Source organism: Zingiber officinale, chromosome 5B, assembly GCF_018446385.1.
Source record: "Zingiber officinale cultivar Zhangliang chromosome 5B, Zo_v1.1, whole genome shotgun sequence".
NCBI classification, from domain to species: Eukaryota; Viridiplantae; Streptophyta; class Magnoliopsida; order Zingiberales; family Zingiberaceae; genus Zingiber; species Zingiber officinale.
This window is the reverse complement of record NC_055995.1, coordinates 38,068,283-38,212,461: the sequence shown is the minus strand read 5'-3', so window position 1 is coordinate 38,212,461 and position 144,179 is coordinate 38,068,283.

The window sequence follows — 144,179 nt, the reverse complement described above, 5'->3', positions numbered from 1 at the left end:
CATGGGTATTAGATACTGGATGTGCTTCTCACATTTGTACTGATGTGCAGGCGCTGAGAAATAGCAGAGCATTGGCGAAGGCGAGGTGGACCTACGAGTAGGCAATGGAGCACGGGTTGCTGCTGTAGGAACTTATCAGCTATCTCTGCCCTCTGGGCTTGTACTAGATTTAGATGATTGTTGTTATGTGCCTGCTCTTACTAAGAACATAGTTTCAGTTTCTTGTTTAGACAAGAAAGGATACTCTTTTATAATAAAAGACAAATGTTGTTCTGTTTATTTGAAAGATATGTTCTATTGTAGTGCACCACTAATAAACGGACTCTATATTCTAGACCTTGAGAGCCCTATCTATAACATTAGTACCAAGAGGTTCAAGTCAAATGACATGAACCAAACATACCTCTGGCACTGTCGCTTAGGTCATATAAATGACAAGCGCTTATCCCAGCTCCATAAGGATGGTTTGCTGGACTCATTTGATTTTGAATCATATGAGATATGCGAGTCATGCCTACGAGGCAAGATGACCAAGACGCCCTTTAGTGGGCATAGCGAGAGAGCAACTGATTTGTTAGGACTCATACATAGTGATGTATGTGGCCCTTTCAATGTTGCTACTAGAGGCGGTTATAGGTACTTCATCACATTTACTGATGATTTCAGTAGATACGGTTATGTGTACTTGATGACACATAAGTCTGAATCCTTTGAAAAGTTCAAAGAATTCAAGAATGAAGTACAGAACCAGCTTGGCAAGAGTATTAAGGTACTTCGATCAGATCGAGGTGGTGAATACTTAAGCCATGAGTTTCGTGACTACTTAGCTAAGTGTGGGATTTTATCTCAACTCACTCCTCCTGGAACACCACAATGGAATGGTGTGTCCGAAAGGAGGAATCGTACCTTATTAGATATGGTACGATCTATGATGAGTCACACAGATCTTCCGACATATCTATGGGGATATGCTCTAGACACGGCAGCTTTCATACTCAACCGAGTTCCATCAAAGGCCGTGATAAAGACACCATATAGGATATGGACTGGGAGAGATGCCCAGGTGTCTTTCATGAGGATTTGGGGTTATGAGGCTTACGTACGACGTCAAGTCTCAGACAAATTAGGACCCAAATCCGACAAGTGCTATTTCATCGGATATCCCAAGGAAACTAAGGGATATTACTTCTACATTCCCAGTCAGCACAAGGTAGTTGTGGCAAAGACTGGGGTCTTTCTAGAAAGGGACTTTGTTTCTAGAAAGACTAGTGGGAGCGCGTTCGATCTTGAAGAAGTTCAAGATGCGAACAGTAGCACTAATGCCATGATGGAAATTGAACTAGAACCACAAAGTGTTGTGGATGATGTTGTTCCACAAGGAGTTGAGGAACAACAATCGGTTCATGTAGACATACCTCTTTGCAGGTCTGATAGGGTACGTCGTCAGCCTGAGAGATACTCATTTCTCTTGTCTGACCATGATGACATTGTGCTCATAGAGGATGAGCCTACCACCTATCAAGAAGCTGTGATGAGACCAGATTCTGAGAAATGGCTAGAAGCCATGAGATCCGAGATAGAATCCATGTACACCAACCAAGTATGGACTTTGGTTGATCCACCTGAAGGAGTAAAACCCATTGGGTGCAAGTGGGTCTTTAAGAGAAAGACTGACATGGATGGACTTATCTATAAGGGTCACTTGGTAGCTAAAGGTTTCAAGCAGATTCATGGTATTGACTATGATGAAACCTTTTCTCCAGTGGCGATGTTTAAGTCTATTCGGATCATGCTTGCTATTGCAGCCTACCATGACTATGAGATATGACAGATGGATGTCAAAACCGCATTTCTGAATGAAAACCTACTCGAGGATGTGTACATGACACAACCTGAGGGTTTTGTAGATCCACAGCATACTAGCAGAGTATGCAAGCTGCATAGGTGGACTAAAGCAAGCTTCTCGGAGCTGGAATCTTCGATTTGATGATGCGATCAAACAGTTTGGTTTCATCAAGAACGAAGATGAGCCTTGTGTCTACAAGAAGGTTGTAGGGGACATAGTTGTCCTCCTCATATTATATGTGGATGACATACTACTCATTGGGAAGGACATCCCTATGCTTCAGTCTGTCAAGACCTGGCTAGGGAGTTGCTTCTCAATGAAGGACTTAGGTGAGGCATCCCGCATTCTAGGGATACAGATCTATAGAGATAGATCTAAGAGATTGCTTGGCCTAAGTCAGAGTACATATATTGACAAGGTACTCCTTCGGTTTGCCTTGCAGAACTCCAAGAAGGGATTTCTGCCGATGTCACATGGCGTGAGTCTTTCGAAGAGTCAAGGTCCCTCTTCTAGAGAGGAGAGAGACAGCATGGATCAGATCCCTTATGCCTCAGCCATAGGATCGATCATGTACTCCATGCTATCGACCCGATGTCTCGTATGCTTTGAGCATGACGAGCGGATACCAGATCGGTGAAAGTCATCGATAGCGGTCAAGAATATTCTTAAGTACTTACGAAGGACTAAAGAATATTTCTTGATATATGGAGGCAATGATGAGCTAACCGTAAAGGGTTACATGATGCCAGCTTTCGGACCGATCGGGATGATTACCGATCGCAATCGATTCGTATTTTGCATTAATGGTAGGTCACAGAAAGAGTTCTAAGGATACGATGGTGATTCTACAATGAGAGTATATTGCTACATCGAGGCGCAAAGGAGGCGCTTTGGATCCGCAAGTTCATCACGAACTTGGGTGGTTCCTAGCATCGCGACCAGTTGAGCTCTATTGTGACAACAATGGAGCTATAGCACGAAGGAACCTCGCTCACACCATGGACCAAGCACTACGACACTTCCATCTCATTCGAGAGATTATCGATAGAGGAGATGTGAAGATTTGCAGAGTACCTACAGAGGCTAACATCGCAGATCCCTTGACCAAGGCTTTGGCACAGAGGAAGCATGATGGTCACACTAGGTCATTAGGCCTTAGAGCCTATACTGATTGGCACTAGTGCTAGTGGGAGATTGTTAGTTAGAGCCCTAGAGCCAATCATTTGATGATTGTATGGACTCATGTATATCATATTCTTGTATATTAATAAAGGCATTTGTTTGGTTATTATACTTATTTGTATTAGTGCCAAATAGACTAAGTATAATAGCGTCCTTGAGTAGAGGGTTCATACCTATATCAATCGATTAGTTGAATCGATAGTGAGATGATATAGGGAACACTACTCTAAATCATTCCTAGTCGAGTATTAACATTCAGGGACAATGTTAATGCAATAAGACTAGCATGTAGGTCAGTTCGATGACTTGATCTCACAAGTCATGGATATAGAGATATCAAGCTGACACATGGGTATACATTGGAGAATGTATACTGAATGACCCGCCATGAGAAAGTATCATGGATCGTTATATGAGTGTCATATACTTTCTCATGTGGCTATTAGTATGACTATTAGTCCTTAGACCTGAAGTCACCATGGATCCCTACATAAGGAGTTATGTACTTTAGTTTCGTCAAACGTCACCCGTAACTGGGTGGACTATAAAGGCGATTACTGGGTATGTAACGAATTATGCAGAGGGATGTAGATGGGATCTATCCCTCCCATATGACGAGAGCGACATCGCTATTCTTGATAGAGTGAGACCACTAAGTGCATGGCCATGCCCAAATGAGTCAACATTAGATGTTGAGCTCATTTGATCGAGTGAGTCTACTTGGAGATCAAGATTTAGATTGATTAGAGGATGACACGGTCTATGCCTCACATTGATCAATCTAGATGTCTAGGATAGATGGACAATGTCACATATTGTGAGGAGTCACAATTAGTAGTCACAAGGTGATGTCGGATCTCGACATTCTTGTAACTTGGGTAGTAATGATGTGTTGCTAGATACCGCTCATTACTTATGCTCCTAAATGGGTTTAGGGCATTGCCAACGTTACATGAACTTATAGGGTCACACACTTAGGACAATTAGATGGAGATTAGGTTCATATGATGAACCAAGAGGATTAGATTCATTTGATGAATCAAATTGGATTAAGAGTAATCCTAATTGGGCTAACTTGAGTTCCACTCAAGTTGATTCATGTATTTAATGAGTCTAATTTAGATTATGACTTATTAAATCAATTTAATTTAATGAATTAGATTCATTATATTAAGTTGGCTCGAATCAATTGGTTGGATTAGATCAACCATGGTAGAGATTGGGTCAAGTTGGACTTGACTAGAGAAGGAAGACCAAAGGTCAATTTTGACTTGACCTTTTGCCACCTCATTGGTGAGTTGGCATTAGGTGGACCAATGATGATGTTCCACATCATCATGGTGTGCCACCTCATGGAAGTTACAAAGCCATTTTCTTATTAACTCCACATTAATTGCATTTAATGGGGAGTTATTCTTGTGGAGAAAGTGGCCGGCCACTTTGTGAATGGGTGTGAATTCATTTTCATTCAAGTGTGGTGATTCTTCCTCCTTCTTCCTCTCAAGCTCTCCCTCTCCCTCTCCTCCTTGCTTGGCCGAATCTCACCAAGGTGCTAGCACACCTTTGTGTGAGGTTTTCTCCACCTACGTGTCCGTGTGGATACTTCTAGAGGACCGGCGCTTGACGGTCTAGAGATCCGGCAACTCCTTGGACGAGCGGGATAAGCGAAAGGCACGCTTCGAAGGTATAACCCTTATCTAGTGTAGATCTAAAGGTTTTACAAACTCGTACAAGAAAAGGTTTTTCGAAAAGTTTTGTTTACGAATCTTTGCACGGATCTACGGCTTTGGGTGACTCAGGGTTTCCGCGACGCGAAAAAGCGGTTTTCGCGGCCCGACGAACCCAACAGTTCCATCGATGTCTATGAGGGTTTTTCTTGTAGTGTGGGTATGCATTGGAGAATATATACTGAATGACCCGCCATGAGAAAGTATCATGGATCGTTATATGAGTGTCATATGCTTTCTCATGTGACTAATAGTATTTCTATCAGTCCTTGGACCTGAAGTCACCATGATTCCCTACATAAGGAGTTGCATACTTTGGCTTCGTCAAACGTCACCCGTAAATGGGTGGACTATAAAGGCGACTACTGGGTATGTAACAAATTATGCGGAGGGATGTGAGTGATGTAGATGGGATCTATCCCTCCATTTGATTAGAGTGAGTCTACTTGGAGTTCAAGACATAAATTGATTAGAGGATGACACAGTCTATGCCTCAATTGATCAATTTAGATGTCAAGGATAGAAGGACATTGTCACATATTGTGAGAGTCACAATTAGTAGTCACAAACGTGATGTTGGATCTCAACATTCTTGTAACTTGGGTAGTAATGATGTGTTGCTAGATACTACTCATTACTTATGTTTCTAAATGGGTTTAGGAGCATTGTCAACGTTACAAGAACCTATAGGGTCACACACAAAGGGCAATTAGATGGAGATTAGGTTCATACGATTGACCAAGAGGATTACGTTCATATGATGAACCAAATTGGATTAAGAGTAATCCAAATTAGACTAATTGAGTTGGACTCAATTTGATTCATGTGTTGAATAAGTCTAATTTTGACTATGATTCATTGAGTCAATTTAATTCAATGAATAGAGATTCATTAAATTAAATTGGCTTGAATCAAAGGTTAGATTTGATCAACTATGGGAGATAAAAAGGTCAATTTTGACTTGACTTGAGAGGGAAGATGAAGAGTCACGTTTGACTTGACCAAATGCCATCTCATTGTGACTTGGCATGAGGCCGACCAATGATGATGTTCCACATCATCAAGGCTATATCATTGTTTGCCACCTCATGAGGAAGACCAAGAGCCATGACTCTTGGTGTTCCATGGAGGTATTAAACCTCCATTAAGTGGCTGGCCACTTTAGGTGTGTGAATGAATTGCATGGTGTGCTCATTCACTTCTTCTTCTTCCTCTCTAGTTTTTCTCTCCTTCTCATCCTCCATTGCGGAGACTTCTCAAGGGTGTTAGCACACTCTAAGTTGTTCTCTCCACCTTCTTGTCCGTGTGAATACGTGTAGAGGAGTGTTCACTTGACACTCTACGAGATCCGGCAACCTTTGGACGAGCGCGATAAGGGGCGGGCATCGCTACAAGGGTAACACTCTTTTCATGTAGATCTAAGGTAGATCTAGTGTAGACAAACATGTACAAGATTATTTTATATATTTTCGCATGGATCCATGGCTAGCTTCAAGGTTTCCGCAACGCAAAAAATGATTTTTGCGGCTCGAAATGCTAACATTATGACCCCCATAACTATGATCTTCTCAAGCCAATGAGAAGAGCGATAAGTCAACCTAGGTCAAAGTAGCCTCTCCAAGTGCTTCCTTGGTAGTCGTGTGTTGTTGTCCTTCCTTCCTTTTCACCCATCGTCTAGTAGACTAACTCCTTTCTAATTTATACATTACAAAATCTAAATAAACTCGAGTTACATTCAAGTGTAGTCTAAAATTACAACAAGAATGAGAAAGATGAAGGCATGACATGTAGACTGTATTATAAATTACAACATCACACACAATCACATTACGGTTAAAGAGCTGTAACCATGCACCATATAATTTATATTCATAATATCCTTATGACATAAATTTATATGATTTCAACAACAAATTATGACCCCATGTTATTCACAACATTTTGACCAAGACCACCTTGTTTCTCACAACTTCTCTTGGGCTGAAACCTTGCAAGTATATATCTATCAAACGAAATAGGTTATAACACTCGTTCATAACATGTATAAAGATGCTATATCCTCTAGTTTGTCCATATACTTACTGTTTCATTCCCAATAGAGACAAAAACTCATAATCATGAAAACATAGCAAATCTATCATGTAAATTTCTATATCACACATATAAAAATTCTACAACTTAGTAAATCCCTTCATAAGTGGCTTTGATACCACTGTAAGGAACTGGGGCACTAAACATGCAAAAATGTAATGGAAATATCTAGTTCCTTATCAAGAGGATCCATGCAAAGGGAAGAATAAACAAGCATCCTATAATAAGTTTCATGATAGTTATACGTTTGGTGCGTGCACACGATCTCTCGACAGCTAGGATCTCAGTACAATCAAGCGTTCGCGCCTCTAACGGTATCCACATGAACAAGCATCTCTGTTTGTCACACAAACTCTCAAAGTGGAGAAGAAAACTACGTTAGGTTGTGCTAGCAACCAAGAAGGTGAGTTTCGGCCAAGATGAGGAAGAAGGAAGAAGAAGAAAAGTTTTTCATATAATGAAAATTATCATCCATAAATTTTCATTTATATCCATCTCATGAATACCAAAGGGTTTTGCCCTTTCATCTTCCAATCCAATGGCTCAAAATTGATCATTCAATCCAATGGTTCAAAATTAACTATTCATCTTCCTTGGTGAACTCAAGTTCACCCAATGAGTCTAACTCATTGAACCATCACCCAATGAGTCTAACTCATTGAACCATATCAATCTAAATTATCTCCATGAACATCAATCTAAATTGGCTCCATGAATCTAATTCAAATTAGACTCAATCCAATAATTGGATCCAATTGAGTCTAACCCAATGAGTCTAATTTGGATTAGATTTAATCCAATGATCCATCATATGAATTTATCTCCAAATTAACTTATTTTGTGTGTGACCCAATAGGTTCTCATAACGTTGGCAATATATTCAAATCAACATTTAGATACATAAACAATGAGTGGCATCTAGCAAGGCATCATTGCTACCCAAGTGATGAGAATGTCGAGATCTGACTTAGCCTTTCTGTGGCCATTATCTTGTATAACTTGGTCCCTCTGTCATTGATATCTAGATTGATTAATGATGCATAGACCATGTTATCCTCTTATCAACCTTTATGTTTCTTGATCTCTAAGTAGACACACTCAATCAAATAAGCTTAATATCTCATATTTACTTATTTGCGCATGTCCATGCTTTCTTGTGTCCTACTAATCAAGGGCCCAAAGATATCACTTTCATTATATGGAAGGGATAGATCCCATCTACATCACTCACATCCCTCCGTATAAGTTATTGAATACCCAGTGATCGACTTTATAGTCCATCCTATTATAGGTGACGTTTGCCGATACCAAAGTATATAACGCCTTATGTAGGGAACCGTAGTGACTTCAGGTCTAAGAACTATTCATACTAATAGTCACATGAGAATGCTTATGACACTCATATAATGATCTATGAAACATTCTCATGGCGGGTCATTTAGTATATATTCTCCAATATATACTCATGTGCCAACCTGATATCTCATATCCATAACTTATGAGATTAAGTTATCCATTGACCTACATGCTAGTCTCAATGCATTAATATTGTCCTTGTATATTAATTCTTGACTAGGAATAGTTAAGAGTAGTGTTTTATGTATATTTATAATATCTCACTATCAATTCAACCAATTGATATGTTGTAGATTAGAACCTCCTACTCTAAGATATTATTATATTTATTCATTCGACACTGAATTAAAATAAATATAATAACTAACCTTTTCTTTTATTAATAATGAAATATGATACAAAAATGAGCCTTTTACAATCATCTCATAATTGGTACTAGGGCTATTACTAACATGGAGAACATAGATCATCTCCAAAATGGATCTTCCAAAGGGAGAACCTTCTTCCTCTTAGAAAGGAGAAGACATCCCCTTAAATAGTGCTGGGCACAGGCCTGGTACGGCATGTGCCACGACCATGTGGAATCCACACGACCATGGTTTGCTTGTCCTATGGTTAGGTGGCATTGCGGTGTGGAGTCACATAACCGTGTTCTACTTAGTCTCTGGTTGATCTACATGGCTGTGTGGATTCACACGGCCACAATCTGCTCCTCCTCTAGAAGGCCACATGGTCGTGAGGCTTCACATGACCATGACCATCTCCTCCTCTGCTCCTTGGCAAGGTCATCCGATCCTGCCGTTTGGTCGACCAAAACTTCTGAATCTGTCCAACTTCCCATCCAGATGCTACTGCTTCGGATAAAGTCTTCATTCGATCGACCGATCCAGCAGTTCGATCTACCATTCTAGCCGTTCGGTCGATTGAACCTTCAATACTCCTCTGTTTATCTAGTTCGATCAACCCAACTTGATCAAGTGGCTGCTTATCCACCATTTGGTCGAATGAATCTAAAGTTCGGTCAACCGATCCCTTGGTTAAAACTTCATCGTCAGCTAATCTGTTCTCTAGGGTTTGGTTGACTGATCTTGACATTCAATCAATTGAATAAAGAAAAACTTTTACCTATAAAAATGTTAGTTTTATGCAAATAGAGTTAGAATAATAGGCATATAAGGTATTATGACAGTCTCTGGACTGTCCGGTTCTGACTTTTAGAATTCCCAAAAACCTTAGGTTGAGCTGATGCCTACTCTTCCCTCAAAGGGGAATGCGTCCTCACCTACTCCTATCAGGAGAGTTTACCTTTTGACAGACTAATTCTCGAGACCGTCTGGACTTTTACTCAGAATCTGAGACTTCAGAACTTTTTCCCTAGATGTCTGAGCCCTGACCCATCCAGTCTTCTGCCTGGTGTTTGCAACCCCTAGGACTTCCACCTAGAATCTATGATCCTAGGATTTTGCTTGTTGTCCTCGACCTACTAAGACTTTGCCCAGTCCCCCAGACCAGGACTTCGTTGCCTAACCGTAGCTGGGACTTTCTTGCACACTCAGTCACTCTTGTTAGATCACAAGATAGCTTAACTTTGAACCCTTTTCCATAATCAAAACTTAAGTTCAATCGTATGGTGCTTTCTGCACCAATAGTGAAGATTTTAAGCGGTTTAACTAAAGTATTTTCAATAAAGATAAGATTACCTCAAGAATTAGCTCTAAGTCCCTATCTTTTACACTAATCATGGATGAACTCATTGGAGATATTCAAAACACTATACCTGGGTGCATGTTATTTGTAGATTATATTATTTTAGTAGATGAGACATGTGAAGGATTTAATACTAAACTAAAATCTTGACAGAAAACACTAGAAATGGAAGGTTTTAAGTTTAATAGAGTAAATATAGAATATATAAAATTTAAGTTTAGTAATATTAGACATAATGAGATAATTGTTAAGATAGGAGACGATGAGTTGTCTGGAACTGAGAGTTTTATGTATTTAGGATTATTTTTGTATAATGATGGAGAGATTGAGAGAGATGCCTTCCATAGAATATAAGCAAGATGGTTAAAATAGAAGAGGGCATCGGGCAAACAACTCTAAAACTTAAAGGAAAGTTCTATAAAATGGTGGTTAGACCTGGTATGTTATATAAGGTTGAATGTTAGCCTATGACTCGAGCACATGAGCAAAAGATGAGAGTTGTAGAGATGATGAATGTGTGGACATAAGAGGATGAACAAAATAAGAAATGAGAGCATTTGAAAGAAAGTTAGAGTTGTATCTATTAAGTAAAAATTCTAAGAGACACGTTTAAGATGATGGCATATACTTAGATGCCAATAAATTTTCAAGTTAGATGATGTAAGACAATGACAAATATGCACACAAACGAGGAAGAGGAAGAATAAAAAAGACTTGGTTAGTAATAATAAAATAAGATAAAATTTATTTAAGTATACATGATGATATAGTAGGGGATAAATCCCAATGGTGTATAAGGATCAATATACCCAACCCCACATAATTGAATAAGACTTGAATGTTGTTATTATTGTTGGACAAAAATTTTAAGTTATGTCTTACCTGATATATTTAATATGCTTGTTTGAGTGTATAGAAAATTGTAGAAATACACATGGATCTTGAAGAGCTTGTAACTTGATGAGGCCAAAGTATAGATGTTAGTTTCATGTGGACAAGGTGTAATACTCAATGGTTTAAAGTTTCGAAGGCATCAAAGAAGGATGGTATGGTACATCTGTTAGTGAGAGCCCTAGAGTCAATCATATGATGATTATTGTATGGACTCAATGTATCATATTCCTATATATTAATAAAGACATTTCTTTATGATTATTATACTTGTATTGGTGTCAAATAACTAAGTATAATAGCGTCCTTGAGTAGATGGTTCTTATCTATATTAATTTATTGGTTGAATTGATAATGAAATGATATAGAGAACACTACTTTTAATTATTCCTAGTTAAGTATTAACATTCAGGGATAATGTTAATGCGATGAGACTAGCATGTAGGTCAACTCGATGACTTGATCTCACAAGTCATGGATATTAGATATCAAGTTGACACATGGGTATGCATTGGAGAATGTATACTGAATGATCCGCCATGAGAAAATATCATGGATCATTATATAAGTGTCATATACTTTCTCATTGACTATTAGTATGACTATCAGTCCTTGGACCTGAAGTCACCATGGTTCCCTACATAAGGAGTTGCATACTTTGGCTTCGTCTATCGTCATCCGTAAATGGGTAGACTATAAAGGTGACTACTCGGTATGTAATAAATTATATAGAGGGATGTGAGTGATGTAGATAGGATCTATCTCTTCTATATAACGAGAGTGACATCATGATTCTTGATAGAGTGAGACTACTAAGTGCATGGCCATACCCAAATAAGTCAATATGAGATATTGAGCTTATTTGATTAGAGTGAGTCTACTTGGAGTTCAAGACATAAATTGATTAGGCGATGACACGGTCTATACCTCAATTGATCAATTTAGATGTCAAGGATAGAAGGACATTGTCACATATTGTGAGAGTCATAATTAGTAGTCACAAAGGTGATGTTGGATCTCAACATTCTTGTAACTTGGGTAGTAATGATGTGTTGCTAGATACCGCTCATTATTTATATTTCTAAATGGGTTTAGGAGCATTGCCAACATTACAAGAACCTATAGGGTCACACACAAAGGGCAGTTAAATGGAGATTAGGTTCATATGATGAACCAAATTAGATTAATAGTAATCCAAATTAGACTAATTGAGTTGGACTCAATTTGATTCATGTGTTGAATGAGTCTAATTTAGACTATGATTCATTGAGTTAATTTAATTCAATGAATAGAGATTCATTAAATTAAATTAACTTGAATAAAAAAAGGTTAGATTTGATCAACCATGGGAGATAAGAGGTCAAGTTTGACTTGACTTGAGAGGGAAGATGAAGGGTCAAGTTTGACTTGACCAAATGCGACTTCATTGTGACTTGGCATGGGCCGGCCAATGATGATGTTCCACATCATCAAGGCTACATCATTGTGTGCCACCTCATGAGGGAGACCAAGAGTCATGACTCTTGATATTACATGGAGGTTTAAAACCTCTCAAGAGTGGCCGACCACATTAAGTGAATTCAAGGGGTGTGAATTCAAGGCTTCATCTTCTTCCTCTCTTCTTCTTCTCTCCCTCTCCTCCATTGCCGAAACCTCTCAAGAGTGCTAGCACAATCTAAGTGGTTTTCTCTACCTTTTGTCCGTGTGGATACGTGTAGAGGAGTGTACACTTGATATTCTACGAGATCTGACAACCTTTTGGATGAGCGGGATTAGCGAAGGGCATCGCTACAAGGGTAATACCTTTTTCCATGTAGATCTAAGGTAGATCTAGTGTAGACAAACATGTACATGAATTTTATTTATTTATCTTCGCATGGATCCATGGCTAGCTTCAAGGTTTCTGCAACGCAAAAAGCGATTTTTGCGGCTCGAAATTCTAACAGTGGTAATAGAGCCACGTGCGAAGCATGTACATGTTTATATTTGTTTTTATGAAAAAGAATTTAGATCTGTAAGTTTCTATAATTTTTCTATTTTTATGGATTTTGTGAGTATTTTTCTCGTAGAGGCGAATCAACAAGTTCTTGGACACTTGTAGGCTTAAAATACCGAGAAAAACCTTCCGAAACGGCAAGGTCTCGCCCCAACAAAATTATTTGTTTTTGGGACAGCGACTTAAGACGCTAAAGGATCAGTTTGGGACACTTGCGATATTCATTTCGCGAGAAGGGGCGCTGCCCCTAACCCCGCAAGGGACATTGTCTCGCGATCGCACCTGAAAATCGCTAAACGGGACCGTCGAGGAGTTGTGACTCATAAAATTCATAAAAAACAGTAGTAAAATTATAGAAATTTATGTAAAATACATAATTTAGAATTATATATTGTAAAATTATTGTGATGGTCATGGCCCAAAAACCCCAATATGATTGGATAAAATTATGTTGTAATTCATAATATGGCCTGCGCGCCATTTTAGTGTTGTGCGTGTTGTATATGATATGCGACTTGCGCGTCGTTCCTCTTTTATTTATGTTCCTGTTGTAAATAGTTTTTAGACTCGAATGTAACTCAAGTTTCATATTTGTAATGTACAAAATGAAGGTGGTGGAAGGTCCACTCAAGAAGGAGTTACGAGCAGGATGCTGTCAACACATGGCGGTCAAAGGAGGCACTTGAAGAAGCTGTTATCCCTAGGTGTGTATGTGAGAAGATCATAGTAGGACCATGACCTCATCACAATTTAATTTGCTTGTGTGTATGTGATGCATACTAATATAAGGTAATTAGTGCCTTAATGCGTATATGATACACATTCATGATTAGATTAGATCTTAATCAAGTTAACTCGAAATGCCTACCAAGTTTTGATACCCATAACTACCTCGATCATTTCTTGTTGTTGAATCTGCCAAAGCAGAGCAACACATATTATCTTGGTAGGGTGCGGAGGGACAATCTTGGTCTCGCCTATCAAAGCTTGGGTGAGTACAAACTCAGTTAGATTGAGTATAATTAGTTAACTCAATTGGATCGAGTAAAACTATAGGCATTTTTCAACGGTTGGATAAACAAGAGTTGCATAAAGATACAATTGGTAATTAGTTATCTACCGATCATACTAATTCTTAGGCGATTTAGCCAAAGCTAACTCAAGGCGTAGTATGACGTGGATCTTATCCCGTGAGAATTATAGCTAATTGGTATGAATCTAGTAGTGTGGTTTCACCACATCCATGATTTGATTCTACGAAAGCCCTATAATTCAGTGGGAGCATTATTTAGTTAAAGGCCTAATTAAATGATAAGTGGAATATGATATTTACTTTCTGCTTTATTTATGTTGTAGATTTCCATGTCGACAAACATGAACACTTTCTCCCTGCGTTCTGTCCTTGACAAGGACAAGCTCAATGGAGCTAATTTCCTGGACTGGTACAGGAATCTGAGAATCGTTCTCACACAAGAAAGAAAACTATACGTTCTAGAGCAGCCCATTCTGGAGGCACCCCTGTCACTGCCACGCGAGCTGACCGAGATGCTTATAAGAAGCATCAAGATGATGCATTAGATGTGTCATGCCTCATGCTCACAACCATGAATTCTGAGCTTCGAAGCAACACGAGTTGATGACTGCTTATGATATAGTTCAACATCTTCGTCAACTATATCAAGGACAAGCAAGGCACGAGAGATTCGAGATCTCTAAGGCACTGTTTCAGTGCAAGATGCAAGATGGGACTCCCGTAGGTCCATATGTACTCAAGATGATTGGATACATAGAGAACCTACAGAGGTTGAGATTCCCACTTGGCCAAGAACTGGCCACTGACTTGATCTTGCAATCCTTGCCAGAAAGTTACAGTCAATTTGTTATGAATTACAACATGAATGAAATTGATAAGCCACTACCTGAGCTGCTAAGCATGTTGCGAGTTGCTGAGCTCAACCTTAAGAAGGTAAAGCCCAACTCCATTTTGATGGTGCAAAAGCATAAAGGCAAGGGCAAGCCTAAGAGTAAGGGAAAGTCCCAAGCCAAGGGCAAAGGAAAGGTAATGAAATCTAAAGGAGGGGTTGCCAAGGATGCTACCTGCTTCCACTGCGGTCAAACCGGGCACTGGAAGAGGAACTGCAAAGGATACCTGGAAGAACTTAAGAAGAAGAGAAATGATATTTCTACTTCAAGTATATTTGTTATAGAAGTCAATCTCTCTATTTCTTCATTGTGGGTATTAGATACCGGATGTGCTTCTAACATTTATACTAATGTACAGGCACTGAAAAATAGCAAGACATTGACGAAGGGCGAGGTGGACCTATGAGTAGGCAATGGAGCACGGGTTGCTGCTGTTGCTGTAGGAACTTACTATCTATCTCTTCCCTCTGGGCTTGTACTAGAATTAGATGAATGTTGTTATGTGCCTGCTTTTACAAAGACCATCATTTCAGTCTCTTGTTTAGACAAGAAAGGCTTTTCATTTATAATAAAGAACAAATGTTGTTCCGTTTATTTAAATGGTATGTTCTATTGTAGTGCACCTCTGATGAACGGACTCTACATTCTAGACTTAGAGAACCCTATCTATAACATAAGTACTAAAAGGTTCAAGTCAAATGAAATGAACCGAACCTATCTCTGGCATTGTCACTTAGGTCATATAAATGAGAATCGCTTATCCCAGCTCCATAAAGATGGTTTGCTGGACTCATTTGATTTTGAATCATATGAGACATGCGAGTCATGCCTACTGGGAAAGATGACCAAGACTCCCCTTAGTGGACACAACGAAAGAGCAACTGACTTTTTAGTACTTATACATAGTGATGTATGTGGCCCTTTCAATGTCACTGCTAGAGGTGGTTATAGGTACTTCATTACATTTACTGATGACTTTAGTAGATATGGTTATGTGTATCTGATGACACATAAGTCACAATCCTTTGAAAAGTTCAAAGAATTCAAGAATGAAGTACAAAACTAGCTAGGCAAGAGTATTAAGATACTTCGATCAGATCGAGGTGGAGAGTACCTTAGCCATGAGTTTCATGACTATCTAGCTGAGTGTGGGATTCTATCCCAACTCACTCCTCCTGGAACACCACAGTGGAATGGTGTATCCGAAAGGAGGAATTGTACCCTATTAGATATGGTACGATCTATGATGAGTCACACAGATCTTCCTATATATTTTTGGGGATATGCTTTAGACACAGCAGCCTTCACACTTAACCGTGTTCCATCCAAAACTGTGATAAAGACACCATATAAGATGTGGACTGGGAGAGATGCCAAGATGTTTTTTATGAGGATTTGGGGTTGTGAGGCATACGTTCGACGTCAAGTCTCGAACAAACTAGGACCCAAATCCGATATGTGCTATTTTATAGGATATCCCAAGAAAATGAAGGGATATTACTTCTACATTCCCAGTCACCACAAAGTGTTTGTGGCTAAGACTGGGGTATTTCTAGAAAAGGACTTTGTTTATAGAAAAACTAGTGGGAGTACATTCGATCTTGAAGAAGTTCAAGATATGGATCATAGCATTGAAGCTTTGATGGAAGTTGAACTGGAACCGTAAAATGTTGTGGATGATGAGATTGTTGCACAAGGAGTTGAGGAACAACAACCAGTTCAAGTAGACCTACCTCTTCGCAGGTCTGACAGGGTACGTCGTCAGCCTGAGAGATATTCATTTCTCTTGTATGACCATGATGACATTATGCTCGTTCAGAATGAGCCTACCTCATATCAGGAAGCTGTGATGAGACCAGATTATGAGAAATGGCTAGAGGCCATGAGATCCGTGATGGAATCCATGTACACCAATCAAATATGGACTTTGGTTGATCCACCTGAAGGCGTCAAACCCATTGGGTGTAAGTGGGTATTTAAGAGAAAGACTGACATGGATGGACTTATTACCTATAAGGGTCGTTTTGTAGCTAAAGGTTTCAAGCAAATTCATGGTATTGACTATGATGAAACTTTTTCTCCAGTAGCGATGTCTAAGTCCATTCGGATCATGCTTACTATTGCAGCATACCACGATTATGAGATCTGGTAGATGGATGTCAAAATCGCGTTTCTGAATGGAAACTTGTTTGAGGTTGTGTACATGACACACCCTGAGGGTTTTGTAGATCCACTACATCCTGCCAGAGTATGCAAGCTGAATAAGTCCATTTATGGACTAAAGCAAGGTTCTTGAAGCTGGAATCTTCGATTTGATGATGCGATCAAACAGTTTGGTTTCATCAAGAATGAAGATGAACCCTGTGTCTACAAGAAGGTTGTTGGGAACACAGTTGTCTTCCTTGTATTGTATATGGATGACATACTACTCATTGAAAATGACATCCCTTTGCTGCAGTCTATAAAGACTTGGATGGGGAATTATTTCTCAATGAAGGACTTAGGTGAAGCAGCCTATATTCTAGGCATAAAGATCTATAGAGATAGATTTAAGAGATTGCTTGGCCTAAGTCAAAGTACATATATTGACACGGTATTACTACAGTTTGCCATGCAGAATTCCAAGAAAGGATTTCTGCCGATGTTACAAGGTGTGAGTCTTTCGAAGACTCAAATTCCCTCTTCTAGAGAGGAGAGAGACCACATGGATAAGATCCCTTATGCTTCAACCATAGGATCTATCATGTACGCCATGCTATGTACTCGTCCTGATGTTTCGTATGCTTTGAGCATGATGAGCAGATACCAGTCAGATCTAGGTGAACGCCATTGGATAGTGGTCAAGAATATTCTTAAGTACTTGAGAAGGACTAAAGAATATTTCTTGATATTTGGAGGCGATAGCGAGTTGGCTGTAAAGGGTTACAGTGATGCCAGCTTTCAAACTAACCAGGATGATTATAGATCGCAGTCTGGGTTTGTGTTTTGCTTGAATGGTAGTGCTATGAGCTGGAAGAGTTCGAAGCAGGACACAGTTGCTGATTCTACAATAGAGGCCGAGTATATTACTGCATCAGAAGTAGCAAAGGAGGTAGTTTGGATCTGCAAGTTCATTATTGAGCTTGGGGTGGTTCCTAGCATAGCCGATCCTATAGAGCTCTATTGTGACAACAATGGAGCAATTACGCAGGCTAAGGAATCTCACTCACACCAGCGGACCAAACACATACTATGACGCTTCCATCTCATTCGAGAGATTATCGAAAGAGGAGATGTGAAAATTTGCAGAGTACCCACATAAGCTAACATTGCTGATCCCTTGACCAAGGCTTTGGCACAGAGAGAGCATGATGGTCACACTAGGTCATTGGGTATTAGACCCTACACTAATTGGCACTAGTGCTAGTGGGAGATTGTTAGTGAGAGCCCTAGAGCCAATCATGTGATGATTGTTGTATGGACTCGATGTATCATATTCCTATTTATTTATAAAGGTATTTCTTTATGGTTATTATACTTACTTGTATTGGTGCCAAATAACTAAGTATAATAACATCCTTGAGTAGAAAGTTCTTATCTATATCAATCGATTGGTTGAATCGATAATGAGATGATATAGAGAACACTACTCTTAATTATTCCTAGTCAAGTATTAACATTCAGGGACAATGTTAATGCGATGAGACTAGCATGTAGGTTAATTCGATGACTTGATCTCACAAATCATGGATATTAGATATCAAGTTGACACATGAGTATGCATTCGAGAATGTATACTGAATGACCCGTCATGAGAAAGTATCATGGATCGTTATATGAGTGTCATATACTTTCTCATGTGACTATTAGTATGACTATCAGTTCTTCGACCTGAAGTCACCATGGTTCCCTACATAAGGAGTTGTTAGTTAGTCATAGGAAAACGTACCGGTTCCATTGTACAAAAGTTTTTGTACAAGTGTCAAACCTTTCCCTAAATAACCTATTGTGTTTTTAGAAGTTAAATTAGAAATCGCAGACGGAACTTAACATCATTGATTCCAAATTTAACTTATCTGCTCTTAATGGTTTAGATTTGAATCACAAGCGAAACTTAACACTATTGATTCAAATCCACCTTTGTTATTAATTGCATTAAATATTAATTTCCAAAATTGACTTCCAGGACTGCATGGCGAGGCACATGGCCTTCTTGCATATGGGAGCAACCACCACCGCCTAGACAAAGCCTTTTAAGGAAAGCTAATATTTAATTTTCTTAAATAACTCTAGGTTAACCAAAAAAAATAATCGAATCACAAATTCGAAAACAAAGAAAACACAAATTCGAAATATTAGATCTAATGCCTCTTGTTTTTGGAATTCTTACAAAAAGAAATAACTAGCATGATGCAGAAAATAATTCTAATTATACCTTCTCTTTGTAAACTAATGACCTCGAGATCTTCTGCCATATTCCTCGCCTCGCCTTGGACATTGTGTGGGAAACGATCCTCCAAGATGAACACCACCCAAAAGTTTTCTTCCTCTTCCTCTAAAATCCGGCCACCACGACCACCAAGGAGAAGAGAGCAAAAGGAAAGGGAGAAGAGAGAGGGCCGACCAGACCAAGAGAGACTCCTCCAAGAGAATAATAATGGTGTCTCATGAAGCCTCCTCACCCCTTCTGTTATAATACTTGCCCAAGGTAAATATGGGAAGAATTTTTATAAAAAATAAAATCTTCCTCTAGTTTTTCGTTTTCCCTTTTTATTTTCCTTTTCTTTCCTCTTGATTGAATCAATCACCAATCATATATTTGATTGGATGATGATTTAATCCTATTGGCCGACCCCTTACTTAGGCACCAAGCAAGGGTGGACGGCCCGGCCCCTATAAGGAAGGAAATATATTTTTTTTTATAAAATTTTATAAGAAGAAATCCTCTTATAAAATTTTACAAGCTCTCTTTCAATTTCCTAAAGTAGGAGTTAAAAAAAGGAAAGTTTTAAAGATTAAATCCATGTTTTAAAATTTAAAACTTCTCTTATAAAATTTCCTTTTTTAACATGGTGATAGAAAATTTAAATTTTAAAACTTCTCTTCCTTTTTTCCTAAACCATGAGGATGGTTAAAAAGGAAAGTTTTAAAACTTTAAAACTTTCTTTTAAAACATGTGACCTAATTCAAATAAGGAAAGTTTTTAAATTTAAAATCTCTCTTTTAAAACTTGTAGTTTTCTACAAAGAGAAGATTTTAAAAATTTAAAAACACCCCTCCTTGTTTGAATTATTGTGGCCGACCCCCTCTTGCTTGGGCACCAAGCAAGGGGCCGCCCCCCTTAAGAGGATATGATGGCCGGTCATTGCTTGGTCACCAAGCAATGGACCGGTCCCCTTCTTGGACACCAAGATGGGCCTTTATTTGGATGGACTTGAGGCTTTAATGAGGCTATGACAGGGACCTAGAGGAGAAATTGGTTTTGGCCTTCTGATGAGCTCAAGTATCCCGTGTTCGCCCCGAACACACAACTCAAGTTCATCGATAATAACTTATTCCACTAGAGAGTTATTATCGCACTACCGCACCAATCCCAAATTACATTATGAGCTCTTTCTTATCATGAGTGTGTTAGTCTCCCTGTGTTTAAGATAACGAATGCCCACTAATTAAGTAAGTTATTGACAACTCACTTAATTAATATCTAGCTCCAAGAGTAGTACCACTTAACTTCATTGTCATGTCGGACTAAGTCCACCTGCAGGGTTTACATGACAATCCTTATGAGCTCCTCTTGGGGACATTCTCAACCTAGATAACTAGGACACAGATTCCTTCTATAATCAACAACACACACTATAAGTAATATCATTCCCAACTTATCGAGCTTATTGACTTATCGAGTTAAATCTCACCCATTGATAAGTCAAAGAAATAAATACTAAATATATGTGTTTGTTATTATATTAGGATTAAGAGCACATACTTCCATAATAACTAAGGTCTAATTTTTTTATAAAGTCAGTACAAAAAGAACTTACCTAAAATGGTCCTACTCAACACACTTGGAGTGTATCAGTATAATTTATTAGTTAAGATAAACTAATACTTAATTACACTATGACTACTTCAACGGTTTGTTCCTTTCCATCTTAGTCGCGAGCAACTGTTTATAATTTATAAAGAACCGACAACATGATCTTCTGTGTGTGACGCCACACACCAAGTTGTCTACTATATAAATTAATTGTACAAATTACATTTAACAAATAAATGTAGATATTGACCACTGTGATTCTTTATAAATGTTTATACAAAAGCTAGGCTTTTAGTATACACTCTAACAATCTCCCACTTATACTAAAAGACTATGCTGCCATAAATGCTGCCATACATCTGATTCACAACCTTTCAATATGCCCATCAAAAGCTCTTGCCTTAAGGACCTTAGTTAAAGGATCTACAGGTCATCTCCTGATGCAATCTAGGCGTCAACAACTTCTCCTCGTTTATACGATTTCTCGTATTGGGTGGTACTTGCTCTCTATTGTGTTTACTTGCCTTATGGACTTATGGTTTCTTCGAGTTTGCTACTGCACCACTATTATTACAATAAATTGTAATAATTTTTGGGCAAACCAGAAAACATGCCTAAGTCCATCATAAAGTATCTGAGCCATACAACTTCTATGACTGCTTTAGAGGCTGCCACTTACTCAGCTTCTATGGTGGAGTCCGAAAAAATACCTTTGCTTATCACTCTTCCATAGTTATGACTTCACCTCCTAAAGTAAACACAAAACCCTGAGGTCAACTTACTATTGTCCCTATCCAATTGGAAGTCAAAATCCGTGCAACCCATAGGGACCAAATTATCTGCCTTGTAAGCTAGCATATAATCTCTAGTGCCTCTAAGGTACTTCAATATATGCTTTACCGCAGTCCAATGTCCTTGTCCAGGTTTACTTTGATATCTCCTAACTATGCCCTTGGCAAAACAGATTTCTAATCTCGTTCATAGCATACATTAGGCTTCCGACAGCCGAAGCATAAGGAACTGCCTTCATTTCCTCTATCTCCTTTGATATCTTCGAAGACATCTCTTTAGATAAAGCTACTCCATGTTGAAAAGGTAAGAAACCTTTCTTAGAGTTTTGCATGCTTAAAATGAGCAAGGATTGTTTCGATATATGAAGCTTGGGATAAGTAAAATATATTCTTTTCTTGCGATCCCTTTGATCCCAAGAATATATGCATTCTCACAAGTCCTTCATATCAAATTGTTTGGACAACCATACCCTTACTTCTGACAACACTTTGATATTGTTTCCAACTACCAAAAATGTTATCTACGTATAGTATAAGAAATACTACCACGTTTCCATCACACTTCTTGTATACACAAAACTCATTCGGTTATAAAACAAATTCATAGGTCTGGATTACTTTATTAAACCGGATGTACCAAGACCTCGAAGCTTTACTTCAGTCCATAGACTGATTGAGCTTACACACAAGATGCTCTTTGCTCTTTGCAATGAACCCTTCTGGTTGCTTTATATGGATGTTTTCTTCAAGACTTCCATTAAGGAAAGCTGTCTTGACATCCACTTGCTAAATCTCATAGTCCATATGAGAAGTAATAGATAAAAGAATCCGGATAGACTTAAGCATGACTACCGGTAAAAAAGTTTCCTTTTTCAACAAGTCTTGCTTTGAAAGTTTCTACCTTCCTGTCTATCCCTCTTTTCCTATTGTAGACTTATTTTCACCCAATGGCTTTCACACCATTTGGTGATTTTATAAGCTCCCAGACTCTATAAGAATACATATATTCTAATTCTATATTTTTTGCAAAGATGCTATATCTTTATCTTGGAGTGCTTCGTCATATGTCCGGGGATCAGGTTCATGTCTACCAGGGATCAAGTCCAAAGACTCTTCCAAAACATGAATCTTTTAGGTTACCTAAAATCCTCCCACTACGACGAGGCACTTTCTGCAATTGTGTATCATTTGTGATACATGTTGCAGTTTCTTGTGATATTTCATCTTGTACAGTTGGTACTAGGTTAGATGTGTCCTTTAATTTCCTTAAGAACAATTTTTACTCATGGGCTTGTAGTTCATAGTATAGTCCTTTTCTAAAATTGGGCATTGGTGCCAACAATGACCTTCCGATTTTAAGGACTATAAACCTCTTTTCATTTTTCTAGGATAACTCACAAACAAGTGAACTCATGTCCAACTTATCCGTGTCTCTCACGTGCTAGACCACCCAAATCTGAATATGCTTCAGACTAGGCTTACGCCCATTCTGCAATTCTGTGGGAGTAGAGAGTTCTGACTTAGAAGGTACTATGTTCACTTCCGTTTCCAATGTATATCCTTAAAACGAATTTGGTAATTTTCTGAATAACTCATCATCGATCTAATTATCCCATAAGAGCCTTATACCTTCTTTCTACTACACCATTCTGTTGGGATGTACTAGGTGCAGTTAGTTGGGATTGAATCCCAACTTTTGATAAGTGACTCCTAAACTCTCCTAAGAGGTATTTGTTACTATGATTTTACTGTAGTATCTTGATACTTTTACTTTGATGTTACTCCACATCAGCCTAGTACTCTCTGAACTAATCAAAGCACTTAGACTTGTGGTGCGTCAAGTAAATGTATCCTTATCTTGAATAATCATCTATAAAAGAGACGAAATATTCGAAACTACCTCTTGCCTGGATAGTCAAAGGTCTACACAAATCAGAATGAACCAATTCCATCATATTTTTGGTTCTATACCCCTTAGACTTAAAAGCTTCTTGGTTATTTTTCCTTCCAAGTAAGACTCGCAGATTGGAAAGATTTCCACTACCAATGAACCCAAGAGTTCATTGGTTATTATCCTTTGAATCCTACTCATGTTAATATAACCTAGCCTTAGATGCCAAAAATATGATTGGTTCATCTCCGAAGGTTACTTTCTCTTATTTAGAAAATGTGTTATTAATTTCCATTTATTGCATCGTGGGAGTTATTGGATTATAAATTGTCAACCAACGTACCAGAACAGATAACTTCCCTATTTTTCTTGATAACAAGTTTGTTATCAAAATAGACAGAATATCTATTCTTTAATAGTTTAGAAATCATAATCAGGTTCATTCTAAACTTAGTACGTAAAGACAATTTCTAAAAATCCATATTATATTCTTATCAGAGGATAAACATCTCCCACTGCAACAGCTACTACTTTTGTAGTAGTCCCCATGTAGACGGTGTTTTTCTTTTCATATAGTTGTCAGGTTTCCTGGAACCCTGCAATGAATTACAGACATGATTAATGACATCTGTATCTACACTCCAGGTTCTGGTAGATAACACCACTAAACATATTTCAACTAATGAATTAAATACACCTATATTGTTCTTAGTTCTAAGAAGATAGTCTACCTTAATGTCCAAGTCCTATTTCCAATCATTATAATTGGGACTACTAAGTCTTTTCTATAGTATAACAACTAGGGGATTAACTAACATTTGAAAACCTAAGAATCACAAAAATATTTGGTCAAGACCAACTCCTTAAAAATCCCCATGAATTTTGTATGCCACGATAGTGTGGACGTATACAAAATCAAAGAGAAGATTTTATATATTAATTTTATTATCTCGTCAACCTTACTTTATGACGAATAAAATTAATAGTTGGTCTGTCTTTGATCAAATATTTGGTTAAAACTTTGAATTTAAAATAACATTGATTCCTCAAACAATATTATTTAAATTCACCAACACCTCAAACATCGGGAATTATGCATGCCACGTTAGTGTGGACGTATACAAATTTAACATTCGTTAGAGGAGGTCTTACCCATTAATTATCTTGTCAACCTTGAATTTTCTCAAACACCATGAATTTTGTATGCTACGTTAGTGTGGATGTATACAAATTCAAACATTTGTAAGAGCGGGGTTTTACCTAACTTTATGACAAATTAATAGTTGGTATTGCTTTGGTCCCGCAAAACAATAGCAGTGACTCCGTTGGGGAGGATACTATTGAATGTATCTAAGTGTATACCATTACATGATACTTAGTCCATTAAATAAGATTATGCCCCTTCAATTGGAGAAGATCACACGCTTCTAAATAATTTCCTATAACCATCCATAAAGGAAGTTTGATCTAGTGATTCGCAACAAACCCATCTGTTGTGGAGGGAGGCACTCAGAGCCAATACGCAAGCTTGTTGCATCACTTACAAACCAGTAATGGAGACCGTGAAATTTATTAAAACCCCTCTCCCACTTAGTTATTTAAAAATGAGGATTTTAACCTATGCTAGCATATATCACATGCACATAAACATCACAGTAAATAAAAATAATAAATTTAAAAAATTAATTTTCCAACTATTATGGTATTTTCCATCACTGTCTTCAGTATGCTCCAACCCTAGCTACTGCTATCTTTAGCCACCGCCATCGGGTCAAGACGTCGCATCCATCTTGCTTCTTATTCCGCTGCGCCTCTAGTGCTTCAAAAGTACCACGCCTCGCAAGCATCCGATCCGCGACAAAAATAGAATTTTACATGTGTCGATCCTATATTCCACGAGGGAATGTACATGAAATCTAGATCGAAAATAAAATTCTAAAATCCTAGGGATAATACAGCTCCTGCTGTATTAGTTACATACAATCATGCACACATACAATAATGCCCTTGACATGTCCAAGGGTCCAATTACACACAATATCTATAAGCCATAATAGTTGGAGCATGCAACCAAAAAGTTAGCACATCCTACTATTATCCTGCCTAAATTATGTATGGCATATGCATAACCTATTTGAATTCTAAACACACAGAGGCAAACCCTCGCTCTGATACCAATTGTTGGTTAGTCCTAGGAAAACTTACCGGTTCCACTGTACAAAATTTTTTGTACAAGTGTCAAATCTTTCCTTAAATAACTTATTGTGTTCTTTAGAAGTTAAATTAGGAATCGCAGACGGAACTTAACATCATTGATTCCAAATTTAACTTATATGTTCTTAATGATTTAGATTTGAATCGCAAGCGGAACTTAACACTATTGACTCAAATCCACCTATGTTATTAATTCTATTAAATATTAATTTCCAAAATTGACTTCCAGGACTACATGGCGAGGCACATGGCCTTCTTGGATCTGGGAGCAACCACCACCGCCTAGACAAAGCCTTTTAAGGAAAGCTAATATTTAATTTCCTTAAATAACTCTAGGTTAACCAAAAAGAATAATTGAATAACAAATTCAAAAACAAAGAAAACACAAATTCTAAAAACTAATTCGAAATACTAGATCTAATGCCTCTTGTATTTGGAATTCTTACAATAGAAATAACTAGCATGATGCGGAAAATAATTACTAATTATACCTTCTCTTTGTAAACTAATGACCTCGAGATCTTCTGCCGTATTCCTCGCCTCGCCTTGGACATTGTGTGGGCAACGATCCTCCAAGATGAACACCACCCAAAAGCTTTCTTCCTCTTCCTCTAAAATCCGGCCACCACCACCACCAAGGAGAAGAGAGCAAAGGGAAAGGGAGAAGAGAGAGGGCCGGCCACACCAAGAGAGACTCCTCCAAGAGAATAAGAATTGTGTCTCATGAAGCCTCCTCACCCCTTCTTTTATAATACTTGCCCAAGGCAAATAAGGGAAGAATTTTTACAAAAAATAAAATCTTTCTCTAGTTTTTCCTTTTCCCTTTTTATTTTCCTTTTCTTTCCTCTTGATTGAATCAATCACCAATCATATATTTGATTGGTTGATGATTTAATCCTATTGGCCGGTCCCTTGCTTGGGCACCAAGAAAAGGTGGCCAACCCCTATAAGGAAGGAAATATATTTTTTATAATATTTTACAAGAAGAAATCCTCTTATAAAATTTTACAAGCTCTCTTTCAATTTCCTAAAGTAGGAGTTAAAAAAAGGAAAGTTTAAAAAATTAAAACCATGTTTTAAAATTTTAAACTTCTCCTATAAAATTTCCTTTTTTAACATGGTGGTAGAAAATTTAAATTTTAAAACTTCTCTTTCTTTTTTCCTAAACCATGAAGATGGTTAAAAAAGGAAAGTTTTAAAACTTTTAAACTTTTTTTTAAAACATGTGGCCTAATTCAAATAAGGAAAATTTAAAATTTAAAATCTCTCTTTTAAAACTTGTAGTTTTCTACAAAGAGAAGATTTTAAAAATTCGAAAACACCCCACCTTGTTTGAATTATTGTGGCTGACCCCCTCTTGCTTGGGCACCAAGCAAGGGGCCGACCCCCTTAAGAGGATATGATGGCCGGCCATTGCTTGGTCACCAAGCAATGGACCGCCCCCCTTCTTGGACACCAAGATGGACCTTTCTTTGGATGGACTTGAGACTTTAATGAGGCTACGACAGAGACCTAGAGGAGAAATTGGTTTTGGCCTTCCGATGAGCTCAAGTATCCCGTGTTCGCCCCGAACACACAACTCAAGTTCATCGATAATAAGTCATTCCACTAGAGAGTTATTATCGCACTACCATACCAATCCCAAATTACATTATGGGCTCCTTCTTATCATGAGTGTGTTAGTCTCCCTGTGTTTAAGATAACGAATGCCCACTAATTAAATAAGTTACTAACAACTCACTTAATTAATATCTAGCTCCAAGAGTAGTACCACTCAACTTCATTGTCATGTCGTCCACCTGCAGGGTTTAACATGACAATCCTTATGAGCTCCTCTTGGGGACATTCTCAACCTAGATAACTAGGACACATATTCCTTCTATAATCAACAACACACACTATAAGTAATATCATTTCCCAACTTATCGGGCTTATTGACTTATCGAGTTAAATCTTACCCATTTATAAGTCAAAGAAATAAATACTAAATATATGTGTTTGTTATTATATTAGGATGAAGAGCACACACTTCCATAATAACTAAGGTCTAGTTCTTTTATAAAGTCAGTACAAAAAGAACTTATCTAAAATTGTCCTACTCAACACACTTGGAGTGTATCAGTGTAATTTATTAGTTAAGATAGACTAATACTTAATTACACTACGACTACCTCAACGGTTTGTTCCTTTCCATCTTAGTCGCGAGCAACTGTTTTTAATTTATAAAGAACCGACAACATGATCTTCTGTGTGTGACGCCACACACCAAGTTGTCTACTATATAAATTAATTTAACAAATTACATTTAACAAATAAATGTAGATATTGATCACTGTGATTCTTTATAAATGTTTATACAAAAGCTAGACTTTTAGTATATACTCTAATAGGAGTTGCATACTTTGGCTTCGTCAAACGTCACCTGTAAATGAGTGGACTACAAAGGCGACTACTGGGTATGTAACAAATTATGCGGAGGGATGCGAGTGATGTAGATGGGATCTATCCCTCGTATATGACGGGTGTGACATCATGATTCTTGATAGAGTAAGACCACTAAGTGCATGGTCATGCCCAAATAAGTCAATATGAGATATTGAGCTTATTTGATTAGAGTGAGTCTACTTGGAGTTCAAGACATAAATTGATTAGAGGATGACACAGTGTATGCCTCAATTGATCAATTTAGATGTCAAGGATAGAAGGACATTGTCACATATTGTGAGAGTCACAATTAGTAGTCACAATGGTGATGTTAGATCTCAACATTCTTGTAACTTGGGTAGTAATGATGTCTTGTAACTTGGGTAGTAATGATGTGTTGCTAGATACCGCTCATTACTTATGTTTTTAAATGGGTTTAGGAGCATTGCCAACGTTACAAGAACCTATAGGGTCATACACAAAGGGCAGTTAGATGGAGATTAGGTTCATATGATGGACCAAGAGGATTAGGTTCATATGATGAACCAAATTGGATTAAGAGTAATCTAAATTAGACTAATTGAGTTGGACTCAATTTGATTCATGTATTGAATGAGTCTAATTTAGACTATGATTCATTGAGTCAATTTAATTCAATGAATAGATATTCATTAAATTAAATTGACTTGAATCAAAAAAATGTTAGATTTGATCAACCATGGGAGATAAGAGGTCAAGTTTGACTTGACTTGAGAGGGAAGATGAAGGGTCAAGTTTGACTTGACCAAATGCGACTTCATTGTGACTTGGCATGGGCCGGCCAATGATGATATTCCACATCATCAAAGCTACATCATTGTGTGCCACCACATGAGGGAGACCAAGAGCAATGACTCTTGGTATTACATGGAGGTTTGAAACCTCTCAAGAGTGGCCGACCACATTAAGTGAATTCAAGGGGTGTGAATTCAAGCCTTCATCTTCTTCCTCTCTTCTTCTCTCCCTCTCCTCCATTGCCGAAACCTCTCAAGAGTGCTAGCACACTCTAAGTGGTTTTCTCCACCTTTTGTCCGTGTGGATACGTGTAAAGGAGTGTACACTTGACACTCTATGAGATCCGGCAACCTTTTGGACGAACGGGATAAGCGAAGGGCATCGCTACAAGGGTAATACCTTTTTCCATGTAGATCTAAGGTAGATCTAGTGTAGACAAATATGTACATGAATTTTATTTATTTATCTTCGCACGGATCCGTGGCTAGCTTCGAGGTTTCCGCAATGTAAAAAGTGGTTTTTGCGGCTCGAAAATCTAACAACATATAAATGACCATAAGACGAAAAGTATTGAGGTGGTGTTAGAGTATCTTTAGAACAATGACTTGGTGTGTCCAAGTTGGCAGCTCAACAACTTAAGGTATGTGAGTGATTAGAGAAAGTTACATGAAGCAGTGTGAAGGCTCATGGGATAAGAAGTTTAAGGTAATGAGGATGAAAAATAATAGATGTAGACTATATAGGTGAAGGGGTGAAGGATGACATGTTGAGGAGTCAAGGGCTGGTGCTCATCTAAGGGACTAAGTAACCTAATAGGAGATGGTTGAGGGGCAAAGTCAAGCTAGAATGGTAAAACATTAGTGAGCTTTTAAGTTCTAAGTGACTTGTACCAATGGAGCAAGGGTAGAACTCACTATAAGTCCACTAGACTTTAGAGTTGGTAGAAATTAGAAAAGAATCAATTGGCATGTAATTCAGTTGATTTGTGGCTGAGCCGACTGGTGGCTGAGAAGACTAATGAAACAAGCAGTTAAATGATAAATCAAAATCTCAAATTTATGATAAGCTAGGGCTTATAGTTTGGATCTATCAATTGTTGTTAAATCTAATCGATGGATGGCTGAGTCGACTATTTAGTTGACTTAGGCTGATGGGCAAATGAATAGAAATTTTCTACTTATGACAATCGATTAAGTATCAGTTGACTTATGGTAGGTTTCTAATCAAATGATATTGAGGTGGAAAATAGAAAGAAGCCATTGTTGTGCAACAATGATCTAATTCGCTTGATGGTTCAAACCAAAAACTGTTGGGCAACAAGTACACTTACAACAAGGGTTTGAAAGGTTATAAACGGAGGAGTGCATGGAGGATTTAAAGTTGGTGAAATAGTATTCGTAAAATCTATTAGGAGCCTTGTAATTTTTCACAGCATTCCTCTTTGTATTCCTTGTAATCTTTTGTGTTTGTAAGAGGTTTCTCCTGTTGGGATTTAGCACGTCAAAAGACACGAAAACGCAGGAAAAAATTACTAGATCCTTTTATCCAGCGGATCCATGCGAAGGGAAGAAACATTTTCATGACAATAATCTATACTAAGCTACATGATAGGATTATACCTTTGTTGCGTGCCCTTCGCAATCCCGACAGCAACCTTTTCTTCTTTAGATGCAGATCTCAGTGTGTTCAAGCATCCACACCTCTATGGTATCCATACGAATAAGCCTTATCTTTGCTTGTCTCACAAACAAAGACAAGATGGAGAAGAAAGCACACAAGGTTGTGCTAGCAACCTCAATTGTGTGATTCGGCCAAGCAAGGAAAGGAGGAAGAAAAAGAAGCAAAGAGACCTTTCACCTTCTCAAGTGATGAAAATCTTATGAAAAATATCATCCAAATGATATTTATAACCATCCCATGGTATACCAAGAGTCTCCACCCTTCCATATTTCAATCCAATGACTCAAAATCAACCATTCAATCCAATGGTTGAATTTTGACCATTTAACTTCCTTTGTGAACTCAAGTTCACCCAATGAGTCTAACCCATTGATTCCCATGCAATTGAACTCAATCCGACAATTGGATCCCTTTGAGTCTAACTCAATGAGTTAAATTCGGATTACATTTAATCCAATGATTCATCACATGAACCTATCTCCATATTAACTTGTTCTTTGTGTGTGACCCTATAGGCTCTCGTAATGTTGGCAATGTACCCAAATCACCATTTGCGATACATAAACAATAAGTGACATCTAGCAAGGCATCATTGCTACCCAAGTGACGAGAACGTCGAGATCCGACCTAACCTGTCCGTGGCTATCATCATGTATGACTTGGTCCCTCTATCTTTGATATCTAGATTAATCAATGAGGCATAGACCGTGTCATCTTCTTATCAATCTTTGTGTTTCTTGATCTCCAAGTAGACACACTAATCAAATAAGCTCAATATCTCATATTGACTCATTTACGCATGATCATGCTTTCTTGTGTCCTACTAATCAAGGGGCCCATAGATATCGCTTCCGTCATATGGAAGAGATAGATCCCATCTACATCACTCACATCCCTCCGCATAATTCATTTCATACCCAGTGATTGACTTTATAGTCCACCTTGTTACGGGCGACGTTTGACGATACCAAAGTATACAACTCCTTATATAGGAAACTGTAGTGACTTCAGGTCTAAGGACTATTCATACCAATAGTCACATGAGAATGTTTATGACATTCATACGACAATCTATGAAACATTCCCATGGCGGGTCATTCAGTATATATTCTCTAATATATACCCATGTGTCAATCTGATATCTCATATCCATGACTTGTGAGATCAAGTCATCCCTGACCTATATCTTAGTTTTAACGCATTAATATTGTCATTGTATATTAATGCTCGACTAGGAATAGTTAAGAGTAGTGTTCTCTACAATATCTCACTATCAATTCAACCAATTGATATACTGTAGATAAGAACCTACTACCCAAACATATTATTATATTTATTCAATCGACACTCAACTGAAATAAATATAATAACCGACTTTGTCTTTTATTAATATTGATATATGATACAAAATAAACTCTTTACAATCATCTCATAATTAGTACTAGGGCTAATACTAACATCTCCACCTTTCAAAAAGTTTTGAAAAGAAGAAGGATAGTGATTTTCTATGAGTGATCCACTGATGAATGACATGCTGTGGAGGAGTTTAGGAAACTACTGAACCACATTAGATAAATATATTAGAGATTGTGATAAGTGTTGATTGCATGATTATTTTTGTGCTAATTATGTTTGACCTTGCTAGTTTGATATGAAGAGTGTACAATCATCACTTATAGGTTAAAATTGTGATTCATCCCTCCTCTAGCTTGATATTCAAGGTCCCAACAATGTCAAATCACAAGACAAGATTTAAAGTTAGTTTTTATTCAATCATCAAAACTCATGATTACACTGCACCACTTGAGGCACAATTGCATCAAACAACTTTCAACTATAAATCATTCAATCATTCTTAACCTACTTAAACTTTTAATTATCAAATGTTTAATTTTTAATCTATTTCAACTTTTCTAATTATTAAGTATCGGATCCATCTTAGTCACTTAGACTTTATCCATTACACTTATAATATCTTTATCAATAAACTTACACCTGTACATACCATATCAACAATTATATATTTAAATTTAACATTTATCAAAACATTAAAATCATTTGGTCAAACTCAACCACTTAACTATGATTGATTGAACAATCTCCTAGTGTCTTATTCTCGCCAAGTATCACCTAATTAGTCGAATTTGATCACTCAAACCATGATTATACTAACACCTATTTTTTTGTAAAAAAAAAAAAAATGTTTTTTTAATAATGATGCTTTTGCCATTTAATCTCTTTAAAAGTATATAAGGGTAGTATGAATGGCGTGGCTCTCCTATGGACTTGCATGAGTATAAAATTATTTTTTTATAAGGTCATTATGTGGTTGACTTCAAAAATATTTTTTTCCATTAATTAATGAATTTATTTATTTATATATTTTTTTGATAAAGAAATAATGTCTGTTATTTTTTGCAACTGCCTTTTACAAGATGCAACAATGTAGATAGATAATATTGATTTGAAAGAAATGACATGAATTGATATTTTCTTATCATTATTTTTTTATTTTTTTATATTATTTTATGCTACGGTATCAATTAATTTGAGAGATTATTTGATTGTATAAATTTTTTTTATTGACCAGATAAATTAAAATTTTTTTACAAAGATCGATCTATTAGTATAATATTCTTATATCAATCGTCAAATAAAAAATATTTATCTATTAATTATTAAAATTAAGTCTCAATCTAATAGATCGATTTTTATAAAAAAATTTTATTATTTAATAATCAGTGAAATATTTTTATACAATCATATAATCTTCAAAATTAATTGATATAAATTAAATATACAGTACTTAAAATAAAAAAAAAATAAAAGGAAAATATCAATGCAAATCAATTCTATCAAATCAATATTATCTATCTAGACGCCACCATTACCCAATTACTGGGGCTTATCCTATCATACTGATACTGATGTGATCTTATCATGTTGATATGATTTCATCCGATTGAATATTGTTGAACCATCTATTTTCTATAAACAATCAATCTTTAAACCTTTCTCTCTTCTATTCTCTAAAATTGTCACGTGTGCTAGCTGATTGGTATGAGTATTAAAAATAAATCTGACTCGATCCAACAAACTGATCTTAGTGGAGTTAAAAAAAAATTAATTTCGGATTGAAAATTTTCAGATTTAGATTACGAGTTTCATATTAAAAAATTTTGAATCGGGTTCAGATCAAATTTAGATTCGGATTCAGATTCGGATTCGGATTGACCTGAATTGAGAGTTTAGTGAATTTTTTGGATTAAATTAAATTATATTTTAAAAATTAATATATTTTTATATATATTAATATTAATGTTAGTATGATAATTGATCCCGTCTAAGATATGTGGAGATGACGCGCTGGGCATGGTGGATGAGTGATTAATCGTTAGAAGATCTTTCTCTTCAAAAGAAGCTTCTCCTTTGATCCTTCGCATAAGGAGACGATCTAACAAAACGTCAGTCCCTAGAAATCAGGGGGAGTCCCTAGTAAAGATCCTCCGACACTCAAGTCAGTCCCAGTCCGAACGAGTGGAAAAGCAATTAGAACGTATATGCGAGAGTAGAGTTGTAGATGTTAGTGAGCGTCCCTTTATCACAGAGAGAACTCTCCTTTTATATACCACCTTACGTAACCTCAGCAATCATGAGATGACAAAATGTGTCAGAGTTTGTTAAGCAGTTCACTATAATCGTCTGAGGAATCTTTATTTTACCCACATGTATATCCCTTTTATCATTTATAGCTTTTGTTATTACTGAAGTTGCCGAAGACATGTGATGTTATTATTGATCTGTTGATGGGAGACATAATAGTCCCTGAAGAAATTTTCAGAAGAATATTCTCTAATATAAAGTTGTTATTATGATAAACTGTTGGGATATTGTCGGCTGAACATTATTCGGCCGGTTCTTAAGCCGGCTATCATGTTAAGATGATGTTGTCAGCTGAATATAATTCAGTCGGTCCTTAAGCTGGTCGCCCTGTTAGGATGATGCTATTGGCTGAATATAATTCGACTGGTCCATAAGCCAGTCGCTCTGTTAGGATGATGCTATTGACTACATATAATTCAACCGGTCCTTAAGCCAGTCTCTTTGTTAAGATGATATTGTTGGCTGAATATAATCCTACTAGTCCTTAAACTAGTCGCTTTTATTGAGATGTTTAGCTGCATTCTGTATATTCCACTACTATGCATCATATTAAGCTACTTAACCACGTTTTGCGCAGCACTAAGATACTCAATGGAGAATGGCAGAGTGTATCATGCTCCCGGGAAATCCTTTTAATAATAATATATGTTGTGCTAGAATTCTGTTCAGGTGATAATTATATACGTATAAGTGTCGTATGCCTAGTCATCCCTTTACCTAACCGAGTGTATGATAAGTTACCTAGAGAAGGCTCGCTTCATTCTGAGAGCCTTGATCATCATACCAAGCTAGGCTGTATTTGTCTTGCCTTAGTTTTTGTAAGGCCAGGACATATAAGTATGTTTGACTTTATAACCAGATGAGTTTATCTACCTTCTATCTGCTAGTAGTTGGTCTGTGGTGGAATGAGTCAATCGTTCCGATCGGCCTTTAAGGTCGGCCGACCTCACTTATGGTCGCCTTCAAATCTGATCGGCCCTAAGACACCAGATTCCTCAGTTTGCTCAGCTTAAGGGCTGATCATCCTTCCCCAACTGGATTATAACTTGATTTGGTGGAATCTAGGAACCTTAGCACTGGGCAACTAATCCATGCCAGATGAGGGGATATTACTCTTTTTTAAGTTTGACCCTCCCGTCATCTTGACTTTGATTGCTCCATCATCTTGACTCCTACTACCATGTAACTTTTTGGGTCCAGTCATCATAGCTCATATCACTAGCCTTCCCTTCAAGTATAGTCGAAGGAGGTGTAGCTCCGACTACTTGATACAAGTCCTATTTTTGCCTGCTTGACCTTCTCACCAGACCATTTAGTAATTCACTCTTCCCTTTAGGTCTTTAGGACTTAGCGATTTTTTCAATAACTACCTGTTCGCAACCAGTTCCTTTAGGCGATGTTACTAAGGCCATGTGGAGAGGTTTATGGTTAGAGAAATAATGTGATTGTTACCTTCATCTTAAATGCCCGTTTATGGGTTAGTGCCATGTGGCTATTTTTTCATTTTCCGAAATGACTTCTGAAGCACACTACTTTGTACGACTCAATGGCATAGCTTTTTGCAAATCAACGCTGCGCCAAAGTGCATGTCGTTTCGATCAAACGGTTTCCATTAAACTAGTCTTTATAAAAACCCTCAACATTCGACCCTCTCAGCACTTTACACTTCATATTCCTCTACATCTTTCTCGGCGAACCTTCCTCCTCAACCTTTTCTTCACTTGTGCCTTAAAAGATCAAGTAAGTCATTTGCTCTTTGCTTTCCTTATTTCTTTAGAATCCTTCGCCCCTGGTACACCTTTACCAGTTCGAGCTTTAATGATTCCGACAAAGATTTCCTCTACTCTAGATATGCAAGTCCCAAGAATTACTATATTACTCTTCCTTTGTTGAATGATTGTTCTCATCATCCCCCTCTTAACTACATTACCTTCTTTTCCGACCAATTAGCAGTCAACCTTCACTTTCCTAACCATCCCTTTTTATTAGAAGTAAGTCAATACTTCCATATCCTTTTACAACAGTTCATCCCATATGCCTTTCGATATATGTGTGGGATGTTCATGTTGTTTCGTTTATTTAACATCCCTCCTACCCCTTGCAATCTTTATCTGTTTTCTTATCCCTAAAAATTAGAGCTCGGGGTTTTTCTTTTCCAATCTCCACCAAAAGCAATCTTCTTTGAAGGCATGTCATCTTCGAACAAAGACTGGAAATCTCATTTTTTTCTTCGTGGAAATGCTCAATCCGGCTACTTGGTTGATCGAATGGAAATCCTCTTTTCCTCCTCTTCCTGATCTTGGAGAGTTTAAACAGGATCTTACCTTTGTTTCTTGCCATCCCAAATTGAGCAACCAACATTTCTGTATTCGTAAGTGGTTGAATGAAGGCTTTCTATATCTTTTCTGTTTAAGCCCAATCCAAAAGAAGTTGTCCTGTTCCTTCGGTAAGTTTTAGTAATTTAATCCAGCAGAGTCCATTGCGTCTACCACTTCTGGGGAGCTACCTCCTAATCCGCTCCCAGTATTGGAGGATCTTCCTTCAAAGAAAGATGCTTCCCCCAAGAAAAAAATGCAAGGGGCACAGACTTACCCTAGCCCCACTCCATCTCCTAAGTGGTGAACGTCTTCTTTAGAAACACCCTCTCTGCCTCCATCGTCAGCCCAAGAAGAGCTCATCTGAGAGGAGGTGCAATCTTCTGAATGAACATTATATGTTCGTCCTTCTATCAATCCGACTCCAGGAGCTAGCCCAACACAGGAGGCACTTTCTCAATCGGGAAACTCTCTAGAGCCAACCTTCTTTGCATCACCTTGTGCAAAGGCTACTACTACAGGAAGTTGGTCTCATCATTCGTCAGTTAACTTTACTTTGTCGTTTACCCAGGATGTGGTTACTTCGATAATCCTCTATTCACCTGCCATCCTCATATTAGTGGCGGGTCATTTAAAAGATGTCTGGGTAGATCCGAGAAACCAACTCAGTGAAATTTCCTAAAGACTTGGCAGACGAGTACTGCTATGAGCAAACCAAGGTAACATTACTTACTTTATTATTTTTCACTCATATTGAATACTCTTATTGATGCTTGTCTTTATGTGAGGCGATAAGTATGAGTGTGGCTCAACAATTATATGCCCTAGTGTAAGAAAATGAATCACTAAAGAAGTAGGCTTCTGAGGCAGCTGCTATGCGTGCTTCTGAGTGGATCAAGTGGTTGGACGCTCAACTTCAAGAAGCTCAAAAGCAGGCCAAAGATAAACATGAGAAAGCGACTAAGCTAAAAAGTGCCCTAGACACTTTTGAAGTGAAACTCCAGTTAAAAACAACTCTCCATGCAAAAATACAAACGGAGCAGGATGAACAAATTGGCAAGATCTCGTAATTATCAGCTCAGCTGCAAGAATTACAAGTGACATAGTGTTGAGTTGGCTGCTAAAGAGTCTGAGCAGACAGCCAAAAAGTGCCCTAGACACTTTTGAAGCAAATCTCCATGAAAATACAAATGGAGCAGGATGAACAAATTGCCAAGATCTCATAATTGTCAGCTCAACTGCAAGAATTACAAGTGACACAGTGTCGAGTTGGCTGCTAAAGAGTCCGAGCAGACAGCTAAAAAGTTCCCTAGACACTTTTGAAGCAAATCTCCAGTTAGAAACAACTCTCCAGGAGAAAATACAAACGGAGCAGGACGAACAAATTGCCAAAATCTCATAATTGTCAGCTCAACTACAAGAATTACAAGTGGCACAGTGCCGAGTTGGCTACTAAAGAGTCCGAGTAGACAGCTCAGCATGCTGAACGAGACTCTTTGCGCTCAGATATGGTGACTACTGAAACTAGATTAATAACTACTCAGGCGGAGTTGGCCACCTATCAGGCTGGGGAGGATAAGTGCTTTGAGGCAAGGAAAAAGATCCCTTTGGGACACGTGAATTCAATGCACTCATTGCCTGCTCCATCACCAAAGCACTTCTCATTGGAGCAAAGAGTGCAATGGAACAATTAACAGAAAGTGGACACTTGATTTCCAATCCCCCCACCTGCCCTGCCCCAATCGACTTTTTGGATCTCAAAAGGATCACTGATAGTGGTCCACCTAACTTGTTTCTAAACCTCTTGTAATTTGTGTCGATTTTTCTATGTTGTTTTTAATTACTAAACCAGATGTGCATATCCATCCTAAATACAGCTTAACTTTCTTCTAAATGTCTCTACTATGCATTCTGATTGTCTAATAATTTATGTGTATACTAAAGATAATATAAGTCCGACCGAAAAAATCTAGACCGGACGAAACAAGAACTACATCAAGGGCAAACCAATCCTCTTAGATCCCCTTGAAGTAAAATCCGTTTGACCCTTAAGGCTGAACGAATTATAATGCATAAAGAATTTCTAGCTAAACTCGACCACCCTTGTGACCGACCAAGTATAAATTCATTTGAGTTTAAATTTTAAGGCCGGACTGACTAGAATGAAAACTGATCAATACTCACTTTACTCAGAGTCTTGAACTGGTTCAACACAATTTTGGCCATGTTGCTCTCCTAATTATCCTCTTGAATGAGTTGTAAAAGCTCACGTGAGCTTATGATTAGTCAAGATTTGAAAAGATTGCAAAAAAAACTAGATTTACCTTGATAAGAGCAACATTGCTTCGAAAGAATTGCCTGTCAAATCAGTTACGATAGTAGGCTTCTGATTGGTGCTACGTGTGCCTTCATCATTACTTGTATGCGTCTTTCCCTATACCTACTACTTTGTCTTCATCATCCAACGATCCAGAATATAACTTGCCTTTTACCTATTACCATCTAACGACTCTTCTTGATAGATGAGCTTAACAACTTCCTATAAACATTTTTCAAAAAACCCTAAGGTTTCTACTTCTTCTCCTTCCTCAGTATTCTCACCCTTGCTATTTCTTTCATCTTCTTGTTTACCATGGATGAATCTCATTCATGGTACACCCAATGCTCTTCAAACTTTATTATTGAGGATGTATACGACTTCATCATCAACTACAAGCTTCCTTCTTACATAGTTATTCTTACAGGCCAAGTTCGCCCTCATCTTCCCCCACCAGAGAGCATTGCTATCTTCAGAGAATAGATCATAGCTGAACTCCGTTTCCCCCTTCATTCTTTCTTTATTGACATTAGCCAATATTTTGGCATATCACTCCGTCAATTTATTCCCCAATCTCTTCGCATCTTAAGTGGTGCAGTAATTATTTTTTGCTTGTTCAACATTCCTCTTTCTCCTCATTTGTTCTACTATTATTTCTACCCCGACATGTAGAGGACGGTCTATTTCACTTTCAGGCTCATCCTAAGGTAATTTTGTTCAATAGGATTCTAGTCTAGGAGGAATGGAGAGATAAATATTTTTTCATACACCTTCCAAGCTCTTTGTCCTGTCCCACAACTTGACAGCCAAACCTTCCCCCTATTCTTGACTTGGGTAACCATCACACAGACACAATCCTTCATCAAGCCCTAGATCAACTGAGAGGTTTAAAGTTTATCTTGCCCAAGTTGACTATAGAAGGTTTATTATATGATTTTGGACTCACTTCCTGTTAATCTCGAGCTAAGTGCCACCTTTGGTAAGAAAAGATCCTTGTCTTTCCTTAATCATTTGCTATTTCCTAGCCAACTATTATAAAGATTTCTAATCACTCACTTATTTTTACAGCGGAGGCCATTACTCTAGCTTTTCTCTTAAAAAGTACTAAGCTAACAAAAGAAGCTTTAAACCGAATAGGTAGAACCTACTAAAAGAGTGTCGACTTAAACAGGCCTCTGCTTCTGTTGGTATACTCCCTCTGGCATAACCTTCCCATAGTTCTTCCTCCAGCTCTGCAAATTCAGATGCTCATCTCATAATTAAGCGCAAAAGGCGCTAAGTAGAGGCTATAGGCCCGGATGTACCTGACTAACCCATCACCAAGCGAGATCCTTTTGCTTTGGCCAAGATCTCTTTTGCTCGAGGTAAAGAGACCGGATCTCAAAAACATATTCGCTCCCATTTTGCAATTCCCATTATGAGGCCAAATGTTCTTATACCTATGTCTCATGTGACCCCTAAGTTATCAGGTCAATTGAGACAATGCCAACCCCTTTACCTACTCAACCAATTCCGCCACAAGCTTTGGGCGTGTCTTCAACCACCCCCTGATCCAAACAGACTTCTAGTACAAGCACACAGACAAATACAAGGGACCACCATATCAGAGTGTATTGACGAGCACACTCAAAATGCTGCTACAGTAGTGAGTCCATGACTAAGTATTTTTAAATTACCTTTGTGAACTATAACTTTATCATTATTCTATTCAATTCTATACCTCTGGGCTACATTTGAGCCAACTAGTCATGGACTTAAAGTGAGACAACAAGAATCTAAAAGGTCGAGTATATGAGCTAGAGGCAACCGCCTTTATTTCTAACACTACAATGATCAACTTACAAAGAAAAGTTGAAATTAGGAAGAAAGAAGCTGAAGCCTAAAACAAACTATTTTTAGAATTAGAACAGACCTTGAAGGAGTCCCAACAACTAGTGGATTCTCAATAGAAAGATAAGTAACAGTTGGATTTCCTATTACAATCTAGTGAGTCTAAACTTCAAGTAGAGAGCGCACTGAGAGACAAAGCCCTTTCTGACCTAGCTCATAAAACTACTCTACTAGAAGCACGTCTAGATCTCTTGAACTACTCTAAGAGTTGTCCATGAAGAACTTATTGATATTGGAATAACAAAGGGAATTGGACACCCAAGACTCATAAATAGGATTGTTGCAAGTAGAACTAAATTCTACAAAAGCTGAACTGGCCTGTTACCAAGCGGAGGACCTGCCTTAGGAGTTAACCTCGAAGAACATATTGATTCTAGAGGAATAAGGGGAATTGAGCATGTGAGCGACTTAGATAGGATCATTACAGGCTCAACTAAACTTCGTACATACTGAACTAGCCAATTGCAAGGCAAGGGAAGTTGAACGCCTTGAAGTTGGAAGGAGAGCATACCTAGATTCCATTGGATTTAAAAGAAACTTAGGTAAGAGAATTTCAGGTACGCTCAATCATGCGGCCGAAGAAGTTTTTCAACAACTATGGGAAGGCGGTGTTACCTATCAACAGAACCCTCTAGAGAATTTATAGATGAACACCGACATCTTAACGAGCTTTCGATATATTTTTTAAGCAAATTTAACTAATACCTTCCATGTTATGTCCCCTAACATGTAACAATACGTAATTGTTGGAAGGAAGTAAAGTTAACCACTATGATATTATAAAATATAAATTTAGGTTGTGTCAAGATATGCTTTAAATAAGTTTAAGTTTCACCTATTTTTCTTACATATCTTTAGAACCACCCGTACTTCTCATAGAATAAACTCCTTTGTGTGTTTCCCATATAATATATATATTGATCAGTATAATAACCTAGGCAAGGTGCTGAATGATTTTGTATGATGCACTTTCGAGCCAGACAACTTAATCATGCTGAGCAGAATAATCAGGTTGAATAATGTAAACAAATTCTTGCAGTTGAAATCCATCAAGAATATATACTCGCTTATAACCTAAACAACAGCTCAGAGACTTACGACATAAGGACTAATAATTTTCCTCGCTTACCATGCCAAATTATAATACAGACCGAGATACTAATACTGAACGAAAATTCAACGCTGGATGATTCTGGAGTTTTAGGACCCATCTAGTCTTTAAGCTGGAGGTTATAATCTCTAGATTTATCTGAGCCGCGAGCACATGCTCACTTATAACCAGACCAAATGGTTTTGGAGTTTATCATAACTCGATCTTTAAGACGCTTTGGATTTATTTGAGCCGCGAGCGCATGCTCGCTTATAACCCGACCGAACAATTTGGGAGTTTGGGACTTACTCAGTCTTTAAGCTGCTTTGGTTTTATCTGAGCCGCGAGAGCAAGCTTGCTTATAACCTGATCGAACAGTTTGGGAGTATGAAATTTGCTCGGTCTTTAAGCTGTTGGTTGCTACTCGGAATACCGTTCTAGTTTCCCTGTACAAAAATTTTGTACAAGCATAGAACTTTTCCTAGCTACCCATGTGCTCTACTGAAGTTCTACTTGGATTGCAAATGATGCTTAACATTATTAATCCAAGTTCCTCTTCAAAAGTTAAACTTGGATTGGAAATGATATTTAACATTTTTACTCCAAGTTTAACCGATGTGATCTTCCTAAGTTAAACCATATTACAGAAGTTAATTAAATATCTATTTCAAAGATTGAATTCCAGGTTAAATATGGAGAGGCACTAGGCCTTCTTGGGTATGAGATCATCCACCACTTCCTAGATAAAGCTTTTCAAAGAAATCGGATATTTAACTTCTTATAGTAAACTAGGTTTAACTATAGAGACCTCAATAGAAGCAAAATATCGAAACATGAAATCGAAACACAAAATCGATAACAAAAATGATAACATAAAATCGATAGCCTCTTGTGTTTGGTTTTCAAGATCTATACAAAGAACATGAACTAGTTATGATGCGGAAACAAATAACTAGTTATACCTTTCTTTTTAGCTAAAGACCTCTTGATCTTCCGTTGTATTCCTCTCCTCCTCTTGGACATTGTGTGGGCAACGATCTACCAAGATGGAATCTACTTGAACCACTTCTCCTCCTCCAAGACTCTCGGGCCACCAAGGGATGCCAAAATAGAAAATTTCTTTCACTTCTTCTTCCTTACCTCCAAGCCACCGACCACAATAAGATAAGCTTCCTCTTGCCGTCGGCCCTAAGGAAGAAAGCCTCTTCTCTTGCCGCCGGCTCTAGGGTGGAAAGCTTCCTCTCTTGTACCACCGGCCCTGGCTTGAAGAAGGAAGACAATTGTCACCGACCTCTAGGAGAGAAACCAAAGGAAGAAGAGAAAAGAAAAGTGGCCAGCCATCCAAGGAAAAGAGAGGAGGGAATAGAATTATGTGTATCTCATGATGCAACCTCTCATTCTCTTTTATAATCCTTGGTTATGGCAAAGAAGAAAAGTTTTAAACATAACTAAAACTTTCTTATTTGTGGCCTCCCTTTAAAAAGAAAATTTTAATAACAATTAAAATCTCTCTCTTTTAAATTTCCTATTATACATGGCAATAAAGGAAAGTTTTAAAATTAATCTCTCTCTTTCAAAATATAGGATATTGAGCTCATTTGATTTAGTGAGTCTACTTGGAGTTCAAGATTTAGATTGGTCAGAGGATGACATGGTCTATGCCTCACATTGATCAATCTAGATGTCTAGGATAGAAGGACACTTGTCATATTTTGTGAGGAGTCACAATTAGTAGTCACAAGGTGATGTCGGATCTCGACATTCTTGTAACTTGGGTAGTAATGATGTGTTGCTAGATACCGCTCATTACTTATGTACCTAAATGGGTTTAGGGCATTGCCAACGTTACAAGAACCTATAGGGTCACACACTAAGGACAATTAGATGGAGATTAGGTTCATATGATGAACCAAGAGGATTAGATTCATTTGATGAATCAAATTGGATTAAGAGTAATCCTAATTGGGCTAACTTGAGTTGGACTCAAGTGGATTCATGTATTCAATGAGTCTAATTTAGATTATGACTCATTAAATCAACTTAATTTAATGAATTAGATTCATTATATTAAGTTGGCTTGAATCAAATGGTTAGATTAGATCAACCATGGAAGAGATTTGGTCAAGTTTGACTTGACTTGAGAGAAAGATTAAAAGTCAAGTTTGACTTGACTTTATGCCACCTCATTGGTGAGTTGGCATTGATGTGGACCAATGATGTTACTCCACATCATCATGGGTGCCACCTCATGGAAGTTACAAAGCCATTCTCTTTAATGGCTTCACATTAATTGCAATTAATGCAATTAATTTGGGGTTGCACATGGAGAAGTGGCATTATTGCATCTTCTTCCTCTCAAGCTCTCCCTCTCCTCCTTCCTTGGCCGAACCACATAGGTGCTAGCACACCTTGGTTTTTGGTCACCTCCACCTAGTGTGTTCGTGTGGATACGTGTAGAGAGTTGTCTACGTTGACAACTTCGAGATCCGGCGTACTGAGGACGAGCGGGATACGCAAAAGGGCACGCAACAAGGGTAAAGATCTTCATCATGTAGATCTAGAAGTTTTGTAACTCGTACTCGTATGTTTTCGAATTTTTCTTCGCACGAGATCCGTTGGCTAGGGTGATTCGGGGTTTTCGCGACGCGAAAAAGTGATTTTCGCGGCCCGAAAAATCCAACATTCTCTTCTATTTGCACGCCGGAACCCTAACCAAAGCCCTAGCCAAAAGATACTTCAATGGCACCAAGGTAACTCCATACTTCTCTAGAACTTGGCATTTCAGGTTCATTTCTCACCATATCTGTGCTTTTTGTTTCGGGTGTTGGTGGCTCCGGTGCTCACTTACTTGCCCTATTGGATCACATTGTTACACCTTAGGAAGAAACAAGTGGGTGAGGGGACCTCTAAGTCACCTGAGAAGTCTAAGTCTAAGGCTCCCTCTCGACCTCAACCATTTGTCTCCGGGAGATTTCCAAACCACCAGTTTGAGGAAGCCTTTAGACAAAGAACCTTTAAATTACTCCCTTGTAGGTCTGTGGATCGAAAATTCATGGACGAATTTTGTCCAACTGTGTCAGAAATCATTGCCTACTACAAACTTGATACACTTGTCTATTTAGAACGAGATATCAATTATGACTTAGTATCAGAGTTTTATAACAATCTTCATCAAACTAATGATGTAAGTTATAAAACAAAAGTTGCTAAGCGGACTCTTGATTTCAGTTTCTCAGCTTTCTTTGACTATCTAGGTTGTCGGAGGTGTTCCGGAAATATCTTTTTGATATATCCTGATTTACCAGACCCCTTACCTTCACCTTTTGATATCACATCTGACTCTATTTATGAGTATTTCTTCAGACATCCTAGACCAGGTGGGATAGATGAATTAGATGTTGATTTTCCTACTTTTGCAGCCTTGAGATTATCTGCCCACGATTACATCCTCTTTAAGATTGTCACAAACTGCCTTCTACCAATCACATCTAAACCCTTGTCTGAAATCCGACCATATCATTGTCTGATGCTTTATGGATTGCGTCGGCATCTCGACTTTGACATCATGTCCAGCATCTACTCTTCGATCATTTCCTATAGTGAGCCAAACAGCTTCACTGTTTATATGCCTTATGGGCATATCATTACAGATTGGCTCGAGACCCTTCAGGTTGATGTCTCCAAGGGTAGAATAGTCAAGATGGTCAGGCAGGACTGCAGACTTGGGAAACGGGCATTTTCCAAGTCTGGCATCATAGGACAGGATGGGGACGTTCGGTGGAAGGATGGGAGAGCTCTAGGTGAGTTACCACGGGGACCTCCACGACAGGTTGCTGCTGCTGCTGCTCCTCCTGCTGACGATGGAGAGGCAGATCCTGATCTGCGCTGGCAGATCGCCGAGCTGGAGAGTCGCATTGATCGGCACGATGAGCTGCTGGTTGCTGAGCTCCACGGGCTGCGCGTTCAGATTGACCAGCGCTACGATGATCTACGCAGTCAGCAGTTGGCGACACATCAGGCGATTATGGGATGGATGGCCAGATACCCACCTCTGCAGGATTTCCCGGGCTATCCATCCTCGAGTAGTGGCATGCCACCTCAGGGACTCACTCCTCCTGTTGATGATGCTGATGCTCCTCATGATGAGGAGGCTGATTGATACACATTGTTCTATGCTGTCATTTTGATTATCTATGTTTTGGATGTTGTTTGTTGGATATTTATGTCTGACCTGGATACGTGCTGCTTTCATCTATTTATGCTGTTCATTTTCTTGTCTTTCTTTATGTTTCACTTCTTATTGGCTTTTAATATGCTGTTCATATGCCATGTCTTGTATGTCTCTTATTTCTTTATCACTGTCTTATAATACACTTAGAGGGTATTCTAGGTGAATTAAGAAAAAGACAGTATGGGTTAAGGGGGAGTCCTTTAACGTTTTCTTACCTAATTCGCGCCTTTTCGGTGTTTGACAAAGGGGGAGAAGGTAACTATGTTTAGAGATAAATGAAAGTTTGTCTTAGGGGGAGGATCTTGATTCCCCTATCCTTACATGGTGTTGTATCTATCTTAGGGGGAGGATCTTGATTCCCCTAAAATTAGGGAAATATGAACATTTCTGATCTAAATTTAAATCGTGTTGTCAAACAATAAAAAGGGGGAGATTGTTGATACAGTCTGACCTGGCTGTTGTTTTGATGTTGACACGGATTTAAGTTTGTATCAGATATTAATTAGACTCAGATTGATTAATGATCAAGGTTGATCATGTGGAGAGGAAAAGTCCAAGTACGGATACTTAGCACGCGAAGTCGGAGAGGGCTCGACAGCTCGTTCTCCGGACTAGGTCAGAGAGGGCTCGGTAGCTCGTTCTCTAGACCGGATGAAGTCGGAGAGGGTTCGACAGCTCGTTCTCCGGAATAGGTCAGAGAGGGCTCGGTAGCTCGTTCTCTGGACCGGACGAAGTCGGAGAGGGCTCGGTAGCTCGTTCTCCGGACTAGGTCAGAGAGGGCTCGGTAGCTCGTTCTCTGGACCGGACGAAGTCGGAGAGGGCTCGATAGCTCGTTCTCCAGACTAGGCCGAGAGGGCTCTGTGAGCTCGCTCCGGACCGGACGAAAGGGCCTCGGCACTCATTCTCCTGACTAGGTCGAGAGGGCTTGGTAGCTCGCTCTCTGACCAGAAGACATTAGGGTTTAGGGCGGGAGGCTCTAAAACTAACACAGGGACATTGGATTGGTCTGCTGACCGATCCAAAGTTAGTTGATTGTGCATGCACCGATCCAAAGGATACTCAATGAACGATCGGTCTCGTGACCGATCAAGAACTACGTACAATCAGGATTATCTCGATCGGTCTCGTGACCGATCGGTAACCACGTACAATCAGGCTATCGACGGGACCTGGACCGATCAGAAGGATGCGATGGGATTTTGAGAGATAGGGGGGATCAGTCCACAGACCGATCAGAATCATCCCAGACCAATCAGGGTGTGTCCTGATCGGTCCGGAAGGCTATGGATCGGTCTGTTGACCGATCCACAACAATGTCGTTTGTCTTCTGCTGTTTCTCTGCGATTTCTGATTCACCTGATCAAATCATCTGCTGTGAGATTTTTGAGTTACAGGTTGCAGGTGTCGTGCCAGTGCTTAATTTCAAATTAAGCTTCATCAGAAGAATAAGACCAAGTATCCTATCTGCTGTGTTTCACTGCAAGTGGTGCAATTCGAGCGTCAACATTCATTGGCTGCGACAGCTTGGTTCTTGCTTATTAGTTCGAGCTCAGAGACACCAGTGAAGACCATGGATGGTATTGGTGTGAGTTCAGAGAACCAGATGAGGAGGAAGAGTGATTGGCGAAGCTTGAGTTGATCGCAGTGATTCGATACAGGTGACAGCGATTCGGCTCTGGCTGAAGACAGTGAGAAAGCAGAGGGATAAGAAGAAGGAAGAAGAGAGGTTTTTGGTAACGAAAGGTTTTTGAAACTCTCTGTGAACCGAAGCAAGGTGCTGTGTATTGTTGAGCTCTTGGCTGAGGAATTCCTTCTGTCTTTGCGTTGTGCTTCGTGGCTGTAAGTTCATTTGTTCATTCTGTCAGCCACAAAACTCTGTAAGTCTTGTGCTTCATTTCAAATCATTTCTGTGACTTTGTGGAGAGGTTACTCCACCGAGAAGGAGAAATACTTAGCCGGAATTTGTCCGGGGTGTGATCTACCGAAAGATCAAGGGATCGTCCACCTTACGGACACGCCGAGGAGTTGGGGCAAGTTATCCCCGAACCTCGTACATACTTATGTAAGCTGTGGGTTGTGTTTTCTTTCCTTGCATCAGTTTTCTTTTTACTTATTTCCGCTGTGCTAACAAGATTTTGTGAGGAAATTGACTGAGTTTTAGTGGAGGCTATTCACACCCCCCTCTCTAGCCATCCGAAGGTCCTAACAGACACCATATAGGATATGGACTGGGAGAGATGCCCAGGTGTCTTTCATGAGGATTTAGGGTTGTGAGGCTTACGTTAGACGTCAAGTCTCAGACAAATTAGGACCCAAATCCGACAAGTGCTATTTCATTGGATATCCTAAGGAAACTAAGGGATATTACTTCTACATTCCCAGTCAGCACAAGGTAGTTGTGGCAAAGACTGGGTTCTTTCTAGAAAGGCACTTTGTTTCTAGAAAGACTAGTGGGAGCGCGTTCGATCTTGAAGAAGTTCAAGATGTGAACAATAGCACTGAAGCCTCGATGAAAATTGAACTGGAACCACAAAGTGTTGTGGATGATGTTGTTCCACAAGGGGTTGAGAAACAACAACCAGTTCAAGTAGACATACCTCTTCGCAGGTCTGATAGGGTACGTCGTCAGCCTGAGAGATACTCATTTCTCTTGTCTGACCATGATGACGTTGTGCTCATAGAGGATGAGCCTACCACCTATCAGGAAGCTGTGATGAGACCAGATTCTGAGAAATGGCTAGAAGCCATGAGATCCGAGATGGAATCCATGTACACCAACCAAGTATGGACTTTGGTTGATTCACCTGAAGAGGTAAAACCCATTGGGTGTAAGTGGGTCTTTAAGAGAAAGACTGACATGGATGGACTTATCTATAAGGGTCGCTTGGTAGCTAAAGGTTTCAAGCAGATTCATGGTATTGACTATGATGAAACCTTTTCTCCAATAGCGATGTTTAAGTCCATTCGGATCATGCTTGCTATTACAGCCTACCATGACTATGAGATATGGCAGATGGATGTCAAAACTGCGTTTCTGAATGAAAACCTACTCGAGGATGTGTACATGACACAACCTAAGGGTTTTGTAGATCCACAGCATACTAGCAGAGTATGCAAGCTGCATAGGTCCATTTATGGACGGAGCTGGAATCTTCGATTCGATGATGCAATCAAACAGTTTGGTTTCATCAAGAATGAAGATGAACCTTGTGTCTACAAGAAGGTTGTAGGGGACATAGTTATCTTCCTCATATTGTATGTGGATGACATACTACTCATTGGGAAGGACATCCCTATGCTTCAGTCTGTCAAGACATGGCTAGGGAGTTGCTTCTCAATGAAAGACTTAGGTGAGGCATCCCACATTCTAGGGATACAGATCTATAGAGATAGATCTAAGAGATTGCTTGGCCTAAGTCAGAGTATATACATTGACAAGGTACTCCTTCTGTTTGCCATGCAGAACTCCAAGAAGGGATTTCTGCCGATGTCACATGGCATGAGTCTTTCGAAGACTCAAGGTCCCTCTTCTAGAGAGGAGAGAGACCGCATGGATCAGATCCCTTATGCCTCAGCCATAGGATCGATCATGTACGCCATGCTATGTACTCGACCTGATGTCTCGTATGCTTTGAGCATGACGAGCAGATACCAGTCAGATCCAGGTGAAAATCACTGGATAGCGGTCAAGAATATTCTTAAGTACTTAAGAAGGACTAAAGAATATTTCTTGATATATGGAGGCAATGATGAGCTAGCGGTAAAGGGTTACAGTGATGCTAGCTTTCAGACCGACCAGGATGACTATAGATCGCAGTCGGGGTTCGTGTTTTGCATTAATGGTGGTGCTGTGAGCTGGAAGAGTTCGAAGCAGGACACAGTAGCTGATTATACGACAGAGGCCGAGTATATTGCTACATCAGAGGCAGCAAAGGAGGCAGTTTGGATTCGCAAGTTCATCACTGAACTTGGGGTGGTTCCTAACATTGCTGACCCTATTGAGCTCTATTGTGACAACAATGGAGCTATAGCACAGGCGAAGGAACCTCGCTCACACCAGCGGACCAAACACATACTACGGCGCTTCCATCTCATTCGAGAGATCATCGAGAGAGGAGATGTGAAGATTTGCAGAGTACCTACAGAGGCTAACATCGCAGATACCTTGACCAAGGCTTTGGCAGAGAGGAAGCATGATGGTCACACTAGGTCATTGGGGCTTAGAGCCTACACTGATTGGCACTAGTGCTAGTGGGAGATTGCTAGCTAGAGCCCTAGAGCCAATCATTTGATGATTGTATTATGGACTTATTGTATCATATTCTTATATTAATAAAGGCATTTGTTTGGTTATTATACTTACTTGTATTGGTGCCAAATAAACTAAGTATAATAACGCCCTTTAGTAGAAGGTTCTTACCTATATCAATCGATTGGTTGAATCGAGAGTGAGATGATATAGGGAACACTACTCTAAATCATTCCTAGTCGAGTATTAACATTCAGGGACAATGTTAATGCAATAAGACTAGCATGTAGGTCAACTCGATGACTTGATCTCACAAGTCATGGATATGGAGATATCAAGTTGACACATGGGTATGCATTGGAGAATGTATACTGAATGACCCGCCATGAGAAAGTATCATGAATCGTTATATGAGTGTCATATACTTTCTCATGTGACTATTAGTATGACTATTGGTCCTTAGACCTGAAGTCACCATGGTTCCCTACATAAGGAGTTATGTACTTTGGTTTCGTCAAACGTTACCCGTAACTGGGTGGACTATAAAGGCGATTACTGGGTATATAACGAATTATGCAGAGGGATGTGAGTGATGTAGATGAGATCTATCCCTCCCATATGACGGGAGCGACATCGGTATTCTTGATAGAGTAAGACCACGAAGTGCATGGCCATGCCCAAATGAATCAACATGAGATGTTGAGCTCATTTGATTGAGTGAGTCTACTTGGAGTTCAAGATTTAGATTGATTAGAGGATGACACGGTCTATGCCTCACATTGATCAATCTAGATGTCTAGGATAGAAGGACAATGTCACATATTGTGAGGAGTCACAATTAGTAGTCACAAGGTGATGTTGGATCTCAACATTCTTGTAACTTGGGTAGCAATGATGTATTGCTAGATGCCGCTCATTGTTTATGTTTCTAAAGGAGTTTAGAAACATTGCTAACATTACAAGAACCTATTGGGTCACATACAAAGAACAAGTGGATGGAGATTAGGTTCATATGATGAACCAATTGGATTAGGTTCATATGATGCACCAAGGATTGGATTAGGATTAATTCAAATTAGACTTATTGAGTTAGACTCAATTAGATTCAATTGTTGAATGAGTCTAATTTAAATTTGATTCATTGAGTCAATTTATATTAATGAATTGAGATTCATTAAATTGAAATTGACTTGAATCAAAGGTTGAATTTAACTCAACAAGGAAGAAAATTGGTCAATTTTGACTTGACCAAATGGAAGTTGAAACATCAAGTTTTACTTGATATTGCCACATCATGAAGGTTGACTCATCCTACATGGCATGACTAACCTTGCCACATCATCTCCACCTCATCATGGTGTGCCACCTCATGGAGGTTACACATTCCATTCCATTTAATGTGGCCGGCCACATTATATGGGGAGGTTACAAGGTGTGGTCGGCCACACTAATGTAGTGTGGAGGTTTTAGTTTTGTGTATTGATGTGTGCATTCATTCTATTATCTTCTTCCTTGGTCTTTCTTCCTCCTTGCTGCTGTTGCCGTGAGTTCTAAGCAAGGGTGAAGGTGGTTGAGTGAGTTCCAAGAGAATAAGGAAGAGTGAAGGTCACAAAGGAGGATACTACTTCTTGAGTGTATAAGATTCCTTTTGTATCCTCTCTTTTTCTTCCTTTCAAATCCTACCTGAGAGCCCAAGAAGTGCTAGCACACTTGTGGTGCTCTCTTCTCCATTCTTGAGTGTTAGAGAACACTTCTTGTTTGTGTGGATATCACTAGAGAGTTGTCTACGTTGACAACTTCGAGATCCGGCGTACCGTTGGACGAGCGGGATTTGCGAGGGCACGCATCGAAGGTATAACTCTTTATCTACTGTAGATCTGGAGTGTGAAACTCGTATTCGTAGTTTTGAAATCTATCCTTCGCACGAGATCCAGTGGCATGGGTGATTCGGTGTTTCCGCGATGCGAAAACGCGATTTTCGCGGCCCGAAAAACCCAACATTTGCACCCCGTTTTGCTGTGATCAAAGGGGGAGAATAAAGATAAGTTCAGTTAGGGGGAGTTAGATAAAATTTTGTTGAAGTATAAATTTTCATGTTGCAATTTATTTTAAAGTTGCAAATTTATGCCTGAATTGTTAGTTTAGTAATTTCTTTAAATTACTATCTGTTTATTTTACCCTAACCTGAACTTGGGTTGATGCACATCAAAAAGGGGGAGATTGTTGAACCCCGTGGTAGTTTTGATGTGATCAACCAAGTTTAGGTTAGGTCCTGCTTTGTGTTTAATCCCTGTGTCTAAGTGTGCAGGAGATTAGGAGCGTAGGAAGTCGAGCGGAAGACGCAGCTAGCGAGAAGGACGGCACGGGAAGGGAGCCGACGGGCTCAGTGCGTCCGAAGGACGAGAGAGCTGCGGAAGAGTACACCCGGTGGGCGTGAAGAATATGCGCGGTGTTCGAGGGACGTAAAGCCAGGACGGAAGACTGCTCGAGGAGAAGGCCGGGGTGAGCCCTATTCCGGATGGCCGAAATCACCCAAAGAAGCTGAACCAGAGCAAGTCAACTGGAAGTTGACTTGTCAATGGTTCGGTCGACCGAACCTCTTGATCGGTCGACCGAACCCCTCTCAATCAGTAGCCAATTGCCAATGGCACGTCAGAAGCTGACCTTTGGTAAAGCTGATCGGTCGACCGAACCGAAGTTAATCCAGAGACTTAGTCAAGCAAGTTGATCGGACCAACTCAGCTGGAGACCGTTGGCCGATCGGTCGACCGAACATAAGGATTGGTTGACCGAACCAAAGCTCGATCCTCAGAGACTGCACCTGGACGGAAGACTGGGCAGGTACAGTAGGTTCGGTTGACCGAACATGGGGATCGGTCGACCAATCCCTTTGAAGTCAAACCTGATCCCGAAGGTTCAGATTATCTGATAAGCTCTAGAACCCCTATATAAAGGGGGTCTCAGGTAGCTATTCAACACAACGAATGAGAACGTGAATCAACTCTGTAATTACTGTTTAAACAACCTCTGTGCTCTTAAAATGTAAAAGGCTTCTCCGCCTTCAAAGAAGGAGACTCTTTTAGTGTGCCTTTCCACCACCTTGGATTAACAACCGTCTCGGTTATAACCAAGTCAAATAGCTGAGTTTCATTTCTTTTCTATCGTTTTGTTTTGTTATTAAGTGTTTCTTTATTTTAAGAGTTGAAAATCTTTGAAGGAGGGTTACTTTTAGTTTCAGGCAATTCACCCCCCTCTTGCCGGTCCACGCTGCACCAACACAAGCTCATCATTGATCTAACCATTTCCATAAGAGTCCTATTCCTTCATTCTTCTATACCATTCTGTTGGGGTATACCAGGTGCAGACAGTTGGGATTGAATCCCGACCTCTGATAAGTAACTCCTAAACTCTCCTAAGAGGTATTCGCCACCACGATCAGACCGTAGTGTCTTGATACTTTTACCATGACATTTCTCCACATCAGCCTTGTATTCTTTGAACTTATCAAAGCACTCAGACTTGTGGCTCATCAAGTAAATATACCCGTATCTTGAATAGTCGTCTATAAAAGAGACGAAATATTCGAAACCACCTCTTGTCTGGATAGTCATAGGTCCATACAAATCAGAATGAACTAATTCCAATACATCTTGGCTCTATACCCCTTAGCCTTAAAAGGTCTCTTGGTCATTTTTCCTTCCAAGCAAGACTCGCAGGTTAGAAAGTTTTCCACCACCAATAAACCCAAAAGTCCATCGGATATTAACCTTTGAATCCTACTCAAGTTAATATGACCTAGCCTTAGATATCAAAGATATATTTGGTTCATTTATGAAGGTTGTTTTCTCTTATTAGAATTAGAAGATGTGTTATTAATTTCCTTTTGTTGCATTGTGGGAGTATTACCATCCAACGTACCAGAACAGATAACTTCCCTATTTTTCTTGATAACAACTTTGTCATCAAAAGAGACAGAATATCCATCCTTAAATAGTTTAGAAACTGAAATCAAGTTCTTTCTAAAACTTAGTACGTAAAGATAATTTCTTAAAATCATTGTTTTATTCCTATCAAAGAATAAACATCTCCCACTGCAACAGCTGCTATTTTTGCAGCAGTGCCCATGTAGACGGTGATTTCCCCTTTATATAGTTGTCGGGTTTCTTGAAACCCCTGCAATGAATTGCAGACATGATCAGTGGCTTCTGTATCTACACACCAGGTACTGGTAGATAACACCACTAAACATGTTTCAACAACTAATGAATAGAATACACATTTATTGTTCTCAATTTTACGAGGACAGTCTACTTTTGTTTCCAATCAATATAATTGGGACTTTGTAAGTGTATTCTCTAATATAACAGCTATGTAATTGAAACACATTTGAAATCCTAAGAATCACAAAATATTTGGTCAAGACCTTAAAATAATATTGATTCCTCAATATCATTTACCAACACCTCAAACCATCGTGAATTTTGTATGTCACGTTAGTGTGGACGTATACAAATTCAAACATTTGTAAGAGGAGATTTTACCCATTAATTTTATTATCTTGTCAACCTAACTTTATGGCAAATAAAATTAATAGTTGATCTGTCTTCGATCAAATATTTGGTCAAAACCTTTAGAATTTAAAATAATATTGATTCCTCAAACAATATCATTTAAATTCACCAACACCTCAAACATCGTGAATTTTGTATGCCACGATAGTGTGGACGTATACAAATTCGAACATTTGTAAGAGGAGGGTTTTACCCATTAATTATCTTGTTAGCCTAACTTTATGACAAATTAATAGTTGGTTTGTCTTCGGTCACACAAATAATAGCAGTGACTCCGATGGGGAGGATACTATTAAATGCGCTTAAGTGTATACCATTACTTGATACTAAGTCCATTAAATATGATTGTGCCCATTCAGATGGAGAAGATCACACGCTCCTAATAATTTCCTATAATCATCCATTAAGGAAGTTTAATCTAGTCATCCGCAAACAAACTCATCTGATGTGAAGGAAGGAACTCAGAGCCAACGCACAAGTTTTAATGCATCACTTACAAACCAGTAATGGAGACCGTGGAATTTAAATAAAATTCCTCTCCCACTTAGTTATTTAGAGACGAGGAATTTTAACATGCACACAAGCACACAAACACAATCACACACAGCATATAAGGCAATAAATAAGAAAAATAATTTTTCAACTATTATGGCCTCATCCATAGCTGTCCTCCGTGTGTCATCAACCCTAGCTGCTGCCATCTTTAGCCACCGCCATCGGGACTAGTCGTCACATCTATCTTGCTTCTTTTTCCGCTGCGCCTCTGGTCCTCAAATAGTCCCATGCCTCGCAAGGATACGATCCGCGACAAAAATAAAATTTTACATTTATCGATCCTATATTCCACGATGGAATGTACATATAATCTAGATCGAACAAAATGTAAAATCCTAATAACTAATATAGCTCCTGCTGTATTTAATATTACAATCATGCACACATATAAAATGCCCTCGACATGTCCGAGGGTCCAATCACACACAAACACAACATGGCCATAATAGTTGGATCTAGGATGCCTGCAACCACAGAGTTAATCTATTTTCACATCCTACTATTATCATGCCTAAAATATGTATGACATGTGCATAATTTAACTAAAAACCAAACACACAAAGGCTAAAGCCTAGCTCTGATACCAATTATTCGTTGCTAATCGAAATACCGTTCTAGTTCCCATATACAAAAATTTTGTACAAGCATAGAACTTTTCCTAGTTACCCATGCACTCTATTGAAGTTCTACTTGGATTGCAAATGATGCTTAACATTATTAATCCAAGTTGCTCTTCAAAAGTTAAATTTAGATTGGAAACGATACTTAACATTTTTACTCCAAGTTTAACCGATGTGATCTTCCTAAGTTAAACCATATTATAGAAGTTAATTAAATATCTATTTCAAAGATTGACTTCCAGGTTAAATATGGAGAGGCACTAGGCCTTCTTGGGTATGGGATCATCCACCACTTCCTAGACAAAGCCTTTCAAAGAAATCAGATATTTAACTTCTTACAGAAAACTAGGTTTAACTATAGAGACCTCAATAGAAGCACAATATCGAAACATGAAATCGAAACACAAAATCGATAACAAAAATGATAACATAAAATTGATAGCCTCTTGTGTTTGGTTTTCAAGATCTATACAAAGAACATGAACTAGTTATGATGTAGAAACAAATAACTAGTTATACCTTTCTTTTTAGCTAAAGATCTCTTGATCTTCTGTTGTATTACTCTCCTCCTCTTGGACGTTGTGTGGGCAACTATCTACCAAGATGGAATCTACTCAAACCACTTCTTCTCCTCTATGACTCTTGAGCCACCAAGGGATGCCAAAATAGGAAATTTCTTTCACTTCTTCTTCCTTACCTCCAAGCCACCGACCACAACAAGATAAGCTTCCTCTCTTGCCGCCGACCCTAAGGAAGAAAACCTCTTCTCTTGCCGTCGGCTCTAGGGTGGAAAGCTTCCTCTCTTGTACCACCGGCCCTGGCTTGAAGAAGGAAGACAATTGCCGCCGACCTCTAGGAGAGAAACCAAACGAAGAAGAGAAAATAAAAATGACCGACCATCCAAGGAAAAGAGAGGAGGAAATAGAATTATGTGTATCTCATGAAGCAACCTCTCATTCTCTTTTATAATTCTTGGTCATGGCAAAGAAGAAAAGTTTTAAACATAATTAAAACTTCCTTATTTGTGGTCTCCTTTAAAAAGGAAATTTTAATAACAATTAAAATCTCTCTCTTTTAAATTTCCTATTGTACATGGCAATAAAGGAAAGTTTAAAATTAATCTATCTCTTTTAAAACATGTAGACAACTACAAAAAATGAAAGATTAATTAAAACTTCTCTTTTTAAATCATGATTACAAAAAAGGAAAGTTTTATCAAAAATTAAAATATCTCTTTTAAACATTATAGATAACAACAAATAAGGAAAGATTTTAAAAAAATTAAAATATTTCTTTAATCTTTTGTAGATAGCTATAAAAGAAAAGATTTAAAAATTCTCTTTTAAAACCATTAGGATGTCTATAAAAGGAAATTAAAATCTTTCTTTTATCCATTGTAGATAACTACAAAAAAAGGAAAGATTTTAACAAAATAAAATCTCTCTTTTAACCATTGTAGATAACTATAAATAAAGTAAGATTTTAACAAAATTTGTTTTAAAACAAAACTTCCTTTTCCTTTTCCTTTTCTAGTGGTCGGCCCCTAGTTTGGGTACCAAGCTTGGCCGACCACCTCTTGGCATCCAAGCCCATGCTTGGTCGGCCCCCTTGCACCAAGCAAGATGTGGTTAGCCCATTACTTGGATAAGAAGTGGACTTTATGGATACAAGGATTTATAGAGGATACAACAAGGACCGAGAGGAGAAATTGGTTTTGGTCTCCCGATGAGCTTGAGCTTCCTGTGTTTGCCCCGAACACCCAACTCAAGTTCATCAATAATAACTCATACCACTAAAGAGTTATTATTGAACTACCGCACCAATCCCAAATTACATTATGGGCTCCTTCTTATCATGAGTGCATTAATTAAATGAGTTACTGACAACTCACTTAATTAATATCTAGCTCCAAGAGTAGTACCACTCAACTTCATTGTCATGTCGGACTAGGTCCACTTACAGGGTTTACATGACAATCCTTATGAGCTCCTCATGGGGACATCATCAATATAGATTACTAGGACACAGTTTAATTCTATAATCAACAACACATCATATAAATAATATCATTTTCCAACTTATCGGGCCTATTGATTTAACGAACTAAATCTCACCCTTTGATAAATTAAAGAAATAAATATTAAGTATACGTGCTTGTTATTATATCATGATTGAGAGTACGCACTTCCATAATAACAGAGGTCCTATTCCTTTTTTACAGGCAGTATAAAAAGAACAACCTCAAATGTTCCTGCTCAATACACTCAGAGTGTACTAGTGTAATTTTATAGTCAAGATAAACTAATACTAAATTACACTACAACCATTCCAATGATTTGTCCCATTCCATCTTGGTTGTGAGCAACTTTTTATAATTTATAAGGAACTGATAACATGATCTTCTGTGTGACACCACACACCATGTTATCTTCAGTATAAATTAAATGAACAACTACATTTAGCATATAAATGTAGACATTTGACCAATGTGATTCTTATTTCAAAATAAATGTTTATACAAAAGCTAGACTTTTTGTATAGATTCTAACATAAGCCACTCTGGATATTTAATTTTTTACTGTAACCCTAGGTTTAACTACAGAGACCACAATAGAAACACAAGATCGAAATGCAAAATCGAAATACAAAATCGATAGCATGAAATCGAAACATAAAATCGCTAGCCTCTTGTGTTGGTGTTTTAGAATCCATGCAAAGAAAACTAACTAATTAATTCAAAGTGGAAACCATTAATTAGTTATACCTTTCTTTGTAGCTAATGACCTCTTAATCCTCTGTTGTATTCCTCTCCTCCTCTTGGACGTCATGTGAGTGACGATCTACCAAGATAACTCCACCCGAACCACTTCTTTGCCTCCAAGAAAAACGACCACAAAGGGATGTCAAACTAGGAAGTTTCCTTCTCTTATTCTTCCCCTCCAAACAACCGGCCACCAAGGAGATAGAGCTTGATGTGTCGCCAGCCTTAAGGGAAGAAAGCAAAAGAGAAGAGAAAGGAAGAGAGTCGGCCACCAAGGATTAAAGGAGATGTGATCCGCCGGCCCTTAGTGAAGAGATGAGGGTGCCGACCAAAATGAAGAGGAGAGGGGGCAAGGCTTAGGTTGTGTACTCATGAGGCACCCTCTCCCTGTCTTTTATAATCCTTGGTCATTGCAAAAAAGGAAAGTTTTAAACATAATTAAAACTTCCTTATTTGTGGCCTCCCCTTAAAAATGGAAATTTTAACAACAATTAAAATATCTCTTTTCTAAATTTCCTATTGTACATGACAATAAAAAGAAACTTTTAAAATTAATTTCTCTCTTTTAAAACATATAGATAACTACAAAAAAGGAAAGATTAATTAAAACTTCTCTTTTTAAATCATGGTCACAAAAAAGGAAAGTTTGATCAAAATTAAAATCTCTCTTTTAGACATTATAGATAACTACAAATAAGAAAAGATTTTAACAAAATTAAAATCTCTCTTTAATCTTTTGTAGATAGCTATAAAAGGAAAAATTTTAAAATTTAAAACTCTCTTTTTAAAACCATGAGGATGGCTACTCCTTTTTATTCTTATGTGGTCGGCCCCAAGCTTGGAGACCAAGCTTGGCCGGCCACTACTTGGCTCCAAATTAATGCTTGGTCGGCCCTCTTGCTCTAAGCAAGGATGTGTCCGACCTATTACTTGGGTAAGAAGTGGACTTTATGGATACAATGCTTTATAGAGGCTACAACAGGGATCGAGAGGAGAAATTGGTTTTGGTCTCCTGATGAGCTTGAGCTTCCTGTGTTCGGCCCGAACACCCAACTCAAATTCATCAATAATAACTCATACCACTAAAGAGTTATTATTGTACTAGTGCACCAATCCCAAGTTACATTATGGGCTCCTTCTTATCATGAGTGCATTAATCTCCTGTGTTTAAGATATCGAATGTCCACTAATTAAATGAGTTACTAACAACTCACTTAATTGATATCTATCTACAAGAGTAGTACCACTCAACTTCATTGTCATGCCGGACTAAGTCCACCTGCAGGGTTTACATGACAATCCTTATGAGCTCCTCAAGGGCACATCATCAACGTAGAATACTAGGACACAGTTTCCTCCTATAATCAACAACACACCATATAAATAATATTATTTTCTAACTTATCGTGCCTATTGATTTATCGAACTAAATCTCACCCATTGATAAATTAAAGAAATACATACTAAGTATATGTACTTGTTATTATATCGGGATTAAGAGTATGCACATCCATAATAACAGAGGTTTTATTCTTTTATGTATTCAGTATAAAAAGAAACTACCTCAAATGGTCCTGCTCAATACACACATATTGTACTAGTGCAATTTTATAATCAAGATAAACTAATACCAAATTACACTACAATCACTCCAATGGTTTGTCTCATTCCATCTTAGTTGTGAGCTACTATTTATAATTTATAAGGACTGATAATATGATCTTCTGTATGGCACCACACACCATGTTATCTACAATATAAATTAAATGGACAACTGCACTTAACATAAATGCAGACATTTGACCAATGTGATTCTTATGTTCTTACAAAAAGCTAGGCTTTTAGTATACATCCCAATAATCTCCCACTTATACTAAAATACTATGCTGCCATATATGTTGCCATACATTTGATTCTCATCCTCTCAATATGCCGATCAAAAGCTCTCGCCGGAAGGGCCTTAGTGAAAGGATCTGCCAGGTTATCTTCTAATACAATCTTGACGGCAACAACCTCTCCTCATATTAGGTGGTACTTGCGCTCTATGTGTTTACTTGCCTTATGGGCTCGTGGTTCCTTCGAGTTTGCTAATGTACCACTATTATCACAATAAACTGTAATAATTTTGGGCAAACTAGGAATCACATCTAAGTCCATCATGAAGTTTCTGAGCCATACAGCTCCTATGGCTGCCTCAGAGGGTGCCACATACTTAGCTTCCATGATGGAGTCTGAAACGTATTTCTGCTTAACACTCCTCCATTGTTATGGCTCCACCTCCTAAAGTAAATACAAAATCCCGAGGTCGACTTACTATTGTCCCTATCAGTCCGAATCCGTGTAACCCACAGGGAGCAAATCATATGCCTAGCATATAAACTCTAGTCCTTCTTAGGTACTTTAATATATGCTTTACGGCAGTCCAGTGTCCCAGTCCTGGGTGACTTTGATATTTGCTAACCATGCCCACGAAAAAATAGATATCCAGTCTCATACATAGCTTTGCATACATTAGACTACCTACAACCGAAGCATAAGGAACCGCCTTCATCTCCTCTATCTTCTTTGATGTCTGAGGAGACATCTCTTTAGATAAGGGTATTCCATGTCGAAATGGTAGAAAATCTTTTTTGGAGTTTTGCATGCTAAAACGAGCTAGGATAGTATTGATGTAGGAAGCTTGGGATAAGGACAATATCCTTTTCTTGCGATCCCTTATTACTTTGATCGCAAGAATATGCCCATATTTTCCCAAGTCCTTCATATCAAAACACTTGGACAACCATACCATTACGTCTGAAAACACTTTGACATTGTTGCCAATGAGCAAAATGTCATCTACGTATAGTACAAGAAATACCACCACATTTTCATCACTCCTCTTGTATACACAAGACCCATCCGGTTACTGAATAAATCCATAAGACTGGATCACTTCATTAGACTGGATCACTTCATTAGACTGGATGTTCCAAGATCTCTTGCTTCATCATATGTCCAGGGATCAGGTTCATGTTCACCAGGGATCAAGTCCTGAAGACTCTCCCAAAAACAACCCTCCCACTACGATGAGGGATTATTTGTAATTGTGCATCTTTTGTGACACGTGTTGCAGTTTCTTATGGTATATCATCTTGTACCATTGGTACTAAAGTAGACGTGTCTTCTCTTATTTCTTAAGAATAATTTTACTCATGGGCTTGTGGTTCATTACATATTCCTCTTCTAAAAATCAGGCATTGGTGCTAACAATGACCTTCTGATCTTTAGGACTATAAAATAAACCATCTTCTTTCGTTCCTTTAGGATAGCTTACAAACAAGCGAACTTCTATTCGTGAATCCAACTTATCAGTGTCTCCCTTCAACACATGTGCTGAACTACCCCAAATCCGAATATGCTTCAGACTAGGATTCTGCCCATTCCACAATTCTATGGGTGTAGAGGGTACTGACTTAGAAGGTACCATGTTCACTGTCGTTTCGAGAGCATATCTCCAAAATGAATTTTGTTGTATCGTGGAAGTTATTGGATTTAGAGTAAACAAATTGTCAGCCAACGTACCAGAACTACTCTATTTTCTTTACCAAAAGAAACAGAATATTCATCCATAGTTTTAGAAACTGAAATCAAATTCTTTCTAAAACTTGGTATATAAAGACAATTTCTCAAAATCAATATTTTATTCCTCTCTAAAGATAAATAAACATCTCCCACTGCAATAGCTGACACTTTCGTAGCATTGCCCATGTAGACGGCAATCTCCTCTTCATATAGTCGTCGAGTTTCTTGAAACCCCTGCAATGAATTACAGACATGATCAGTGACTCTCGTATCTACACACCAGGTTGAGGTAGATAACACCACTAAATATGTTTTAACTACTAGAGAATAAGATATACCTTTATTGTTCTCATTTCTAAGAGAACAGTCCACCTTCCAATGTCTAGACTGCTTGCATGTGAAGCACTTGCCCTTCGGCTTATTCACACCTACTTTCGGTCCAGTCCCTAGAGATTGATTTGCTGAATCAACTTGTTTCTTTTTCTTCTTTCTCCCTTTTGGTTTAGAAGCAGAAATTTTTTCAGCAATGCGAATTTGAGAACTTTGATGAAATAACCCTTCTGCTACTTGAAGTTCTATCAGAAGTTCCGCCAACGAATAAACCCTTTTGTTCATGTTATAGTTCAGGCAGAACTACTCAAAACTTTTAGGCAGCATTTGGAGGATGATATTGACCTGGGTTTCCCCATCGATTTCTGCTCCAAGGACTTCCATCTCATTCAAAAGAGTCATCATTTTGAGGATATGATCCGTTACGGGTGTTCCCTCAGTTATAGTGGTTGTCATTGAGTTTCTCATAGCCTCCTGCCTAGCAGCCCGATTCTGGTGTCCGAAGAGTTCCTTGAGATTGTGCATCATGTCATAAGCAGTAGGCATGTCCTGATGTTGATGTTGCAGCACATTTGACATAGAAGTCAAAATGTAACACCGCGCCATCTCATCTGCCCTTACCCATTTCTTATGACACTCAATCTCCTCTTCACTAGAATCACTATTAGGCAAGCTTGGACAGATCTCAAAGAGTACGAACTTATAGCCTTTAGCAGTTAAGACAATGTCTAGGTTTCGTTTCCAATCAATATAATTGGGACTAGTAAATTTGTTCTCTTTCAATATAACAGCAAGGGGATTGAAGGTCATCCTAAGAATCACAAAACATTTGGTCAAGACTTTAGAATTTAAAATAATATTATTTCCTCAAACAATATCATTTAAATTCACCAACACCTCAAACATTGTGAATTTTGTATGCCACGATAGTGTGGACGTATACAAAATCAAACATTTGTAAGAGGAGGATTTTACCCATTAATTATCTTGTCAACCTAACTTTATTTCAAATAAAATTACCTCAAACACCGTGAATTTTGTATGCCATGTTAGTGTGGATGTATACAAATTTAAATATTTGTAAGAGAGAGTTTTACCCATTAATTTTATTATCTTGTCAACCTAGCTTTATGACAAATTAATAGTTAGTTTTTCTTCGGTCACACAAATAATAGCAGTGACTCCGATGAGGGGGAGGATACTATTAAATGCGCCTAAGTGTATACCATTACTTGATACTAAGTCTATTAAATAGGATTGTATCCCTTCAGATGGAGAAGATCACACACTCCTAAATAATTTCCTATAATCATCCATTGAGGAAGTTTGATCTAGTGATCCTCAATCAAACTCATCCGATGTGGAGGAAGGCACTCAGAGCCAACACGCAAGTTTGAATGCATCACTTACAAACCTGTAATGGAGACCGTGGAATTTAATTAATTCCTCTCCCACTTAGTTATTTAGAAATGAGGAATTTTAACATGCACACAAGCACACAAACACAACACACGCATCACAGCATAAAAGGCAATAAATATTAAAACTAATTTTCCAACTATTATGGCCTCATCCATAGCTGTCCTCCGTATGCCGCCAACCCTAGCCACCGCCAACAGGTCATGTCGTCGTGTGGGCGACGATCTACCAAGATAACTCCACTCGAACCACTTCTTTGCCTCCAAGAAAAATGACCACCAAGGATGCCAAAATAGGAAATTTCCTTCTCTTATTCTTCCCCTCCAAACAACAGGCCACCAAGGAGATAGAGCTTGATGTGCCGCCGGCGTTAAGGGAAGAAAGCAAAAGAGAAGAGAAAGGAAGAGAGCCAGCCACCAAGGATTAAAGGAGATGTGATCCGCCGGCCCTTAGGGAAGACACAAGGGTGCCAACCACAATGAAGATGAGAGGGGGCAAGGCTTAGGTTGTGTACTCATGAGGCACCCTCTTCCACTCTTTTATAATCCTTGGTCATGGCAAAAAAGGAAAGTTTTAAACATAATTAAAACTTTCTTATTTGTGGCCTCCCCTTAAAAAATGAAATTTTAACAACAATTAAAATCTCTCTTTTCTAAATTTTCTATTGTACATGGCAACAAAAAGAAATTTTTAAAATTAATCTCTCTCTTTTAAAACATGTAGACAACTACAAAAAAGGAAAGATTAATTAAAACTTCTCTTTTTAAATCATGATCATAAAAAAGAAAAGTTTTATCAAAATTAAAATCTCTCTTTTAGACATTATAGATAACTACAAATAAGGAAAGATTTTAACAAAATTAAAATCTCTCTTTAATCTTTTGTAGATAGCTATAAAAGGAAAGATTTTAAAATTTAAAACTCTCTTTTTAAAACCATGAGGATTGCTATAAAAGGAAAGTTTTTAACACAAAATTAAAAACTTCTTTTTATTCTTATGTGGTCGAGCCCTAGCTTGGACACCAAGCTTAGCCGACCACTACTTGGCTCCAAATTAATGCTTGGGCGGCCCAGGCCCCCCTTGCTCCAAGCAAGGATATATCCGACCCATTACTTGGGTAAGAAGTGGACTTTATGGATACAATGCTTTATAGAGGCTACAATAGGGACCGAGAGGAGAAATTAGTTTTGGTCTCCCGATGAGCTTGAGCTTCCTGTGTTCGCCCTGAACACCCAACTCAAGTTCATCAATAATAACTCATACCACTAAAGAGTTATTATTGAACTACCGCACCAATCCCAAATTACATTATGGGCTCCTTTTTATCATGAGTGCATTAATCTCCCTGTGTTTAAGATATCGAATGTCCACTAATTAAATGAGTTACTAACAACTCACTTAATTGATATATCTACAAGAGTAGTACCACTCAACTTCATTGTCATGCCGGACTAAATCCGCCTGCAGGGTTTATATGACAATCCTTATGAGCTCCTCAAGGGGGCATCATCAACCTAGATTACTAGGACATAGTTTCCTCCTATAATCAACAACACACCATATAAATAATATTATTTCCCAACTTATCGGGCCTATTGATTTATCGAACAAAATCTCATCCACTGATAAATTAAAGAAATACATACTAAGTATATGTACTTGTTATTATATCGGGATTAAGAGTATGCACATCCATAATAATAGAGATTTTGTTCTTTTATGTAGTCAGTATAAAAAGAAACTACCTCAAATGGTCCTGCTCAATACACACATAATGTACTTGTATAACTTTATAATCAAGATAAACTAATACCAAATTACACTACAACCACTCCAATGGTTTGTCTCATTCCATCTTGGTTGTGAGCTACTATTTATAATTTATAAGGAACTGATAACATGATCTTCTGTGTGGCACTACACACCATGTTATCTACAATATAAACTAAATGGACAACTGCATTTAACATAAATGCAGACATTTGACCAATGTGATTCTTATCTTCATACAAAAAGTTAGGCTTTTAGTATACATCCCAACATTTGATAACCATCTGTTCGGTTATCCTGGCAAATGGCTTAACCTCCATCCATTTAGAAAAATAATCCACTGCTACTAGCAAAAATCTCTTTTGAGCAAGTACTAAAGGAAAAGACCCTACTATATCCATACCCCACTGATCAAATGAGCATGAGACAATAGAAGTTTTCAACATCTCTGTTGGGTGATGAGAAATGTTTTGATGCTTTAGATAAGATAAACATGTTCTTACTAGATGGGTAACATTGGCTTGCAGTGTGGGCCAAAAATACCCGGCCAGTAACACCTTCCGAGCAAGAGACCAACCACCCACTTGACTTCCGCATAAACCTTGATGCATTTTCTGTAAAATATATTGTATGTCCTCCAGCCCTATACATTGAGCAAAAGACATGAAAAACCTCACTTATAGAGCTGATCACCAATTAAAGTGAACCAACTAGCTCTCTTCTTAATCATACACGCCTGCTCGCCCTCAGCTGGTAAATTTCCCTTCTGTAGAAATAATATAATTGGGGTTCTCCAATCACTTTGTAACTCTAGATCGACCTATCTTTCAATGTAGGCTACTAATAATGTCTTCTTTTAATGTAGGCTACTAACAATGTCTTCTCTACTGGCCTGTCTATATCACAAGGAATTATGACAGAAGCTAGCTTGTCCAGATCATTTGTCATTTGATTTTCTAATCAGGGAACCTTTTGGATAACTACCTCCTATAACTCCGATCTGAGTTTCTCAAATGCTTCCACATAGAACTTAAGCTGCTCATTATTAATTTCAAAATTGCCCGATAACTGTTGTGCAACTAGTTGGGAGTTGGAATAAATTAAAATTCGAGCAGCATCCATATGCCTTGCAGCTTGCAGGCCAGCTATCAATGCTTCATATTCACCCTCATTGTTCATGGCTCAATAATTCAATTGAAGAGACAACTGCATTCTATCTTCCCGTGGGGATATCATGAGAATACCTATCCCACTACCTTGTCGAGTGGAAGATTCATCCACATATACTTTCTAGGTCTCCTCTAGCTCAGGATTTTGAACCTCTATTAGGAAGTCTGCTAAAGCTTGAGCTTTGATAGTTACTCAGGGTTATTACTATATGTCGTACTCACTAAGTTCAGTGATCCACTTGATCAACCTTCCAAAGGCTTCAGGGTTGACAAGTACTCGACCCAAAGTACTGTTAGTGAGTACAATGATCAAATGAGAAAGGAAATATAGACATAACCTCCGGACAGTGAAAACCAATCCGTAAGCTAACTTCTCGAGTGCGGTATAATGACACTTAGCTCCTTTCATTAAATGACTTAAAAAAATATACAGATTGTTGTTCCTTCTCCTCTTGTCTGACTAATATTGACCTGACCGCATGATCATTAGCTGACGAATACATTCATAGTGTCTCGCCTGCTATGGGCTTGGCAAGTATAGGCGGACAGGTAATTCTTCAGCTTCTCAAGCTTTAGCGCAGTCGTCATCCCATTGGAATTTAGTTGCCCGACACCATATCTTGAAGAAAGGCAAGCTTTAATCTACTAACCAGGATATGAAGCGAGAGAGAGCGGTGATCAGGCTAGTCAGTCTTTGTGCCTCCTTCAGATTACGTGGAGGAGCCATGTCTTGAAGTGCCCATACCTTGCTCGAGTTGGCCTCTTGTAAGGATCTAGAGCACTAAACACGCAGAAAGCACAGTGGAAAAACCTACTAGATCCTTTTTAGAAGATCCATGAGAAGGAAAAACTATATATACTAAGTTTGATGAGAGAGAGTTATACCTTTGTTGCGTACCCTTTATAATCCCTACAACAACTTTTCTTTAGATGCAGATCTCAGCGTGATTAAGGGTTCGCGCCACAAACACGCCTTCCGTCTATCTCATGAACTCAAGAAGTGGAGATGAAAATCAACCAAGGTTGTGCTAATAACCACAAGGATGGTTCGGCCAAGAGCAAGAATTCGGCCAAGAGGAAGAAGAGGAGGAAGAAGGAGAAGATGAAGAGTCTCACTTTTCATCATATGAAAAATTCAAGCAAAAAACCTATTTATATTCATCTAATGAATATCAAGGGTTTTTGTCTCTTTGTATTCCTCTTATGGGTTAGATTATTATATTAGATTAACCATTAATTCAATAACCCAATAACCTAATGAGTCTAACTCATTAATCCAATGTGTCTAATTTGGATTAGACTCAATCCAATGAGTGGATTCATTTAATTTTAACTCAATGAATAACCCAAAAAGCCTAATCATCTCATAATTGGCTCTTAGGGCTAATACTAACATCTCTATCCCCCGCTCGGTCACAATATATAGCTTAGAAATTTCCTACTTTTGGCTCCAAATAGGAACTTGTTGGGGTTGAGCTTCAATCCATACTACCTTAGAGTTTTGCAAGTTTCTTCCACATCCACACATAGATTGGCTGCTTGAAGGGACTTAATGAGGATGTCATCCACGTACACTTCCATATTTCATCCGATCCGCTTCCAAAAGACTTTATTCATGAGTCGTTGGTAGGTAGCCCCTACATTCTTCAGTCCAAATGGCATAACATTATAACAATAAGTACCCTTACTAGTTATGAAACAGACCTTTTCCTAGTTGTCCTTGGTGAGCGAAACTTAGTGATATCCTTGGTACGCATCTAGCATATAGATAAACTCGCACCCAAAAGTGGAATCCACCACTTGATCGATGCGAGAGAGTGAATAATAATCTTTTGGGCAGACCTTGTTAAGATCTCTGAAATCGAAGCAAACTCGCTATTTGTTTCCTAGCTTTGACACCAGGACTACATTGGTCAGCCAACTCAGAAATTGGACTTCACGAATGTAGCTCACCTCTAGAAATTTGTCTACCTCATCTTTGATGATCTTATTCTGCTCAGCATCAAAATCTCATTTTCTTTCCTTAACCGTCTGAGTGTCTGGATATACATGAAGCACATGCTCCATGACTATTGGTGACACCCCGGTTACTTCTGCAGGCAACCTGGCAAAAACACCGTTATTGTGTGTAAGACACACAACCAACTCCTTTTTAAGTTTGTTAGGTAGGTCGGCCACCACTTGAGTGACAGCCTCCGGTAGGCCTGGTCGAATATGGATTTCTTCCTTTTATTCATAGACCAAGGTGGGTGAAGCCTCCTAGATGCGTTGACTTCCATCCGCTATTTCTTCAATGTAGAGTGGGCATCGATCTTGATTATATCAACATAGCACTTGATCTCCCCGATCTTCCCCAACTTGATTATCTATAGGAAATTTTATTTTTTGGTAGAAGCTGGAGATTACTACCTAAAACTCATTTAGGGTTGGGTGGCCCAAAATGACATTATAAGGTGAGGGCACGTTGACCATGATGAAGTTTGAGCGAAACATCCTCACTAGGGGCTCCTCCCCTAGGGATATGGCTAATTTTATTTGACTAAGCAGCTAAACTTTATTACCCTTTAATCCATATGAAGGAGTCACAATGGGTTGTAGCTTGCTTGGGTCTATCTGTAGTTGCTCGAATACTTTCTTGAAAATGATGTTAACAGAACTACTTGTGTTAACAAAAATACAAGAAATATTATAATTAGTTATAACAACCTTGATTATTAATGTATTATCATGGGGTATTGATGTATATAGATTATATACACTTTATTGCATGTTTTGATGCACATCTACTTGTATTTCATGAGCATAATCTATGTTTATTACAATCTATTTCATTATTATGTCATACTTTCATTATATTTGTTCGAAAATATGCTCTTTACATATTTTGATTGATAGGACGCTAATTCTGTCCGAAAGCATGAAGCTAGAAAGCTAGGAGGTGGTGGCTTCACTGACCGGATGTGGACATCACTCGGCTCTATTAGACAGATGAAGTCAGTGCCAGACTAGGGAAGGGGTCCCTAGCGTTGGCCCTCTTATGCTCAAGTCAGTCACCAGAATGTGGAGAAAAGTGGAGCAATAGTAGTAATAGTAGAACTTAAGAATAATGCGTACCTCCGTCAGTGATGGACCCCTCCTTATTTAGAGCCCTGGTGGGCAATGTACATGCCTCTTGAGGCATGGGCACACTCTCCAATGTGTCTCATGAAAGAGCTTATCAGGAAAGTGCCTCTGACACCATACCTTAACAGGGCATGCATATTCTTGACAAGACAGTAGAAGCTTAGTCGAGCGGGTAGCCGCTCGGCTAGGACTCCACTCCATTCATGACCAGGTCCCACTACTTGGCCGAGCGGGGTAGCCGCTCGGCTGAGACCCCTCTGTCCTACTAACCTGGGTGGCTCTTCTATGTGATGGCTTTGTAACACCTACCTTCCCCAATTCGGACAAGCTACCCGGTCTCCCTTGACCTCTTGCTACTCTGTATAGAGTGTCGACTATCTTATGCATCCTCCCAAGCTAGATCAGAGGTCTGCTTGGATCTGTCTCCAGTCGATCAGGGCCTGACTGTCTGACCGACCATTGCTATTGTCCTCTGTTCAGCCCTCTGGCACCCGAGCATTGACCACCTTGACTTTGACCTACACCTTGCCAATTGATCCCGTGCCAAGTAGGCCTCCCTTCATCTCCGCATCACAAGTCTCCCCCTCAAGTCTAGTCGAAGGAGGCTGTAAGTCTGACTGATTGGACTAGTAGAGTCTTCGATGACTCCCATGCCTTTGTCGTTCGGCTTCACATTGTCAGTCTAGGTATATAACTGTCACTCGGTCCAAGTCTTTCGAAACAAACTATATCTCGGTCATTCGGCTGTGTGATAATCACTTATGCGTGCCACTCGGGCACTGGGCAGCGACACTTGGGGAAAAAATTCCTTTTCTTTTTCTTGCGCTCCTCGGCTGAGCGTCCTAACGTCATCCAGATTTCTCAAAGACCGTGTAAATCTCTGATCACTATGGGCGAGCATGCGATCATACCTTTTAATTAAGCCTCATTAATGTCGTCTGGTGATTGAACACCACGTGCCCTTCTTTCTGCCATCGCACGTTTGACGTGATAGGCGGATATCCGCTAGTGATGTGACAGACACCTTTTCAAATTCAACGGTTGGATCTTCTCCTAGTTTTTTACAACCCTGGATCGGATGGCTCAGGTCGATTGGTCATGAGGTTTATAAACCTCTCATACGTCACCATCTTCCTCACTTTGTGTGCCTTCGTCTTTGAGCTCCCTGACGGTGTTTCACTTCTTCTGCCCTTCCTGTAAACCTCTTCATCTTTTCAGTCAAATCTTTTCATTATTCTTCATCGTCCTCCTTGTTTTCGATGGCAAGCTCGTCGCAACCCCCTCTCCTATCCCTGGACTATGGTATACTTCCACCGAGTCTAGGTTCAATGGGGGCGACACTGAGATCTTGAAATCTGCTTATGAGTTTCCCCCTGACTACCAAATCATCCTTTCCTTCCATGTTTGACCGGCTAAACGAACCACCACCGGATTTTTTATGTTTCCTTAGGGACCAGTTCACCGTTGGTCTGCGGTTCCAGGTCCACCCTTTTTTTCCACACTTTGTAAATATTTCTGCATTTCTCTCCATCAATTAGTGTTGAACTCCTTTCGGCTGCTGTGCATGGTCGTCATCTTGTTTCGCCTGCTCGACATTCCTCTGACTCCTCAGATCTTCCATTACTTATATTATTCGAAATTGTCCAAGATGGGGACTTTTCTCTTCCAAGTCTGAGTGGGCTTAGTCTTCTTTGATAAGATGTCGTCCTCCAACAAGCATTGGAGAGACTACTTCTTCTTCGTTTGCTTTCTTGAGTGGCCAGATTTCCCGACTAGTTGGCAGATAGATGTGCGAAACCCTCTAGAGCTCAAGAAGTACAAAAGCTGATCGGACTACCTCCATGTAGCTTTAAGCTTGGCTAGTCAGAAGTACCATATCTATAAGTTGTTGTTGGAGGGCGTCCTCTACGTGTTCGGCTTGAGCCCAATCTGCACAAAGCTTCTGTCCAACATAGGTATGGTCTTTCTTCTCCCAACCTTTGAAGCTAACTGATTTTTCCTCATTTTATGCAACTCGAATCATGTTGTGAGTGTGTCTGTCCAGCAAGTGCAATCTTGCAGATGCATAGATCAACGAAATGGTCGTGGCTGAGCTGGAGAGTCGTGGCCTGCAGCCGGTCGGCTCCCACGAGGATCCGCTCAACGACGAGGAGGGAACACAAGTATTGGGGAGGGCAGGTGGAGCTAGCCAGATGGCAGCTAGTGGAGAGGCAACTACTATTGACCTTCCGCCCGAACGACCATCGATGGTTCCTATCGCAGTCGCCTCAGAGTCAGCTACCTCCAGCGAACCCCTGCCACAATGTACGAGACGCCAGGCAGAAGGTTCCTCCCAATCTGCGACTTTTGCCCTGTAGACCCCAACATCGCCCATCTCTCGATCCTCCTCTGAGCAGGGTGAGACCTCCATTCCTCCTCTCGAGTAGGGAGTTGCAGAGCTCCCTGCTTTCATATCATTCGATCGGACACTATCGCTGTCCACGCTGTCGTAGGGGATGGTTTGCGCACCTCCGATCGCCTTTATGCTGCCATCTCTACCTGTGGCCCAAGTGTCCCGCATCCATCTAGTTTTAGCATTTTGGTCTTCGGGCAGGGTGACTTCAGACCCCTATGGCCTGAGCAGCCAGAGGCAAATAGCAGCAATCCTCCATTTGCCGATGGATGAGTACCGAAGTGCGGATGTCCCAGATTCCCTCACCCCCAAGCACCAAATAAGGATCCAAGGGCCGCTCGCACAAATCTAATCTGATGCACGAGCCAGTGCGACAGTTATTGCACTAGGGGAACTTGCCAACAGTCACACCCAAATGTCCACTGGGGTATGTACGTTGTACCTTTCTTTTCTTCTTTACATCCGTTCGGCTCCTACAATTTTATTGTTTTTGTAGTACTGGGTAGATAGCTTGTCCATGTACTATAGGCTCACATATCTGGAACATGAAGTCCAGTAGCTGTGCTCCTCGAGTGGCCAGGAGGCCCGCTTCTCAGGCATGCATGGAGCAGATGAGCACCGAAATGACCTAAATAAAGGCCGATCTGAAGAAGAGCTCCGAGTAGCTAGAGGCAAAGAAGGGCAAAAGCACTGAGGAGGCTACACAATTGGCTCGGCTTAATAAATAGGCCAACTCCTTTGAGTCTAAGATCCACTCGTCCAACACCAGGAAGCTCCGAGCCATTGAAGACTTGGAGATCAAAAATAAAGAGTTTCAGGTGTTGGCTCAGAACTTGAAGGAGGCGAAGGCCTTGCTAAATGCCAAGCGAGAAGGCAGGTCTACCGATCGATCTGCAGCAAAGGCCTAGCTCGATGCCAAAAATGCAGAGCTGGCCACTTTGAAGGCAAATTTAGAGGCATCCCAATCAGTGCTAGAAGTTAACCAAAGCGCAGAGACTAGTTGTTCGAGGTGTAGAAAAAGGCTTACCTATGCTCCTACGTCTTTAATGACCAGGTCACCAATCAGGCACTCCGTCTTTTCAACCTTGCCATCGACGGGATGCTCAGCCAACTAAAGGGTGATGGCTATATCTCGACCAGCCTGACGAGCAAGGTCATTAATCGAGACAAGATGATTGAGTCACTGCTCGACGATGTACTCGACTACCTCGAGTGAGCCTGCTCTTGCGTATCTTCTCTTCTTTTTGTATTACCCCTTCTGGCCTTGTAAAAACTAGAGGTGTTAATGAATGATCGTCGGTTTGGTGCACCTTTTTATTTGATGTCGCTCCTTCGTGCTGCGCTGTTCGACATTTCTTTGTTTAATTTTTTGACTTATTTGTCCCGTGTTGTCGCTCAGGATCGACTAGGACTACAAAATGCTTACCATTTTGCGAAAAACTTCCAAGTATGGCTCCATGGCCCACCGATTGGCATCGTACTACTCACTTGGATAAGTCATTTTTCGTTGGTCTTGGGTTTATAGCCACCACTCGGCCGTGGAAGACGCAGACATGGACTTAAGGTCATTGCTCGACCGATGGCAAGCGTAGATGAGGGTCTAAGGTTGCCACTCGACTGTTGGTGATGATAAGGGCTTAAGGTCGTCGCTCGACCGTTGGTGACAACAAGGGTTTAAGGTCACCGCTCGACCATTGATGACAACAAGGGCTTAACGTCGTCGCTCGACTATTGATGTAAATAAGAGTTTAAGGTTGTCGCTCGACCATTGACAAAGACCAAGGTTTAACGTCGCCACTCGACGGTCGGTGAAGACCAGGGTTTAATGTTACCGCTCGATGGTTGGTGAAGACTAGGGTTTAACGTCGCCACTCGATGATCAGTGAAGACTAGGGTTTAACGTCGCCGCTCGACCATCGGTGAACACTAGTGTTTAACGTTGTCGCTCAACGGTTGATGTAGACAAGGGTTTAAGGTCGTCGCTTGACCGCTGATGATGACAAGGGTTTAAGGTCGCCGCTCGACCGTTGACGTAGACAAGGGTTTAACGTCGTCACTCGACGGTTGATGACGACAAGGGTTTAACGTCGCCACTCGATAGTTGATGACAACAAGGGTATAACATCACTGCTCGATGGTTGATGACGACAAGTGTTTAACGTCATCGCTCGATGGTTACAATGCGTGGACAAGGGTTTATAGTTATCGCTCAACTTTTAACTTGGACGATCAACTCAAGAGTATGGAATACTTGTGTTTTTATTCATATTTTTCCTGCATCCAGAAGACACACATTTATACAGATACATCAAATATTCATTCTTGCACCTCTCACCCTGCCCTATAGGATTGGAGATAATTCACGCTCCATGGCCACTCGAGTCGTCTTCCATCTTCATCCTCCAGGTAGTAGGCTCCTGAGTGGAGCTTCTGCATGACCTTGTAAGGTCCCACCCATGGTGCCTCGAGTTTAGTGACGTCGCTAACTGGCTTTATTCTCTTCCACACCAAGTCGCAGACTTGGAAGGACCTCGGGATCACCCTTTGGTTGTAATTCTGCTTCATCTGCTGTCGATACACCATCAGTCGAACGGTAGCTTTATCCTGTGTCTCACCACCAAATCAAGCTCCATGATTCTCCACTCAGTGTTCCCCTCATCATAGAGCTACACTCGATCGGATTCTACTCTGACCTCCACGGGGACCATTGCTTCACTGCCATACATAAGATAAAATTGTGTTACGCCTGTCACTTCCTTTGGAGTCGTGCGGAGGGCCCATAGAACACTGGGGAGCTCGTCGACCCAACTGCCTCCTGTGTGATCGAGCCGAGCTCGTAGGCCTCTGAGGATCTCCCAGTTGGTAACTTCCACCTGGCTATTGCTTTATGGGCAGACTACAGAGGTGAAGGCCTGCTAGATGTCATAGCCTTCGCATCACTTCCTGAGTCTCCGACCAGCGAACTGCCTCCCGTTGTCCTAGATGAGTTGGAGAGGGATGCCAAACTGACACAAGATGTTCTGCCAGATGAATTTGATAACCATATGTTCACTTATTTTAGCCAGCGGCTCGTCCTCCACCCACTTTGAGAAGTAATCCATCGTGACGAGTAGGAATCTTTGCTGAGTGGTTGCCATGGGGAACAACCTAACGATGTCCATGCCCTATTGGTCGAATAGACAAGACACCGTGGACGCCTTCATCTCCTCTATCGACCAGTGTGGGATGTTGTGATACTTTTGGCAGGATAAGTCGGTGGCTATATTGGACCCCGTGATAGTTTTGATGTGATCAACCAAGTTGGTTAGGTCCTGCTTTTTGTTTGATCCATGTGTCTAATAGTACAGGAACTTAGGAGCGCAGGAAGTCGAGCAGAAGACGCAGCTAGAGAGAAGGACGGCACGGGAAGGGAGCCGACGGGCTCGGTGCGTCCGAAGGATGAGAGAGCTGCGGAAGAGTACACCGGTGGGAGAGAAGAATGTGCGCGGTGTTCGAGGGACGTTAAGCTATGGAGGAAGGTTGCTCGAGGAGAATGCCGGAAATTGGGTTCGGGTGAGCCCTATTTCGGTTGGCCGAAATCACCCAAAAGAACGGAGCGTCAGAAGCTGAAGCAAGTGAGCTGGAAAACCTGCCAGCCATCTTGGAGGCACCTCCATCAGGCTTGGAGGCACCTCCAGCTTGAAGGCGCCTCTAGTCTTGTTGGAGGTGCCTCGGACTGGTCAATATGATCGTTTTCGCTGCAGATAGAGTTTTATCCACTAGCCGAGCTGGAGGCGCCTTGAACTTTGTTGGAGGCGCCTTGGACCTTCGGGATAGACTTTCCAGGAGCTATATAAAGGCCCCTGGAGCTAGGAAATAAACAATAACTCAAGCAATCAATTGTATAGTCTTTCCTAGCAATAGTTCTAAGTTTCAAAGTGTAAAAGGCTTCTCCACCTTCAGCAAAAGGAGATCTTCTACTGCGCTTTTGTTACTGCCCTGGATTAACAACCCTCTTGGTTGTAACCAGATTAAATTCCTGTCTTCTGCTTAATTTCTATTTCTTTATTTGTTATTATTTTACTATTTCTTTTCTGAGTTGAAATCCGAGGAGGATATAGTTTATTTTTTATTTTCAGCAATTCACCCCCTCTTGCCGGCCTCCGCTGCACCTACAATTGGTATCATAGCCTGACCGCCTCAGAAGGACTAACCGCTCACTAAAGCACGAAGATCAAGACGATGGCCGAAACAAGCATTGATCCCCCGAAGTTCGACGGAGACTTCGCGACGTGGAAACAACAAATGGAGGTATATCTTAACATAGATTTTAATATTTTATCAATAATGAAATTTGGATATGAAGCACCAAAGACAACGAATGGAGAAGAACTCGAGATACACCTCTGGAACAATAAGCAACGTGACGAGTCTATGGCAAATGCTCGAGCTGAATTTCACCTCCTAAGCGTACTGCCAGATGAAGATCTCGATAGAATTGGCAACTACCGAAGTGCAAAAGAACTTTGGGAAAAGTTCCTAAAACTCCACAAAGAACCAATTGAAGTTGAATTCGACTCCTCGATGGACACTGATCCGATGTCAGAAGAGTCCGAAACTGAGGTAAGTGCCGAGACAGAAAAAGAAACCGAACTCCAACTTGAAGACCTAGAATGCTCATCACAAATGAGCATAGATGAAGGGGGAGAATGTTTGGAAGAAAACAACTCAACAGGGGGAGAATCAACCGCCGACAAGGTAAATCAGGTATGTCTCCACCTCTTGGAAAATTAATTGATTCAATTGAAATATTGCCGAAAGATTTTCATGAATTACGAATTATTGTGTCGAAAGAATATTTTGAATTAAAAACTAAAAAACTATTAAAGAATATTGAGTTAAAAGACACAATTTGTCAATTAAGAGATTTCGACAAACTAACAATAGAAAATATACAATTTTTTGCATGCTCAATATTTTTCGCTACAATTATAAAAAACTGTGATTTGAGAAATTGTGAGAAGCTAAAATGGAAATTTAAAAATCATAGAGAATTTTGATTTAAATTGAAATGTTAATTACACTTAGCGCTTTTCAGAGAAGAAAATTAAACATAAAAATTTCCTTATGCGGCTTTGACTAGAAAGTGGTTGTTGCTCCAATAACCAAGAAGGCCTAGTGGCTCGCCACTAACTGGAAGCCAAATATAGAAATGAAAGGTTTAATTAACTTTCTGATAAAAGCATTAAAATTATAATAGAATAATTCTTTGAAAGTTGGTTTTAAACATTTTCTTGGAAAATTCAAAAAATTCATTCTTGCTTAGATTTTTTTTTTCAAAAAGTCAGTTCACTTAGAATTTTTTTTTAAAATTCTACAGTTTACTTAGAAATTATTTTTTGGAAAATTCATTTTACTCAGAAATTTTTCTAACTTAAGAATTTGCTAAATATTATTGTTACCCCGTTTTTGCTGTGATCAAAGGGGGAGAGAAAAAGGTACAAGTTTAGGGGGAGTTAGGAAAATTAAAATTTAATTAAAATTTTTAAATATTTTTCTAAACTGTGTTGCAATTTTATTTATTGCAAATTTATGCTTAACATGTTAGTTTAGTAATTTTCTTTAAAATTACTTTTTGTGTCGGTCTTAACCCTAACTTGAACTTGGGTTGATGCACATCAAAAGGGGGGAGATTGTAGGACCCCGTGGAAGTTTTGATGTGATCAACCAAGTTAGTTAGGTCCTGCTTTTTGTTTGATCCTTGTGTCTAAGTGTGCAGGAACTTAGGAGCGCAGGAAGTCGAGCGGAAGACGCAGCTAGCAAGAAGGACAGCACGGGAAGGGAGCTGACGGGATCGGTGCGTCTGAAGGACGAGAGAGCTGCGGAAGAGTACACCTTGGCAAAAAGAACGTGCGTGGCGTTCGAGGGATGTTAAGCCGGGGAGGAAGGCTGCTCGAGGAGAATGTCGGAAATTGGGTTCGGGTGAACCCTATTTCGGTTGGCCGAAATCACCTAAAAGAACGAAGCATCGGAAGCTAAAGAAAGTGAGCTGGAAAACCTGCCAGCCATCTTGGAGGCGCCTCCATCAGGCTAGGAGGCGCCTCCAGCTTGAAGGCACCTCCAGTCTTGTTGAAGGCGCCTCAGACTGGTCAAAATGACCGTTTTCGCTGTGGATAGAGTTTTATCCGCTGACCGAGCTGGAGGTGTTGGGGTTTTCGGGCCGCAAAAACCGCTTTTTGCGATGCGGAAACCCCGAAACCCCCATGCCACGAATCCGTGCGAAGAAATAAAAATTTCATATACATGTTTTCTAAATCTAGATCTACAAGATAAGATCTTTACCCTTGATGCAAAGTCCTTCGCTTAATCCCGCTCGTCCAAAATTCACCGGATCTCAAGAGTATCAAGGTAGATAAACCTCTATGTATATCCACACAAGCAAGAGATGGAGAGAAACCACTAGGATGTGCTAGCACCCTTGATGGTCTCGGCAAAGATGAGGAGAGGGAGAGAGGTTGAGAGCTTGAGGAAGAAGAAGGAATGAATGAGAATCAATTCTCACTTGTAACTCCACCAAAAAAGTGGCTGGCCACCTTCAAGTGAGGGGTTATATACTCCATGGAATTTCAAGAGTCAAAAACTCTTGATCTCCCTCATGAGGTGGCACACCATGAAGTGGTCTTGATGATGTGGCACATCATCATTAGTCCACTTAATGCCAACTCACCAATGAGGTGACAAATGGTCAAGTCAAACTTGACCTTTCATCTTGCTCTCAAGTCAAGTCAAACTTGACCACTTCTCTCCCTTGGTTGATGTAATCTAACGATTGGTTCAAGTCAATTTTAATTTAATGAATCACTATTCATTGAATTAAATTAATTAAATGAGTCTAAGTCCAAATTAGACTCACTTAACACATGAACCAAATTGAGTCCAACTCAATTAGCTCAATTTGGATTACTCTTAATCCAATTTGGTTCATCACATGAACCTAATCCTTTAGGTTCATCAAATGAACCTAATCTCCATCTAATTGCCCTTTGTGTGTGACCCTATAGGTTCTTGTAACGTTGGCAATGCTCCTAACCCCATTTAGAAGCATAAGTAATGAGCGGTATCTAGCAACACATCATTATTACCCAAGTTACAAGAATGTTGAGATCCAACATCACCTTGTGACTACTAATTGTGACTCCTCACAATATATGACAAGTGTCCTTCTATCCTTGACATCTAGATTGATCAATGTGAGGCATAGACCGTGTCATCCTCTAATCAATCTAAATCTTGAATCCCAAGCAGACTCACTCAATCAAATGAGCTCAATATCTCATATTGACTCATTTGGGCATGGCCATGCACTTCGTGGTCTCACTCTATCAAGAATATCGATATCACTCCCGTCATATAGGAGGGATAGATCTCATCTACATCATTCACATCCCTCTGCATAATTTGTTACATACCCAGTAATCGCCTTTATAGTCCACCCAGTTACGGGTGACGTTTGACGAAGCCAAAGTACGTAACTCCTTATGTAGGGAACCATGGTGACTTCAGGTCCAAGGACTAGTAGTCATACTAATAGCCACAAGAGAAAGTATATGACACTCATATAACGATCCATGATACTTTCTCATGGTGGGTCATTCAGTATACATTCTCCAATGCATACCCATGTGTCAACTTGATATCTCTATATCCATGACTTGTGAGATCAAGTCATCTAGTTGACCTACATGCTAGTATCGTCGCATTAACTTTGTCCCTGAATGCTAATACTCGACTAGGAATGATTAAGAGTAGTGTTCCCTATATCATCTCACTATCGGTTCAACTAACTGATTGATATAGGTAAGAACTCTCTACTCAAGGACGCTATTATACTTAGTTATTTGGCACGAATACAAGTAAGTATAATAACCAAAACAAATGCCTTTATTTATATACAAGAATATGATACAACGAGTCCATACAATAATCATCAAATGATTGGCTCTAGGGCTCTAACTAACAATCTCCTACTAGCACTAGTGCCAATCAATATAGGCTCTAAGGCCCAATGACCTAGTGTGACCATCATGCTTTCTCTGTGCCAAAGCGTTGGTCAAGGGATCTACGATGTTAGTCTCAGTGGGTACTCTACAAATCTTCACATCTCCTCTATCGATGATCTCTCGAATGAGATGGAAGCGCCGTAGTATGTGTTTGGTTCGCAGGTGTGAGCGAGGTTCCTTAGCCTACGCAATTGCTCCATTGTTATCACAATAGAGCTCAATAGAGTCAGCGATGCTAGTAACCACCCCAAGTTCAGTGATGAACTTGCAGATCCAAACTGCCTCCTTTGCTGCTTCTGATGCAGCAATATACTCAGCCTCTATCGTAGAATCAGCTACTATGTCCTGCTTCGAACTCTTCCAGCTCACAGCACCACCATTTATGCAAAACACGAACCCTGACTGTCATCGATAATCATCCTGATCGGTATGGAAGCTGGCATCACTATAACCCTTTACAGCTAGCTCATCATCGCCTACATATATCAAGAAATATTCTTTAGTCCTTCTTAAGTACTTAAGAATATTCTTGACCACTATCCAGTGACTTTCACCTAGATCTGATTGGTATCTGCTCGTCATGCTCAAATTGTACGAGACATCAGGACGAGTACATAGCATGGCGTACATGATAGATCCTATGGCTGAGGCATAAGGGATCTGATCCATGTGGCCTCTCTCCTCTCTAGAAGAGGCACCTTGAGTCTTCAAAAGACTCACACCATGTGACATCGGCAGAAATCCCTTCTTGGAGTTCTGCATGGCAAACCGAAGGAGTACCTTGTCAATATTTGTACTCTGACTTAGGCCAAGCAACCTCTTTGATCTATCTCTATAGATCTGTATGCCTAGAATGCGGGATGCTTCACCTAAGTCCTTCATTGAGAAACAAGTCCCTAACCAAGTCTTGACAGACTGTAGCAAAGGGATGTCTTTCCCAATGAGTAGTATGTCATCCACATATAATATGAGGAAGACAACTATATCCCCTACAACCTTCTTGTAGACACAAGGTTCATCTTCATTCTTGATGAAACCAAACTATTTGATTGCATCATCGAATCGAAGATTCCAGCTCCGAGAAGCTTGCTTTAGTCCATAAATGGAACTATGCAGCTTGCATACTCTGCCAGTATACTGTGGATCTTCAAAACCCTCAGGTTGTGTCATGTACACATCCTCGAGCAGGTTTCCATTCAGAAACGCAGTTTTGACATCCATCTGCCATATCTCATAGTCATAGTATGCTGCAATAGCAAGCATGATCCGAATGGAATTAAACATCGCTACAGGAGAAAAGGTTTCATCATAGTCAATACCATGAATTTGCTTGAAACCTTTAGCTACCAAGCGGCCCTTATAAATAAGTTCATCCATGTCAGTCTTTCTCTTAAAGACCCACTTACACCCAATGAGTTTGACCCCTTCAGGTGGATCAACCAAAGTCCATACTTGGTTAGTGTACATGGATTCCATCTCGGATCTCATGGCTTCTAGCCATTTCTCGGAATTTGGTCTCATCACAGCTTCCTAATAGGAGGTGGGCTCATCCTCTATGAGCACAACATCATCATGGTCATACAAGAGAAATGAGTATCTCTCAGGCTGACGACGTACCCTATCAGATATACGAAGAGGTAGGTCTACTTGAACTGGTTGTTGTTCCTCAATTCCTTGTGGAACAACATCATCCACAACAGTTTGTGGTTCCAGTTCAACTTCCATCAAGGCTTCAGTGCTTTTGTTCACATCTTAAACTTCTTCAAGATCGAACGTACTCCCACTAGTCTTTCTAGAAACAAAGTTCCTTTCTAGAAATACCCCATTCTTATGGTGTCTTTATTACAGCCTTAGATGGAACTCGGTTGAGAATGAAAGTTGCTGTGTCTAGAGCATAGCCCCAAAGATACATAAGAAGATCTATGTGACTCATCATAGATCGTACCATATCTAATAAGGTACGATTCCTCCTTTCGGATACACCATTCCACTGTGGTGTTCCAGGAGGAGTGAGTTGAGATAGAATCCCACACTCAGCTAGATAGTCACAAAACTCATGGCTAAGGTATTCTCCACCTTGATCTGATCGAAGTATCTTAATACTCTTGCCAAGCTGGTTTTGTACTTCATTCTTGAATTCTTTGAACTTTTCAAAGGATTGAGACTTATGTGTCATCAAGTACACATAACCATATCTACTGAAGTCATCAGTAAATGTAATGAAGTGCCTATAACCACCTCTAGCAGTGACATTGAAAGGACCACATACATCACTATGTATAAGACCTAACAAGTCAGTCACTCTCTCACTGTGTCCACTAAAGGGAGTCTTGGTCATCTTGCCTAGAAGGCATGACTCGCATGTCTCATATGATTCAAAATCAAATGAGTCCAGCAAACCATCCTTACGGAGCTGGGATAAGCGTTTGTCATTTATATGACCTAAGCGACAGTGCCAGAGATAGGTTTGGTTCATGTCATTTGACTTGAACCTCTTGGTACTTATGTTATAGATAGGGTTCTCAAGGTCTAGAATATAGAGTCCGTTCATCAAAGGTGCACTACAATAAAACATGTCATTTAAATAAACTGAACAACATTTGTTCTTTATTATAAATGAAAAACCTTTCTTGTCCAAACAAGAAACTGAAATTATGTTCTTAGTCAAAGTAGGCACATAACAACAACCATCCAACTCTAGTACAAGCCTAGAGGGCAGAGATAGAAAATAAGTCCCTACAGCAACAACAGCAACCCGTGCTCCATTGCCTACTCGTAGGTCCACCTCGCCCTTTGTCAATGCCCTGTTATTTCTCAGTGCCTGCACATTAGTACAAATGTGAGAAGCACATCCAGTATCTAATACTCATGATGAAGAAATAGATAGATTGACTTCTATAACATATATACCTGAAGTAGAAATCTTATTTCTCTTCTTCATAAGATCTTCCTAGTATCCTGTGCAGTTCCTCTTCTAGTGCCCTGCTTATCCTTGATACAGTTGATGAAGATGTTCAACCATATCATAAGCAGTCATCAACTCATGTTGCTTCTGAAGCTCAGAGTTCATGGTTGCGAGCATAAGACATGACACATCTAATGCGTCATCTTGATGCTTCTTGTAAGCATCACGATCAGCTCGCGTGGCAGTGGCAGGAGGTGCCTCGGGAATGGGCTGCTCCAGGACGTACAATTTTCTTTCTTGAGTGAGAATTATTCTCATATTTTTGTACCAGTCCAAGAAATTAGCTCCATTGAGCTTGTCCTTCTTAAGGACGGAACGCAGGGAGAAAGAGTTCGTATTTGACGTCATGGTTATCTACAACAGAAAATACAGAAAAATAAATATCATATTCTATTAATCATCTAATTAGGCCTTTAATTAAATGATGCTCCCACTGAAATATAGAATTTTTGTAGAATCAAGTGAGTGATGTGGTCAAACCACACTAACTAGATTTTAACCAACTATCTATAATTCGTGTGGGACAAGATTCACATCATACTACGCCTTGTGTTAGCTTTGGCTAAATCGCCCAAGACTTAGTATGATCGGTAGGTAACTAATTACGAATTACATCTCTATGCAACTCTTGTTTATAGGATCAAGATCCGCATTTATATTATAACTTGAGTTAGCTTTGGCTAATACACCCAAGAGTTAATATAAACGTGATTTTGACCTATCTACCAACCATTGGAAAATGCCTATAGTTAAACTCGATCCAATTGAGTTAACTAGTTACTCAATCTAATTGAGTTGTACTCACCCATGCGTTGATAGGCGGGACCAAAATTGTCCCTCCGTACCCTACCAAGATAGTATGCGTTGCTCTGGTTTGGCAGATTCAACAACAACATGCGATCGAGGGAGTGATAGGTATCACGGCATGGTAGGCATTACGAGTTGACGTGATTGAGATCTAATCTAATCGACGAGGTGTATCATATACACGATTTAGATTTAATCTAATCGTTAGGGCGCATCATGTACGCGATTTAGATCTAATCTAATCGTCGAGGTGTATCATATACGCGATTGATCGAATCGAATCGTTAAGGCGCTAATTAATTACTTATTCTAGCATGCATCACATATACACACACAAGCAATTAATTAAATATTTTGTGATTAGTCATGGCCCTACTACGATCTTCTCAAGCCAATGAGAAGATCGGATGGTCAACCTAAGGTCAATAGCTTCTCAAGCTCCTTCCTTTGACCACCTTATGTTGCTCACGCCCTCCTCGTAACTCCGTCTCGAGTGAACCTTCCACCGCTCCAATTTTGTACATTACAAAAGGTGAAACTCGAGTTACATTCGAGTCTAAAACTATTTTACAACAAGAATATAAAATAGAGAGGCACAACGCGCAGGTCGCGTATCAAATATAATAAACACAATCACATGACAGCACGTAGGCCATATTATGAATTACAACACACAATTTTCAATCAAATTGGGTCTTTTGGGCCATGACCATCACAAAATAATACATAATTCTAAATTATGTAATTTCTATAAATTTCTGTAATTTTTCTTACAATTTTTATGAGTAAAAATTCCCGGCGGTCCTGTTTAACGATTTTCGGACGCAATCGCGGAACGAATCCCCTTTCGGGGTCAGGGGAAGCACCCCTACCCACGATATAACTATCGCGAGTGTTCCTAAGCGATCCTACAGTGCCTTAGTCTGCTGTCCCAAAAGGATTTGGGGTGAAACCTTGCCGTTTCAAAAATATCTTCTCGGTAGTCGAAGCCTACAAGTGTCAAAACACTTGTGCTTCGCTTCTACGAGAAAATTACCCATAAAATCTATAAAAATCATAAAAATACAGAAACTTACTGATCTTTAGAATTTCATAAAATTAAAAATAAAACATGTATACGCTTCGCACGTGGCTCTGATACCACTGTTGGATTTTTCGGGCCGCAAAAATCGCTTTTTGCGTTGCGGAAACCTCGAAACCCCCATGCCACGGATCCGTTCGAAGAAATAAAAATTTCATATACATGTTTTCTAAGTCTAGATCTACATGATAAGATCTTTACCCGTGATGCAAAGCCCTTCGCTTAATCCCGCTCGTCCAAAATTCACCGGATCTCAAGAGTATCAAGGTAGATACTCCTCTATGTGTATCCACACAAGCAAGAGATGGAGAGAAACCACTAGGATGTGCTAGCACCCTTGATGGTCTCGGCAAAGATGAGGAGAGGGAGAGAGGTTGAGAGCTTGAGGAAGAAGAAGGAATGAATGAGAATCAATTCTCACTTGTAACTCCACCAAAAAAGTGGCCTACCACCTTCAAGTGAGGGGTTATATACTCCATGGAATTTCAAGAGTCAAAACTCTTGATCTCCCTCATGAGGTGGCACACCATGAAGTGGTCTTGATGATGTGGCACATCATCATTAGTCCACTTAATGCCAACTCACCAATGAGGTGGCAAATGGTCAAGTCAAACTTGACCTTTCATCTTACTCTCAAGTCAAGTCAAACTTGACCACTTCTCTCCCTTGGTTGATCTAATCTAACCATTGGTTCAAGTTAATTTTAATTTAATGAATCTCTATTCATTGAATTAAATTAATTAAATGAGTCTAAGTCCAAATTAGACTCACTTAACACATGAACCAAATTGAGTCCAACTCAATTCGCTCAATTTGGATTACTCTTAATCCAATTTGGTTCATCACATGAACCTAATCCTTTAGGTTCATCAAATGAACCTAATCTCCATCTAATTGCCCTTTGTGTGTGACCCTATAGGTTCTTGTAACATTGGCAATGCTCCTAAACCCATTTAGAAGCATAAGTAATGAGCGGTATCTAGCAACACATCATTACTACCCAAGTTACAAGAATGTTGAGATCCAACATCACCTTGTGACTACTAATTGTGACTCCTCACAATATATGATAAGTGTCCTTCTATCCTTGACATCTAGATTGCTCAATGTGAGGCATAGACCGTGTCATCCTCTAATCAATCTAAATCTTGAATCCCAAGTAGACTCACTCAATCAAATGAGCTCAATATCTCATATTGACTCATTTGGGCATGGCATGCACTTCGTGGTCTCACTCTATCAAGAATATCAATGTCACTCCCCTCATATAGGAGGGATTGATCCCATCTACATCACTCACATCCCTCTGCATAATTTGTTACATATCCAGTAATCGCCTTTATAGTCCACCCAGTTACGGGTGACGTTTGACGAAGCCAAAGTACGTAACTCCTTATGTAGGGAACCATGGTGACTTCAGGTCCAAGGACTAGTAGTCATACTAATAGCCACATGAGAAAGTATATGACACTCATATAACGATCCATAATACTTTCTCATGGCGGGTCATTCAGTATACATTCTCCAATGCATACCCATGTGTCAACTCGATATCTCTATATCCATGACTTGTGAGATCAAGGCATCTAGTTGACCTACATGCTAGTCTCGTTGCATTAACTTTGTCCCTGAATGTTAATACTCGACTAGGAATGATTAAGAGTAGTGTTCCCTATATCATCTCACTATCGGTTCAACTAACCGATTGATATAGGTAAGAACCCTCTACTCAAGGACGCTATTATACTTAGTTATTTGGCACCAATACAAGTAAGTATAATAACCAAAACAAATGACTTTATTTATATACAAGAAAATGATACAACGAGTCCATACAATAATCATCAAATGATTGGCTCTAGGGCTCTAACTAACAGGAGGCGCCTTGAACTTTGTTGGAGGCGCCTTGGACCCTCGGGATAGACTTTCCAGGAGCTATATAAAGGCCCCTGGAGCTAGGAAATAAACAATAACTCAAGCAATCAATTGTATAGTCTTTCCTAGCAATAGTTCTAAGCTTCAAAGTGTAAAAGGTTTCTTCGCCTTCAGCAAAAGGAGATCTTCTACTGCGCTTTTGTTACTGCCCTGGATTAACAACCCTCTTGGTTGTAACCAGGTTAAATTCATGTATTCTGCTTAATTTCTATTTCTTTATTTGTTATTATTTTACTATTGCTTTTCTGAGTTGAAATCCGAGGAGGGTATAGTTTATTTTTTGTTTTCAGCAATTCACCCCCCTCTTGCCGGCCTCCGCTGCACCTACAGGCTACAATCCGAGCGACATCCTCTTGGAGAGTGGACCAAAAATATCCGACTAGGAGAATCTTTCGAGCCAGCGAACGGCCGCCCGGATGTTCTCCACAGGAGCTTTGGTGAACTTCCTGAAGGATGTATTGCACGTCCTCTTGTCTAATGGACTTGGTCAGAGGCCTGGAGAAGGCTCTCTTATACAGTTGATCCCCGGCCAAGGTGAACCGTCCAACCCTCTTTTTCAATAAGCAGGCTTCTTCTTGATCAGCGGGTGTGACACCCGATCGAAGGAACTCTATCAGTTTCGTCCTCCAACCACTTGGGAAAGTTATCCCTTCCATGCTATTAATATGCGCCACCAATGAGACTTGCTCAATCGGCTGCTCTATCACGATCAGCGACAATGAACTGGCTAACTTAGCTAACTTATCCATGGCTTGATTCTCTGTCAGGGAATCTTCTGTATGAGGACTTCTTGGAAATTCACTTTTAGCTTCTTGAAGGCTTCTGCATATAGCTTGAGTCGGGGGCTGCTTATCTCAAATGTCCCTGATAGCTGTTGAGCTGTTGGAAATTCACTTTTATGGCTCCGACATGCCACACTACTTGTAAGCTGGCTATCAATGCTTCATATTCAACTTCGTTATTGGTGGCCTAATAATCTAGCCACACGAAAAGTTACATTTGATCCTCTCGCGGTGAAATTAGTAGTATGCCGATCCCGCTGCCTTGCCGGGTGGAAGAACCATCGACATATATTCTCCAAGTTGCTTCTGACTCAGCGTTCTGGACCTCTATGATGAAATCAGCTAAGGCTTGAGCTTTGATCGCTGTTCGGGGATGCTATTGTATGTTGAATTAACTTAGCTTGGTTATTCACTTGATCAGCCGGTAGGATGCCTCTGGGTTGAGGAGGACTTTCCCCAGGGCGTTGTTGGTCATCATGACGATCGGATGCTCCAAGAAGAAGGGCAGAGTCTCTGAGCGGCTAGCACCAATGCATAAGTTAACTTTTCAAGACAAGTGTAGCGGGATTCTGCATCTTTCAATATATGACTAAAAAAATACACGGGTTGTTGTTCATAGTCATTCTGCCTAACTATTACCAAGCTAACCGCATACTCGGTGGACGACAAGTAGATCCAGAGTGTCTCACTAGCGCTCAGCTTAGCTAACACAGGCAAGGAGTTAAGGTACTCCTTGAGCTCTTCCAATGCCCGGTCACACTCTGCATCCCATTGAAACTTTGTAGCTCGAGGCAACACCTTGAAGAACGGATAACCTCGGTCAGATGACTTGGAGATGAACTTGGACAGCGAGGTGATCCGCCCGGTCAGCTGTTGGGCCTCCTTCAAGCTGCGAGGCGGAGGCATGCCTTGTAGCACCTTCACCTTCCTTGGATTCAGCTCGATGTCTCGTTCGGTGATGATATATCCGAGGAAGCGGCCACTCTTCATGCCGAATAGACATTTGCTTGGGTTTAACTTTATCCCATATGCCCTTAAGGTTCTGCATGTTTTTTCAATATCTACAAATAGATCAGCAGCTCGGAGGGATTTTATTAATATGTCATCGACATATACCTTAATGTTGCAGCCGATCTGCCTCCGGAACACCTTGTTCATTGACCTCTGATAGGTGGCGCCAGCGTTCTTTAGTCCGAATGGCATGACATTGTAGCAGTATGTCCCGTGGGCTGTGATGAAGCTGACCTTTTCTTAATCCTCTCGGGTGAGCGACACTTGGTGGTAAACCTGGTACACGTCAAGCATGCAGATCATCTTGTTGCCTGCCGTAGAGTCCACCATCTGATCGATCCTTGGTAGTGGGTAGAAGTCCTTCAGGCATGCCTTGTTCAAGTCGCGGAAGTCGATGTAGACCTGCTATTTGTTGCCCGGCTTGGAGACCAACACGACGTTAGTGAGCCAGCTCAGGAATTAGACTCCCCGTATATGGTTGGCCTCCAACAATTTCTCTATTTCTACCCGGATGATCATGTTTTGCTCCACACTGAAGTCCCTTTTCTTTTGCTTCACTGGCCGAGCGTCTTGTCGGACGTGAAGCTTGTACTGAGCCATGCTCGGGGAGATACCAGGAAGATCATGTGTCGACCAGGTGAACACATTGTAGTTCTGTCTAAGGCAAACAACCAACTCTGCCTTCTTTGCGCTCTCTAGATCGGCGACGATAAAGGTGGTTGCCTCCAACCGGTTGGGGTGGATCTGAATCTTCTCCTTTTCCTCGTACACCAACGTAGGAGGTTTCTCTGTTATAGCATTCACCTCCAAGCGTGGATTTTTCCAAGCATCTCTCACTTCTGCTTTGACCATCTCAACGTAACATCGTCAAGCGACCAACTGGTCATCTTTGACCTCGCCCACCTTGTTATCCACCGAGAATTTAATCTTCTGGCAATAGGTGGACACCACTGCTTGAAACCCGTTGAGGGTTGGTCGATCCAATATGACGTTGTAGGCCGATGGTGCATCCACCACAATGAAGTTTGTGGTCCTCATTCTCTTTAATGGCTCCTCCCCGAGCGAAATGGCCAACCTGGCTTGGCCGAGCGGCAACATTTTGTTGCTTGTGAAACTATAGAGTGGGGTCATCTTGGGCAGCAACTCGCTCTGGTCCATTTATAGCTGATCGAATGCCTTCTTAAATATGATGTTCACCAAGCTCCCTGTATCAACGAAGGTTCATTGAATAGTGTAATTAGTGATTATCACTCGGATGATCAGCGAATTATCATGAGGGACCTCCACTCCATCTAAGTCTCTCAGACTGAAGCTGATCTTGGGTCCCTCGGCCCTCTCTTTGCTGTAGCCCACGGAGTGAATCTCGAGTCACCAAACGTGTGACTTTCTCGCTCAGTTGGAATCACTACTGGTTGGCCCTCCGGTGATCATTCCTATTTCACCCCGAGTGGCTTTGCTCCTATTCTCCTCTTCTCAAGCTGAAGGCCTGTTCTTCTCGACAGAGGCTCGTGAAGGACTTGGATTGTTCCTTCACTGGGGTTGATGTTGGCATGGCTTGGCTATCATCCTTTCTTCTTCCCTTCAACCAGCTGATTGACACCTGTGTCGCCGATTGGGAGATGGGGATCGATGGTGATATCCCTGCGGGTCCGACCTACTAGCTGTCAGGTCATAGCAGTCCCGGGTGTTGTGTGTCACTGACTGGTGGAAGTAACAAAACATCAGCATCCATATTTTATCCTTTGCGGCCTTTGGACAATCGACTACCACATGCTGCATGGCATGCATCTGGGGTTCATGGTGTGGCTGGGTTCCTCTCGATTGAGGGGGTTGCTGACTACTCTGTTACCTTCATTTAGATGCTCCTGCAGGCTCGACGGGTGTCTCCCTCCTCCTTTCCTCCTAGGCTTCTTCCACGTTGATGTATTCGGTGGCCTTCTTTTGTAGGTGGTCGAAGTCCCTCGACGGCATCCGGATGAGCGATTGGAAGAACTCCCTTTCGGTGAGCCTTTGGGTGAAGGCGTTCACCAACATATCTGAGGAGATCATTGGGATATTCATGGACACCTGATTGAAGTACTAGATGTAGGCCCTCAATGCCTCTCTGGGCCCTTGCTTGAGTGAGAACAAGTTCACGCTTGTCTTCTAGTGGTGATGACTGCTGGCGAAGTGGTGAAGGAATGCTGCTTGGAAGTTCTTGAAGCTATGGATTGATCCATCTGACAATCTCTTGAACTACCATTGTGTTGATCCAGAGAGAGTGGTGAGGAAGACCCGACATTTAACCCCATCATTGTACTGATGAAGTGTGGCAACATTGTCAAATTTACCCAAGTGGTTGTCTGGGTCGATGATTCCATTATACTCTCCGATCGCCAGCGAAGTGTTGTGTTTTGGCAGAGGATCATTTAGAATCCCCTCCAAAAACTCTTGATTGATCCGATCGGGTGAATCTTCCTCCCTAGGTGCCTTCCCTTTCCTTGCATCTTGAACAGGCACGTCATCTGAGGAAGACACCCGATTCTTGTCCGCTCGGCCCCGTTCCTCCGATGGGGGCCTGAACAACACTTGGTAGAAGGGGATAGGCGCATTGGGTGCTTCCCCATGCGTGCCAGCCAGCTTCTTGCTATTACCCTGAGGGGATACTTAGTCTTCTTGGTCACCATGTTTGGCTGGTCGACCCGCGGCTGATGCTACAGGTTCCTGCACTTGGCATTCGGCCATCGTCTGTTGGCGCTCGGCCAACGCCTGTTGTTGCTGTTGCTCCACTATCTTCGTCGCTTGGGCTTGTATCACAATGTCAAGATCCTCTTGTATCAATGTCACCTTTGTGAATCGTCCAGCGTCTTCCATCCTCTTGTTCAAATGCAAGTTGCGTTCTCACAAATGACGCCAAAATGATCCTGTCCGAAAGCATGAAGCTAGAAAGTTGGGAGGTGGCGGCTTCGCTGACCGGACATGGACTTTGCTACACTCTATAAGACAGATAATGTCAGTACCGAGCTAGGGAAGGGGTCCCCAGGGTTAACCCTCTGACGCTCAAGTCAGTCACTGGAATGTGGAGAAAAGCGGAGCAACAGTAGTAACAGTAGAACTCAAGAATAATGTGTACCTCCGCTGGTGATGGACCCCCCCTTTATATAGAGCCCTGGTGTGCAACATGTGTGCTTCTTGAGGCATGGGCACACTCTCCAATTTGTCCCATGAAAGGGCCTATCAGAAATGTACCTCTGACACCATACCTTAACAGGATATGCATATCCCTGACAAGACAGTAGAAGCTTCCGTCGTATGATCCGCCTATCGATCATGCCTTGTGTCAATGACACTATCTCTTAAAAGGATGTCGAGAGATACTACAGTGGTTTCATTGCTTGGATGAGCGGGTAGCCACTTGGCTGGGACTTTGCTCCGTCCATGACCAGGTCCCACTACTTGGCCGAGCGGGGTAGCCGCTCGGTCGGGACCCCTCCGCTTTGTTGACCTGGGTGGCTCTTCTATGCGATGGCTTTGTAGCACCTACCTGTTGGTCCCATTAGTAGCTGGCTAGAGGGGGGAGAATAGCCTTGCAATTAAAAAAGAACCTTCCTCATTCTTTATAGTGTAATTAAATCGAACACTTGCATTAACAAAGTAAATAAACTAAAAGGAAGAGGCACAATGAATTACTTGGTTACAACTGGAGAGGTTGTTAATCCAAGAGAGATAAAAGCTCAGTAAACTCTCCTTCAGGTGGAGAAACCTTTTACAGCAGTTGACGCATTCAATTACAACTCAGAACTCAAGATGGATCAATCACAATTGTTGTGCTCTATTTCCTAGGTCCAGGGGTCATTTTATAGCCCTTGGAAAATCTTATCCTGGGCTGGAAGGAGCCTTTCATAGGGTTTGAAGGCACCTCCAGGAAGGTGCCAGTGAATAAGAGTTTATTCACTACCAACAACAAAATCTTCGTAGTTGAAGGTGCCTTCCATAGGGCTAGAAGGCACCTTCGTACTGTTCATCAAAGGTGGCTTCCAGCCATAAAAGGCACCTTCAATAGTGAGGCGCGGAGGCGCCGCGGAGGCGCCTTCAATTCCCTTTGAAGGCACCTCCAGTAGTGCTTCCATCCTTCTTTTGCTCTTCTGCTACTCCGATCGCCTAGGTGATTGTGGTCATCCGGTATAGAGCTCACCTGAACCCTTTTTCGGCCTTCTCCTCAAGCAGGCTTCCGCAGCACCACATCCCTCGGATGCACCGAGCCCGTCAGCTCTCTCCTGTGTCGTCCTTCTCACCAGCCACGTCTTCCGCTCGACTTTCTGTGCTCCTAAGCTCCTGTACACTTAGACACAGGGTTAAACGCCAACAGGACCTAACCTGACTTGGTTGATCACATCAAAACTACCACGGTGTACCGACACTACCTTCCCCCTTTTGGACAAGATACCCAATCTCCCTTGACATCCTACTGCTTCATATCGAGTGTCGACTATCTTACGCATCCTCCCGAACTAGAACGGAGGTCTGCTCAAACCTGTCTCCTATCGGTCAGGGTTTGACTGTTCGACCGGTCATTGTCATTGTCCTCCGTTTGGTCCTTTGTCACTTAGGTGTTGACCATCTTGACTTTGAGCTACACCCTGGCAATTGACCCCATGCCAGCTAGGACTCCGTTCATCGCCACATCAGACGCCATTTGGAGAGAAAATGGAGCAAAAATACGCACAAGAGAAACTCTAGAAGAAATCAAGCTCAGGTCGAATGAAATCACATGACCGTGTGGTCTTACCTGTGGCAAATCAAGCTTTGGCCATGTGAATTCACACGACCATGCCACACTCTAGAAGAGAAGAAGACCATGACCGTGTGGGTTCACACGGGCGTGTGGACTTTCCAAAGCAAAAGCAGACCATGGTCATGTGACCTAACAGAGGAAAAGAAGAACATGGCAGTGTGATTCCACACAGTTGTGCAACCTATCCAGAGGCCAAACCAAGTTTGGCCATGTGGATGCCACACAGCCATGGCACGGGTCATGCCAGGCCTGTGCCCAGCACTATTTAAAGGGGTTTTCTCCTCTTTTTCACCATATTTGGCTTGGGGTTTATCCCCATTCCTTAGGAAAGGGTTCTCCCCCTCAGGGGAACCTGAGATCGTCCATCTTCGCCAATCCATCCACCTCCAAAGTAAGAGAACACCTCTAAAGACGCCGAACTTCAAGGATAAGCACTCTTTGAAGGATTGAAAAGAATTTAGATATCTCCACAATGGTATGATATTATTCACTTTGGGCCTAAACCCTCATGGTTTTGCTCTTGGGATCTACCCAAAAGGCCTCATGTCAATGGAGATATATTTTTTCTTATAAACCCATCATATTTCCCATGTGTTTTCAATGTGGGACTATGTTTGTAACCTTGCAACCCCAACAATCCTAACTTAAACAAAGGACCATAGGGTGCCCCTCAAGCATTGGGTCACTCTTGACCTACTCAGGGCCTCCCCTTGAGCATCAAGTTACCTTGACTTGCTTAGGGTCTCTCCTACTTTTTTCAAGTTTTCATCCACATGGTTCAATCTTGGATCATGGCTCTGGCTCATGCTTCTTTTGGCAGTTAGTTCAGTGAAGAGAAACCTTGCTTTGTTACCAATTAAAAGATCGAAAGGTATTTATATATCTCCACAATGGTATGATATTGTCCACTTTGGGCCTAACCCCTCATGGTTTTGCTCTTGGGCTCTACCCAAAAGGCCTCATTCCAATGGAGATATTTTTTTTCTTATAAACCCATGATCTTTGCCATGTGTTTTCAATGTGGGATTATGTTTACAACCTTGCAATTCCAACACGCTTCTCTCTATATTTCTATGTATTGAGTTGTAGTTTGCTATTTTCATTATCTTTTAGTTGTATTCTCTTACAATGGAGTAGATCTCCAGATCTAGAATGTAGGAAGTAGTTATGATGTTATTATGGATGTATGAACTATGTATTTAGATATTTTCTTATTCTATGAAGTGTTTATGCCATGTTCTATGTGTGTTGTACTTTATATGTATTTGTCGAAATGTGTGTGAGGTCAATTCATATAGATGTAGGGTTTTGATTACCATGTAGAGGAAGTGCCTTGGATTATAAGAACATGGGACCTTGTGACAGAAGGTATCCCTTACTTTCTACGGCATTCCCTTGAAATAGGGATCGATTCTTTACTAGGGAGATTAATTAGAGTTTAGAAAATTCTCCTAAATTAATATTTGGAAGTGATTTATGTAATCTAGGATCGTATGATCGAGGGTCATAGTGACAATGATTCCCTCATAACCAGACTTCCTAAGTTACCACTTCTACTTAATTGCATTAATCTACAGTTAGAAAATAAATTTCTAGGAACGTATGACCGGAGGGTCCTAGTGACAGGGATTTCCTCTTAACCAGACTTCCTAAGACACCTCTCTACTTAATAGCATTAGAACTTAGGAGACTCTCCGGCGCAACCTACACGGGGGTTGTGCTAGGCTTTAGTTAAATTCCCTACACGAGTATAAGCATGGAGTTATGTAGATGAATAATACATAGAGACATTAACTATCATTATAGCGAAATCGAAATCCTAGAATCTATCACACGTCACTCACGCTCCCTCTCTCTATTCTCTCTTGCCTCCTCTTTCTCTAAACCTTCTCTTCCCTCTTCTCAACCTCTCTTTCTAGCATTCATGAACCAACCTTTGATTGTCTAGATAATACACCTTACGAAATTAACTAGTGTTTAATCAACAATCCTCATGGAATAAATATTTTATTACTTGACGACAACCGTGCACTTGTGGTTCGTAGCAAGTATCTCCAGCCCCTCTAGATCCTTGGGCCCGAAACTAATTTTAGGTCCGGTCGCCCATTCTCTGCTACAATCGACCGAGTGGATCTTCAACCGTCGAGCGTATGACTTTATCGCTCAGTTGGAATTTCCATCAATCGGACCTCCTGTTTCCCCGAATAACATTATTACAGTTCTCCTCCTGCCGGGTCGGGACCTTCGGTTGGTTCCAATCAAGAGTTGGCGCTCGGTCCATAAGTGATGGTGGCGTCCTCTATTGTCGCTCAGCCTCACATTGATTTCTTCCAGGTGAGCCATTCAATCTTCGGTAGGGTCGGGGTTTGGGTGACAAAGTGCGTTGGAGAAATCTCTAATTACCACCCTAGTGATTCGCTAGCATGTAGCAATCTTGCGTATCATGGGTGGTTGACAGGTGAAGAGTGCACCACCACCTTGGAGCTTCTTGAGGAGGTTTTGGATATCTTTCTTATTCTATCCCCACATGTTGCACGACCTATGGTCGCTATTCTTGGTGAAGAGGTTGAGGGGCTTCTCAGGGTCCTCTAGGTGGAGGAGCGAGCAATGCTTGGCGCTTAGGTGTCGGAGCTTGTGTTGGTCAGAGGTGTCTTTCCTCTGAGTGGTCTGCCCCTTTTCAACATTGATGAATTCAGCCACTTGATCCAATAGATGATCAAATTCCTTAGGGGTCTCTTGACTAATGAGTTAAAGAAATCATTATTGACAAGCCCTTAGGAGAAGGAGCTCATTAGGATCTCAGTGGTGGTTGAAGGAATGTCCATAGTCACTTGGTTAAATTTTTTAATATAAGACCTTAGTGATTCCATAGGTCCCTACTTCAGTGAGAAAAGACTCAAGGGGGTCTTTTGGTATTGTCGACTGCTTGCAAAGTGGTGAAGGAAAATCTTACGAAAATCCTTAAAACAATGAATGGATCCAGTAGGTAGTTGCTTAAACCACCTTTGAGTAGAACCGCCAAAGGTGGTGAGGAATACCCGACATTTTAATTACCCTATCAGTAAATTAGTGAAGGAGGGTGGATGCTTAAATTTGACAAGATGATCCTCAGGGTCAGTTGACCCTGAGTCATCTCCTATTGCCAGATTCTGATAATGGTTTGGTAACTTATCTCCTAACACCTTCTAACCAAATAGTGTGCTAATTTCTTTAAGGAGCTGTAGAGTGCCGGAGCTTTTCTCCTTCACCTTTCATGAATAGGTGCTTCTCCAGAAGACTCTTGGTGGGGCTCTTCTTGGTCTATATGCTCCAGTGGCGTGCGAAAAAGAGCTCGGGGATATGGAGCCGGTGATCGAGATGCCCTACGGCCAGACCCTCCTCCTGTATTCCTCGCTCCCTCTGGTGAGCCATCATTGAAGCGATAGGATTAGATAGTAGCAAAACACTGCCAAGAGCTCCTTACTGTTGTTGTTGTTGTTGTTGCATTAATTTTTGCATTTTTGCATTGATGAGTAGATCTAAGTCCTTTTATGTCAAAGTGATTGTGGTGAGTTTTCAAGCCTTCTCCATCTCTAATTCTCAAATTCAGGCAAAGATTCCCATAGAACACACCAAATTTGATCCTATTTGAGATTTACGGAGATGATGTGCTAGGCATGTTGGATCAGTGATTAACTGTCAGAAGACATTCTCTCCAAAAGAAGCTTATCCTTTGATCCTGTACACAAGGAGATGATCCAACAAAATGTCAGTGCCTAGAAACTAGGGAGGAGTCCCTAGCGAAGGCCCTCCAATGCTCAAGTCAGTCCCAATCCGAACAAATGGAAGAATGGTCAGAACGTTGCGCTAGAGTAGAGTTACAGATGTCAGTGAGTGTCCCTTTGTCATGGAGAGATCTTCCTTTTTATATACCACCTTATGTAACCTCCACAATCATGAGGTGACAAAATATGTTAGATTTTATTAAGTAGTTCACCATAATCATCTGAGAAATCTTTATTTTACCAACATATATACCCCTTTTTATCGTTTATAACTCCTGTTATTACCAAGGTTACCGAAGAAATATGCTGTTATTATTGGTCTACTGATGGGAGACATGATGGTCCCTGAAGAAGTTTTCAGAAGAATATTCTCTGACACAAAGTTGTTATTATAACAAGTTGTCAGGATATTGTCTGCTAAATATGATTTGGTTGGTCCTTAAGTTGGTTGTCATGTTGAGATGATGTTGTCAACTGAATATAATCCAACCGGTCCTTAAGTTGGATGCCCTATTAGGATGATGCTATTAGCTAAATAAAATCTGATCGATCCTTAAGCCAGTCGCCCTGATAGGATGATGCTATTGACTGAATATAATCTGATCAGTCCTTAAACTGGTCGCCCTGTTAGGATGATGCTATTGACTGAATATAATCCGACTAGTCCTTAAACTGGTCACCCTATTAGGATGATGCTATTGATTGAATATAATTTGACCGGTCCTTAAGCCAGTCGCTTTGTTAAGATGATATTGTTGCCTAAATATAATCCTACTGGTCCTTAAACTAGTCGCTTTTATTGAGTTGTTTAACTGCATTCTGTTGGATCGAGAAGCGCTAGAGGGGGGGTGAATAGCGCTCGTGGCTTTCACGTGTTCAATTTAAAGCAGAGTCGAAAATACACAGCGGAATTAAGTAAAGAAAAGAGCACACGTAAACACAAGTAGTTACTTGGTTCAGAGCCTGTGGCGACTCCTACTCCAAGGCCCGCGATCGTTGATCGCTTCCGGTGGGCAACAACTATAAGCTCAAATAATGGTTACAGTGTTATTACAATATACTTGAAATGAAAAAGTATACCGACAACAAGAATGTGTAATTTCGAAGCTTCAGGTCCTCGGGACCTCGTTGCAGCACTTCAGGATCGTCTCGGTAGCAGTTTGTAGCAGAAAGATTGCTTGGAAGTAGTTGTGTGAAGCTGCTGCTCGAGTCCCTCTTTTAAACAGTGCTGGAGGCTCCTCCAAGCCTGTCCGAGGCGCCTCCAGGCCGGCGAGTCGCACGGGTGGATCAGCTCTGATCTGGTCGCGCCTTATCCCATTGAAGGCGCCTCCAAGCTGCTCCAAGGCGCCTCCAACGCCTGGTCCAAGGCGCCTTCAGCTTCCTCCTAGGTGCCTCCAGCATCTCTGGATAGCTGGCTTCGGCTAGCACCCGAGGCACCTCCAAGCCCCATGGAGGCGCCTCGGACACTGTTCATCCGAGGTCAAAATGTGCTTCTTTGTTCCTGCAAAATGTGTTAGTCCCAAACACAAAACCCTGTAAAACAAAGTTAGCACAGACAGATTATAAGTGATATAATCGACAGTCATCGGACTGTCCGGGTCTGACTTCAGTTTTCCAATCGAAAACCCTAGGTCGACCTGACTCCTACTATTCCCTCTACGGGGAACGCATCATCACCTACTCCACTCAGGAGATTTACCTGTTGCTAGTGCGATCCTCCAGATCGACTGGACTTTTGCTCAGCGTTCGAAGCTTCTAGACTTTCTGCTGGACTTCCGCTTCCCGTCCCGTCCAGTTTTTCACCTGGTTCGCGACACCAAGACTTTCCACCTAGGGTTACCCCCCTTGGACTTTTGCCTGAAGCTCTCGACCTGCCAAGACTTTCCTCATAGGGTTACCACACCCTATGACCTAGGGTTACCACCCCCTAGGGTTTTCCACCTGCCTAACCGCAGCTAGGACTTTTGCCTAAGTATCACTTAGGACTTTCCTGCAAGCTCCATGAACTTGTTAGATCATAACACTACTTAACTTTGAACCCTTTACCATTATCAAAACTTAGGTTCAATCGTCTGATGCTTCCCGCACTAACAATCTCCTCCTTTTTTATTATGGCAACTCAAATTCAAAGTTAAGTAAAAAAATGCATAAATAAACGTAAGCATGCTTTAAAATAAGAAGTTTAAGTACAGACGTAAGCATACTTAAGTCACATGTTAAGTACAAGCTAAAGACATTTTAAACTTTATAAAATTTAAGGTAAATTAAAATTCTCAAAGTTAAGGCTCCCCCTTAATAAGAGAACTCTTTTCCTTAATTTGAAATTTTTGTCCTTATCCTTAATTTTTTTCTTAATTTGAAATTTTTTGTCCTTATCCTTAATTTTTTTTTAAAAAAAAAATTATTTGTCCTTATCCTTAATTTGAATTTTTTGTCCTACTCTCCCCCTTTGTCATATATCAAAAATTTGTAGGAAAAACTTAGTAAAAAAAATGTTGAAGTCAAAAGTAACATTTAAAACACCTGGCTTTTAAGTCATTGTAGGGAAAACTTTTGTAGGAAACGCTTAGGAACATTTTGCTAAGTAAAAATAGTTTAAGTACAACACAATTCAGTTTAGCCAAAATTTTGAAAACTTAATCTTTTTAAAAACTTTATTTTAAAGATTTTTTATTAAACTTAAAAGTCTTTAAAAAATTATTTTCTTAAGTATGAAAATCAAATTAAGTTTCAAAAAAACTTTAGCTTTAAGAACTTTTTCAAACACTTAGCTTTTTATGATTAATTTTCATTGTAAGCTAAATGTCTAAGGAGATAATTTTCTTTCAACTAAGTTTGAAGATTTAGTAAAATAAATAACTTTAGTCAATTTTGAAACTTAGAAGAAATCTTTGGGGAAAAAATATTTAAATGAATAATGAATTTCAAAATACGTAACGACCAAGGAGGAGCAAAATAAGGTTAAATCTTAATGTCTAAGCATGAGTTGATTTAATTTGATTATAAGTTAACTAAGTTAAGGTATTAGAGCCCTAATGTGCAAGTTGAGTAACCCTAAACAATCAAATACTTTAATTTCTTGGCCACATATCTAACCATCTAGCTACTAGCTGATTGTCTAGAGGACAACAGCTTTCACTTGGTTAGTCAAGTTAAGTCAATAGATCCAGTTAGATTTGACTAGGGCTGGACGACTTGACTTGATTACTGTATATTAGGTATTTAACGCTCAGACTCATATTGATGCACAGATATAAGCATTCTTAAGTCCAGGCTGTACCCTATGCATCTCACACCATTCTATGTTTTTTCTTTCAAGCACAATTAAGGTAAGCCTAAGTGTTTGTGAGATACTCTGGCTCAATTCTAAGGGAGCATGATTTCTAGGGTAGAGCCTAGGCTAAGTCCAAATTTGAAAAACTAGTAAAAATGAGATTTTGAAAACAACATTTTGCCTAGAATTTAGAAATATAATTTTAAGCTTAAGCGAATTTTGAAAACAAGTAAAACATTTAAGAGGAAAGGTAGAAAACTGATTTGAAAATCAATACCTATTCTACCCAACACATTCCTATTTGCCTTCTAAGTGCACTGAACTCAAGTTCAAGTAAGGGTTTTGTGAAAATGTCAGTTAGGTTTGATTTGGACTCAACATAGTTGAGTACAATTTCACCCTTGGCTACATGATCCCTTACAAAATTGTGTTTTACCTCTATGTGTTTAGTCCTTGAGTGATGAATTGGATTTTTGGTTAGATTAATTGAGCTCATATTGTCGATTAAAATTTTTGTATTTTTCTATTCTAGTTGATAGTCTTTTAATGTATGCATCATACACAAGAGTTGAGATGCACACTCTCCTAGGGCTATGTATTCAGCTTTAGTAGTGGATAGAGCAACACAGTGTTGCTTTTTGCTTGACCAACTTACTAGGCACTGACCTAGAATTTGGCAGCTACCACTTGTGCTTTTTCTGTCTAGTTTACACCTGGCATAGTTTGAATCAGAATAGTCAAAGAAGGTGCACGTTCTAGGGTACCAAAGTCCTATATTTAGGGTACCTTTTATGTACCTAAGTATCCTTTTAACATATGTTAGGTGCGACTCTTTTGCACAAGATTGGTATCTTGCGCACATACCTACTGCAAATAATATGTCGGGTTGACTTGCAGTTAGGTAGAGTAAGCTACCTATAGCACTTATATAATATTTTGGGTCTACTGGTTTTCCTTCCAAGTCAGAGTCAATGCTGATGTTGGTTGTCATTGGAGTATTTATAATTTTTAATTTTCCATGCCAAATTTTTTAATTAATTCCTTAGCATATTTAGTTTGATAAATATAGATCTCATCTTTGGTTTGTTTGATTTGTAAGCCTAAGAAAAAGGTAAGTTCCCCAACCAAACTCATTTCAAATTCATTTTCCATTAGTTTAATAAATTCTTTTAAAAGTTTAGAGTTGGTTGAGCCAAAAATTATATCATCAACATAGATTTGGGCTATGAAGATGTCTTTTTCTACGATTTTTACAAATAGGGTCGGATTTATTTGTCCTTGGTTAAAGCCTTTGGATATCAAGTGGTTGGATAACCGTTCATACCATGCCCTAGGTGCTTGCTTTAATCCATATAATGCCTTTTTCAGTCTAAATACATGGTTTGGGTTGTCTAAGTCCTCAAACCCTAGAGGTTGACTTACATATACTTCTTCCTTAATAAACCCATTCAAAAAGGCTGACTTGACAACCATTTGATATAATCTAAACCCTTTATGTGCTGCATAAGCGAGTAGCATCCTAATGGATTCGAGTCTAGCTATTGGTGCATAGGTTTCGTCATAGTCCAAACTCTCAACCTGGCTGAACCCTTTGGCTACTAGTCTTGCCTTATTTCTCACTATATCACCCTGATAATCTAATTTGTTCCTAAATACTCATTTGGTGTCTATTATGGATTTGTCTATAGGTTTAGGTACAAGTTCCCAGACTTAGTTTCTATCAAATTGGGCTAATTCTTCCTGTATGGCAATGATCCAGTCTGGGTCAGGTAGGACTTCTTCAATGGTCTTAGGTTCAATCTTAGAAATAAGGGCAATTTGACTCTGGTTTCTATAGGAAGATCTAGTTCTGACTCTTAGGTTTGGATCACCCAAAATTTGGTTCGGTGGGTGAGAGGTACTTACTCTTGTTGGTTTTATGTTTGGGTCAGAAGTTTTTCCTCTGGTTTATTAATGTTAGATTGAATTTCATCGTCTTCAATAATTATTGGGTTAAGATTTTCTGTATTATTTTCATTTGTTATTTTATTATCTTCATCAAATATTACATTTATTGTTTCTTCAACTTTTAGAGTATGTTTGTTATACACCCTATATGCCCTACTGGTTGTTGAATACCCTAAAAATATTCCTAGAGTTGTTTTTGATGAAAATTTCCCTAAGTAGTCTTTGGTGTTTAAAATGTGTACTTTACATCCAAAAACTTTTAAATAATTTAGATTAGGAATTTTATTATAATATATTTCATAGGGTGTTTTATTATGGGATTTGTTAATTAAGATTCTATTTTGGATATAACATGCTGTATTTATCGCTTCAGCCCAGAATTGATTGCATAGATTGTATTCATTTAACATAGTCCAAGCGGCTTCTTGTAGGGTTCGATTTTTACGTTCTACTAGGCCATTTTGTTGAGAGGTCCTAGGGCAAGAGTATTCATGTTGATGCCCATTAATTTCACAAAATTCAGTAAAGTTGTGATTTCAAATCCCCCCCCCCCTCCGGTGGTCACTTTTAATTCTTTTTATTTGGGTGTCTTTTTCATTTTCTATTAGTTTACAGAAGATTTTAAATACTTCAAAGGTTTCACTTTATTTTTTATAAATTTTACCCAAGTAAATCTTGAATAATCGTCGATTATCACTAAGCAATATTAATTTTTACTTAGTGACTTGGCTCCATGTGAATCAAACAAGTCTAGGTGAAGGAGCTTAAGTGTTGAGGTTGTTCTATTTAGGTTGGTTAATTTATGGTTTGCCTTAGTTTGTTTACCTTGTTGACAAGCATTACAGGTTAAGTTTTCAATAAATTTTAATTTGGGCAAACCTTTAACTAGACCATTTTGACTCATTTTTGCAATGAGTCTAGTGTGAGTGTGTCCCAGTCTTCTGTGCCACAACTCACTTTCCTCTTGTTGTGTTAGAAAACACTTTATTGAGGATGTTGGTAGGTTAATGGTGTAGACATTATCTTTCCTAGTGCCCTTTCTAGTTGCATCCGTAGCAGATCACTTCGAGTTTGACTTTTGAACTGGATTGAACCTCCTTGGATTGTACTGTCTTCTTTAGATCTCTCTTGTTGAAGCCTTTCTTTTTCTTGTAAAGCTTCTTCACTAGGTTCACGAGCTCGAAGTTTAATTTGTTGTCTTCATCGTCTGAGTCGGGTTCGTCTTCCTCCTCCGGTTCAGTTCTTCGCCGTGATCTTGGTTCGCGTGTTCGACTGGTACCTGCAACCAAAGCAATACCCTTCTCGGTTGACAGTGTATTAGTCTGTTCATGCAGTTTGAATTCCAAAAATAATTCATCTAATCTAATGGAAGATAAGTCCTTAGAGACTTTGTAGGCATCTACCATTGATGCCCACAATGTGCTCCTCGGAAAAGCGTTTAGAGCATACCTTATGATGTCCCGATTCTCGACTCTTTGCCCGATAGCATAGAGGGAGTTGAGAATGTCTTGTATGCGAGCATGGAGTTGACTTGCGGTCTCTCCGTCTTGCATTTTCAGGTTATATAATTTATTAAATAAAAGATCTCTTTTACTAACCTTGGTGTCGGAGGTGCCCTCGTGGAGTTCGATCAGCTTCTCCCAAAGCTCTTTTATGCTGGAGAACGGTCCAACTCTGTTGAGCTCCTCCTTGGTCAGTCCACACAGGAGGGTGCAGGTCGCTCTGGCATCAGCTTCCACCTTCTTGATTAGGGTCGGTTCCCATTTTTCGCAGGGTGTCGGCTTGCCGTCTTCGTCGGTTGGCAGTTGTATTCCAGTCTTGATAATCATCCAGGTATCGAATTGGATCTTGAGGAAGGTTTCCATTCGCCCCTTCCAATACCCAAAGTCTTCTCCGGTGAAGAGCAGGGGACGAACGGTGCTGAATCCCTCTTGTTGGGCCATTGATAATATGCAAAATAAAAGAAAAAACAAAAATATCCCAAGACTAGGTCTTGGATTAGCAGTGCGGGAAATAAGATTAATATTACGAGCTCGAATGGTGTTGCACCAACTTTGAGCTAAAATCGATTTGAAAAAATAATTAAAATGTAGCTATTAAGTTAGATTCTAATTGACTCCGTAAAAATTGAAAATACCACAAAAAAATTTGCGTGATTGGTGGTTGCACCAGATCAACGTGAACCTTGCTCTGATACTAATTGTTAGATCGAGAAGCGTTAGAGGGGGGGTGAATAGCTCTCGTGGCTTTCATGCGTTCGATTTAAAACAGAGTAAAAAATACGCAGCGGAATTAAGTAAAGAAAAGAGCACAAGCAAACACAAGTAGTTACTTAGTTCGGAGCCTGTGGCGACTCCTACTCCAAGGCCCGCGATCGTTGATCGCTTCCGGTGGGGAACAACTATAAGCTCGAATAATGGTTACAGTGTTATTACAATATATTTGAAATGAAAAGGTATACCGACAACAAGAATGTGTAATTTCGAAGCTTCAGGTCCTCGGGATCTCGTTGCAACACTTCGGGATCGTCTCGGTAGTAGTTTGTAGCAGAAAGATTGCTTGGAAGTAGTTGTGTGAAGCTGCTGCTCGAGTCCCTCTTTTAAACAGTGTTGGAGGCGCCTCCAAGCCTGTCCAAGGCGCCTCCAGGCCGCCGAGTCGCACGCGTGGATCAGCTCTGATCTGGTCGCGCCTTATCCCATTGAAGGCGCCTCCAAGCTGCTCCAAGGCACCTCCAACGCCTGGTTCAAGGCGCCTTCAGCTTCCTTCGAAGCGCCTCCAGCGTCTCTGGACAACTGGCTTCGACTAGCACCCGAGGCGCCTCCAAGCCCCATGGAGGCGCCTCGGACACTGTTCATCCGAGTTCAAAATGTGCTTCTTTGTTCCTGCAAAATATGTTAGTCCCAAACACAAAACCCTACAAAACAAAGTTAGCACAGACAGATTATAAGTGATATAATCGACAGTCATCGGACTATCCGGGTCTGACTTCGGATTTCCAACCGAAAACCGTAGGTCGACCCGACTCCTTCTGTTTCCTCTACGGGGAATGCGTCCTCACCTACTCCACTCAGGAGATTTACCTGTTGCTAGTGCGATCCTCCAGATCGATTGGACTTTTGCTCAGCGTTCGAAGCTTCCGGACTTTCGGCTGGACTTCCGCTTCCCGACCCGTCCAGTCTTTCACCTGGTTCGCGACACCAAGACTTTCCACCTAGGTTACCCCCTAGGACTTTTGCCTGAAGCTCTCGACCCGCCAAGACTTTCTACATAGGGTTACCACCCCCTATGACCTAGGGTTACCACCCCCTAGAGTTTTTCACCTGCCTAACCGCAGCTAGGACTTTTGCCTAAGTATCACTTAGGACTTTCCTACAAGCTCCATGAACTTGTTAGATCATAACACTACTTAACTTTGAACCCTTTGCCATTATCAAAACTTGGGTTCGATCGTCTGATGCTTCCCGCACCAACACATTCTGTATATTCCACTACTATACATCATATTAAGCTACTCAACCACGTTCTACGCAGCACTAAGATACTCAATGGAGAATGGCAGAGTGTATCATGCTCCCGAGAAATCCTTTTAATAATAATATATATGTTGGATTGTGACGCATGTGAGAGGGGGGGTGAATTACATGGTTTTCAAAACTTGTTTTCTTTTAAAAATTAAAAGCAGAGTACGCAGCGGAAAGTAAATAAGAAAACACCATAAAAACATGAGCGGCTTTTTCTTGGTTCAGAACCTTCGGCGTCCTACTCCAAGGCCCAGGTCCCACGGACCTATCGATGGACAATTCACTAAAAGCCTCTTTCGGTACCCTCGGAAAAGAGAATCGAGTACAGAAGGTTAGGTCAAGTGCAACACACTACACTTGCCCTTTTATAGTAATTAAGTACAAAAGGTTACCAACACTTTTATGGATCGAAATGAGAGCTCTTCTTGTGTTGATATCTGTCTGCCGGGCGCGATCAGAACTCCTTTGATCAGTCGTCGGGCTCAGCAGCTTCGTAGTAGAGTCGTAGTAGCAATCGGGAGCAGTCGGAAGCTTGAATGAACGCGCAGTAGCTTGTATGTCATTGTTATTCCAATGCCTCCTCGAAACTGCCTTATAAAAGGCTTGGAAGACACCTTCCATAAGCATGGAAGGCGCCTCCAACGAGGCAAAATCAATCTCGAAGTGATCGGTGCTTATCCAAGACTTCAGCCAAATTTCATCTAGCGGAAGGCGCCTTCCATAGCCATGGAAGGTGCCTTCTATTAACAGTAGTAAGGTGCCTTCCATTGCCATGGAAGGTGCCTTCGGGTACTGTTCACCTGAAGGTAGTTTTGCTTCTTTTCTTGCTTTCTTGCCCTGCAACACATGTGTTAGTCCAAAATATCCTGCAAGACAAGTGTTAGCACAATATTAAAAATAGAGTAATTAGTTTCTGTCCTCCCAGGACCAGGAACTAGTCAAGGTCTCAGTTTAGGGATCTCAAACGGACCTAAACTGGACCAACGTCTACTATCTCTCAGTTAGGACGCGTCCTCACAGTCACTCTCCTCCAATGACTTTGTAACGCCCGAAAATTCTCAAACTTGCATTAGAATTATTCTATGATTTTTCTGGAATTTTTAGATATTTTTCCGGAATTTTCCGAGTAGCGGAAGTAGCAAAAATAATTAAAAGAATAAAATAGCTTAGGCGGGAATCGAACCCGAGACCTATGGTGTAAGGGATAATGCTAGTAACCGGTGAACCCAGCAGGGCCGTGCTGAAAGGAAAGGGAGACGATTTAATTTATATTAGAGTTGGGCCGGAATTACCACTTAATATAAATAGAAGGTTAAGTGGGGTTTGGGTTATTTCTTTTATTGGTTCGGCAAAACCCTTCCTCTCCAAAGCCTCACGCCGACACCTTCCTCTTCCTCCTCTCTCAGCGCCCAAGCCCCAAGGGCTCTCGGAACATCTTCCGGCGACGACTCCAACACGAAAGAGGTGCTTCTCCGCGAGAGGAACGCAAAGGCGTGAGCGGATCGTCGAGAAGGTCATCTCCACCGGAATTCTAGCGAATAGAATCGTAAGAAATTACGAACAGGAGGTAAGAAACCCCTCACCTGCAGTATAATAGCCACCATTTGATTTTCTGTGCATTAGTTTAGTTATACGCGTATGTTTTCGACACATAGGGTGTATTTAACCCTCCTCGCAGGTTTAGGGATTTAGTGAGTACCTTTAGATGGGCCGGACACGTTTTTTCTCCTTCAGTTGGAGGTTTAGATGTTGTTGGGTGCCTAAAGGTAGTCTTCCTAATGGAGAAGGGAGTTAAAGCACACTAGGTGTTCGATTAAATAACCAGCTTAGAAAAAGAATGCAACTTAGACATTTTTATTAGCACAGTTGAATGCATTAGAAGCATCTAAATTAGTAAATCGGTTTATTCTAGCTTATATGGGACTACGGTCCAATGGGTGGGCTCCCACAGTCGCCTCTAGGTTCAGACAACCTAGCTCTAGGTTCAGATAACCTAGAAACAGCAATTTAGAACAGTGTAGCTATACTCAGTATTTTACTTTTCAGTTGGCACTGTACTGGATTAGATATCCATTGGGCTGGGCTCCCATAGTCGGTCCCTAGGTTTAGATAACCTAGTAGCTCTACTAAATTCGGGATTTGCAACCCCGAGTCTAGTTAGAGATGCGCGCATAGCACGTACAGTTGCCGGGCCCATCAGCAGCATGTTTAGTATTTTCACTTATTATATGTATATGGTTTTCAACCTTTCATAAAGTAGTTCGTGAATTCAGTACAGTTCTAGCAGTAGCTCAGTATTAGCGTAGCTCAGTTCATAGTATCAGCTTAGTTTTTCCCTGTGAATATGCATGATGACTTTATGCTCAGCTTTAGATATGCCATGATTGTATGCTTCTAGGCCATGTCATGCTTAGTTTATTCAGTATATCCAGCATATGTTTTAAACAGCATGATTTAAAATCATATTTGCATCGTTGCATGTTTTTGTGAGGTAGATGGTTTCTTACTAAGCTTTAAGCTTACAGATTCTACTTTTCCTTATACTGTAGATAAAGGTAAAGGAAAGTTGGATTAACAGAGGAAGTTGGAGGGCAATGCAAGGATGGCGTGTGTGGCAGGAACTGGAATAAAAGATCCTCAGGGGTTTTAGCAAGTTTAAATAGTAGAAGTCTTAGTATTTCTTCTTTTATGCAATTTTGAACCTTAGAGTGTTTAAATCAGGGGAGATTCATTTAGTTTGTTAGTAATTATGTTAGAATGCTGGTTAATAGTTGTTAGAATGTATTTCCATTGATTTTAGAATTGTTGTGTGAGATTTTGGCACGCCAAAGTGCTGAAATCAGAGTTCCCGGGCGAAATCAGAGCCTGGGCAGTGCCACTGGATCGGTCAGCCGACCGATCCAGATAGATACAGTATGCTACTGTATCCTCCTGGATCGGTCAGCCGACCGATCCAGCGCGATACAGTAGCGATTGCAGATGTTTCGGGTGCCTGGATCGGTCAGTCGACCGATCCAGACATACCTGGATCGGTCTGACCGACCGATCCAGCCACACCTGGATCGGTCAGCCGACCGATCCAGTTGGGAACAGAACGTCCCCAGCTTCGATCGATCGGTAGATTGATCAGTAGGCCGGTAGGTAGTTGGGAAGTTAGTTTCTAGTCCCTAGCTCAGTTGGGATATTCAGTTTCCTCTTCTTAGCATATGTACACCAGCAAAGAAGGTCTTTAGACCTTTCTTATCAGTTGTATCCGTCATTAGTAGAGTAAAATTTTAATTAGCCCAGCTTTCCGCACAGTATAGTTTAGCATTATTGTGAAGATCGGCCTTACAGCCAGTGCCCAGAAGGCGGGTCGTTACAAAGTGGTATCAGAGCAGTGTTCCATACTTCCTACATACACATCAGCATTGTACCTGCAGCTTCCAAGTATGAATACCTCTACTTAATTTATGCTCCTTGTTTTGCTATTACAATTCATGTTTATACGCCTACTGCTTGTTAGTATGTGATAGTTTTTAAACATGATATCAATAGTTATATAACTGTGATTACATTAGTTATGTTATGTTCTCTATGTCATTAGAAATGGCACGAGGACGCCCAGCTAGAAGGGCACTAGCTACTGAGCCCCAGCAAGAGGCAGGCAGTTCAGTGCCTCCTCCAGACCTTACAGCATTAGTGGCTCAGTTACAGCAGCAGCTAGCTGAACAGCAACAGGAAATAGCCACCTTAAAGGCTAATCAGCAGAATACCCCCACAGTCACCCCGGAACCAAATTTGACGACTCTGGTAGTCTTAGAGGTTCCACCAGCTCAGCCTACAGCACCAGCACCAGCACCAGTACCAGCAGCCCCAGCAGCTGAGCCAAGAAAGGAAGCCTATCTGATCCAGTGGCCAGAGAACTTCTCAGGCACTAGTGAACCATGGGATGCACAAGCCTGGTTCAAAACACTGGAGAGCACGATGGAGCTTCTGGACTGGCCAGAACACGAGAAGGTGAAGTGTGCCTCCTTCTGCCTGACAGGAGACGCACGCATGTGGTGGGAAAGAATCAGAACGAAGCGCCCAGTGAACCAGATGTCATGGGCTGACTTCGAGAAAGAATTCTTCGAGGAGTTCTTTCACATACGGGTCACAAACCGCCACTACGACGAGTTCACTGAGTTTCGTCAGGGCAACCTTTCAGTTGAGGAAGCCGTGAAGAAATTCAACAGGTTGGCTCGTCTATGCCCAGAGCTAGTCAGCACAGAGAAGGAACGAATCCGGTTGATGCTCAAGATGCTGAGGCCAGAGATAGCAGTGAACGTGGCTGGTGGCATACATAGGCCACAAACCACAGAGGAGTTAGTGAGCAGTGCCTTGACCACAGAGCATTACCAGAACAACATAAAGCAGCAGAAGCAAGTCTCCTCAGAGTCCAAAGGCCAAGGAAACCCTCACACTCAAAAACAGCAAGGCCACAGCTCTAACTGGAAAGGGAACTCCAACAGCAAGCGCAAATCAGGGAGTGACCCAAAAGGAGGACCATCTAGCAAGCGACCCAGTTATCCAAAGTGTGCTACTTGTGGGAAATTCCACCCAGGGGTTTGTCGCAAGGGCACACGAGGATGCTTTGAATGTGGACAAGAAGGGCACATGGCCAAGCAGTGCCCGAACAAGACCGGTCTTCCTCAGCCACAGCAGATTCAGTATGCAGGCCAGCCAGCTCAGTTATATCAGATGCAGGCCGCTCTAGAAGGTCCACTTATCAGCCAGGGCAGATTAGAAGCCCCTCCAGCTATGGCGAATGCGAGGATCTACTCACTCACCAGAGAGGACGTAGCCAATGCCTCGACAGTGTCACAGGTCAGATTAACATTTTTTAGTATAGTGCTACTGTTCTATTTGATACTGGGGCAACCCATTCATATATAGCCAGGGTGTTCTCTGAAAAATTAGAAATACCCTCAGAGGTACTCAGTGGTCATTTTTTGACGGCACTACCTTCAGGAGAGATCATGGCATCCACGCACTGGCTCAGAGCAGTGCCGGTCATTATAGCAGACAGGGAACTCTTCTGTGATCTGATCCTGCTGGAAATGACTGACTACGACGTCATCCTTGGAATGGACTTCCTGATCAGATACGGTGCTTCCATAGAGTGCCGTAAACAGAAAGTCGTATTCCAACCCGAAGCAGAAGCACAATTCGAGTACATTGGAAAACCAAAGAGAAAAGCCAGAAAATTTCTCTCAACTATGAAGGCACAGAAGTTGATGGATTCGGGTTGTACGGGGTACCTAGCACATGTAGTCAATACCAGCTAGGACAAGGACCAACAACTAGCAGGAGTCCGAGTTGTATGTGACTACCCAGCAGTCTTCCCTGAGGAGTTACCAGGCCTAGCACCAGTCAGGGAGATTGAATTTGAGATAGAGCTCTTCCCCGGCACCAATCCTATTTCTAAAGCGCCATATCGCATGGCTCCAGCAGAACTGAAGGAACTTCAGGAGCAACTACAGGAGCTGCTTGACAAGGGCTTTATACGCCCTAGTCACTCACCATGGGGAGCGCCTGTACTGTTCGTGAAGAAGAAGGATGGAAGCATGCGGCTATGCATAGACTACAGAGCACTGAATCAGGTCACAATCAAGAACAGGTATCCTCTTCCCAGAATAGATGACCTGTTCGACCAGTTAAAGGGAGCAGTAGTGTTCTCTAAGATTGACCTCCGATCAGGATATCACCAAGTCAGAGTCAAGGAGGGTGATATACCCAAGACAGCATTCAGAACCAAATACGGACACTACGAGTTCGTAGTCATGCCCTTTGGCGTGACCAATGCTCCAGCTACATTCATGGATCTCATGAACAGAGTATTCAGGGAGTATTTAGATAAGTTTGTTATTGTGTTTATCGATGACATTCTCATCTACTCAGGAACTCAGGAAGAACATGCAGAGCACCTGAAGACAGTACTACAGACACTTCAGCGGAATCAGCTATATGCCAAGTTCACGAAATGTGAATTTTGGCTTGATCAGGTGTCTTTCCTAGGTCACATCATCTCAAAGGATGGTGTCATGGTAGACCCCAGCAAAATAGAAGCAGTAAGTAACTGGAAAAGACCGAGGAACGCCAGTGAAATCAGAAGCTTTCTGGGATTAGCAGGATATTACAGAAAATTCGTAGAGGACTTCTCCAGGGTAGCCTCCCCACTGACAGCTCTTACCAGAAAGAACAGGAAATTTCAGTGGATAAAGGACTGTGAGAACAGCTTCAGCAAGCTAAAAAGGAGATTGACCAGTGCTCCCATTTTGGCTCTACCAGACAACACCAGCAGCTTTGACATCTATAGTGATGCCTCCAAGTTGGGACTAGGAGCAGTACTGATGCAAAACGGCAAGGTGATCGCCTATGCCTCCAGACAACTCAAGGATTATGAGAAGAACTACCCTACTCATGACCTTGAGCTTGCAGCAGTGCTCTCAAAATTTGGAGACATTACTTATATGGAGCTCAGTGCAGAGTGTATACAGATCATCAGAGTCTGAAGTACTTCTTCACTCAGAAGGATCTGAACATGCGACAGCGCAGATGACTTGAGCTGGTCAAGGACTACGATATAGACATCCTCTACCATCCAGGGAAAGCCAATAAGGTAGCCGACGCACTTAGCAGAAAATCCAGTGCTACCTTATTATCTCTTACGGCCATGTCACCGCCCCTACAGAGGGAGATCGTAGATTTCGGTCTCGAACTCATCGTTGGACAGCTCTCTACTATGACCTTAGAGTCTACCTTGCTTGGTGATATTCAGTCAGCTCAGGAGCAGGACCCTGGAATTCAGAAAATCAAGCAAGGGCTAGCAGAATCAGAAAGTAGAGAATTCAGAGTGTCCGATAGCGGGGTGTTGTATTTCAGTGACAGACTCTGTGTTCCCGATCAGGAGGAGCTACAGAGACAGATTTTAGACGAGGCTCACAAGACTCCCTATGCAATCCATCCAGGTTCCACTAAAATGTATCAAGACCTGAAGAAACATTTTTGGTGGCCCGGGATGAAGCGAGACATCGCCAGATATGTTAGCACCTGCCTCACCTGTCAGAGGGTCAAGGCAGAACATCAGCGACCCGGGGGAGTTCTGCAGCCTATACAGATTCCAGAGTGGAAGTGGGAGGATATCTCTATGGATTTCATAGTGGGACTGCCCAGAACCACGAATGGTTTTGACGCCATCTGGGTAATAGTCGACAGGTTGACTAAATCAGCCCACTTCTTAGCTATCAAGATATCCTACTCCATGGAGAAGCTAGCTCAGTTGTATCTCCAGGAGATTGTCAGACTACATGGAGTTCCACGGATCATCATTTCAGACAGAGACAGCAGATTCACATCACACTTCTGGGAGTGTGTACAGTCAGCGTTGGGCACTAAGTTAAAGTTCAGCACAGCATTCCATCCTTAGACAGATGGTCAGACGGAGCGAGTAAACCAGGTACTCGAAGATATGCTCCGAGCGTGTGCCCTAGACTTCAAGGGAAGTTGGTGCAAATATCTGAGCTTAGCAAAATTTGCATACAACAACAGCTATCAGGCCACTATCGGCATGGCACCTTACGAGGCTCTCTATGGGCGGAGGTGTAGATCTCCAATCTGCTGGTATGAGAGTGGTGAACAGAAGGAACTAGAGCTTCAGACAGATCTAGTCGCAGATACCACAGCAGCCATACAGCAGATCCGCCAGAGGATAGAGACAGCTCAGAGCCGCCAGAAGAGCTATGCTGATACGCGGCGCAGACCCTTAGAGTTTTCAGTTGGGGATTCAGTGTTCCTCAGAGTGGCTCCCATGAAGGGAGTAATGCGTTTTGGGAAAAAGGGCAAGCTAAGTCCCAGATATGTGGGACCATATCTTATTAGCAGAAGAGTGGGCAAGGTAGCATATGAGCTAGAGCTACCCCAGGAAATGTCAGCTGTCCACAACGTATTTCATGTCTCTATGCTGAATAAGCATACCCCAGATGCCACCCAGGTGATTGAGCCCCAGTCGGTACAGATCCGCGAGGACCTCAGCTATGATAGTCGGCCTATTCAGATAATAGACCGAGCAGTTAAGAAATTGTGGAACAAGGAAGTACCATTAGTCAAAGTCATTTGGCACAGTCACACAGCAGAAGAGGCAACTTGGGAGACAGAAGCCAGCATGAGACAGAAGTACCCAGAATTGTTCTAAGTTCGAGGACGAACTTTTTATAAGGTATGGGGGATTGTAACGCCCGAAAATTCTCAAACTTGCATTAGAATTAATCTATGATTTTTCTGAAATTTTTAGATATTTTTCCGGAATTTTCCGAGTAGCGGAAGTAGCAAAAATAATTAAAAGAATAAAATAGCTTAGGCGGGAATCGAACCCGAGACCTATGGTGTAAGGGATAATGCTAGTAACCGGTGAACCCAGCAGGGCCGTGCTGAAAGGAAAGGGAGACGATTTAATTTATATTAGAGTTGGGCCGGAATTACCAATTAATATAAATAGAAGGTTAAGTGGGGTTTGGGTTATTTCTTTTATTGGTTCGGCAAAACCCTTCCTCTCCAAAGCCTCACGCCGACACCTTCCTCTTCCTCCTCTCTCGGCGCCCAAGCCCCAAGGGCTCTCGGAACATCTTCCGGCGACGACTCCAACACGAAAGAGGTGCTTCTCCGCGAGAGGAACGCAAAGGCGTGAGCGGATCGTCGAAAAGGTCATCTCCACCGGAATTCTAGCGAATAGAATCGTAAGAAATTACGAACAGGAGGTAAGAAACCCCTCACCTGCAGTATAATAGCTACCGTTTGATTTTCTGTGCATTAGTTTAGTTATACGCGTATGTTTTCGACACATAGGGTGTATTTAACCCTCCTCGCAGGTTTAGGGATTTAGTGAGTACCTTTAGATGGGCCGGACACGTCTTTTCTCCTTCAGTTGGAGGTTTAGATGTTGTTGGGTGCCTAAAGGTAGTCTCCCTAATGGAGAAGGGAGTTAAAGCACACTAGGTGTTCGATTAAATAACCAGCTTAGAAAAAGAATGCAACTTAGGCATTTTTATTAGCACAGTTGAATGCATTAGAAGCATCTAAATTAGTAAATCGGTTTATTCTAGCTTATATGGGACTACGGTCCAATGGGTGGGCTCCCACAGTCGCCTCTAGGTTCAGACAACCTAGCTCTAGGTTCAGATAACCTAGAAACAGCAATTTAGAATAGTTTAGCTATAATCAGTATTTTACTTTTCAGTTGGCACTGTACTGGATTAGATATCCATTGGGCTGGGCTCCCATAGTCGGTCCCTAGGTTTAGATAACCTAGTAGCTCTACTAAATTCGGGATTTGCAACCCCGGGTCTAGTTAGAGATGCGCGCATAGCACGTACAGTTGTCGGTCCCATCAGCAGCATGTTTAGTATTTTCACTTATTATATATATATAGTTTTCAACCTTTCATAAAGTAGTTCGTGAATTCAGTACAGTTCTAGCAGTAGCTCAGTATTAGCGTAGCTCAGTTCATAGTATCAGCTTAGTTTTTCCCTGTGAATATGCATGATGACTTTATGCTCAGCTTTAGATATGCCATGATTGTATGCTTCTAGGCCATGTCATGCTTAGTTTATTCAGTATATCTAGCATATGTTTTAAACAGCATGATTTAAAATCATATTTGCATCGTTGCATGTTTTTGTGAGGTAGATGGTTTCTTACTAAGCTTTAAGCTTACAGATTCTACTTTTCCTTATACTGTAGATAAAGGTAAAGGAAAGTTGGATTAACAGAGGAAGCTGGAGGGCAATGCAAGGATGGCGTGTGTGGCAGGAACTGGAATAAAAGATCCTCAGGGGTTTTAGCAAGTTTAAATAGTAGAAGTCTTAGTATTTCTTCTTTTATGCAATTTTGAACCTTAGAGTGTTTAAATCAGGGGAGATTCATTTAGTTTTTTAGTAATTATGTTAGAATGCTGGTTAATAGTTGTTAGAATGTATTTCCATTGATTTTAGAATTGTTGTGTGAGATTTTGGCACGCCAAAGTGCTGAAATCAGAGTTCCCGGGCGAAATCAGAACTATGATCGGTCTCCAGACCGATCAGAGCCTGGGCAGTGCCACTGGATCGGTCAGCCGACCGATCCAGATAGATACAGTATGCTACTGTATCCTCCTGGATCGGTCAGCCGACCGATCCAGCGCGATACAGTAGCGATTGCAGGTGTTTCGGGTGCCTGGATCGGTCTGACCGACCGATCCAGCCACACCTGGATCGGTCAGCCGACCGATCCAGTTGGGAACAGAACGTCCCCAGCTTCGATCGATCTGTAGATTGATCAGCAGGTCGGTAGGTAGTTGGGAAGTTAGTTTCTAGTCCCTAGCTCAGTTGGGATGTTCAGTTTCCTCTTCTTAGCATATGTACACCAGCAAAGAAGGTCTTTAGACCTTTCTTATCAGTTGTATCCGTCATTAGTAGAGTAAAATTTTAATTAGCCCAGCTTTCCGCACAGTATAGTTTAGCATTATTGTGACGATCGGCCTTACAGCCAGTGCCCAGAAGGCGGGTCGTTACAGACTTACCTTTACTTACCTTTTGCCAGACACCCGGTCAGCCCGTCGACCAGTCTGGACTTCGTGCCAACTATCTGGTCAGCTCGTCGACCTAGCTGGGATTCATGCAAGCTATCCGGTCGGCCTCTCGACCTAGCTGGGCTTCGTGCCAAATATCTGGTCGGCCAATTCACCTATCTGGACTTCTTGTCAGCTATTCGGTCGGCCCGTCGACCTAGCTGGATTTTTCCTACACACTCAGTCAAAGTGTTAGATCATAACAAAACTAACTTAATCTATTTTGTCATTCATCTAAACCTAAGTTAGACCATTAGTGTTAATTGCACCAACAATCTCTTCCTTTTTGATGCAATGACAACCTAGGTTAAGTTAGTGAAAAATATGCAAAAATAATTGGACCAATGAAATAATTTTGATTTAGTTAGGTTAGTATTTTGTCTAGTATTTTGCTAACTTAATTCACCTAACCCTCCTCCTTTGGCATTCATCAAAAATAATAAGCATAGACAAGTTTGGGAAAAGCGGCTAAGTAAAGAAAGGAAAAAATTTTAATAACAGAAAATTTTCAAGGTTACTGGAGAAGTTTAAACTTATAAAAATAAGTTAATAATTTGTTAAAAATAAATATTTTCAATAAAGAAGTTAGAAATAATTTTCAAAGTCAATAATGACTTGTATTTTTTATAAGTTAATAACTTATAAAAATAAGTTAATAATTTTCAAGGTTACTAATTTCACATAATTTTTAAAATTTACTATCTTTTCATTAGATTTCCAAAATTTTGAAAATGCTAGAACAGAGTTAGAAGATTAAAGAAACAACATTTTCAATATAAAAAGTTTGGAAAACATTTTTAAAATTAAATATAACTTTCAAAATTTTTTGAAAAAGCATTGAATTTTGAAAAAGATATTGGGGAAATTTTAAAAATATCTTTTCAAAAATTTAAGGTTTCAAAAATAAGATGATAATATTTTGAAGTATAACTTTTCAAAGAATTTTGGAAAACTTTTCAAAAATGATTTTTTGAAAAAGATATAAAGGAAAGTTTTCAAAAATCGAATGATAAAACTTTAAATAAGATTTTGAAATATTAAAAAAAATGATTTTTTTTAAAGCTATTTTTATAACTTATTGTTTTAATTTTAAAAGAACTTTTGAAAAGGTTAAAAATTTAAACACAATTTTACAAAATATGTTGAATAGTAATTTTCCCCTAAACCTGATATCACTTTAAAATAAAATAACTAAAAAGCATCCTTAACTATCTAACCATTAGTTATTTACTAACTATCAGAAATAGCAGCTTCCACTTGGTTAGTCAGGTTAAGTTTAGTTTATTCAGTCAGTGTTTGACTAATCTGAACAACTTAACCTGATTACTGTAAGTTTGATTTTTAACGCCCAAACTTATATTGATTCACTGATATAAGCATCTTTAAGTCCAAACAATCTGCCTATGCATCTCACCTCTTTCTAAGTTTAGCAATACACAAACAAGGTAGTCCTAGTGTATTGGTAAGATGCTCAAGTTCTAGACCTATACGAGCATGCATTCTAAGGATTTGATCTATACTAAGGCTAAAATTGATTTTAAAAATTCTAAACATAGGGAATTTTGAGAAATACGAATAAAAAAAGTTTTATCCTAGAATTTTAAATAAAAATTTTGAAAACAATTTTCAAAGGAAAGATCCTAGTCTATTAAGCACATTCCTAATTTATTAAATAGACTAAAACAAACTGTCTATAAATAGCAATTCAAATATATATAATACATAGTAATGTATGTAGTCTGATCAAGTCTAATCATTGTCAGCTGGAGGTGGGGGTAGGGGTCGCTCGGGTGCGCGCAGAATCTGAAGGATCTCAGCTAATCTAATAGTCATGTCATCTAGGAGAGAAGTGAATCTGGAGGTCATCTCCTCCCGAAGTGCGCTGAAACCATCCGGGATTGACTGCCGAATCTGCGTGGAAGACTCCTCGAGATGAGTGAGTCGATCCTCGATGAATAGTGAAGTTGAGGGCTGGGTCAAAGTTGAGGGCTGTGCTAGAGTGGGAGGATGTCCAAATATCTCCTCAGCCGTGAACTCTAGCCACTCATCTCCCTCGGCTGGAACAAAAAACTCATCCTTGACTGGAGCAACTAGCTGTGGCCCACCTCTCCAGGCTAGGATTTCCTGAGCAGTGATGTCTATATGCACTAGAGCTAGCTGATGTTGTCCAAACTCATCATATGCACTAATGGAGCTAGACATACCCTGGGTCATATCTACTCCTATGGTGGAAAATATATATGTCAGCATGTGACAATAGGGCATATGAACATGACGCCTAGTGACTAGACTGGATGCATGCATGACATTATGAAATATATGTAATGTAATGTCAATGTCTAGATGTTGACAAAGAGCATACAAAAAGAAAGAGTGGGAGAGTCACATCATTGCAACATCGCGAGATGTGATTGGTAAAATGCAAGTAGTCAGGACTCAATATAAGATATAGTCCTAGACCCTAAGAGAGAGTGACTTGAAGTCAATCACTACAGGTGGTCTCTCCTCCAGTGGCGTAGTCGATCAGGATTTTCAATTAGAGGGGGCGAATTCCACAAATTAAAAAAAATAATACAACACAGAAAATGTATAATAAAAGTTATATATGAACTTCATATGTTTTTTACAATATCACTCTTCGAGATTTCATATTTTGAAAATGTTGAATAATAGCTTCATTATCAATGGTATCAAACACATCTCGCTCAATATATGGTATCAAACAATCATTTACCATATCATCTCCCAACTGATTTTGAAGTGAGGTTTTGATTATTTTCATTGCTGAAAACACTCTCTCTACAGTTGCAGTTGCAACAGGTAATAGCAATGCTAACTTCAAAAGTAAATATACCAAAGGATACAGACGATGTTTTTTCAATTGAACCATCCTTTTAGCAAGCTGACTAATCCCCACAACCTCAAAGAATTGATTGCTACTCCGCATATCAAAAATAAAGTTATCAAGTTGGGGCTCAAGATGCATTAACTCCATTGGGAAAAAATCGGATGGATAAAACTAAGCAAACTGAAGTAATTTTCTCTTATCATAAGAAGAGAATGAATTTGATGGATCAAAACAACTCATACACAACAACAACTCCGTGTTCACCTCGTTAAAGCGACTGTTCAACTCCTGAAGTTGCAAATCTATCACTTTATAAAACGTTTCAACACGATAATAGTGAAGATTTGTCCTTCCTTCAATATTTCATCGTGATCTCCCATGAAAGACGAACAAGTCTTCCATGTGCGGGGTGACTACCTCATACTTAACACAAAATAAAGAAACTTCATTCAGTAACAAATCTCAACCATCATCTCTCATAGTTTGCAGTTGATGTTTGCTTGATCTTACAAGAATCATGGCATTTACAATGTCTTGATCTTTTCTTTGTAAAGCTTGCGACAAATCATTCGTGACTCCCAAGATATTCTTCATTAAGTGCATCTGAAATATAAATTCATATTTTCCAATCAATTCTAACAGATTATTTGCTTGTGCCCTTTGCTTGTGATCTTTTCCCTCCTCTTCAACAAATAAAAGGACATCAATAATTGAAGGATACAAATGTATCAAATTTAACAATGTATTATAATGTGAACCCCAACGTGTGCTCCCAGCTCTTTTTAATGTCATCTCTTGATTCATACCTTGTCCAGTGAAGATATCACCATTGCAAATTCCTTTAATAACTTTTTCAAATTGTTTCTCACGAAGTATATCTCTTCGCTTGCATGATGCTCCAACAATATTGTTCAATTGTGCAACCACATCAAAAAAAGTAGAAATTTTTATATGATTTTCAGCAACAGCTACAAGTGTAAGTTGCAGTTGATGAGCAAAACAATGAACATAATAAGCAGAAGGGTTCTCCATCATAATTAAGCTTTTTAAGCCATTGAATTTTCCTCTCATATTGCTAGCTCCATCGTATCCTTGCCCCCGCAAATTAGATATAGATAATCCATGTTGGCACAACAAAGAATCAATAGCAGTTTTAAGTGATAAGGCAGTAGTGTCGCTTACATGTACAATGCCTAGAAAGAGCTCAACAATATTTCCCCTTTCATCTACAAACCGTAAAGCAACTGCCATTTGTTCTTTAACAGATATATCACGAGCCTCATCAACCAATATAGTAAATAATTCATCACCGAGATCTCCAAGAATAGAATTAGTGGTTAAATAAGCAATGGATCTGATAATATCTTTCTGAATATCAGGCGATGTCAATTTGAGATTTGAGGGAGCATTGTCTAGTGCAACTCTATTGATATCCTCATTATGGTCAGCAAGAAATCTTAACAATTCAAGAAAATTACCATGATTGAGTGAGTTTGTTGATTCATCATGACCACGAAATACTAATCCTTGACGCACAAGAAATCTTATGCAATCAATTGATGCTGTCAAACGAACACGATAATCGATAGCTACTTGACTAGACTGATTGACCAAACAAGTTTCAATATGTTGTTTTTGATTCATTAAATCATAAGCCGCCATCATGCACCTGTTGTGAATGCTGCTCTGATTTCCAACATGTTCATTAAATTTTTCTTTCTTTCTCCAATTTTTAAATCCCTCAGTAACAAAAGAATCACCACCACTTTGACCACCATGATCCGCTTTGAATAAATAGCAATAAAGACAAAAAGCTGCATCTTTTGCAATGCTGTATTCTAGCCAATTAGGATGAAGACTAAAACATATAGCTCGAAATCTTCGTTTCTCTTTAGGACAAGAACGCCAAGGAAATTCATGATTTTTAGTCTGAAAAGGACCTTTTTGCAAATAGTAACGTCAAACAATCTCCCTTTCATTAACATTATACTCAAGAATGTGCTTTCTTAGCCCAGGATCACTAGGATACTCATTTGAGTCAGCATCAAGAGGAGCTGGTGGAGGAAGCGGAGGAGGAGGAGGTGGTGAAGCTAGGGGGAGATGACTTGTTTGAAGTAGGTTCATCTCGTATTTTCTTAAAATACCTCAACATTGTTATTTCACCTAATTTATCATCAACATAATATTTTAGAAACATAATCATCTAATTAATGACTATTTGTTTTCAACAATTTATATTCAAAAACAAATAATAAACAAAATTGATAGAGAGTTAATGATCCCTTATTTTTCACACATATTGGTAGAGATATAAAGTCAAATGTTTACATTATAAAAATATATTTTTCTAGTTATATGACTATCTAATTTTAATTCTTATCATAAAGATGATTCGTTTTATATGCATGTTGTTATTAAAAAATATTGGTGTAAATTATATGATAAGTCTATTCATGGAATAAATGATATGATTCAATTGATCAAATTTTTGAATGATCATTAATGACATTCCTCACATTCATATAACAAATCAAACATCAAATGTACTTATTACCTCAATATATGTAAACATTTAACATACTTGAATAACAAACAAAAACATGAATATATGCAAAATTAACACTATATATTTTTTCAATACTTAAATTCGTAATCGAAAGAAATCAAGTAAGAAAATTTTACCTCAATCAAAAGATATTTATTGTGGAGCGTCGGTAGTGTTGTCAGCAAACGATAGCAGCGATAGCGGCGAAGCAATGATGGCAGTGTTGATAGCAAACGATAACGGCGTTAGCAGCGGCGTGCGATGATAGGCCGAGAATGACGTGGATGGCAACGACAATGTGCGACGAAGGATTTTGAGGGCAAAATTAAAATTAGGGAAAAATAAGATGAGAATTAGGGGAGGAAGAAGAACATGGGATAGAGGAAAAAGGAAAGGGTAATAGTGGAGGAAGAAGAAAATGGAAGAGGAAAAAAAATAAGATTATGTGGGAAGAGGCTTCGCTTATAGAGAAAAAACCGTGAAAAGGGAAAAATAAAAAGCTTCGGTGGCGGTCGGCGGAGAGAAAAAAACAAGAGAAATAGAGAAACAAGTTTTTTGGACAAACGAGAGAGAGATTAAAACACAATGCTTGCAGGTTTTGACTTTTGATTGGAATTTTCCATAAAAGTCCAGATACTTTTAGATTTATAAAAAATTATTTTTATTGTATTTTTAATCATATTAATTTTTTTTTCTTCAAATCTGAGAGGGGGCGATCGCACCCCCCGCCCCACCCTTCTCCTCCCCAAAAATATATATATACATGGTATCTAATATAATATGGGAGTAGGGCTCACCAAATAGCAGATCCCTACCAGGGTAACACAAAAATGGATATGTAGATGACCTAAGTCCTAGGGTGGTACGTAATAAGGTAGGAGAAAACTGAAAATCTTTTCCACCAACTCTGGTGGAGTAAGTCAGGCCATCTATTTTTTCTAAGTTATTATAGAACTGAGCACATAATTCAAGATTTGTTGCATGACTACAGTAAACCAGTTTCTCTAACTTGTAATGCTCAATGACCTGTATGATAAAGTTACAATACTAGGTGAAAAAGGTCCTACTTAAGTATCTAGATTTCTATGGAACATATGTATGCTATAAAAAGGATAATCTAAGTTGTTTAGAAGGGAACCTAGCATTAGTAATATTTATACAAACATACAAGCATAAATACAAAAAAAATGCATATAAATTAAGTATTGAAGGTAGATTATACCTAGGAGGCATCTTGGAGGTTGTGGAGGGGATGATGATGAAAAGACGGGGCTGGAAGGCGCCTTGGTGTGGCTAGAATCGTGGAAACAACACCCAAATATGGTCTTTGTTTGCTAGAAAATTTCATCTTAAAGGCGCCTTTAAACTGAATGGAGGGCGCCTTCTATGGGTATGAAATGTTGGTGCAATCTTAGGTCAAGGTTGACCTGGTTGACCTGACTCGAGTTGACCTGACTCGAGTTGTGTTTTGATGTTTGACGATGTTTGACGAGAAGAGAGTTGTATTCTTGATGTTTGACAAGAATAGGTGTTTGGGAGATTGTAGGTACAACCTTAGGTCAAGGTTGACCTGGTTGACCGTGATTCGGGAAAAGTCCAAGCAGGGAGCTTGGCACGCGAAAAGTCCAAGTATGGAGACTTGGCACGGGGAAAAGTCCAAGCAGGTAGCTTGGCACGCGGAAAGTCCAAGCAGGGAGCTTGGCACGAGGGAAAAGTCCTAACTGGGATGTTAGACAGTGTGGAAAGTCCTGGTGAGTGAAGCCAGGCAGTGGGAAAGTCCTAACTGGGAAGTTAGGCAGTGTGGAAAGTCCTGGTGAGTGAAGCCAGACAGTGGGAAAGTCCTAACTAGGACGTTAGGCAGTTGGAAAGTCCTGGTGAGTGAAGCCAGACTGTGAGAAAGTCCTAACTGGGATGTTGGCGTGTGGAAATCACGTGAGTGAAGTCGGTGAAAGTCCGTGAGTGAAGCGAGCAGGAAAATCCGGATGGATCGGGGATGATCGGACATCCGGTGTTGAGAAAGTCCAAGTAGGTCAAAGGATTGACCGGACACTTGGCGGGAATTCTAGCAGGTCAAGGAGTGACCGGATGCTAGGAATGAAGTACCAACAAGTCAAGATTGACTGATGTTGGTTTGGACTTGGTTTGGCGAAAACCATGAACTAGATCGATCCGGTGATCGATCGGTGATACTCGAATATTACGATCGGTGCGGTGACCGATTAGTAACTACATCGATTGCCTCGTGTGATAACTGATCGGCGGTGACCGATCGAGTCGATCGGGCCGAGCGGGTGAGGCGCGAGGGGCCGATCGGTGCGGGGACCGATCGGCCTCGCTGATCGATGCGAGACCGATCGAGAGTTCTGATCGATCGTGGACCGATCGGAGGTTCCTGATCGGTCCATGGACCGATCGGAGAAAAAGCGAAGGCTTCTTCCCTGATCGGTCCACAGACCGATCAGGGTTCTAGCCGTTGCGACGCAACGGCTAGTTTCTTCGCTGTCTTCTTCGCAGGTATAAAGGGGTCGAGGGCTGCTGCTGCACAAGAACTTCTTCTCTTTTCCTAGAACTTCTATTCTGCTGTTGAAGTTTCAGCTTCGACTGAGCTTTGTTGAGCTCACTTCCGAAGCCCCGCGTGAGCTTCTTTCGGCTGAGCTTCTTGTTGGCATTCGCCCGTGAAGTTGTTGCTTCCAGGACTTCAGTCGACGACAAGAAGGCAAGCTTGTATTGTTACATTCATTGTATTTACTTCTTGTATTCCTTGTATTCTATCTTGCTGTTGCGAGTTATTGTGGCGAGGTTTCTCCACCCACAAGGAGTATCTATTAGCCGGGTTTCCAGGGACTCATCCACCGACGGATTGGTAGGCTTCGTCCACCTTACGGACACGCCGAGGAGTAGGAGCCCTAATCTCCGAACCTCGTTATATGGTTTGTTTTTCTTCTCCTGTTTTCTTTCTACGTTGTATTTCCGCTGCACTAACCTAATCGTAGGAAGAAACGCGAAAGATTGGGGTCGGCTATTCACCCCCCCCCCCCTCTCTAGCCGAGTACGAACGATCCCATCAAGTGGTATCAGAGCGAGGTCGCTCTTCATCGGATCAACACCCGTGGGAGCAAAGTTAGAGAATGGATCTCTATGGAGAAGACATCACCATTCCACCCTTCTACGAATGCGGCGACTTCGCGTATTGGAAGGTAAGGATGAAGTACTTTCTTATGACTAACATAATGAATTGGTTTTGTGTACAAGAATGTTTTACTCCCCGGTGGATAAGGAAGGAAAACCACTTGAGAAGAAGGAGTGGACAAGAGAACAAATTCACAAATCCGAAATCAACGAAGAGGTAACGAGAATAATTGAATTTTCATTGCCTACTAACATCTTGTGTAAGATAGGTTACAACAATGCCAAGGAATTATGGGATAACTTGGCCAAGTTCCATGAGGGAAGCTCAAATTCAAGCCATGAAGAGGAGCTAAGTGAGCCAAGTAGCTCACATCATGGAGGAGAAGATTTAGAAGTTGAGGGCCACTCAACATCTAAAGAAGAAGAGGAGGAGAGTTCCTCTTCAAGGTCGGAGCAAGAAGAAGAAGCTTCTACCTCCGGAAGGGATGAAGATGAGAGCGTTCATCCATCCTCAACCCTAGGTAACTCAAGCATTTTAATTTCTAGCAAATTACACATAATGTGCTTCGAGTGTAGGGAATTTGGGCACTACAAGAGCAAGTGTCCAAAGAGGGTTAGAAAGACTCCACCGGCACCAAAGGTCAAGGAAGCCGGCGTCCCAACACGCAAAGGCAAGAAGCACGTGGTGTGCTTTCAATGCAAGCAACGGGGACACTATAGGAGCCAATGTCCGAAGGGGAGGAAACCTCACAAGGACAAGGGATGCACATCGATAGGGGGAGCTAAGGCAAACCCTAAGGTATCTTTTAAGGCTCATTCGTGCAATTCTAGTAGGATACATGCTAGTAATTTTATTGCATTAGTCAATAATGATAAGCATGTTAACACTAGAAATCAATACATGTGCTTAGGTGCTAAACATGTCAACCTAGATAGGGATACTACTAGGAATGCTAACCCTAGGATTAACACTTCTAAGGTTAAGGAAAACCTAGGTAGAAACCCTAAATCAACTAGACACATGCCTAGGAACACCTCAAGAAAGAATGACAAATCAAAACTTGAGGTAATAGAAAAGGAGAATCAAGTCTTGAGGTCAAGGCTTGATACCCTAGAAAAGGCCCTTAAAAATTTAGAGAAGTCAACTCTAGGGCCTAAGGGTCAAAAGTCCCAGGACAAGAAAGGTTTGGGTCACAAATCTAAATCCCAAGTGGTCAAGCCCACTTACCACAATGTTCCATTCGATTATGGAACAAAACCTAGGGCTAGGAAGACCACCACCAAGGTCACAAGGGGAGTCACCCCTAGAGTTGATCTTGATGAGTCCCAAATGACCAAGGCTTCAAAGCCTAAGAGGGTCATTAGGAGGGTTGCTAGGGAAGTTATCCCTAGTGAATATTTAGTGAACCCAATGAGCTCAAATAGGTATTGGGTTCCTAGGAGCATCTTCTCTACCTCATAGATGGGTTAGAGAGTGTCAACTCCGATTAGAAGGGTAGTTAACCCAACTTTGAGGAAATTGACACTCAAGGAGCATTTTCAAGGTTTTGAGAACTTTTGAAAATGAAATGGAATTATCATTTACTCCTTTGAAGAGTTAAATGTGCCTGAAGATTGGAAATTTCATTTTTAATCTCAATTGGCACAATTTGGAAAAATCTAGAGAACTCTCGAGGAAAAATGAAACATGCCAAGTTTTGAGGATAAATTTGATCTTTAAGTGGCATGAATTAATCTAGAGTTCAAGAAGTGTCAAAATTAGGATTTTGGCATTTTAGGGCAATCTAGGATTAAATTTGAAGTTAGCCAAGTGGTTAAGGATACTTAGATAGGTAATCTAGGTATATTTATTTATGCTAAATCTTGTCATGATTGTTTGCCCTCACATGTCATGACATCATGTTTAGTTTTATTATCATTTGAAATGTCATGATAATGCTTAGGCTAGTTTTTATGTCATGTTTATTTAAGTTTCAAACTTTATGCCATGACATCATGACATTGGCACATGTTTTCATTTATGATACCATTTTATGCCATGTCATCATCTCTTGCATTAGTAATCAATTGAATTGATTTAAGGATGAAAATCACATTTTGATATTGAGATCAAATTTGTGATTAGAAAATGCATGAGACCTTAGTCTAAGATACCTAAACCCATATCTCACATCAAAATTACCATGGATGTGTTTGATACACTTTAGATGTGTGTGAGATATTAGGATCATGAATTAGGATCAAGGTGCATAGTTCTTGTACCTAGATGAGCCTAATTCAAGAAATGGAGGATCATAGGGAAAGCTTGTGTACAAGTCATGTACATTTAGCCCTAAGATTATGGTCCTAAATTAAAAGGTTTAAAATCTATTTGAAATTGATTTGGAAAACCTTGATGAATCCATCTTAGTGATTGCATTCATCATTGAACATTGTGATACAAAGTTGAGTTAAACTTGAACTATTTCAAAGTTTTTGAACTTTGTATCAAGATTGAAAAATGGAAGTTATTTTCATAGAAAACTATTTTTCCATGATAGTATATGTTATGAGGAATGTATCCTCAAAATTTCACAATTTTTCGAATTTTCTGGAATTTTCTAGGAGTTTCTGAATTTCGGGAAGGAAATTTCAGAAAACTCCTGTCAGAGTCTGGATCGGTCTGGGGACCGATCCAGGGAAGTCCTGATCGGTCTGCGGACCGATCCAGTGAAGCATGGATCGGTCTGCAGACCGATCCAGTAAGATCCAGAGAGCTTGGTGCGATCTGGTGAAGGCCTGATCGGTCTGGTGACCGATCAGTGACGATCCAATGCGATCAATGAAGCATGGATCGGTCTGGGGACCGATCCAGGGGGCTTTTTGATCGGTCTGAGGACCGATCAGTGCGTGCCAGTTTCTGATTTTCAGCATGTGTCTGAAATTTCAGTTTTTGGGAGTTGAGTTTCGGGTTTCTAAAGGTTTGAAACTCTCCAAGACATTGTTGGTGCAATGGTCAAGGGGGAGTTGACCTTTAGGGGGAGTTTTTACCTAATTGTCAAGGGGAGTTGACTCTTAGGGGAGTTTTTACTCCTTAAGACTTTTGAGGATTAGTGACATGGGATTGTCACTAAATTGAGTGTTGAGTTTAGTTTCAAGGGGGAAATTAAGGGTTTCAATGAAAGGTATGGGACTTTCATTAGGAAGAAACTCTTGACCTTGATTCCCTCTTTTTGATGTGTGTCAAAAAGGGGGAGAGATGTCCCAAGGGGGAGAGTGTAGGTTTTGGAAGAATGTTCAAGGAAGAACATTGGAAAACCTAAGTTAGGTTATCGGGTTAACCTAACTTGATTTTGGATTTTGTCAAACATCAAAAAGGGGGAGATTGTTGGTGCAATCTTAGGTCAAGGTTGACCTGGTTGACCTGACTCGAGTTGACCTGACTCGAGTTGTGTTTTGATGTTTGACGATGTTTGACGAGAAGAGAGTTGTATTCTTGATGTTTGACAAGAATAGGTGTTTGGGAGATTGTAGGTGCAACCTTAGGTCAAGGTTGACCTGGTTGACCTGATTCGGGAAAAGTCCAAGCAGGGAGCTTGGCACGCGAAAAGTCCAAGTATGGAGACTTGGCACTGGAAAAGTCCAAGTACGGAGACTTGGCACGGGAAAAGTCCAAGCAGGTAGCTTGGCACGCGGAAAGTCCAAGCAGGGAGCTTGGCACGAGGGAAAGTCCTAACTGGGATGTTAGGCAGTGTGGAAAGTCCTGGTGAGTGAAGCCAGGCAGTGGGAAAGTCCTAACTGGGATGTTAGGCAGTGTGGAAAGTCCTGGTGAGTGAAGCCAGGCAGTGGGAAAGTCCTAACTGGGACGTTAGGCAGTTGGAAAGTCCTGGTGAGTGAAGCCAGGCAGTGAAAAAGTCCTAACTAGGATGTTAGGCAGTGTGGAAATCCTGGTGAGTGAAGCCAGGTGAAAGTCCGGGTGAGTGAAGCCAGGCAAGGGAAAATCCAGATGGATCAGGGATGATCGGACATCTGGTGTTGAGGAAAGTCCAAGTAGGTCAAAGGGATTGACCGGACACTTGGCGGGGAATTCTAGCAGGTCAAGGGAGTGACCAGATGCTAGGAATGAAGTACCAACAAGTCAAGATTGACCGGATGTTGGTTTGGACTTGGTTTGGGCGAAAACCATGAACTAGATCGATCTGGTGATCGATCCAGTGATACCTCGAATATTCTGATCGGTCTGGTGACCGATCAGTAACACATCGCTTGCTCATCGTGATAACTGATCGGTCGGTGACCGATCGAGAGTCGATCGGCGAACAGAGTGAGGCGCGAGAGGGCTGATCGGTCCGGGACCGATCGGCCCGATCGGTCCGGCATCGATCAGAGTTCTGATCGATCGCGTGGACCGATCAGAGGTTCCTGATCGGTCCATGGACCGATCAGGAAACAGGCTGATCTTCCCTGATCGGTCCACAGACCGATCAGGGTTCTAGCCGTTGCGACGCAACGGCTAGTTTCTTCGCTGTCTTCTTCGCAGGTATAAAGGGGTCGAGGGTTGCTGCTGCACAAGGACTTCTTCTCTTTTCCTAGAACTTCTGTTCTGCTGCTGAAGTTTCAGCTTCGACTGAGCTTTGTTGAGCTCACTTCCGAAGCCCCGCGTGAGCTTCTTTCGGCTGAGCTGCTTGTTGGCATTCGTCCGTGAAGTTGTTGCTTCCAGGACTTCAGTCGACGACAAGAAGGCAAGCTTGTATTGTTACATTCATTGTATTTACTTCTTGTATTCCTTGTATTCTATCTTGCTGTTGCGAGTTATTGTGGCGAGGTTTCTCCACCCACAAGGAGTATCTATTAGCTGGGTTTCCGGGGACTCATCCACCGACGGATTGGTAGGCTTCGTCCACCTTACGGACACGCCGAGGAGTAGGAGCCCTAATCTCCGAACCTCGTTATATGGTTTGTCTTTCTTCTCCTGTTTTCTTTCTACGTTGTATTTCCGCTGCACTAACCTAATCGTAGGAAGAAACGCGAAAGATTGGGGTCGGCTATTCACACCCCCCTCTCTAGCCGAGTACGAACGATCCCATCATGAAAGACACCTTCCAGAGGCTGATGGCACCTTCCACCGCTTAGGTGGGATTTTTTCAGCCGCTGCTGAGGGCGCCTCCCACCGATGTCGAAGGCGCCTTCTGAGGGCGTCTTCGGGAGGCGCCTTCTAAAGGCACCCCCTTTTAATTTAAGTTAATTATAAATTTGATTTTTAATTTTAGTTTTAGTTTAGATTAGATTAGTTTAAAAAAAATTAAGATAGTTTTTAAGTTAAACTCATTTTTAAGATAATTTTTTTTAAATAAATTTTTAGGTTAATCTTCAATAATTTTTAAAAATAAAATATTTAAGATAATTAAAATAAATTTTTAAGTTAATTTTTATAATAAATTTTTAAGTTAATTTCTATAATAATTTTTAAAATAAAATTTTAAGTTAATTTTTAAAATAATAAATTTTTAAGTTAATTTTTAAAATAAATTTTTAAGTTAAAATAATTTTAAAAAATAATTTTTAAGTTAAAATAATTTTTTTAAAAGTTAAAATAAGTTTTAAGTTAAAATAGTTTTTAAAATAATTTTCAAGTTAAAATATTTTTCAAGTTAAAATAATTTTTAAGTTAAAATAATTTTAAAAATATAATTTTAAGTTAAAATAATTGTAAAAAAATAAGTTTTTAAGAATAATTTGTAATTTTAAAATAATTTTTTTAAGAATAATTTTTTAAGTTTAAAATAATTTTTAAAAGAATAATTTTTAAGTTTAAAATAATTTTTCTTTTTAAGAATAGTTTTTAAGTTTAAAATGATTTTTTTAAGAATAACTTTTTTAAGTTTAAAATAATTTGAATTGAATTTTCAATTGAATTTTAAATTAAATTAAATTTGATTTAGTTTAATTTAATTTAATTTTTAATTTAATTTAATTTTAAATTTAATTTAATTTCCATTTTAATTTAATTTTAATTTTAAATTTAAATTTAAATTTAAATTTAATTTTAATTTTAAATTTAAATTTAATTTAATTTAATTTAATTTAATTTAATTTTAATTTTAATTTAATTTAATTTTAATTTTAATTTTAATTTTAAGTTCTTTTTCATCTCACCTGATCTTTGTTTTCAATCAGGTAATCCTATAATTTTTGTGAGACGAGTTAAGTTCAATTTTAGGATTTGGTTTAAATTTGTGTTATATTCAGGTTTAGCTTTGAGCTCAACAAACAGATATTTTTTTGGATAAACTTCTGGGCTATGGTGAGTCACCTGGACATCATTAGAGTAACCATGCCTTCGAGGTTTTTCAAATAGTCCTATCCACTAAATTTAGTACAAAATCTTGGTCTAACCGGTTAGGATCTGTAAAGGGTAGCTTTAGTTAGTTCCATTAAGTCAAATGCATCAGGTCGAAGCCATATCTTCCTAGACATGCATAGATAGAGCTTCCCTAACTTACTATCATCCAAAACTTTATCAGTACCATAGAACAAGTTAAACTTTGTCCCTTTTTAAGCTAATCCTAATTATCCTACCGGGTAGGTTAGTTTTGGAGGTGTCAACTAGTTTGGAGCCTCCCCATGAATTATTTATCAAAATTTTTAAGTTTTATATTTGGGTTTATGTCGATTATTTTTATAATTGTAGTAAACTTGATGATAATTAGGGTTTGAGTTGGTCTTGTAATTATTTCTATGGTTTGACTTTGGTTTGGTTGATTTAATTTTATTTTTTGAATTTTGATTTAGGTTATTTGATTTTACATAATATATTTTATCTTTGGGTATATAGTATTGGTTAATTCTACTTGCATGGTTAGACACGCTTTTGGAACCCAAGTTTTAGTTTGTGTTTTGGTTTGAGTTACAAGTGACATAAATGATTTATTTGTTGAGCTGGATTTGTATCTAAACCTAGATTTGTTGTATACTGCTTTTTTATTATTTAATATTAGATCCAAATTTTTAGATCTAGTTGTGAAATTTTCTAACAACCCTTTAAGTTTGTTAATTTTAATTTTTAGTGTTGAATTTTCCTCCTCAAGTTTTACAACTTGATTTGGATTTGATTTTTCAATTTGTTCCTTGAGTTGTTGGTTTTCTTTAAGGAGCAATTTATTTTGATTTTCTTGTTCAGTTAATTTTCTATTTAAACATGCATTTATTTTAAAGAACTTCTTGCTTAAATTAAAACATATCTCATTGGAACCTTCGAAAACGAGTACAGACTCGTGGCTCGATTCGGGTTCGGACTCGTCTTCCGATTCGTCTTCCGATTCTGATTCGCAGGCCATCAACGGGAGGTAGCTTCTTTTGATCTTCGGCATCCGATTCATCTAAAGACAATTCGCCCCACGTTGCTTTGAGTGCCTTCATTTTGGTTGCCTTGGTTTTGTCGTTCTTCAGCTTCGAGCACTCGTTCTTGCAGTGACCCTTATTGCATCCGAAGCAGGTCACATTCTTTGGTTCGGTAGGTGGAGTTGATCTTCTACAAGTGTTTTCTGTTGAAGTTCTTCTTTCTCCTGGTGAACATTTTTCTTACCAAGTTCACCAGGTTTTCTTCATCTTCTGAGTCTTAGTCAGACTCATCTTCAGATTCAGGAATGGTTCTTGACTTTTCTTTGGAGGAACCTGCAAAAATAGCAACACCTTTCTCGGTTCTGGTGTTAGTTTGCTCATGTAGCTCAAGTTCGCAAAATAATTCATCTAACTTTAATTTTGAAAGATTCTTCGAAATTTTGTAGGCATCCACGATGGATGTCCACAGTGCATTTCGAGGAAATGCATTTAGGGCATACTTTATTAAGTCATGGTTCTCCATTTGGTGGTCGGTGGTGTGAAGTCCGTTGAGGATATCCTTAATCCTCGCATGGAGTTGACTCACTGATTCTCCTTCTTGCATTTTTATATTGAATAATTTATTTAAATAAAGATCTAGTTTAATTACATTAGCGTCGCTGGTTCGTTCGTGTAGTTCGATGAGCTTGTCCCACAGTTCTTTTGCATTTTCGTGTGGGTCCACTCTGTTCAGCTCCTCCTTCGTTAGCCCACATTGTAGTGTGTTGAGGGATTTGAAATTCGTCTGGACTTTCTTCTTTATCTCTGGATTCCATTGTTCAAGGTCCATCGAATTTTTGGAGTTGTCGACAGGAGTCTTGTAGCCTCTGGTGATGCTAAACCATTGATCGATGTCTGTTTTCAGGTAGATTTCCATTCGCTTCTTCCAGTATGGAAAGTCATCGCCATTGAATAGGGGAGGTTGGACGGTGCTATAACCCTCGGACTGGGCCATGAATCCTGCACACAAAGAGAGAAGAGAGATAGGGTCCCAAGACTTGGTCTTGGATTAGTAGTGTGGGAGAAAGAAGAGAAAAAAAAATATTACGACTGAATTGGTGTTGCACCAATTCAAATTAATTTGCTACGAAAAAAAATTCTAAAGAGGTAATTATACCAATTTGGATTATGTGGAATAGCTAAAAAATGAAAAGAAAATTACCCCCTTTGCCTGATTGGTGGTTGCACCAAATCAGAATGGTACCTACTCTGATACCACTTGTTGGATCGTGATGTACGTGAGAGAGAGGGGGGGGAGAATCACGTGGTTTTAAAAACTTATTTTCTTGTAAAAATTAAAAGTAGAGTATAGTGCGGAAAGTAAATAAGAAAGGACCAGAAAAACAGGAGCAATTTTTACTTAGTTCGGAGCCTTCAGCAACTCCTACTCCAAGGCCCAGGTTCCGCGGACCTATCGATGGGCAATCCACTAAAACCTCTTCCGGTACCTCTGAAAGAGAGAATAGAGTAAAAAAGGTTAGGTCAAGTGCAACACACTGCACTTGCCCTGTCACGCCCCAGAAGAGTCCCTGTCCGAGAAAATTTCGGCAGCATCTCCCCTGTACGGCGGACAATCAAAAATTTTCTACAAGCACTAAATACTCAGCCACAGGCGGCTGGAATCATAACAATAATAAAAATCAATCACCACGCAGTTTATATATATATTCAGCCTCTGGCTGACGCAACCACGCAGTAATAATACTCTGACTCAAAAATCACCCTACTCAACTACACTCGTAAAGCTCAAAACCGACGAACTCACCTCTTCTGCCATCCAGGCAGGCATGTAGTAGAATAAAAACCAAATCCAAATCCATCGATATAATAAAATCTATATCATATCCATAAGCAAATAAATCCAGAATATAACGAGTTCAAACAGTCTAGAACAGAAAGAAACCAAAGAAAACCAAACATATCCTGGAGGTCTGCAGGACCAGCACTACGTGTAGTGAGGACTAGCGACTGGAACTCCCTCCTGACAGCATCAACCTGAAAATATCAACAATGGAGGCGGGGTGAGTCCAACACTCAGCAGGTACAGATGATATGCAAAGTAAAGAAAACAACACCTAGCATTAATCATGCGTACAGTCTCCTGATAAGAAAGATAAGAATGCATCTGAAATAAACAGGAGAATACTGTACTAACCAGGTCCTGAGTATAAGGTCAAACAGTCCGAGGGATAAGGAAATCCTGTATGCATGTCAAACATAGGTATCCAAACAATATGCAGCATACACAAACACAAGCAATAAATGCATCATGCATATGATGCCAATGATGCGTCCTGGTCACCCCTGACGCCAGTCGATCATCTCACACACATAGTGAGGCCGAGTGGGTAGGGCTGTGACAACCGTGCACTCTGTCGTCACTACTCCTGATGAGTGACCGAGTGGACGGGATGCTGTCGGAGTACACCTATCCTCCTACCCCAAATCATAGATGGGGGAGCACAATGCTCTCAACTCCCGGTACACAATGACGGGGAGGAATCCCTGCCGGATAACACGTTGTGTCACACTACCCATGAGCGGACCAACGGTGCCTAACAGTCCTGCAACACACTCTGCCTGAATCGACCACTAACCCATGAGTGGTGGTGTGTGCAGATCCATGTAACTGGCGATGTGCTCAGCAATAATGGAGCGGACTATCGCACAGCATGCAATCATGCAAATGATGCATGGCAATAACCATATAAACATCCTGACCTAATCCATATATATAGAAAAGTGCACCCTAGGTCAACGAATCATATTGAATCAAAGGTACACAGAAGGTATAAAAACCTAGGTCCTGAACATGGTCAAGCATGGTATATCACTACCCCCTATAAGCATGTATAAGCAAATAAAGTATACATGGGATGCAAATCAAGCAATCAATCAATCATGTATCAGATATTGGGTAGTGACTAACCGAAACAAACAAAGGACATAATTAATGCAATATGTTAATTTCATTACTAAGCATATCAAAGACAAAAAGTCAAAAGTACCCGCCTCCAATAGAAATGTCCAATCCAAAATAGATCCCTCGTCGAGACACTGTCTCGAATCAAAGTCCTGCAGATAATGTGATATACAATTTAGCTAATTTTATAAACAACAACTAGCTAAATCCAACCCAACTTAATTAGGAAAAACCCTAATCAATCCATCATTAATTAATCCTAATTAATTATTAACTTGAATTAATCTCCTTAATCAATAATCCTCAATCAGCACAATCATTTCCTTTCGCTAATCAACTTACGATTAGCAATGTGATCATATCTAATAAATCCAAGGATTAAATATAATCCAACATAAATCAACGGTACTTAATTCATCACAACTACAATAGATTAAGCCTTCCATAATCACATTAGGTTAAGTGAAACATAAATCCATCATAACTTACCTACATCCTCAACTAACCAAACAACTGCAGATTGCAACATCTCCACATAATCCAACACAAATGCATATCCTCCAAATACTCATAGAAATACAACCGAAACTCCAAACATAGCTTACCTTAATCAACGACTGTGATTGTTGATCCACAGCAGGGAGTGTTGATACTGACAACAAGATGCCTACAGATGGAACAGCTGCCGAAACCAAGACCCTCCACCAAACCCAACCTCCTTGCTGGATACTTCACTGTTCGGATCAGATGAAATCAAGATTTACACTCAATCAAGCCATAATCCTAAACAACAAACGAAGCTTACCTCAATCCACAACTGCTGTGGCTACTGGAACAACAAAACAGAACCACAGTAAAGAGCAAAACTAGGGCACAGTGGCTGGAGGCTAGGAGAGGGGCCGGCAGTGATGAACTAGGGCACAGGGACAGTGTCGCTGGAGTCAGGGCAGAGGCTAGAGTCGGGTCCTCGACTGCGTTGGCTCGAGTGTCGCCGGCGCTGTCCCGTGCGGCGGCGGCGCTGTCGGGTGAAGAAGGCGCGGCCAAGAATTAGGGCACGGCGGTTGGGGGTCGGCTAGGGCATAGGCCGGAGATGGCTCGGCGGAGAGGCAGCACCCGGCGGTGCTAATTCGGACCTGGTGACCAACGGAGGTGAATAGGCCGGAAGAAAAACTTGGCTGATGGTGGCTCGGTGAATCTGGTGGCCGACGCTCGAAGAAGAGGAGAAGCGACGCAATAGGGAGGAAGGGAGAATGGTGTCGGCTGCGGAGAGGGAGAGGAAACTGCTCGGCGCCGGTTAGGGTTCGGGAGAAGATGCTGTCGGGTGAGGAGGGGATGCGGCTCGGGTGCGTGAGGGAGAGGGAAGGAATTCGGCGAGGAAGAAAATGGGAAAGAGGAAAATAAGGAAAAGGAAAAAGAAAACACATAAATAAATTTAACTTTTCCTCGCTTAAATGGGATAGCCTAAATAGGCTTTTTCGGGCCCCGTTTTTATCCCCGTTAACTCGTCCGTACAAGCTCCGAAAAATTCCTGAAAAATATCCAAAAATTCCGAAAAATTTCCTTATTAATATTCACCTATTTTCGGTATTTTACATTCTCCCCCACTAATAAAAATTTGGTCCCCAAATTTCATTATCTACCGTCAGCAAGTACTAACAACAGACAGAAAGTAAAAATGCTGAACGGTAAACTACATCACATACCTCAAATGAAAAGATGGGGATACCAAGCTCGGATAGTATCCTCGAGCTCCCAAGTAGCCTCCTCATCCGAATGATGCTGTCATCTGACTTTAACCAGCCTTATAGTCTTATTCCGCAACTAACGCTCCTTCCGATCGAGAATCCGTACCGGAACCTCCTCATAGGTGACGTCAGGCTGAAAGGAGAACTAAGATTATCTATCAACACATGTATCAGATCGGGTACGTATCTCCTCAGCATAGATACGTGAAATACGGCGTGAACGCCTGCCAAGGACGGCAATAGTGCCAACCGATAAGCTACTGCTCCAATCCTTTCCGAGATCTGGAAAGGTCCAGTTTATCGCGGATCTAGCTTACCTCTGAGGTCAATCTCTTCACCCCTTTCGTGGGTGAAACTCGTAGAAATACCTGGTCGCAAATGGAGAACTCTAAGGGTCTCCAACTCCGGTCAGCATAACACTTCCGGCAGTCTTATGCCTCTGACATCCTCTACTGATAACATGGACCACTTTGCCTCACGTTGAGCTCCATGAGGTCTCAACAACTGGGTCTCTCGGATTCTCTTCCTGATCGACGACTGAGCAACCATCGTAACAAGAATACCCTGCTCTGTCTGTCCCTGCTCCTCAATGTCTAACTCAGAGAAATCCTGAATCAAATCTGTGACCACAACTCGGTGGCAAGCTAAAGTCCCTCTGGACCTCTAGCTAAGTGCATCGGTAACCACATTAGCTTTTCCCAGGTGATAGCTAATCGTACGATCATAATTCTTCAGGAACTTCATCCATCTCCTCTGTCAGAGATTAAGTTCCTTCTAAGTAACCAGATCTTTGAGACTCTTATGGTCAGTGAGAATATCAAATGTAACGCCATATAAATAATGTTGCCAAATCTTCAGGACAAAAATAATAGCGGCCAACTCCAGATCATGAACTGAGTATTTTCTTCTCAGGCTCCCTCAACTATCGAGAAGCATATAAGAATACTCTACCGTGCTGCACCAGAACAGCACTCATACTCTGTAGAGACGCGTCGGTGTAGAGGACAAATTCGTCCTCTTCCGAAGGTAAAAACCAAAAATCAAAGTCGACACTCGTCCCCGCTTCAGCTCCTAGAAGCTGGTCTTGCAATCCTCAGTCCAAGTAAACTTCACGCCTTTTATGGTCACGCGTGAAAGTAGCATAGCTATGCGGAAGAAACCCTCGACGAAAGGTCTGTAATATCCTGCGAGTCACAAAAGACTGCGGATCTCCTACACTGATTTCGGCTGCTCCCAACGGTAACAACCTCTATCTCCTGTGGAACCACGGCACACTCCTACTGGTGACCGTGTGTCCCAAACATCATAACAAAAGACAATCCAAACCAGCACTACTGATAATCACATATAGATGTTCTCGTCGAATCATCTCTAGATCTATGCAAAGGTAGTGTACGTGACTCACCTTGGATCCGTAATAGATCACAACATCGTCCACAAAGATAATGGAAACCTATCCAAACATCCTCGACATACCAAGATCATCGAGTCCCTGAAAACATCTAAGACACTGTAAGCCTATATGGCAAAAACCAAGACACATAATGTCCATATCACAGACATTCCTATCCATAAGATCTCCGATAATAAATCGAAAAATCTGATCATCAATAACATAAATCACCAAAGAATAAATCCTCCAGGGTGAGAGCAACGCTCCATCACAGGAAACACCACATATGTGGGAGCAACGCTCTACCACAGGAAATCCTCAATATGTGGGAGCAACACTCCACCACAAATAATCTGGAATATGTGTCTGCAATAAATATAGGAGCAATGCTCCGCTACCAGCAATCCGTATTATGTGGGAGCAACGCTCCACCACAAAACAATACCTAAGTACCCTAAGGCACCTAACTATCCAGCTAGAGACTGTACAAGATCTCTCTACCACAATTCGCTGTGGTTAGCCTAGGATATAACAACCTAGAAACTAATCAAATCCATCATCAACTCTATCAGCATCCTAGTGGGTCATCCACTGATAGGAAAATTAGTTGATGGGTTAATTCAACAAATGACATAATGCAGTCACTCCACATTCTGCATTCAGTATAAGTAGAATCATCATGCTGCTACCAATGTATACACCTAGCACACATGCTCACACAACATATGTATGATCAACAAAATCCTCCAATTATTATACACCAAACATACTCACAACTCCGGTATATTCAGTATGATACCTCCAACAATACATACCGAACACATGTGCAAAATCAATGTAGGTAAAATCAACAATACACCTCAAACCACACTCACATGACATATCTTCACCTATGCCAAGAGTATAACCAACATATACTTCCAAATAAGCATACTAAACCCAGGTGCACTCACATATCAAACATAATCAAAAAGATACCTCAGATACCACACCAAACACATATGTACATATCACAACTCAGATTAAATCGACAAAATGCCTCCATCAAAACACCACCGATGTACTTATACTACATCTCGAATTTAATCAACAAGATATCTTCAATAATACATCCAGATACATACACCGAACTACATAGCTATGATCCACAAGGAAACTTCAAATCATATCAAAACATGGATACATATACTACTTGCAAATGGGCAGTCTACCACATGACTCCTACAACCCAAAACAATCATGATATACATGCAAAATCAGCATACCAGCTCAATCAAGAGACCAACCTTATGCTACCAACACTCATGGGTTACCGGTATATCTAAACAAAATTCATGCATATGTATCAAGCATGAATACATCAATCAAAGGCAACCCAAAATAAAGCAGCCTAATCATCCAGTAACAACCCTGCTCTAGGTTCAAAAGAACTGGTATCGGACAAGAAAGATATACACACCGTGGTATAACATTGCAGTCAATGTCATACACTACCAAGACTATATCCAATGGGAAAAAATTTTATCCTCATAAATCCAAAATGTACTCTCCCAGTATACACTAGTAACGATTGTATCCCATAAGTGTTAAGCAATTAGCTCTACACTTCCTTACATCCGCGGGGTCGCATATTCCAATGCACCCTCTAAATTATCCCACCAGGTATATACAGTCTACGGTCAAAGTCTTCATGGAATAGGATACATCGATCCTTTATAAACTATCCAAGCTGAAAATGATTTCTGACTAAATCAGTCCTTCCCACGTCAGTACAAAACATGTACTCAAAGGTGCTCTAGATACATATCTAAGCACAAATAAGCTAAAGGTTCAAACCTCTAAAAATAGAGTATGACAATCCTCTACTGATCAACCAACAAAACTAAATCATTCATCTACTAACTAATCAAGAATACCTTAATCCTCCACAAGCAACTAAGGTATATCCAACCACATAATATCATATGTATAAATGTGTACAACCCAAAAGAAAAAGTCAATATTTAGGAACATCAAGACACTCTCATTTTCATCCTCAAAAATATCAGCCCACTAATATCAGATGAATAAGTCTCTACTCTCCATGAGGGTAAGTTAACATTCAAAACATCAAATCATTATTTATCCACATAGTTCAATATCAGATGAAACAAATATCAATTTTATCATCCTGTTAACTAACCACAATTAACCAGATTTATTAAAATCAAAAATCTCATAGGCACATAAGCTCTCTAGCTTCCAATTTATAATCTGATCACCAACTATAAACATCAACCTGTGAACACCATACATGATACTCACTATATCACCATCAATGACAACCCAAATAAAAGATCATCAAAATAGTTATCCACTAAAAGATCATCAACAACCACATAACATTTACTCTCCTAAATCATTAGAAATCAATACATCATAATATCTGATCTCACAATATCCCTCAACCTCAAACCATTCTCAACAATGATCAAACATGGTAACTCCCCTAATGAACAATTTTTCATCATATCGGGTATCCTAATATCCAAAAGATATGAGTATAAAACCTCCACTGGCTAAAACAACATAAATATGTAGGTATCATCCATTAGCCAGCTAACAATAGCAGAGGCTGGTATGTGCCTCCATTTCCTAACCATCTAGTAGTAACAAAAGCTAAAACTACTAGTGGTAAGATATATAAAATCACCAGAGACTATAATCCTTGATCTCTATTAGGGTTGAGCAAGATCAATGGCTAACCCATCACATATAATATAGCTACAACATCCAGACAGGTAATAAAGATAAAGTGCTAATAGATGTCCTAACTATCATAAAATAAACATCATACCTATATGTCGTCTGGAGATGTTCCGTCGCTGTCCTGTCCCCAACCTTTGACCTCAAACTCCGAACGAGAAACATCGCCGGAAATCCAAATAAATCCGAAATGGAAATCCGAAACATAACCATATCGAAAATCCGAAAATGCCCAGTTTGACTCGCAAACCTGGCTAACCCAAATATCCAGAATACTAACAACAGGTATCCGATAAATCTCCAAAACACCAAAAGCAAGTATCCATAACCTGCTCTGATACCAATAAATTGGTATCACATAAATCCCGAAAATCCAAAATACAAAAATCCAACAAGTATCGCCAAACTTGGCGCTCTGATACCAAGTAAATAAATTGGTATCAGGTTATCCCAAACATCAAAAATACGAAAACAAAAGATCGTATACCTGTGCTCTGATACCACTAAATTGTCACGCCCCAGAAGAGTCCCTGTCCGAGAAAATTTCGGCAGCATCTCCCCTGTACGGCGGACAATCAAAAATTTTCTACAAGCACTAAATACTCAGCCACAGGCGGCTGGAATCATAACAATAATAAAAATCAATCACCACGCAGTTTATATATATATTCAGCCACGCAGTAATAATACTCTGACTCAAAAACCACCCTACTCAACTACACTCGTAAAGCTCAAAACCGACGAACTCACCTCTTCTGCCATCCAGGCAGGCATGTAGTAGAATAAAAACCAAATCCAAATCCATCGATATAATAAAATCTATATCATATCCATAAGCAAATAAATCCAGAATATAACGAGTTCAAACAGTCTAGAACAGAAAGAAACCAAAGAAAACCAAACATATCCTGGAGGTCTGCAGGACCAGCACTACGTGTAGTGAGGACTAGCGACTGGAACTCCCTCCTGACAGCATCAACCTGAAAATATCAACAATGGAGGCGGGGTGAGTCCAACACTCAGCAGGTACAGATGATATGCAAAGTAAAGAAAACAACACCTAGCATTAATCATGCGTACAGTCTCCTGATAAGAAAGATAAGAATGCATCTGAAATAAACAGGAGAATACTGTACTAACCAGGTCCTGAGTATAAGGTCAAACAGTCCGAGGGATAAGGAAATCCTGTATGCATGTCAAACATAGGTATCCAAACAATATGCAGCATACACAAACACAAGCAATAAATGCATCATGCATATGATGCCAATGATGCGTCCTGGTCACCCCTGACGCCAGTCGATCATCTCACACACATAGTGAGGCCGAGTGGGTAGGGCTGTGACAACACTCTGTCGTCACTACTCCTGATGAGTGACCGAGTGGACGGGATGCTGTCGGAGTACACCTATCCTCCTACCCCAAATCATAGATGGGGGAGCACAATGCTCTCAACTCCCGGTACTCAAAGACGGGGAGGAATCCCTGCCGGATAACACGTTGTGTCACACTACCCATGAGCGGACCAACGGTGCCTAACAGAGTCCCTGCTGCAACACACTCAGCCTGAATCGACCACTAACCCATGAGTGGTGGTGTGTGCAGATCCATGTAACTGGCGATGTGCTCAACAATAATGGAGCGGACTATCGCACAGCATGCAATCATGCAAATGATGCATGGCAATAACCATATAAACATCCTGACCTAATCCATATATATAGAAAAGTGCACCCTAGGTCAACGAATCATATTGAATCAAAGGTACACAGAAGGTATAAAAACCTAGGTCCTGAACATGGTGAAGCATGGTATATCACTACCCCCTATAAGCATGTATAAGCAAATAAAGTATACATGGGATGCAAATCAAGCAATCAATCAATCATGTATCAGATATTGGGTAGTGACTAACCGAAACAAACAAAGGACATAATTAATGCAATATGTTAATTTCATTACTAAGCATATCAAAGACAAAAAGTCAAAAGTACCCGCCTCCAATAGAAAGGTCCAATCCAAAATAGATCCCTCGTCGAGACACCGTCTCGAATCAAAGTCCTGCAGATAATGTGATATACAATTTAGCTAATTTTATAAACAACAACTAGCTAAATCCAACCCAACTTAATTAGGAAAAACCCTAATCAATCCATCATTAATTAATCCTAATTAATTATTAACTTGAATTAATCTCCTTAATCAATAATCCTCAATCAGCACAATCATTTCCTTTCGCTAATCAACTTACGATTAGCAATGTGATCATATCTAATAAATCCAAGGATTAAATATAATCCAACATAAATCAACGGTACTTAATTCATCACAACTACAATAGATTAAGCCTTCCATAATCACATTAGGTTAAGTGAAACATAAATCCATCATAACTTACCTACATCCTCAACTAACCAAACAACTGCAGA